This window comes from Centropristis striata, chromosome 24 (genome assembly GCF_030273125.1).
Source record: "Centropristis striata isolate RG_2023a ecotype Rhode Island chromosome 24, C.striata_1.0, whole genome shotgun sequence".
In the NCBI taxonomy this organism is placed as follows: domain Eukaryota; kingdom Metazoa; phylum Chordata; class Actinopteri; order Perciformes; family Serranidae; genus Centropristis; species Centropristis striata.
The window spans coordinates 15,491,075-15,635,253 of record NC_081540.1 but is presented as its reverse complement, the minus strand read 5'-3'; positions in this window follow the sequence as shown (position 1 = coordinate 15,635,253).

Genomic DNA, 144,179 nt, shown 5'->3' with positions numbered 1-144,179 from the left:
TTTTGGTAATGTCGTGTCTTTTTTGGTAATTTTGTGTCTTTTGTGGTCAGTTTGTGTCTTTTTTTGTCATTTTGTGTCTTTTCTTTGTCATTTTGTGTCTTTTTTGTCATTTTGTGTCTTTTTAGTCATTTTGTGTCTTTTTTTGGTAATTTTGTGTCTTTTTTGGCAATTTTGTGTCTTTTTTTAAATCATTTTGTGGTCAGTTTGTGTCTATTTTAGTCATTTTGTGTCTTTTTGGTCATTTTGTGTCTTTTTTTTGGTCATTTTGTGTCTTTTTGGTAATTTCGTGTCTTTTTTTTGGTCAATTCGTTTCTTTTTTTGGTCAATTTGTGTCTTTTTTTGTCATTTTGTGTCTTTTTGTTTCTTTTTTTGGGCCATTTTGTGTTTTTTTTTGGTCATTTTGTGTCTTTTTTGGTCATTTTGTGTCTTTTTTTGGTCATTTTGTGTCTTTTTTGGTCAATTTGTGTCTTTTTTTTATTATTTTGTGTCATTTTGTGGTCAATTTGATTCTTTTTTGGGTATTTTTGTGTCTTTTCTGACAAATGCCAAAGTAGCAAGTTATTACTTTACAAGGAGTCTCTGGCTTGAAGCTGACTGTTTTTAGTTGTTGTCTGCTTCATTATTTGTCCAAAATACGTCATATCAACTGAGTTGGTATGATCTGAACTGTGTGTGGAGATTGTGTTCAGTGAGCGGGGGTCGCGGACAACATGCATGTTAAATTGGGGGTCGCGACTCAAAATGGTTGAGAACTACTGCTCTACGCCACAACAAGACACGTTGTAAAAGCTGGCGAAGCAGTGTTGCCAACTTTATTGCTATATTCAGCAACTTTTCAGACCCCCTTAGCGACTATTTTTAAAAAAAGCAACTGGAGACAAATCCAGCGACTTTTTTTGATGGTATTGGAGACTTTTGGAGACTCGTTCTTGAGTAAGAACGAGTCGAAGCAGCACAGTCCTCCTGCAGCAGTCTCTCCCAGCTGCAGAGCCAGAGGGCATGTTGACCCCTTAGTGTCCAGTCTGCAAATTGCTAATAGGCTAACAGTTAGCTCTGTAGCAGTACAGTGTGTATGTGCTGCTGCTGCAGGAGGTGTTCACTTAGCGATCTCTGTTTGTTTACAACAAGCACCGGACACTCTGTGCACAGTTAGTGATGCCGGTTAATTTAAGATCACTATGTTTATGATCAGCTGAGACGCTGTGCATAATTAGCCATGGTGGCCACTTTCCCTCCTAGTAGAAACACGGCTATTAAATTGATGAACACTTTATAAATCATTTACATGATTCTGCATAATGGCTACTTTAAAACTTACATTACAATACCACATTTTCCAGATAAAACTCGCTTACTTTTGCTTAAATAACATTTTCAATGCAGGAATTTTATTTGTATCTTTACCATGTGGTTTTAATACTTTGACTTAAGTATCTGTGGGTTATTACAGTGAAGTCAAAATAAGTCAATAAATAAATACAAATAAATTAATAAATTAATAAAAGAGAGAAAAATATATTTATCCCAACATTTTCTGACCTTTATTGACCTCTAGTGTTACTTTTTTCTTTATATTTCATATCTCCACAATATTAATAAAAATATAATTGAAATAAAATAATTTTAAAAAAAAAAATGCGATTAAATGTATAAAGGAAAGCAGCTACCAAAATATAAATTAAATTAATAAAATCCTGATATAGACAATAATACGAAATTAAATTAAGAATATTAAAAGTAATAGATTAGAAATAAATTAAGCCTTTTATTAATAAATTAAATTGATAAATTATCATTCAAATTTATATAAGTTTATATATTTTACCCGACTGTAGAAATTCCCCTATTTCTTTACTTTCCAATTCAAATTTCACTTTAATTCATTTTTGTAAATTTATAAATTGCTGTTTTAATTTTTGCATTTATTTTTCATACTCATATTTTATTTTTAATAAAGGTTTAGTTCTCTTAATTTAAATGTTTTTGAATGCTCGATGGCGGAGCTTGATGTTTGAGGTGGAAACTATTGATATCTGACAATATAAATGATGTGATATTGATACTTTATACTCATCTTTATTTAGTCTTTTCATTGAAACAATTGAATAACTTTTGACAAGGACACTCAAAATATATATGTGAAAGAGATGGAAGCAGCTCCCTCTAGTGGACAAACTACACATGACAACACTGTTTCTAAATACTTGAAAAAAGGTTTTAACTTTAATATTTCTGTTGTTAGTTTAAAGCTGTGGCTATATTCTTTGGCCTTTTATATAAGAATATTTATTAATGTTTAATTTTCTTCATTTGCAACTTCCGTTCAGGGAAGATGTTAAAGAAAGGTAATAAATATATAATGTTTAGAATAATAAAAACTATGTTTTTAAAAAAATGTTGCATTATGCAGTAGAGGCAGCAACAGTATAAAAATATAGCATTTAGCAGTTTAAGTTAATATAATACAAAACTGTAATTCCCCATTCTATACTGTGAAAATATTATATTATACTCTTTATAAATTAATCTAATTTGATCACTTTTTAATGTTGCACCTAGTCCAGATTTCAATTATCAATATTATTAGAATTGTTATTTTTATAATAAAGATAATGAGTTCCCCATATACTGCTGAATATTTTAATCAAGTCATATATGTATATATACATATACATATGTGTATGTATATGGTGTTTTACTGTCCCCCTATGGTTTCAGTGGGAATTACGACTTTTCTAACATGAAGGAAAAAAGTAGAAACAAAATATACTCAAATTCCATAATTTCCACACATTTAAAGGATTTAAAAAAAAACTGAATTTAAAATTAGCTTTTTGTTTATCTATATGTTTCTAAAAATCTAAGTAAAATAAATTAATCAATTAATTATTAAACTTGAATTGATGACTTCAAGGATACGCTTCTATCTGATTATATGTGATTTTATATCTATATAACGTCATATATCCCTTTATTGACTCGTTGCCGGGGATAAGCATTGCTCTGCTTCTCTCCTGATGACGGCTCGCCTTGTTAGTGACCTGTCAATCAAAGGTAGCCCCGCCCCAAATCATACGATTTTTTATCTTCTATTTTCTTCTAAATGGGGCCATTATTAGAACTATTAACATCAAACTGTCTTGAAGAAGCTTTTTTACGAGCGATTGAGACCATAGTGTTGTCCTACAAAACAGAAATGCTTTTGCAGCCAAATTTAGCGCCCCCTGCTGGAATTTTCGGTAGAATGCAGCTTAAGGCACTTCCTGGTTTGCCTCCCTGCTCAGATCCGGAGGTTCCATGTGAAAACAAAAGTAAACGTTCAAATAAACTGCCATTAAGTGAAAATACAGTGAAGGGGTCGAAGTTATGAGACCAAACCTCTAAACGTCCTTTTTTATATCTATATAATGTTATATATAACTTTATTGACACGTTGCTGTGGATACGCATTGTTCTGCTTCTCCTGATGATGGCTCACCTTGTTAGCCACCTGTGTTGTCCTAAAAAAAAATCGGAGGTAATAAATCAAGTGAGAAGTTTTCTCATTTTGCTTTGAAATGAATGGACATAAATGTTTTTGCAGCCAAACTTAGCGCACCCTGCTGGAATTTTCGGCAGAATGCAGCTTAAGGCACTTCCTGGTTTGCCTCCCTGCTCAGATCCGGAGGTTGCCGCCTGGTCCTTTCTATAAGTGGAGCAACAATCGAATAAAAACTCTCCTGTTCCTGATGCTCTCTGAGAAGTCCTGACATAAAGTTGTGTTTTCATGTAAAAATTTGCTGAAACAGTAAAAAGTGGCGGGAGAATAAAAGGACCATCTGCAGCTGGATCACAGACGGTATCAGCGCGTGAGTCCGGCTCAAGTCCTCAACGATGAAATGACTCAAATGAAATGAAAATAAAACACGGAAGTTAAATCATAACTGTTAAAAAATGATGGTATCACTTGAAGGGTCGCCATATGGAAATAATCTCACCTCGGAGCAATAATAATATTAAATGTCTTTTTAAAAGTGTTGCGTGAGAAATCTTTTCCCCCATCTCGCCATCTGATACTGATGACTTCCACAGAGCTGCTTCATGTCTGTCCCCAGCGTGGGACACACGCCGTCCAGCCTGCGTCACACACTGCAACACAATAACTTCTTCACAGGATCTGAGGAAGATAAAAAAAAATCTCAGATAATAAATGCGTTAATGGAAAATCCAAGAGGTTTGCTGAAGAGGTAGGACAGATTATTAAAAATAAAAAAATAAATAAAATAATTAAACAGAGACACACAAAAAAAAACTCCAGAGTTCAAACTTAGACTGAACAAAAGTCTATTCATTCTTGTGGAATTCTGATCAAATCAAACTATAATTTTTTTGTTATTAAACTTTTTATTTGAAGAAAAAAAAAAAGCAAATAATACATTTTGTAAACATAACATCAAGTCTTTTCATCAAAACATGAAAATAAAGAAAATGGTTTAAAAATGAAAAAAGAAAAGAAACAGAGAGAAGAAAAATTATTTAAATTAAAAAAATAAAATAAATTAAATTAAATTAAAAATCAAAACCACATCCTTGCAAAAGCATTTACACTCTTTATCACAATATTCCTATGAAGACATACTTATACCTAAATTGATAGGCAACTTGGATATATAACTATAATTTTATTGATCTATTGTTACTGTCTTTCTCATGGTCATTATTATTATTAATTATCTGACACCAATAAGATAAAAAATATCATTAAAACCTGCACAGCCTGTAATCGGTGCTGGAATGTAACTTTTTGCATTCACTCAAGTACTGTACTTGAGCAAAATGTTATGGAAGTTGTATTTAAGTTGATTATTTCCATTTTAAGTCACTCTATACTTATAATCCACTACATTTAACTGACAGCTTTAGTCATTTTACCTGTTGCGATTTAACATGAAAAAATATTTAAATATACACTCCCATACAAAGTCTAACTGCAGTAACTACATTTTTGGTCAAAATTTAGTTATAACAAAAAAAAAATTAACTCCTTGATGTCTGTTTTATCTTGTGACAAAGTTTTAAATAACAGTTTTGCTTTATTTCAAAGAAATAATGATACAAAAACCACAAAATCCAACTCAAAACCAAGCAGTAATTGCACTTACCACAGTCTGTTTTGGATGTATATACTAATTTAAACATAAAAATAATAGAAATTATAAGTTTATTTGATAGGGAAATTATTATCTAGATAGTGATGAAGTAAAAAAAAAAAGTGAGATACAATGATATTAAGACTAAAATATAACACTTCTTTTAAATATTAAGTCTAAAATCCAACAACTTTGAAAAGAGTTGCTAAACACTTTTAAATACATTTATAACAAAATCAATTTGAAAATGTTTATTCACTGAAAACAAAATATAAATGCTGAAATAAGAAGTTACTGCACTCTGTTTATCATTACTATTAGAACCTTTTACAGCAATGCTGTGTATGTTTTTGGGGTCAAAGGTCAAATAAATCTTCATGATTTTTGAGCATGAAAATGACATCATCAATACATGTACAAATAAGTGTCATATCACTTATCTACCTATAACCCATTTGGCTGGTCAGTTAAAACACTTTTAAAAAACAACTTTAAAGCAGTTTTTCTCAGTTTAACCCTTTGTGTAGTTACTGCAGTGAGACTCTGCAGGGCAGTATCATTATTAAAGATTCTTACATGAATCCAGGATTTAACACCTGAAAAAAAGGACATTTTTTATCTGGAATTTCATTCTGCGTTATGTTTTTATAGTTAGAATTTTTATTTCATTTCAATTTGTTGACTTGTATTTAGTTTCCTGTATTTTTAATCTTGTAATATATATTGTTGGTGATAGATTGATTTGATAAACTCTGTAACTTGAGTTCCTTTGAGTTAAGTTCTCCATGCCAGCAGTGTCAAATTTATGTCTTCTTTTTTTCATAAATATGAGGTGAATTTAGCTGTTACAGTAAAATGTAAAAAAGAAATATATTATTTAATTATTATTAATAATAATTATTATATAATTATTTTATTTATATATAATTATTATATAATTATTATATTATTATTTATATAAGAATATATTTATTTAACAATTTGTCCAATTATAAAAGAAGAAATGTGAAGACAGAAGCTATCAAATCAAAAATAAATATATAATTCACTCGATCAATTGAATGTGCCTTTAAATGCACTTACTGTAGTAGAATGTTAAAATTGTAAAATAAAAGATATTAATTAATTGATCAAATGTGACATAAATATAAGGTTTTCTTTTAATTAGATTATCTATTTATTTATCTTTGTACTTACATTTTAAATTTGAATTTCATTTATTTTATACATATTTTTTCATTATTTTTTTAAGTACTTCCCCCAAACTTATTTATTTTTTTCCCCTCTTGGTATTTTGGTTGTTTATATGAAGAAAAAAATTAAATGCAAAACTAAATACTCAAATGCCACAATTAATCGATTAATCGAAAAATAATCGATTATTTAATTAATCATCAACTATTTTGATTATCCAATTTTGATACTCCACTAATTGGTTTGAGCAGGTTTTTAAAGACATTGGGCCTCATTCATGAAACGTGAGCAGAACGAATTTGTGTGTAAACCGTTCGCAAACGGAAATTTACGTGCATCTCCGCATTCATCAATATTTTAGTAGCTCCGATCTTTTCGTAGCTACTAACAAAATCTACACATGCTGCTGACCACACGTAGTGCTTGTGTAAATTTAAGAACGCATATAAATAATGCTCGTCACTGTTGGAAATTACAATTTTAATTCATAATGCGTTCTGTTATGTACACAATACGCAGATGCCTTTGAAACATGTGATATAAACATGGCAAACGATTAAAAATATAACATATTTAGTTAAATTAGTTGGCAATTGGCGGGATTAAGATTCAGATTAAACTCATAATTGTGAATTATCTATGTAAATTGACGCATCCTGCCTGCAGTTCTCAGAGGTATCATTAAATTAATGCCAGAGTATATCCAATTTCCGTACGGCGCACAACGGCAGACAGAAGTAATGCAGGGGTTCAGCGCAGTTGCAAACATGCCAGGTGTTATCGGTGCCATAGACTGCACACACGTACGCATCAAGGCTCCATCCGGTGATGCATTTGCTTACATTAACCGGAAAAACTTTCATTCCGTGAATGTGCAACTGATCTGTGACGCAAAGTGTGTGTTGTTAAACGTTGTGGCACGGTGGCCCGGTGGGACGCATGACGCATTCATCCTGCGTAATTGCGCAGTTGGCACGCGTTTGGAGGATGGAGCTGTGAGAGACGGCTGGCTCATTGGTAAGAATATAGCCTGCATAATCACATGTGTGTGTTATATATGGACTTACCTTTCTATATCCATAGGGGATAGGGGTTACCCACTGACGCCGTGGCTTATGACCCCACTGGCCAGCCCGCAGACACCACAGGAGCATACAATGAGGCGCACGCGGCTACTCGGGCCGTTGTAGAGCGCACCAACGGGGTATTTGGACTCTGAGCGTCCTCCTCCTGTGGCAGATGTACTTTTTTTTGTGTGCGCTAATGCGTTTCTTTGCGTCAAGTTTAATGTCAAACCATTTACATTTAACCTCGGACGTAGTTCTTTGCACTACAGAAACCACATTTACTGCGTCCGTCACCTCCCTCCACGCTTTCGCTTTGCCTGTCCCTGTCACACCACTACTAACAGATGAAAATAAAAAATTTTTTTTGGACTCCACTTCTCCCAAAATAACTTAAATCTCCGCTTCGGAAAAATTCTTTTTTCTTTCTCGTTCTTTTTTTCTTTGTTCCATGACTGACAGGTTGACAGGATGCCTCTACACACCTCCTTATATGGTGGTCATTAGCAATTCATGGGCGGGGTTCATGCTAATTGCTGATTATCGGGAGCGCGCTGCCACCTTACGATGGATTGGCATTCATGATCATACACACGTGTTTACGATCAGATCTGAGTTTCCCGCGGCGTTCATGAATCCGGAGTAGGTTTTTAGTAGCGTAGGCTTTTATGTGCAAATCTACGCACAAATCTACTAACGTTTCATGAATGAGGCCCAATAAGTCCAAATTCTCTGATTTCAGCTTCTTCAATGTGAATATTTCTGGTTTCTTTGTTGCTTTATGACAATAAACTTAATATCTCTTTTGTTTGTGGACAAAACAAGAGATTTGAGGACGTTTTTTGGATTTTTTGGGGTGTTTTTTGTAAAAAAAAAAAAAAATAATAATAATCGACAGATTAATCGATAATGAAAATAATCATTAGTTGCACCCCTAGTTTGCATTCAGCATTTTTTATGTAATATTTTGTCTTTAATGTTTTTTGTGTAATTTGTCAATTATTCTGTGTTTTTTCTGTGTGTCTTGTGTGTTTTTATGTAATTTTTTGTGTGTTTTATGTGTTTTTTGTTATTTTTTGGGGTGGTTTTTGTAAAAAAAAGAATAATAATAATCGTCAAATTAATCGATAATGAAAATAATCGTGAGTTGCAGCCCTAGTTTGCATTCAGCATTTTTAATGCAATATTTTGTCTTCAATGTTTTTTGTGTGATTTGTCAATTATTGTGTTTTTTCTGTGTGTCTTGTGTGTTTTTATGTAATTTTTTGTGTGTTTTATGTGTTTTTTGTTATTTTTTGGGGTGTTTTTGGTAAAAAAAATTAATAATAATAATGATAATCGTCAGATTAATCAATAATGAAAATAATCGTGAGTTGCAGCCCTAGTTTGCATTCAGCATTTTTAATGTAATATTTTGTCTTTAATGTTTTTTGTGTGAATTGTCAATTTTTCTGTTTTTTATGTGTATAAATCAACAAATTAATCGATAATGAAAATAATCGTTAGCTGCAGCCCTATTACGAAGTCATATGAATAAAAAATAAATAACTAAGGGGAAATGAATTAGGGAAGTAAATGAGGTGAATTAGTACACATGTAAAGCACTTTATAAATGAATTAATCTCAACATGTATTTGTATGGTTTTATTGTGTCTCTGGTGCTGAGCTGTGATGTGTTTGTGTACCTGCTGGTGTGACGTACCTGTGTGACTCCACATCTGTCTCCACTGGGACTCTTCACAGTCTCACAAAACACATGTTGGACCACCTTTGACCTTTAATATCCGCTGAGTTTATTTGGAGCGCCCCCCCTCCTCCCTCGCCTCCCCTGCTCCGATGCGTATTAAATCAGATATGCTGAACGGAGGAACAACACCGCCCCCCTCGCCACCTCCAGCCTCACCCCCCCTGACCTCAGGTTTCCCTCACTAAATGGATTACGAGGCCAGTCTCCTCTGTGTTTGCTGTGACTGACCGGGCGGCTCTATTGACCTTAATATGAGAGGAGCAGATTAATATCCAGCTCAGTGTTGTTCCACACCAGCGGCGTGACCACATCAGTGTCGGGGCGCCACTGGCCGACTCTGGGGAACTCTTCAACGGAACATTATAGATATTTTTTACAGTATTAATCAATTGCATAATGGTCTTAAAAGGTAAATTAGAATGAAATTTATGTAAAAGCCATCAACCCGTCCAAAAGTATACTTAAAACACACAAAATTATTAAAAACAGACACAAACACACACAACGCGGTAAAGTGCCATTCATATAAAACTCACATTAAACTTTCATATCAAGGTGGGGGCCACAAAATATCGTCACGTGGGCCGCAATTGGCCCGCGGGCCGCAAGTTTGAGACCCATGCATTACACCAAAAACATTTTGTGTGTTTTCTTTGTCTAGATGTCAGTAGTCAGCATTAACAAAGCACATTTACTTGATTTCTGTATTTAATTTCTATTTTTTCAGTACTTTACTTGTTTTGTTAGGTGTGTGTGTTTAAATAAAGAAAAATTAAAAGGTCAAGTAGCTGTCCTTTTTTAGTTTCTGTGCTTAGGTTTTTATAGGCACTTTCTATCTGCTTTGTGTACACTGTGAAAAATGTCAGTAGATTTTACAGTGAAAAAATAAAATAACTATTTTTGTGGGGAGGGGGACTACACCATCAGGTTTTCCTTTATTGTCATTGCACAGAGTAACAAGTACTAGGACAACGAGATTAGCCATCAACCCGTCCAAACGTATACTTAAAAGACACATACAATATGACAGAGGTGGACAGGACAGGGAGACAGAGATGAAAGAAAAGAAATTAATTTTACTCTGTTTTCTTCTTTTGTGTCCCTAAATGTCCTCATCCCCTCTCAGTCCCGCAACGCTCTTTCAGATTTTTTTTGGTCAATGAAGAGCATGTTGAAGTAATCAGAATGGTATTTAAAGGGTTAAAATCCTGAAAATATATTCAGTATTTGGTCATTTTGATCAAATGATGTTGATTGAAAGATTTAACCCCCAAAAAGTGGAAAAAATATCAAAATTTTAAATCTGACACCATACAAAAACTAATAATGCATCTAAAATATATGTGGTTGTTGAACATTGATATATCCAAGGCTGTCCGATCATTTATTATATGGAAAATAACTATTTTTGTGGGGAGGGGGACTACACCAACAGAACTATAATGTTCCATTATATAAATGTATCTAAATTAATCTGTCTTAATAGTGAATAAACAGTTAGTGGTTGCTATTGGTAACAGTTTCCTGTGGGTTTGCACTGGATGTCCTCTGTTGGCATGGTGTTGCTGAGGTCATATTATATGTGTGTTTTAAGTATATGTTTGGACGGGTTGATGGCTAATCTCGTTGTCCTAGTACTTGTTACTCTGTGCAATGACAATAAAGGAAAACCTGATGGTGTAGTCCCCCTCCCCACAAAAATAGTTATTTTATATTTTCACTGTAAAATCTACTGACATTTTTTACAGTGTACACAAAGCAGAAAGAAAGTGCCTATAAAAACCCAAGCATAGAAATTAAAAAATGACAGCTATTGACATTTTTCTTTATTTAAACACACACACCTAACAAAACAAGTAAAGTACTGGAAAAATAGGAATTAAATACAGCAATTAAGTAAATGTGCTTTGTTAATGCCGACTACTGTCATCGAGACAAAGAAAACACACAAAATGTTTTTGGTATAATGCATGGGTCTCAAACTTGCGGCCCGCGGGCCAATTGCGGCCCTCATGACGATATTTTGTGGCCCCCACCTTGATATGAAAGTTTAATGTGAGTTTTATATGAATGGCACTTTACCGTGTTGTGTGTGTTTGTGTCTGTTTTTAATAATTTTGTGTCTTTTTTTAAATAGTTGTGTGTCTTTTTTAATAATTTTGTGTCTTTTTTGGTAATTCTGTGTCTTTTTTTGGTAATTTTGTGTCTTTTTAAAATAATTTTGTGTCTTTTTTTAATAGTTGTGTGTCTTTTTTAATAATTTTGTGTCTTTTTTGGTAATTCTGTGTCTTTTTTTGGTAATTTTGTTTGTTTTTTAAGTAATTTAGTTTTTTTCTGTCATTTTGTGTCTTTTTTGTGTCATTTTGTGTCTTTTTTATAATAATTTTGTGTCTTTTTTGGTAATTCTATGTATTTTTTTGGTCCTTTTTTTGTCTTTTTTAGTTATTTTGTGTCTTTTTTTGGTCATTTTGATACTGCCTCTAGCGGCCCCCAGGTAATTTGTGTTTGAGACCCCTGGTATAGAGTAAAAATAATAATAAATAAACAACATAATAAATAAAAATATAATACAATGTGCAAAAAGGCAGCATCAAAAACAGCCTGTACACCTGTACACCTGCCATGACACCTGTAGTCAGCGTCCGCAGCACCTGCAGGTACTTTTCATAACGAGAAAAGTAAAAAAAAAAGAAAGAAGAACGGCTCGCTGAGGAACGTGAGCCAGCTCCCACACTACAAAAAGCCAGCTCTCAAAAACAAGGAAAAAAGTTTAAAAATTAGGTGTATTTTGCTTAAAAACAGCAAAATGATCTGCCAATGGAACGAGAAAATGTGTCTTGTCAAGACTTTCCAAAACAAGTTAAAATATCTGATCTTAATGAACCCAAAAAGACCTTAGAATTAGTGTATTCTAACTAACATCAAGTGCATTTTTCTTGATTCTTATGAAATACACGTGATCTATTTTCTCAATATGTAATAATAAGTAAATGCTAGAGCCAGAGCCTCATGTGGCTCTTTAGCTCGTCTGCAGTGTCTCCCTCTGACTGTGACAAAAAATTATACGAAATGAAACTTTTCTATCTTTACATTTTAATGTTTAATTTTGCAATAGTGTAGGCCCAGAGCAATTTGTATTCTTCAATTGAAAAAAACATGTAGCTTATTTCCGGCATTGCATTTAAAAAACAACAACATTTTAGTCAACTAAAAAGTGCCAACTTCAAGTCTACTTTTGAGTTTCTCTCTCTAGGCTAGCTTTTGACAGTAAAAAATAAAAATTGATAGGATAAAAAGTGAGGATATTGTTGCAGATATTAAGGACACAATTCTCCATTGTCAGCTGTTTAAGGCATTCACATTCCTTCTTTTGATTCCAAATGTCTTGAGATATTTCTTTTCTTGTCCAGCCTCTTATAGGCACTTGGCTCCTCGCTGAATTCTGACAAATAATATTAATAAATGCTCATAATGACCTATTAGTAATGTTGGTATAGGCTAATTTAGACTTAATAGGCATTATATTTCTTGAAACCAGCAAAGTCAGACTAAAAACTAGTGAACTTCTCTTGATGCAGCTACAAATATTTTTATCTGTGTATATTTTTCTCAAAATTCTTGAAATGAGGCAAAAACCGTGGAATCTGAATATTAAACAAGTGAAACAGTCTAAAATAAAAACTGCTGACTGTGTTCTATAAGTGGACCACATAGAACACATTTTTGATGTTTTAAAAAAAAATACTACCCCTAAATGTCAAAAATCTGTGATGTGACATATACGTTACAATGGGCGTTTATGGTATTTATGTTTATGATATCTTTTATTTTAAAATAGAAAAAAACTAGACACATTTTCTGCTTACAGAGACACAAATTTGCCTTTTTCTTTTGCATCTCCATAACATATATCAAAATTGTGACTTTAATTTGTTCAGGAAATCGGTCAGAACAGGTTAAATGCAACACAGGACACCCTATTAATGGATTAGAATTGTTACATTGGTTTAAACTTAGCCTAGTAACAAAAAAATACACTTTTTAAAATGAAACTTTTACACATTTCTGTTTCCAGTGACACAGTATGTGACACATAAAGCTGAATATGGGAGATTTTAGAAGATTTAAAGTGTTTGTCACACACGTGTCACCATGGGTTCTTATGGGTTAAAAGAGCTGGCTCTTTGAACCGGCTTGTTTGCGACCAACACATCACTACGACCGGGATATCCATCACATGAGACGGAAAGTTGTGAAAGTAGTGATTAATTTCCCTGAAAAGCAGAATGTATTACTTTTTAATGCTGTAGTTTCTGTCTTTGTCATTCATCGTGCCACAGCGGTAAAAGAGGGGTGTTTTTCTGCACATCACTCTTAATCAGTTAAAATAACAGATTGCAGTGTTTCTTTCTCCATTAACTGGCGGGGGACACGATTTTGAATCCCATGTTTGACACTAATAGTTTGACAATCTGCCCTCCACCTCCGTCAGCCATTCATCCAAACCAGCGGCCCCGAAAGTTCCCATGCTGGGCTGTGTGTGTGTGTGTGTGTGTGTGAGAGTGTGTGTGTGTTTGTGTTTGTGTGTTTGTGTGTATGTGTGTGTGTGTGTGTGTGTGTGTACTTCCTACATAGTGAGGACCAGAACACGTTTTTAACCAACAGAGTGAGGAGATGTTTGCAAAGTGAGGACATTTTGGCCGGTCCTCACTTCTTTAAAGGCTTTTTTGAGATTTCAGACTTTGTTTTAAGGGTTAAAGGTTACATGATAATGATAATTAACTGAAAGTGTATTGTGTGGTTACAAAACTAACTAAAATTATAGTGAAAATGTCCTTCGTTTTTCGTCTTTGTCAACTTTTTTCATACATAATGAAGATAAGAAAAAGGAAATAAAGGCAAAATTTACTGTGACCTCTTTTAATCTCCCACCAAACAAATACCCCATTACAAAAAACTAAAACCAATAAAAACTAAACTAAAACTAAAACATTTAAAAAAAAAACTCACTCTAAAAACTCATTAAAACTAACTGAATTTGAAAACAAAAATTCACAACGAAATTAAAACTAAAACTAATGAAAAATCCCAAACTATTATAACCTTGCTAGGGAATTCACTGTTCCAATATGAGGGCCCTCACAAAAATAGAAGTACAAGAATGTGTGTGTGTGTGTGTGTGTGCTGGCTGCAGGCCAACACAGATCTGTCAGTCTTTTAGAGACCCATCAGCCTCTGTCCTGCAGGACAATAAAGTGGACACAGACTTCCCTGCCGTCTCCGCCCGTCTCGCTGTCTGACGAACTGATGACACAGATTCATTCACACCCAGCAGGTCGGACTCTGTTTATCACTTACTGCACTTGATTTATGGCACTGTCCCAACTCTGAATAACAGCAGCTTAAAGACCCGGTCCTCTCAAACCTAAAGATCCACTTACTCTTCCCTTTTTCTGGTAACTATACTTTCAAACTTTAGCTTGTAGCTTCATTCAACAAAACACTTACTTCCATGTTCTGGAGCTTTCAACTACAGTATATCACACTCTTTAATTAGGTTCACTGCAAAAAAAAAGGTGTGTCTAAAACAAGATAAAAGCACTAAATCTGAGGGAAATGATCTTGCTGCATGGACAGATAATTTACCTTGACAAGATTTCTTAAATTAAGATTATTAAATCTAGAAATAAGCATGTTGAACACTTAAAATAAGAAATTAACTCTTAAAACTAGATAAATTAAAGCTGCCAGCAGTGATGAACTGGTCCGAGCAGAGTGACCTGATGATTATTTGTTTCTTACCAAGAAAAAAAAACTTTAGATTTAGAATTGTTAGATCATTTATCTTGTTGATATCTAGACATTTTCCATGGTTTTATTCATGATTTTTTGTTAATATCAAGAATGTTTCCATGACTGTAGATGTAAAAATGACTGAAAAAATACACAAAATGATAAAAAAAGACACAAAATTACCAACAAAAATATGTAAAAAAGACCACTAAAAAGACTGAAATTGACTAAAAAAGACACAAATTGACCAAAAAAGACACAAAATGATCAAAAAAGACACAAATTGATCAAAAAAGACACAAATTGATCAAAAAAGACACAAATTGATCAAAAAAGACACAAAATGACCAAAAAAGACACAAAATGATCAAAAAAGACACAAAATTACCAACAAAAATATGTAAAAAAGACCACTAAAAAGACACAAATTGACCAAAAAAGACACAAAAAAGACACAAAATTACCAACAAAATATGTGAAAATGACCACTTAAAAGACACAAATTGTTCAAAAAAGACACAAAATGATCAAAGAAGACACAAAATTACCAAAAAAATATGTAAAAATGACCACTTAAAAGACACAAATTGATCAAAAAAGACACAAAATTACCCAAAAAATATGTAAAAATGACCACTTAAAAGACACTAATTAACCAAAAAAGACACAATCTGGCCAAAAATAGATGTGAAAATGACCACTAAAAAGACACAATGATGAAATTAACTCTTAAAACAAGATAAATTAAAGCTGCCAGCAGTGATGAACTGGCCCGAGCAGAGTGACCTGACAATTTGTTTCTTACCAAGATAAAAAAAACTTTAGATTTAGAAGTGTTAGATATTATAATCTTATTTTAAGTGTTCAACATGCTTTTTTCTAGATAATAATAATCTTAATTTAAGAAATCTTGTCAAGTGAAATTATCCGTCCATGCAGTAAGATCATTTCCCTCAGATTTACTGTTTTTATCTGGTTTTTAGACACACCTTTTTTACAGTGTTGTTCTCATGTTCTCGAATGCTACAGTAGGAACACAGAAGAAGAAGAAGAAGAAGAAGAAGAAGAAGAAGAAGAAGAAGAAGAAGTAGTCATTCTGCTCCGTTAGAGCTGCTACAGTTACTTTCCTTACATAAAACTTTCTGTTTGTGACATAGTAATATGATGTGTAAAGAAGAATATGTTTGTCGTTGTGTGGGACCAACAAACCCAGGATTATCAAAATTAAGGAGACCGGCGTTCACGTCCCGTTGGTGAAAGTTATGTCTGAAATCAACATTTTTTTTAAGCGTAAACCTGTTATTATTTGCCTAACTTTAAACTAGTGGTTTTGGTGTCAAACTATAACCAAGTGTTTTAATATTTTTCAGTGCATATTTGTAACGTAGCAGAATCACTTATGGCTTCACAAAGTCACTGAGGAGCAGAATTGAATGTTTTTGTTCAAACGCTTTGTTTTTGGACACATTTTTAATGACACATGTAGAATAAAGTTATTCTGACAAAAGCGGAAACATTTGCAACCAGTGTTCCATTCAAGGACAGTTGGAAAGTTCCAACTCGGACGATAACGTCTCTTTTTACAGTTTCTTTTTAAAATAAACGGTGGATATTTACACACTTTACAATAACCATCATTAATAAATGGTAAATAGATAGTTTATTAATGTTAAATCATCATTTATAAATGGTAAATGGATAGTTTATTAATGTAAGTTAATAGTTACTTTACTATTAACAAACAATTCAATTCTGATTAATAATGTTTATTAATGGACTATTTATTAACGGTTTATTGTTGCACTCATAACATTTTAAACACTATTTTAAGCATTTGTTAATGATTTCCAAATTATTTATATAGCTTTAAGAAAATGCTTGTAAAACGTTATATAAAGATTAAATATGTAGACTTAATTGTAGTACTTTGTAAGTGGTTAATATTTGGTTTATTCACCATCTATAAACATAATTTAGATGGTTATTGTAAAGTGTTACCGATATTTGGTGATATTTTACAGAAAACACAGGTTTTTTGGGTCAGAGGTTTATAAACAGCCTTTATCACATATTTACCAGCATGGTTTTAGTGATGGTAGTCACGTGTCAATGTGAACGTGTTCCAGTGGTGCAAACATTCATATTCAATGTATTTTTGGTTGAGAAATGTAGATATTTGACATTGTCTGTGGTTTGCAGAAACAGAGGCCTACCAGTATTTTGGTTATTATCAAGAATGTTTCCATGACTGTAGATATAAAAATGACACAAATTGACCCAAAGAAAGACACAAATTGACCAAAAAAGACACAAAATGATAAAAAATACACAATTTTTAAAAAAAAAATGTAAAAATGACCACTAAAAAGACACAAATTGACAAAAAAAGACACAAAATGATGAAAAGAGACACAAAATTAGCAAAAAAAGATGTAAAATTGACCACAAAAAAGACACAAATTGTCAAAAGACACAAAATTATCAAAAAAGACACAAAATTATCAAAAAAATATGTAAAGATGACCACTAAAAAGACACAAATTAACAAAAAAAAAGACACAAATAGACCAACAAAGAAGACAAACTGACCAAAAATAGATGTAAAAATGACCACTAAAAAGACACAAATTGACAAAAAGAAACAGATGCCTACCGGTAACTAAAATGACTTAAAAAGAGTATGTGTGAACATTTCTGCGTTTAGCGTTAATTGATTTCCCTCCTAATCCACTCTGTGGCAGCGCGGCCCGCTGTCTGAGAGATTATCCTCCATTCAAAAGGCTGCAGATGCTTCAGCTTCACTGAGTATTTTTCTTGCTCAAGTGTCCTTGAGCGGGACTCTCGAGCACTCAACCTGCACAAATTGTTCTGTATGAGAGCATCAGCCACGTAGAACGCTAAAAATGTAAATTCCCGTTGGCTGCGGGAGAACACGAAGACGTCATTGACAAAGCGCGTCCAGCAGCCGGCTCCAACGGTCCCCTGAGCCCATAAGTCTCTTTGTGTGTTCAGCTCTGGAGGCCGTCCGTTCTCATGTCTGACATCATGTATGGGAGCACTTGTCTCAGCCGACTGGACGCACGTGGCCCTCTCCAGAACCCGGTGACACGCCAACAATGCATGTCAGCGTTGTCGTCGGGGCTCTCGCAGGCTCCACGCTGGGCAGAGCCGAGGGAAAGTCACACTCAAGTGATCTGAGAGGAGATGAATGTCAAGTGCAGAGTGGGGTCCCCTCGCGGAGGTCCCGTCACATCTGACCAGTCCCATCGGCCGCTCTCACTGTGGAGGGGCTGCTGGTTTGGTTGAGTGGTGAACTGGTGATTGTTTAGGCCCCGTTTTACGTCCTTCCTCCTTCTTTCTGTGGCTAAAAATTTGTTTCTAAGTTATCAACAGCAAACCGTTCAGCTTCATTCAAAGGGTGCTTTAAAAGTAAATATTTTTGATAAGTAAGCCCCAAAAAACACCAGCCAAGATGCCAAATTTGCAGCTTCAGGTCTTTTCAGGACTTTTGGATTTGAAAATAAGGGAAATCACGAGCAGTCCCGCCTCCCCAACCAAGCTCCAGTATCCCTTACATTTTTAGACAGGTGTACAAGAAAGCTAAAATCACTTGTCAACCACTTATAAACTACAATTGGCTTTATGCACAGCTGCATTACTTCCTGAACTTCAGCCAGCTCCTTTGTTTCCTGTCTGCCATTGGACAAAGTGATTAATCCAGGTGTGCCCGGGCCCAGTTAAAATACGGGAGATTTACGGGAAAATACTAATACGAGAGGACGGAAGGAAAGAAGGGTAAAATACGGGACTTTCCCAGCCAAAACAGTATGCCTGACAGGTATGCACATGACTTCTTCATGACGTCACACTGTAAAAATAAAGCAGCGTGAAGCTCTGCCTTCAGCTTCCCTGTAAAGGTCTGGTTTTGATACTTCATGCCCATTTTGGTTTGATGATGATAGGCCAAATAAAACTGGAGATAAGGTCAACTATATTTAGTATAAAAATATAGAACTAGATGTTCTCCTCATATGATGCTTGGAGTAAGGGGCTCAGATCTACTTGCTTTTGAACCATACGAATGCCTGTAGATAACCAGCTGTGTTGTGAACGTAAATGTTCATGTAATTGTTGTAAATGTACAACACGGACTGGAGGATTTTTCTAGAGGGAGCACCACATAAACCAGACAGCGTAAGTGTTTAAAAAAACCCAGAAGTAGAGCTTTGAATGTGCATGGTGTATTGTAAACCAACATGAGGGCTGTTTCCACTACCGGAATATACCCGGAATGAGGTGGGTCTCACTCGCCGAAACGCCCCTAATTTGAATATGAGCTGTCCGGAGTCGGCTTTTGTTGGGCCTTTTTTCGTCCCTGTGGAAGAGCAGGGTATTTTTTCTCCCCTGAAAAAAGCCCAGATTGCTAAGCGGGATGTGACCTACTAAGCGGGATGTGACGTAGTACTCTACAGGACAACAACACACGCCATTTGTAAAAGCCGACAAAGCAGTGTTCCCAGCTGAGCGACTTTGTTGCAAAATTTTGCGACTTTTCCGACCCCCTTAGCAACTATTTTTCAAGAAAATGACTGGAGACAAATACAGCAACTCCTTCTTACTCTTGTTAACGAGCTGCTAACGAGCCGGAGGCCGGCTTGTTAAGAAGAGCCGCCGTTATCGGCAGTTAGCTACAATTAGCTCTGTAGCAGTACAGTGTGTATGTGCTGCTGCTGCAGGAGGTGTTCACTTAGCGATCTCTTTTTGTTTACAATGAGCACCGGACACTGTCTGCACAGTTAGTGATGTCGTTAATTCACAATCACTATGTTTATGATCAGGGAGACTCTGTGCATAATTAGCCATGCTGCTTTCAGCTGCTGACTTTGTTCACAGTTAGCGACGGCAAAAACCATACGTCACCGCGGGAGTCTCTAAATCCCTCTGGGGGCTAACTTGTAGTGGGGACGCACAGAGTGAGTGGACTTTTGAGAGGGTGTGGCCTGAGACTTTCCCGGTGGCCACTTTTCACCCTCGTCAAAAAAAAACATGGCTATGGCAACACTTGAGGAGGTTGAACTGATGTTAGTTCTCAGTTCATGACAGCATAAAAGGTGTAAGGTGCTCTATCATAGATGGTACGCTAGACCCATAAACCAAACACTTCAGGAAAATGGCAGTATTACACTTCAGTACACTGCTCCTCATGGTTATAATGCATATTGCATCGTGCAGTAGCGTAGCGTTAATTTCTGAGGAAGTGCACAAACAACAATCCAAATCACCTCAGGATGTGCAAGACTGACACCATGTGTTTGCTCATGCGTAGTTAAAAGCAAATATATTTGAGTCTTGTATAAAGGTACATGGAGGTCTGTTCAGGGTGATGGACAGATCAAATGAACCCCTGGACTTTGACCCAGGAGGCTGGTGTTTGTTTCCCGTGTGAAGCCAAGAGTCAGTTCTGGTTTTTGGAGTCAACCAGCTTAACTGAATCCAGTAGTTCAGTGTGGAAGTCTTTGTTTTCCAGACCAACCCCAGTACTTTTACTCTAACCTTAGTCAGGTGGTTTTATGGCCTAAATTAACTGTTTCCTGTGAACACTTCATTATGACATTTTTTAATACAAAAATTGACCGTATCCACCGGCAGTTAGCCCCCCAGATCTCAACCCTCACACCCTCCCTTGACTTTCAAAACTCTTCTTCACATTCTTTCTCTGACTTCACCCTCCCCTCTGCTGTTGAAATAACCGACCTCGTCCGCAAATCTAAACCATCAACTTGCCAACTTGATCCTCTCCCCACTATATTGGTTAAATCTTGCATTCACTCCCTGGCCCCTTTTATAACTGCAATTATCCATTCCTCTCTCATCTCTGATACTGTTCCATCACTCCTCAAATCAGCTGCAATAATCCCCCTTCTAAATAAACCTGGTGCTGACCCCAGCAACTTCAACAACCTCCAACCAATCTCCAACCTCCCCTTCCTTTAAAAAATTCAGATTCATGACCACCTCTCCCACAATAGTCTCTATGAACAGTTCCAGTCAGGCTTCCGTCCCCTTCACAGCACTGAAACAGCTCTTGTTAAAATAACCAATGACCTCCTTATGGCTGCAGACTCTGGACTTCTAACAATTCTCATCCTCCTGGACCTGAGTCCGACATTTGACACCATTTCCCTTGGATTATCTGATACACCCCTGGACAGGTTTAAATCATATCTCTCAGGCCGTACTCAGTTTGTCCCACTCCTCCCCCCTCTCCTCTGGTGTTCCCCAAGGTTCTATCCTCAGACCCCTTTTGTTCATCATCTACCTTCTCCCCCTTGGCCGTCTTTTCCATCAATATAACATTCAATTCCATTACTATGCAGATGACAACCAGCTGTACCTGTCCACCAAACCCACCACGTCCCTCCCTCCCACCTCCCTATCAAACTGTCTTCAAGAAAACAGATCCTGGTTCACCCAAAACTTCCTCAAACTCAACAGTGAAAAAACAGAACTCCTCCTGATTGGCACCAAATCCATCCTCTCTAAAATAAATTAATTTTCCATCTCCATTGACAATTCTTCTGTGTTCCCCTCTCCCCAAGTTCAGAGTCTGGGTGTCATCCTAGATAGCTCCCTATCATTCCAGTCCCACATGAATAACGTCCCTCGGTCAGCATATTTCCATTTACATAACATCTCTCGCTTGCGCCCATCTCTTGCGCCCTGACAAACTCATCCATAAACTACAACTGGTTCAAACCTCTGCTGCCCGTTTCATCACCAGAACCCCCTCCATCAGTCACATAACAGTCCTACAGTAACTCCACTGGTTCCCACTCAAATACCGCATAATCTACAAGATCCTCCTCCTTACTTTCGAGGCCATCAACAATCTTGCCCCTCAGTATCTCACAGAGCTTCTCCATATCAAGACACCTGCCCGTTCTCTCAGGTCCTCTTCCTCCATCCAGCTCATCCTCCCACCTGCCCATCTGGTCACCATGGGGTCAAGATCTTTCCACCTTCAAATCACACCTGAAAACCATCTTTTTAGACAGGCCTACTCCCTTTAATTTCATCTGCTTATATTATCAGTAGTATTATTATTATGTCGTTTTATTAGTATTTGTGTATTGTGTAGTTTTATGCCTGCTTTTATGACTGCTTGTTTGATGGACTGAGTGTTTTAATTGTTGACTTTGTAAGGTGACCATGAGTGTTCAGAAAGGCGCCCATAAATATAATGAATTATTATTATTATAATTATAATAATAATAATAATAATAATAATAATAATAATAATATTTATTATTATTATTATTATTATTATTATTATTATTATTAACACATGAGTTTATTTTAAAAATCAGTTATGCATGCAAGCAGAAAGCGACACTTCGGCTGTGACAAAGTCTCAGTATCTGCTAAGTTGGGATGAGTACATGTTGCTGATCATGATATTTAAAACAGCTATTAGACGTAAGGTCCAACAGCAGTCATCACATTTCATAGAATATGCTGGCTCCCCCCTCCCCTGTGGCATGTCATAAGTCTGTGTCATGTTGTGCCTCTGTCATATTGTATGTGTGTTTTAAGTATATGTTTGGACGGTTTGATGGCAAACTTCGTTGTCCTAGTACTTGTTACTCTGTGCAATGACAATAAAGGCTTCTGATTCTGAATATCATATGAATTATATCTCAGGAAAAAAGGTTTCATAGGAAGTTCCTCAGTTTGACACGTTTCCCAAACTCTTATGTACATAGGAGAACCCTTAAAAAATGTTCTGCAATGCTGAGAGATGCAGTCACCTCCTTTGCAATCTGTTAAAGCAGTGCTGACAATTTTAAACAGGCCTCTCTAATGCAGATAAATAATTAAATAATAAATAAATAACACATAATTATTTATTAATGATAATAAAGAACAAAGACATTTGAGAAATCTGGTGGAATGAGATTCAAACTCCTGCAAGTTAAAACCAAAGATTTTCAGACACCGTAGACTGAATATTGTTTGTTTTGGTTTGTTAACCCTTGAAAGTTTGGGGCAATTTTGTTGTAGCTGTTGTTGTTTTGTTTTTTGTTTTTTTCCTATTTTTCATTCTGCCTGTATATGCAACTTAAAGAATGATCACCATGCCATGCTGGTATTATCTTTTTCAGCACAATCTCACCTGATTATTATTTTGTAATTTTGACTTACTGGATCAACATTTTGAAGCACACAAAAACATACACAAAAAAATACAAAAAACACACATACAAATTACGAAAAACACACATAAAAAACACACAAAAAACACAATAAAAAAATTACAAAAAAAACACATAAAAAACACAAAAAACACATAAAAAATATTCAAAAAAACAAACTAACGAAAAACACAAAAATTAACAAATAACACAACAAAACAACAAATTATAAAAAACACACAAAAATACCCCAAAATCACACAAAAAAACAGTAAACACAAAAGATTGCATTAAATATGTTGAAAAGCACAACTGCAAAATTGGAAAAATCTCTGCAAAAAAGTAAATCATCATGTTACACTTGGTTGTGGTTATTTTTACCTTTACTGAAAAAGAGTTGACGCACTAAATTGGACATGGAAACTTCTTGAAAAGCCAAAATTTTAGCAGGGCTCCATGCTGCTTAGTTTTTACGTTGTGATGTCATGAAGAAGTCATGCTCCGGCGCTTTCGTGGACTCCAGAGGGTTAATCAGACAAGGGAAGCATTTCAAGATGTCACCTGGGGGTTGTGGTGGAGATTTTTCACAATATTTGACCCAAATTATTTGGCAATTGATCTGGAAATTTCACAAGAGATGTTTTCACTCTTGAAACCCACAGGAAGTCCACACTGTGACACTAAATTCAGCTGTGAGGACGTAAAAGCACCACATGACCTGCCTTTGTTGAGCTGCTGTGTGTATGTGTGTGGGTACGTACCTGTGTATGTGTGTGTGTTTTCTCCCTGCGGTGTCTGATTCTGCTCCCATAGAGAACAGCAGTAATTGCTGCATTGTGCTTTAATTAGATCCGTGCACAGAGTCTTCATTCACACAGGAACCCTTCAATCAGCAGCCATTTTGTCACAAACGGTGACTGTGTGACAGGAGAAGCGGGGACGCTCGGCGGCGTTATTAGCACCATTGTGCCAATGCACCGCATGGTGGGCTGTCATTCGTCCGGACCGAGGCTGTGAATGAGGGACAGAAACCAGATTAGACTGCAGGGATGGAGGCAGGTTTGGCCCCATTGTGCTCCGCCGCTGGGAAATGCTCGATCTGCAGCAGCAGGGCAGCTTCCGCTCAGCCATTGTGACTCGTTGGGGGGGGATACGTGGGACGCTCGGGGCCCCCACAGCTAAACCAGCCTGTGGATTTAGAAACACTGGGTGTCCCCTGGCTCAGCTCAGAGCAACAGGCCCACACATGAGAGACATGAGACTGATGTGATGTTTCTATTTCCAGTGATATCTGATAGGGCTTCAAGCTAAACATATTTAGGATGAAACCTATTTGAAGGCCATCTCGTGCTCAATTAACTCTATGGAGTTTTGGGTTATTTACTCCATTTCTGAATCCTTTCCATCCTCCCTCTATACACCACTTAAAAAACTTTTAAATGCCATGTTGGGGTTTTTTTTCAGCACAACCTCACCTATATGACCTGATAATGATTGATATTTTATTCTGACTTACTGGATCAAAATTTTGAACCAAAAAGAAACAAAGAAAAACCAACATAAATGTGATGTTGTGATTGTGTGTGACCCTGTCATCCAACTCTGGTTTTTATTCTAGTGGGACTCGATTTTATTTGTGTCTTGTTTGTTTAGCGTAACAAATTTGGTCATTTTTTGTGTGTCTTTGTAAGTCATTTTGTGTCTTTTTTGGTCATTTTGTGTCTTTTATTGTGTCTTCTTTGTATCTTTTTTGTGTCTATTTCTTTCTTTTTTGGTCATTTTGTGTTTTTTTTTTTTAAATCTTTTTTAATTTATAAAATAACTAACTAAATCATTTATAAATGACAAATAGATGGTATATTAATGTAAGTTTATAGTTACTTTACCATTAGCAAACAATTACTTTATAATGAATAGTTTATTAATAGTTTTAGTTGCACTCTTTATAACATTTTTAACACCATATTAAGTATGTTAATGATTTTAAAATATTCATGTACCTGTAAATGATTGAAAACATTTAATGGTTAAATATGTATAACACTTTGTAAATGGTTAATAGTTGGTTTATAAACCATCTATAAACATTACTTAGATGTTATTGTAAACTATTACCTCTTTATTTAGTCACTTTGTGTCTTTTTGTAGTCATTTTGTGTATTTTTTGGTCATTTTGTGTCTTATTTTAGTCATTTTGAGTCTTTTTTTTGGTCATTTTGTGTCTTTTTTTAGTCCTTTAGTCCAACTTAAAATGTGATTTTTTTATTTTGTAATTTTGTGTGTGTTTTGGTCATTTTGTGCATTTTGTCCCTTAAAATGTGATTTTGAACCTTTTTTTTAACTTTCAAAACACTATCATTCTCAATCAAGAATTTTAAATGTTGCAAATGTGAACAAAGGTGTCAAATATAACATATAAGAGGGTTCCATCTAATTCTATCATTTTATACTAAATATATTTGAGCTTGTCTCCAGTTTTATTTGGTATATCATCATCAAACTGAAACTGGCCTCATGGAGTTTACAGCCAGAACTTTAGAGGTAAATTTACAGTAGGGCTCCACGCTGCTTTGTTTTCTAGTCTGGATGTGATGAAGAAGTCTGGATTTGGTGCTTTTGGAGACTCCAGAGGGTTAAAGACTCCACACTTGACGGCTCAAGGATTGATAAAAATGGTTGAAAGACATCATGACATAGAGGAACACCAGAGAAGAATCCATGCTGTGATTTGGTTTTAAAAAAGTTTTGACATTTTGTAGATTTCTATATTTTGGGCGATTGAATGGCGAGCACTTGTGTTGAGTTTCCCGCTGAAAAAAACACTTATTGTTAACCCTTATGCCCTTTTCCTCCTTACTACCCTCTCATGACCCTCGTGGCCAAAAAAGGCCACGCACACTAAAACTGCTATAAATTACATCATTTTTGTCAGATTTTTTTCACGTAAATCTTTTAAACACCTTCAGACTTGTTCAAAACTACCAAACATTAAATCATTTTCAGAATTGTAACCCTTTATATGTCAGTTTATATATTTGAAGTTTTCCACAATTTCTTCCAAAAAAACACAAAAACTGATTTTTTTTCCCCCATAAAATAAATAGTAGGGGTTTTGGTGGTGATAAGAGTCTTGGAATGAAATGCTATCAATACAGAATTCATGGTTTTATACCATAATGGCAGTGAGATTAAAAGATTTGATGTGAATGGAAGTCTATGAGACATTTTTGGCCACGAAGGTCACAAGAGAACTGGCATATAAAGGGTTAACATTAAGAGATTTATGAAAAATAATCTGAAAAAAAATATTGATGTATGGTAATTTAATAGCAGTTGTGTGCATGGCCTTTTTTGGCCACAAAGGTCACCAGAGGGTAGTAACTCACTGTAAAAACTCATTCAGAGAACCTTTAGTCATTACTTAAGTATATATATTGTTGTGAAATAAAAAATCAAGTTGTGAGATACTGTTCGACTTTTTACTTGCAATTGTTATGTTATTGAGTTTGGATGACACACAAATGATGCCTATTGATTCAATATACTATTACTTGCGTCAGTTTAAAATTTTTAGTTAATCAGAAAATTATTTAATTTTAAGTTCTGTTAATGTAAAATACAATTTGATGAGGTGTAAACGGCCCAGTTTCAATCTCCTGCATGCGCGAGCTTCTTCACCTTACTTAAAACATTATGTTGGATCAACTTAAATACTTGCATTAATGCAATTATTAAGTTCATGTTACTTAGAAAAGGTAATTCACCAGACTCAAAACATTGCTTTGCATTAAAGCAATAGCAGCAGTTGGCTTAACTTAAAATTTATAGTGGTAAACGTTAACATACTTATTTTTGTTGATCCAATGTTTTATTTATTAGAGTGCTGCACCAATAGAGTATAAAACACATGTAAGGGTTAGTAACAATGGATGTCAAAAAATTTACTAAAAAGAAAAGTTCCTGCAAAAATTCATGCCTCAAGCTGTAACACAACCAAAATGATCAATAAATGAAAAAAGAAAAGAAAGAAGAGAAAAATGTACAAAACTTCCCAAGGAAGGCACACTGTTAATACTGTGGAAAGCTCTAGGTCTCTAGTTTGTGGTTGTAAAGTTTTACGAGGTATCATACCCAATTTATGCAACTCACAGTTAGCTGAAATATTTACATACGACAGGACAAAATAACACATTTTAATCCAGGAAAAACTGCATGTTATCAGTATAAAGTAAAGTAAGTCTTTAAAGACGATATTCGTAGGTAAAGAACCCATTTTTCTTTAGATATCTTGAGGTCAGAGGTCAAGGGAGCCCTTAGAAACGATTCTCAGTGTTTTTATTGATTACTTTGGTTTTCTAATTTCATGTGATACCATCTTCACTGTAGCCTTCACTAAAAACTCTGAAAGACAAAAAGTCGTCAGAGGACAACCGAAAAAAGTTTGAGTGATCGACTCAGGAGTTGAGGTTTACATTACAGGATTTAGGATCCCGTTTCTACAGAAAACAGCACTTGTGACCAAGCAGTCTAGCAGGAATTTGCATTTGCATGTGTTGACGCACTGGAAGACGAACAGTACATCCACAGCCTTCAGTAAGCTGCCTTTCTTCATGCTTCAAGATATATTTTTCTTTCATAGTTTGTGGATCTTCACTAAAAACACATCACTTATTACTTCCTCCATCGTTCCAATTAAACTTTATTATTTGTGTTTTGTGGAACATTTTGAGATCTGATCGAACAAACAAACCTTGTTGGTGGAAGGAATCAGAGTGATGCTTATATAACAGCGTACTTAGTATTATCTCTTTCCCTTGGCATGAAAAAGTAAATCTGTATAATTTCTCACCATGCTGATTTCAGCCAGTATATCCCTGCGTACCAGGATTATTTGTCCTGCAGCAGCTCAGTCACCAGGCGTGTTGATAATGCCACGCAGAGAAAGCAAACAGCTTTGAAACCACAACGCATTTTCACCTGAATAAACTCAGTTTCCAGGCTGAATCAGTTCTTCTTCTGTTTCTAATGTTCTGCAGTTTAGAGGAGCTTTAGGTTGGAGGCTGAATTAAAGTTGACCCAAGCTTTTGTTACGCTGAGAAGCTCGACTTTGTTAATCGTGCATGACGGTTTGCAGGACCTCAGCAGAGAGGATGCAGGCATGAAATCACACAAAGTTGTGAGCTCAGCCACTAGAGGTCAGTAATCAGCTGTGGGCTGGAAACAAGAGTCCCACCTTATTTCACTGAGACGGCATTGAACTTGAAGTCTTGATTGCTTCTCAGAGCTCTGAACTTGAATCCTAGTGCATCCTGGGGATTCATATTAAATTCTTTCATCTCTGACATCCCACTCTGTCTGGAAACCGAAATAAGGTTCTGTCTGAGCTTTTAAAGGGTTGCTTATTAAAGAAAATATATCAATTTCAGGAGCAAACGAAGGGAAATACTTCAGAAATGACAGCAGAGCTCTGCAGTCATATCTTATGCCTGAAGACCTGAGGACCTGATGTAATGTGCTCTTTTGTCACACATATTGTTCCTGCTTAAAGTCTGCAAGCACACCACTGACTTGTGAGGCAGACCTCTTTTTGGCACCCATTTTTAAGTAATAAAAGGCTGTTGAAGTAACACAAATGATATGTTCTTTAAGACTGAGCCTTGGTGAACTCAGGGTAGGGATACAGGGGACTTGGTGCCTCCATGATCAGAAAAAACAATACAAAAGGGCCTTTGAATGGAGAAAATTTGATAAAGTGCCCTTAAGGGTATCCTTACAGTAGAGAAACATAATGAAGTGCCCTTTAGGTTCCCCCTTAAAGAAGAAAACATGGTGGAGTGCTCCTTAAGGCCGCCCCTTAATGGAGAAAACATGATGAAGTGCCCTTTAGGGTGCCCCTAAATGGAGAAAACATGATGAAGTGCCACTTTAGGGTGCCCCTAAATGGAGAAAACATGATGAAGTGCCACTTTAGGGTGCCCCTAAATGGAGAAAACATGATGAAGTGCCCTTTGGGGTGGCCTGTTAATGGAGAAAACACGATGAAGTGCCCTTTGGGGTGCCCCTAAATGGAGAAAACACAGAGTAGTGCCCTTTAGGGTGCCCCTAAATGGAGAAAACACGATGTAGTGCCCTTCAGGGTGCCCCTAAATGGAGAAAACACGATGTAGTGCCCTTTAGCGTGCCCCTAAATGGAGAAAACACGATGAAGTGCCCTTTAGGGTGCCCCTAAATGGAGAAAATACGATGAAGTGCCCTTTAGGGTAGCCTGTAAATGGAGAAAACATGATGAAGTGCCACTTTAGGGTGCCCCTAAATGGAGAAAACATGATGAAGTGCCACTTTAGGGTGCCCCTAAATGGAGAAAACATGATGAAGTGCCCTTTGGGGTGGCCTGTTAATGGAGAAAACACGATGAAGTGCCCTTTAGGGTGCCCCTAAATGGAGAAAACACAGAGTAGTGCCCTTTAGGGTGCCCCTAAATGGAGAAAACACGATGTAGTGCCCTTCAGGGTGCCCCTAAATGGAGAAAACACGATGTAGTGCCCTTTAGCGTGCCCCTAAATGGAGAAAACACGATGAAGTGCCCTTTAGGGTGCCCCTAAATGGAGAAAATACGATGAAGTGCCCTTTAGGGTAGCCTGTAAATGGAGAAAACATGATGAAGTGCCATTTAGAGTTGCCTTAAATGGAGAAAAGTCCCTTAAGGGTGCCCTTCTAGTGAAGAAAATGTGATGAAGATCCCTTAAGGGCTGCCTTAAATGGAGAAAACATGAGGAAGTGCCCTTTAGGGTGGCCTTTAGACTGAGAAAACATGATGCAGTTCCTTAAGAGGTTGCCTTCAATGGAGAAAATGTGATGAAGTTCCCTTTAGGGTTGCCTAAAATGGAGAAAACATGATGAAGTGCGTGTGGGTGGCTTTAAGGAGACTGACACACTCTGTAAGTAGCTGTGTGGATTTAAACGTCCCATATTTTCTGCTGGAGGAGGAGTAGTTTATCCTTCGGCGGTGTTTGGTTCAGGATGTGGAGGGGATGGTAGCAGCCTTCACCCCAGGCCACTGTCCCATGTCGGGGGAGTGTATCACATGGCCGTCCACCTCATCCATCAATGAGCAGTAGGGTGTGTGTGTGTGTGTGTTTCTGCTCTCCACTCACATTAAATATTTAACAGAACATTTTTATTAAAACTGGCTGCCAGAAGTCCAAGCCGGCTTTTAATTTCGTGCTCACACTTTTACCCAGAGCGACTTTAAATACCTCCAAATAAACCTCCATTACAAGCAGCTAATAGTAGAAAGGTCAAAGGTCAACAGACGTAACAAAATATCCCTGTGACCCTGCAGCGGTCAAGTCTCAAACACAGAGGTGAGGAAAGGAAATGAGATCTTTTCTTCTAAACAAAGAGGAAAAATATGTGATGAATTGGATGAAAGCCTTATTTTACACACAATTTTCATCTTACACTGTGAAAAAAAGGTTAAGAAAAAAAAAGAGGTTAACTTACCGAGATACCTTAATATACAGTAAATATCTGTATTTTTTAATAAACATATCTGTAGAATAGCTAAAGGATTCTTAGGTTATTATGATGGTAAGTGTTGTTGCTGCCAGACTTTTATCGTTTTTTTACAATTTATTTTTATATTATTTTACATTAAAAGTTTTAACGTAAGATAAAAGAACATTGGCTTAATTTCAAATTCAGCTATATGATGTGTATTTTTACAAAGAATTCCCTATAATTACTATAATAACAAGCATATTAAGTAATTTAATAATACTATAAAAACATGAAGTGTTTTAATGTCCTTTTATTACCTAAAATTGCTTAAATAATGGAATATTTCTGAGGGGAGTAGTTGGTTGCACAATCAATTAAATTGTTGCACAATCATGGAAAGTCTGATAAAAAATCTAAAATTTCCTATTTTATAATATAGTCCATTCAATATCATTCCTCACTGACCAATTGAATAACCCTGTAAACATCTATAATGTCCCATTATATTTATTAACAGATTTGAACTTCCATTTTATGGTTTATACAAAAAAATAATAATAATAATCATAAAAAAAACCTGTTTTTTTTACAGTGCCCATTATACGATTAAGTTTGGTGCCCCACGTTTTGCTCCAAGCCACACTGGATAAATTATTAATCAGGTCTTGTCAAAATTCAGATAACTTTAAATATTAATGCTACATATCGCTAACAATTAGCTGTGAGAGGTGTTGATGAGTCACCCTGACTTTCACAACAAGCTCTCCAACTGTTCAGATCTACATAAAAGAAAGATCTTCTATATTTTATATTGAAGTTAAAAATGTGTATATTATTAGAACACGCTTTTGGAGCAGACTTCATCTGTGCATCAAATGTCACTAACAACATGATCTTAAAACATTTAAACCCAAAAGAAATTGTCTCATAATAACACTACAGCAAGGTTAATTATAGTTAACGTAAGCTAACAAAATAACAAAAACTAGAATAGAAAAAACATTTTCGTGAATTGAAATAGAAATAAAATCGAGAGTTTAAAAAAAAAAAAAAAACGATAACTAACTGAAACTGTATTTTGTGGTTACAAAACTAACTAAAACTAACTAAAATTACAGTGAAAATGTCCTTTGTTTTCGTCTTTGTCAACTTTTTTCATACATAATCCAATGAGTGTGTGTTTTCCTGCTTTGTGGGCTTCCGGAAGAGGGGCGAGTGAAATTACCGTAATGGCCATGATATTACAAATCACATTTTTTTTCGGCGGCACTGAAAATCCAGCAGCCTAGGACACAAAATGTATTATGACCTCTTTGAATCTCGCACCCAACAAATACCCCATTACAAAAAAACTAAAACTAACACTAAAACGAATAAAAACTAAACTAAAACTAAAGCATTTAAAAAAAAATGAAAAACTAAACTGAAACTAGCAAACTCACTCTAAAAACTAATTAAAACTAACTGAATTTGAAAACAAAAAATCAAACGAAATTAAAACTAAAACTAATGAAATATCCAAAACTACTGTATTATAACCTTGGTCTACAAAACTTTCAAATACAGTGAGTGACACTGAGAAAAATGGATAAATTCATTGTTTGTTCAGGCAAATATTAACACATTACTCAAGTCCTCGATATTCCTGGAACATCCATGAAAGTTAAACCCAAATAATAGGTAGTTATTATTAATTTATTGTTGGAAACTATGCTCTTTATTTGTGCTGGATTGTTTGCATACCTGCACACACATTTTTCTCTGTTTCTCTGACTTCGGCTTCACTGTAACCTAAATCTTTCCCCTAGAGCTGCAGGAATGCGTCTTCAAACCCAGAAATTAGTTGGCACTTCTGTACTCCCAGTTCATCTGGAAGAAAAAGGGTGTTTTGAAGGGATTTTGGTGAGCTGCCTGAAATAAAACATTGACATTTTTCCGTACAGTGAGGTCAATTTCTGGTGTAAGGGCCAAACCACATTGACACATTCTGACAAATTAACATCCGCCCATTCTTGTCAATCTGAACACATAACAAGACTTTAGACCTTCAAATTACGTACAATGCAGACACCATGCATATCATATCGTACCATATCATACGCCGGTCCTTCCCCATTTATATGCTTGGAGTTAGTGGCGCCCCCTAGTGGCAAACCCAGGACTTGCATCCTGGAGAACGGCGTTCGTGTTCCACGCATAGACTGTATATAAATAATGGACGTAGTCACCGTGACGTCACCCATTGGTTTATGGCCCGTTTGAAGCATCGAGTTCAGCGTTACACTCATCGCCATCTTGTGTCCCCATCTTGTTTCTGATACGGGGATCACACCATATCTGGACTGTGGAGGAGGAGAGGGATCTGATCACTGACTACAGTCTCTCTACACCTCAACCTGACTGAGAGAAGCTGCTGCTAATTCATGTTAGCATTAACTGGAGCATTAACTGGGATGTAAGTTTTGGCTAGCTAAAAACAAAAACAAAATGTATGTTACTGACCTCAGAAAACTGAGCAGCAACTCCTTGGAGTGTCTGGTAGTCCAACCAAACGCTGAACAAGACATTTTTACTGAACAAAACATTCAAATTAACGTCATTAAGTGAAAATACAGTGAAAGGGTCAAAGTTTTGAGACCAAACCGCTAAAAGTCCTTTTTTATATCTATATAATGTTATATATAACTTTATTGACACGTTGCCGTGGATACGCATTGTTCTGCTTCTCTCCTGATGACGGCTCGCCTTGTTAGTGACCTGTCAATCAAAGGTAGCCCCGCCCCGAATCATACGATTCTTTATCTTCTATTTTCTTCTAAATGGGGCCATTATTAAAACTATTAACATAAAATTGTCTTGAAGAAGATTTTTTTACTAGTGACTGAGACCATAGTGTTGTCCTAAAAAACATTTCTGAGTTGATAAATCAAGTGAGTTTTCTCATTTTGTATTGAAATGAATGGACATAAATGCTTTTGCAGCCAAACTTAGCCCCCCCTGCTGGAATTTTCAGTAGAATGCAGCTTAAAGCCCTTCCTGGTTTGCCTCCCTGCTCAGACCCGGAGGTTGCCGCCTGGTTCCATGTGAAAACAAAAGTAAACCATGTGATTCAAACGTCACTTAACTTCTGTGCATCTTGTCTACATCACTTCCTGTAGTCACGTGGTCCTTGTAACTAGTTCACTTCCAGTCTTTACATAATGTATTTACATTTTAAACTCTATTTTATAATACCTAACCAGGAACTTTTTGCCCTAAAGTTAGAGAAGTGTTTTTGTAGCCTAAATTCTAGCAAACTGCAGCCTTTTCTTTACAACATCGAACCTGACGCTGACCTGCACCCAGTAGGGTCAAAAATTTTAGAGACACTATCCAGGGTATGCATTGCACGTAATTTGAGAGTCTAAAGATGCTTTGTTTGTACATAGAATTGGTTGATTTAAAAAGTCAGCCTGTGCTGATGGCACTAAATACAACTTTTATTTCCAGTGTTTTCCACTTACTTACTTGGATTTTAATTTTAAACAAACAAAAAAAGCATCCGTGATCAACGATCTTCCCTCACTTCATTGTACTTCAAGGACGCAGACATGGTGCAATATGAAAACAATATCCATCCATCCATCCATTTTCCTCCGCTTATCCAGGGCCGGGTCGCGGGGGCAGCAGGATAAGCAGGGGCATTCCAGACGTCCCTCTACAAGATGATGAACATAATATTATGTTATATGGACTAAATGACACACTAGCACCTGTGCACGGATCACGTTGTGTTTGTCTACTAGAAATGTCCCGTCTCACAGAGACAGGTCTGGTGGACTCCTTGCATTATAAACACATGTCGTCTATTGGACAGAATATGGGCAGGAAAGAGCATGTTGTGGACTTTAATGTATTGTCGGGCCGTTTTTTCACTTTTATGCAGCATTGATCTGCTGTGCGATTGAATCCATTTGCCACTATTCTGTCGCAAAATAATGTGAATACTTTGTTTTGTCTTTAAGTAGCCAAGTAGCCAAGTAGTCATGTCATCTGACCATATTCCAGCCTTTACCTCATCATTTGACCACGTATATCCACGAGACATTTTTAAAGCTGTTACTACCTTTCCTGGTGTTGATTTCCTAATTCAACCCAGAACGTGATGTTCTGGCCAGGGGGCAACCTCCGGGTCTGAGCAGGGAGGCAAACCAGGAAGTGCCTGCAAGTTTGACTGCAAAAACATTTCTTCATCAGTTCATTTCAATGCAAAATGAGAAAACTTCTCTCTTAATTTATTACCTCAGAAATGTTTTAAAGACAATATGGTCTCAATCACTAGTAAAAAATATTCTTCAAGACAATTTCATGTTAATAGTTCAAATAATGGCCCCATTTAGAAGAAAATAGAAGATAAAGAATTGTATGATTTGGGGCGTGGCTACCTTTGATTGACAGGTCACTAACAAGGCGAGCCGTCATCAGGAGAGAAGCTGAGCAATGCGTATCCACGGCAACGTGTCAATAAAGTAATATATAACTTCATAATATAGTAATATTTGTCATTTTTATATATTTTATTCATTGTGTTGTTTTGTTTAATATCTCAAAATAACTTATAAAGTAGAACTTGTATTTGAATATTTTACTTTTTAAGTATACTACAAAAATCAGTGGTCCCTGTAGAAAGCTCTAGTTGTGCAGAGATTGTAGAAAGCAGGAATGATTTGCAGACTTTATTGTACTATCCCAGTGTTCCTGTCTGCTGTTTGATTTGGCTTGATGACGACTTTTATTGAGTTATAAAACTCCAAGAAAGAAACTTGTGATTGTTGGATGGCGCCTCTTAAACAAGGCATCAAGCATGAAAAACCTGAATAAATTCAGTTCCAAGCAGATTTTCTGAAAAAGAATGAATTTATTTTTCTGCACCTTAACCTGCTGAGGGGCTTCATGTGTTTTCTGTCTCCAAAAGCTCCAAGTCCAGACTTGTTGACTCCATCCAGAGTAGAAAACAAAGCAGCGTGGAGCCCTACTGTAAATTTACCTCTGAAGTTCTGGCTGTAAACTCCATGAGGCCAGTTTCAGTTTGATGATGATATACCAACTAAACATTTACATTTGACACCTTTGTTCACATTTGCAACATTTAAAATTCTTTATTGAGCATGATAGTGTTTTGAAAGTAAAAAAAAGTTTCAAAATCACATTTTATGTTGGACTAAAGGACTAAAAAAGACACAAAATGACCAAAAAAGAAACAAAATGACAAAAAGAAGACACAAAAATACAAAATGACAAAAAAAGACAAAATGATTAAAAAAAGACACAAAGTGACTAAAAAAAGACACAAAATGACACAAAATACCAAAAAGACATAAAATTAATTACAAAGACATAAAATGACTTACAAAGACACAAAATGACAAAAAAAAAATACACAAAATGACCAACATTGTTATGCCAAACACACAAGACACACTAGAATATATTCAAATATATATTAGCATAAAATAATAGAACTGGATGGAACCCTCTTATATATTAGATTTGCAACCTTTGTTCACATTTGCAACATTTAAAATTCTTTATTGAGCATGATAGTGTTTTTGAAATTAAATTTTATGTTGGACAAAAGGACTGAAAAAAGACACAAAATTACAAAAAATTACAAAAAATGACTAAAAAAAGACACAAAATGACCAAAAAAGACACAAAACGACCAAAAAAAGACACAAAATGACTAAAAAAAGAAACAAAATGACCAAAAAAAGAAACAAAACAGCCAAAAACAGACACAAAATGACTAAAAAAAGAAACAAAATGACCAAAAAAGACACAAAATAAGTAGATAGAAAATGATCAAAAAACCCCCACAGAAGACACAAAATGACTAAAAAAAGACACAAAACAACCAAAAACACCAGGTCCCAGGTACGATGACGTACAGCAGCCAGTCTTGTCAAGGCGCCCTCAGGCCAGACACTGTATCCAGACCAGCGGTGAGCCCGTGGTGCTCTGAGCAGCGCCGGCTCCACCCCCGGGGCCAGCCGTGTTTCAGTTTCAACTTTTTGTTCAGATGGCAGCTGATCGATGATATTCCAGTCTTTGTCTTCACTGAAACATGACAAGAGGAGGAAAATGAGAAGGGATGGGACAAGGTTACAATGGTTTGGGATTTTTCATTAGTTTTAGTTTTAGTTTTAATTTTTGTTGTGAATTTTTGTTTTCAAATTCAGTTAGTTTTAATTAGTTTTTAAAGTGAGTTTGCTAGTATTTATTTGTTTTTATCTTTTGGAAAATGCTTAGTTTTAGTTTAGTTTTTATTAGTTTTAGTTTTTTGTAATGGGGTATTTGTTGGGTGCCAGATTCAATAAGGTCACAATAAATGATGTGTGATAAGTGATGTTTATAGATGGTTTATAGACCAATTATTAACCATTTATAAAGTGCTATACATATTTAATCTTTAAATGTTTTCAACCAATTTCTTAAATGTATATGAATCATTTAAAAATCATTAACATACTTACTATGGTGTTAAAATGTTATAAACAGCGCAACTAAAACTATAAATAAACTATAAACTATAAATTATAATTTAATTGTTTGTTAATGATAAAGTAACTATAAGCTTACATTAATATACCATCTATTTGTCATTTGTAAATAATTTTGTTAGTTATACATTAATAAATTATGTATTTACCATTCTAAATGGCCTATATATGGTTTATAAATGATGATTAAACATTAATAAATCTGTTTACCATTTATAAATTATGGTTATTGTAAAGTGTTACCAATGTTTCCTTTATTTCCTTTGTCTGATCCATCTCAGCCCCAATAAGTTTATTAAGTCATAAAACCAGATAGATGAAATAGATTTCATATCAACCAAAAAGGTTTACGTATGAAAAAAGTTGACAAAGAGGAAAACGAAGGACATTTTCATTATAATTTTAGTTAGTTTTAGTTAGCTTTGTAACCACACAATACAGTTTCAGTTAGCTATCTTTTTTTTTTTTAAACTCTTGTTTTTATTTTTATTTCAGTTCACAAAAATGTTTTTTCAATTCTAGTTTTTGTTATTTCGTTAGTTTTTGTTAACTATAATAACCTTGGGATAGGAAGCTGTGTGTTTCTGTCAGTTTACACTTATGTTTTCACAGTTTATACAACATAAATCCTCACAGCATCTCTCTAAGGCTTTATTAAGATGAGGACTCATGAGTTTAATGAGGATTGTGCTTCCAGTAAAAGCTCCTGAAAGCAGATGCCTGTAAACATTTATTTTAGCATCATAATGCAAAGAATTACCCATTTTATCAGATGGATTCTGTCTTTTATCTAGTAAAAAAAAAAAAAAACAAGCACCAAAGTGCTGCCAGTATCATAAATAAATAAATAAATGACCCAATGAATAAATAATGAATAATGAATAATTAATGAAATGTAATACATTTACATTTAAATAGATTCGGAATACATTTTAAAGTAAATGAATGAAATAAAATAACTAATAAATTATCAATACATTTTAAAGTAAATGAATAAAAATAAAATCACTAAATAAATTAAATTTAAATAAATTATCAATACATTTTAAAATAAATTAGGGAATTCAATTTAAATGATTTATAAATACATTTTCAAAATAATTTTAAAAATGTATTTATTTATTTGACAAATTACTTATTTTTGCAATAATTTATTTTCATATCTATATTTCCCTATTCAATTATTCATTAAGAATTATTGTATTATTATACTGGCAGTTTTTTGTCCTCCATAAAAACCTCAAAAAATGTCAAAGATGTAAATCTTTGTCTCTTTCTTGGAACAAGAAAATGCATGTAAAGTGCATTTAAACCCAGAAATATGAACCTTTCAGAAAGCACAGTAAACAACTTTATTTGCCTTTGACACATTTGAAACAAGTGGATATATAAAATGTTGGACAAAATATGCTTGAATGATTTCATGGGAAACGACCCACAGTTTAAATCTTGAAATGGCCATCGTTAGAAGTAATTTGTCGTTAGGCTTTTAGAGGTCAAAGGTCACAGACTGCAGATGACAAACGAGCGTGGAACACAAGGAAACAGAGAGGAGTGGAGAAAAGATTTACTGCAGCTAAGAACATTAACATGGAAATAATTAGGAATGAATATTTTCCTCCTCAGCTGCATCATGACTTTTAGACTGGAATCTGAAAAGAGGAAGCTTGCAAAGTGTTGTGTTCCAATAAAGAAGCTTCACTGCACTGTTAAAAAAAAATGCAAAAGTTGCCAAATACATACTGCCAAATAACAAACAAGTTATTTTGCAAATAATTTCTTTAAACATCTGGATAATATACAGTAAATATTTGTTAATTCTATTGATTTACAGATATAACCTTAAATTTTATGGTTAATATTTGTGATACAAGTTTTTTTTAATGGCATTTGCACTTAATGTAGAAAAAAATAATACAGAATATTTCTGGGAAATATATATATATATATATAATGGCAAGCCTGAGAATATGTATTAACAGTCTGAGAATATATTGAAAGTCTGAGAAGATATATTTATTTAATTTATATAATGAAGTCTGAGAACATATATTAAAAGTCTGAGAATATATAATAAAAGTCTGAGAATATATATTAAAAGTCTGCAAATACATATTAAAAGTCTGAGAATATATATTCAAGTCTGAGAATATATAATGAAGTCTGAGAATATATATTAAAAGTTTGAGAATATATATTAAAAGTCTGAGAGTATATATTGGAACCTGAGAATATATATTGATAATTTGAGAATATGTATTCTATATTCTCAGGTTTCTATATAAATTATCAGGTTTTGAATCCATATATATAATAATTTCCTGAAGGGCATACCATAATATATATATATATATATATATATATATATATATATATATATATATATATATATATATATATAAATCATGTGTTCATCTCTAAATAAAGACATTCTACGTCCAGTTTATTTGTCCTGGTGAAGACACTTGACCCTGCAGCTGTCCTGTTAGCAGCTCCCCGTCTGTCTCGTCTCTCTGCATTCCAGCCTGCGAGAGGAATCTCTGTCTGGGAAATGTGGTCTAATAAAGCAGAGTGCACGTGTTTGTGTAAGGAGAGAGGAGCCGGCGTCGCCAGCGTCCGTCCATCTGGTCGTCCGGGGAAAGCTGCTCCGTCTCAGGCTCCAGATGCGTCCGACCCCGGCCCGTTAATTCAGCGCAGGCCTCTCAGATCAAGGCATTTCCTCTGAACCCCCTCTGACATCCAGCCCAACTTTCATTAAACCCCGGCACAGCCCCGAAACAGCTCAGACAGACGCTTTGCGGCCGTGGCTGAGGTTTTCACGCCGGTGGACAGCGTGGTTTGTGGCTGGACATGTGCGTGAGCTGGAGGCTGGAATTCCTCGAGGAAATGAGGCAGTGGGACAGAGAGCTGAGAGGAGACTGTAATAAGAATCAAGGCCCAACACATTCCTGTCTGGAGGGAGATGACAGGGACGTAGACACACAAAGATCAAGAACATGATGAACTGCAGAAATGTCCTGTGATTTAAGCTTTCTGAAAAGATGGCGCCTCCAAAACAAAGTTGAAATAATTGGTCCAGATCTGGATTTTGCTAGCCTGGCTAACACCAGACTATGGCTACATTTAGATGATGACGGTCTGAACAAAAGACGCAAAAGTGGCGTTGCATCTTCACTTTTCATTCCACGTTTAGACGAGCGTTTTCAGGAAGAAATCTGCGTGCATACGGTGAAGCTAAAGTGTGTGAATTGGATTGTGTATGCATGCCAGGCGGCATCACTTAAAGCGATAAGAGCATCTTTGGGCATGGAAGTTTTCAAGCCACGCATTTTCTTCAGCTACTCCTTCCACAAAGTTCTCCACCATCCACTAGATCTCCCAGGTCTCGTTCACAGCCGTCTGGCTCGCCTCCGACCAATGGGTGCATCCTAAATGTGATAGAGGTAATTACAGATCCTTCTCTGTTCACTAATACTATCTGTACATATCCTGTACATTTGGTGGAAAGACTCCTGTAAGTTTATTAGAGCTGCCAGAGCAGCTTGAAGGTCCTACGCATAGAAATAATCCCACGTTTGTTTTTTTCCCTGTACTGGAGCATGTATGCGATGTAAACACGTACGTGACGTGAGCAGATCTGAGCAGAGTTTTGTGTCTTGGCAGTGTAGACGGACACGCTACGGTGGAGCGGATTACAGTTTTACACTCTGGAGGGTGGTTTCAGATTTTTGCATTTTTAAGCTCCAAAAACGCTGTCACCGTCTAAATGAAAGGCACTTCCCATAAAATATTTTGTTGTTTATACCTGCAAGCTTCCTCGTGTAAACGGAGCCTATATCACAAATGAGATCTAGTCAGGAGACCACCTATTCATTTTTCCGTAGAGGAAGTGTGGTTTACGATCGTCCAGAGCCGTTTATTGGGCGATACAAATGTCTTTTATAAGCGTCTGTACGTAGCTCTTAGCCAATCGTATCAATTATACCAGATGACGTATGTAGAGCGACAGAAATTGGACGAGGAAGTGTCTTGCTAAACCCCGTTAGCTTAGCCACTAACGGGGCTAGTTGGTAGATTAGGCTTTTGCCAAATCCTGTTGGAAGCAAGGCTAAAACATCCTTTTTGGTGGTGATAAAGGAGCCAAACGTTGTTCTTCTTTTAAAATAGACTTTTGCTCTAAACTATCTAGAACACTGTCTACAGCTAGATCCAAAGAGAGCTTGGCGTCTGCTGCAGCCATGTTGGATCCGTAAGCAAACTACAAGCTTCCGTCTGTCCAATAGTACGCGTCATCATCTTGTTTCCAAAAGCAGGGCTAAGAATCGGCCATGGACACCATGCTGCCTTGCAGTTCCAAATGAAATCTAGTGCGCAAGGCAGCATGGGAATACCCAGCATAGGGTTTTTCCATTATGCAGGAGAATCTGTTGAACTCCGACATATTTAAATCTCTCTAGTCAGAATATTTAGTCATAGTTTGTAACCGTGCGAAGGCTCCTTTATTCTCAAGTCGACGGATCGTCCATTCATTTGCCTGTATTTGTGCCAGGTTGGACACGGACAAACCGGAAACCAGTGCAGCGAATAGTTTCTCTTCTCCATCTAGGTATGAAATGCGTGTTCACAGCATTTTTATCGGGGTTATTGTTGAAAAAAAAAATTCAGGTTCACAAACCTGCACAGAATGGATGTATGATTGCTGCATGGATTAAATTGTGTATCTGCTACAGGAGAGTGAAGAACGGCTCGAAAACCAATCCAATCTCTTCAATCTGCGTACAAATAAGACAACGTTACACTTTAAAATTACGTGCGATGCATACGCCAAAATCCATTCCAAAAAATCTATTTCACATGCATATGATACGCAAAGGAGTGTTTCTAAAAAAAGCAAGCCGACTGGTTGCAGGACATCGTGAGGTTTGCTGTTGTAAAAAAAGCTGCAGTTTGGTTGAATTTAGGCTACAAAACCACTTCTCTAAGGTTGGGGCAAAAAGTTCCTGGTTAGACGTTATAAAGGACAGTTTAAACAGTAAATAAATGTACATAAGTGCTGGAAGTGAAGAAAGTTACGAGAACATCGTGACATAGTTACGTAAAAACTGGATGGTTTTCACATGGGATGCGAACACCATTCTCCTGGGTGAAAGTCCTGGGTTTGTTTGGTCCAAACCTCCCCTTCCTCCGATCCAAACTTCAAGCATAAAGATGAGGAAGGATTGGCGTATCATATGCATGCAAAATGTGACTTTGGAGCATGCATTGCACATAATTTGAAGTTTTGAAGTGATGTTAGAGTGGGCTGGTGAAACAGTTAGTTGGTCTGGACGCATGGTGACGTTTTTTGGCTCAGTGAGCAATTTTCAGGAGATTAAAATCATCACAAGATTGCGTAAGTCTCCCTCAGGTTAACGGGAAAATGGAAATGTACAGGATGGATTTGTTTGAAACTTCTGATAGCATTCCTGCACCCCTGAGGATGAACCCTCAAGACTCTGAGAGCAGCAAATCATCAGTCAGTACGCTCACATGACACTTGAAAAAAACAAATGATTGCCTTAATCTGACTATAACTGGACAACTGAAGTGCATATGTGCATGATTAGGACACCCAGATAATGTGATTGCAATAGGATTTTCACCGGCATGTATGACAAGACAACGCATGTGCGCATGCTCCACCCCCTGCGCTGGTGTATGACCCCGGAACAAAAATATCCAAGAAAGCCGGTCGCATTAGCCGGTCACACATTAGCCGGTTGCATTAGCCGGTCGCATTAGCCAGTCTCGCATTAGCCGGCCACATTAGCCGATTGCACATTAGCCGGTCGCATTAGCTGGTCACATTAGCCGGTCACACATTAGCCAGTTACATTTGCCGGTCTCGCATTAGCCGGTTGCATTAGCCAGTCTCGCATTAGTCCGCCGCATTAGCTGGTCGCACATTAGCCGGTCGCATTAGCTGGTTGCATTAGCCGGTCACACACTATCCGGTCGCATTAGCCGGCCGCACATTAGCCGGTCGCACTAGCTGGTCGCACTAGCTGGTCACATTAGCCGATCGGCGATCAGTAGCGACGGCACAAAGTGGTGAACTGAGGTCAACAGAAAGGGCGCCATGTTAACCCACTGAAACAACACATATCACCACCCAGTGTTGAGGAGGAGGACACGTTCCCGTCAGTTATTCGATTTTCTCAGTTGCATGTAAACTGGGACAAGGACAGAAGTCCGATTAGACAGCAATATCGATTTTTAAGCATAGCTCGATTAAACTGTGCATGTAAACACACTGAGTTAGTTGGTCTGGACGCAGGGTGACGTTTTTTGGCTCAGTTAGCAATATTCAGGAGATTAAAATCATCACAGTACCTCCTAATAAGTCTCCCTCAGGTTAACAGAAAAATGGAAATTTACAGGATGGATTTGTTTGAAACTGCTGATAGCGTTCCTGCTCCCATGAGGATGAACCCTAAAGGCTCTGAGAGCAGCAAATCATCAGTGTGTTGATATTCTGGAGAATAATGAACATTTCAGCCTCTACGGGCAGCCTCAGTGATGTAGGTGTTTATGAATGGGACTGTGGGTGTGTGTGGAAGGTGTAGGAGTGTGTGTGTGTGTGTGTGTGTGTGTGTGTGTGTGTGTGTGTGTGTGTGGAGGAAAAGGTCAGCAGGCTTCCTTTGTGTTTCCTCTCCCCTCATCTCTTTCTTCTGTTCCCACGCCGCGGCGGAGGTGATGAATCACAATCACACAGGGTCACTTTGAACTTCCCCTCTCTCAGATAGATGCATCTGATGACAGGCGGTGCTCGGGCGCGTCTGCAACACGCCGCTCTGACATGTCATCGACGTCTGGGTGCGCAGTCCGCCCCGTCGCGTCACTGTGGCGGAGGGAAGACGAAGGGCCTGGAAGCGTCCTGATTGGTGGCTTTGTGCGCCGGGTGTAAAAGGTCACGGCAGCGTGATAAGCTGCTGTTTGACCTTATCAGAGCGCCGGCTCAGACTGAGCTTTGTGACATATGATATGAAAGGTGCAGGGATGAAAGAGTCTCTCAGCACCTCAAACACTGTGTGCACCACAACAACGTATACGTTACATCAGCTGCAGACATTTCTGTCTCTTACTAAATAAAATCTATATAAATCTATAAGTCCTGCAGCTCTATGGAATCAGCACAATCGTGGCTAGAAGTGGGAACAACTCCAACATGTCCTTTGTGCAGAATAACACAATTATAATGACATAAATCATAAAAAAAACCTTGAATTTCAAAAAGTTAAAAAAAAAAAGATTTGAGAAATATATAATGCATTTAAATATACCAACAATAGTATAATAGATAAACAAATAATTATCTCAATAAATACATTAATATGCCCAAAATGTACTTAAAATAATGTAATAAATTAATTACTCAATAAATACATCAATATGCCATTACATATACTGAAAATAATATCATAATAAATTGTATTAATTACTCGATAAATACATTAATATGCCCAAAATGTACTTCAAATAATATAATAAATAATGTATTAATTACTCAATAAATACATTAATATGCCCAAAATGTAATTAAAATAATATCATATTTTTTCATTATGAATTACTCAATAAATACATAAATATGCCCAAAATGTACTTAAAATAATATGATTAATTAATTACTCAATAAATACATTAATATGCCTTTAAATGTTCAAAAAATATTATTAAAAGTAAATGAAAAAAACATTAGTATAGACACATTTTTATGCCATTATATGTACTGAAATAACGTTAAAAATAAATTAATAAATGTTTCAACAAATACATTAATAAGCCCAAAATGTACTTAAAATAATATAATTAATTACTCAATAAATACATGAATATGCCCTTAAATGTACAAAAAAATATTATTAAAATTAAATGAAAAAAAAAACATGAGTATGCAATTAAATATACCAAAATAAATATTAAAATAAATTAAGACATGTATCCATAAACACTTTTTATGCCAATATATGTACCAAAAGAATGTTAAAAATAAATTCATAAATGACCCAATAAATATGCCATTAAATGTACCAAAAATAATATTTAAAACAAATCAAATGAAAAAAGCCTTTATCTTAAAAATGTTGAAGTTTTCAGTTGAAGAAAGGTGATTTATAGCAATAAATCAGAGTATATGTTGTTGCAATCAATACTCTTATATTGCAGTTATATGTCATTGGGCCTCTGGTGGTTCTCAGCCCTTATGACCACAGTAAAACCTGAAATGTGACATGTCTTGAAAACAAATGTCATAATTATCCTCCACAGTTGTATTTTGCAATCTAAACTTCAGCTGTAAGATATATCTCAGACCATAAACAGGAAAAATTATATTTATTTTTTTCTCTGCAATCTTTGCTTATTCCATGGAGATCACCGGATGATTTTAAACGTCTGAGCGCTTTGTGAACCTCTGAATAAACATCTGTGTGAGACGTGTCACCTTGATTACAGCTGCTGGTCGTAAACAGGCTTAAAATGGGCTGCATCAGTGAATCTGTGTACAGTTTCTATTGTTTCGGTGGTTGCAGGTCTTTGGCCTTGTGAATGGATTGCAAAACGTCTTGATTTAAAAAAACAATGGGCGTCTTTTTGGCCTCTTGCTGGGTTTAAATGTCAGCTAAACCCTGAGAGAGTAAATAAAACCCCCAAAACGCAGAAACAAGTCATGCTATCACCTTGTTTTTTGCATGAAGTAGTTGTCCTGTAGACCGACACCTGCCCCTTTATCATAGCCACCAACTGGCTTTTCATCCAGTCAGAACCTTGGGATACAGACAAGATACAGAAACAGTTGGTTCCCACGCAGCAGCAGAGCTACGGTATGCAGGGAAATTTCACATTTTAGGCTTCTAGCTCCGACTGTATGTATACTGTGACAAAAAATGTTTTTTCCACCATGAAATGTTTTTTTCATTAAAAATTACCTTTATTACAAATATAAAATTGAAGTTGAAATCTTTAAATTGATATAATGGGACAATGTTGAATATATATTACTTTAAATAAAATAAATTTACAAAATGTCCATCCAACTGATTCAAGTAACGAAATAAAATTATGAAATAATAATAATGAAAAAAAAATAGGGATTCAATTTAAAGTTTTATACATAGAATTCATTATAATTTAACCATTAAGCAATTTAATTATACTGCAAAAACACAACAAAACAAAACAAAACAAAACAAACAATATATATATAAATATATATATATATATATATATAGAATTGAAGTTGAAAATCTTTAAATTAATATAATGGGACAATGTAGAATATATATTACTTTAAATAAAATAAATGTATAAAATGTCCATCCAACTGATTCAAGTAATTAAATAAAATAAAATAAAATAATTAAATAATAATAACGAAAAAATTGGGATTCAATTTAAAGTTTTATACGTAGAATTCATTGTAATTCAATCATCAAGCAATTTAATTATACTGCAAAAAACTACTTGAAAAAAAAACTTTACAATAACCCTCATTTATAAATGGTAAACAGATATGTAAACCATATATGGGCCATTTAGAGTGGTAAATACATCATTTATTAATGTTTAACTAACTACATCATTTATAATGACAAATAGATGGTATATTAATATAAGTTTATAGTTACTTTACCATTAACAAACAATTTAATTCTAATTAATAGTTTATCAATAGTTTTAGTTGCACTCATTATAACATTTTTAACACCATATTAAATATGTTAATGATTTTGAAATGATTCATATACCTAAATTGGTTGAAAACATTTAAAGATTAAATATGAATAGCGCTTTGTAAATGGTTAATAATTGGTCTATAAACATCACATAGTTGGTTATTGTAAAGTGTTACCGAGACCTTGGTGGTCTTTTCTCCTGTAACTGGTTTCCTAAAAAGTTCATGAGGTCAAAGGTCACTGAAGAAATTGTCTTTCGTCAGTAAAAACCTCCAATAAACTCTGAAGAAAACTGGTTCTTAACACAATCATCCAACATTTAAAAGTTTTACGACGCATTTAGACGCCATAAAATACAGACACCAACGTATCAGGTGTCAGCAGCTTCTTCTGCTCCGTCAGTCACGTCTGCACAACACTCAAGTCCACGTCCAAGGCTATGTGTATGTGTGTGTGTGTGGTTGGGGGGGGGGGGGTTCCAAACACTGAGTGAGTAACCTGAGAGGGCTGACCTGGGCGGCGGGCCGTATCGAAGGGCAGGATCAGCCCGTATCAGGGGGCGGGGTTATCACCGCTGATCTCTGGACCTTTTCCAGCCCTCTCAGCCTCGGCTTGACCTTGTGACCTCGCTGCTGCTCTTTATGTGCCGCCGCTGGATTCTTCCGTGTGTGTGTGTGTGTGTGTGTGTGTGTGTGTTTGCAGAGACGAGGTGTGTGAGCATCAGATAAGAGCATTTAAGATGTGTGTGTGTGTGTGTGTGTGTGAAGAAACTGCAGATAAGGCCACCTGTGTGTATTTTTGTGTAAAATTTTCAGTGTGTGTGTGTGTGTGGGTGGGTGTGTGTGAGAGAGACCGATGCTGCATGGTGGATTGACAGTGTCCAGGTTTTTAACCTTTTCCCGCCCACTGTTCTGTCTCCAGTACTGTGTGGACATTGCATTGACTTCTAACAATATCAGAAGTACCACATATATGAGTATTTTTTATCTGTACTGATAGATTAGACTCACTCAGGTGAGGGGCAGGAGGGGAAAGAGCCCCGAAAAGTGCCATCTTGGATGTTTCTATGGTAGATAAAACATGATAGAGTTGAAGGGCAGAGAAAATGTTATGAAATGCCCTTTAGGTGGCTTGTAAATCAAGAAAACATAGTAAAGTGCCCTGTAGGGTGCCCTTCTGGTGGAGAAAATAGGATAAAGTCCTCTACCAGTGGAGAAAATGTGATGAAGTGCCCTTTAGGTTGGGGTTAAATGGAGAAAATACGATGAAGTGCCCTTTAGGGTGGGGTTAAATGGGGAAAACACAATGAAGTGCCCTTTAGGGTGGGGTTAGATGGAGAAAACACAATGAAGAGCCCTTTAGGGTGGGGTTAAATGGAGAAAACACGATGAAGAGCCCTCGTGGGTGACTTACCATTGAAGAAAACCTGAAGAAGGGCCTAAAAACGTAACGAAATGCCCGTCGAGGTGGCCTTCCAGTGGAGAAAACATGATAAATTGCCCCTTGGGTGGTTTTAATTGGAGATCAAGGGATTATGTGGCTTTAAGACTGGCCTTGAGTGGAGAAAACTTGATGAACTGCCTTTAAGTGTGGCCTTTCAGAAAGGAAAATGTGATTAAAACATGATGAAGTGGATTCTCGAAGCCCTTGTATTGGAGGACACATGATAAATTGCCCTCGAGGGTTGTTTTAAATTGAGAAAACATAATAAAGTGCCCTGTAGAGTGCCCTTCTAGTGGAGAAAACAGAATAAAAAATGTGATGAAGTGCCCTCTAGGATGGCCTACCATTTAAGACAACCTGAAGAAGGGCCCAAAAACGTGATGAAATGTCCTTCGGGGTGGTCTTCCAGTGGATAAAACATGATGAAGTGCCCTCTTGATGCCCTTACAATGGAGGAAACATGATAAATGGCCCTCTATGGTTGTTTTAAATGGAGAAAACATGATAAAGTGACCTTAGGGTGGCCTTAACTGGAGAAAACATGAATAAGTGACATTTAGGGTGGCCTTAACTGGAGAAAACATGATAAAGTGACCTTTAGGGTGGCCTTAACTGGAGAAAACATGATAAAGTGACCTTTAGGGTGGCCTTAACTGGAGAAAACATGAATAAGCTACCTTTAGGAGGTGCTTAACTGGAGAAAACATGATAAAATGACCTTTGGGGTGGCCGTAACTGGAGAAAACATGATAAAGTGACCTTTAGGGTGGCCTTAACTGGAGAAAACATGAAAAAGTTACCTTTAGGGGGTGCTTAACTGGAGAAAACATGATAAAGTGACCTTTAGGGTGGCCTTAACGAGAGAAAACATGATAAAGTGACCTTTAGGGTGGCCTTAACTGGAGAAAACATGAATAAGCTACCTTTAGGAGGTGCTTAACTGGAGAAAACATGATAAAATGACCTTTGGGGTGGCCGTAACTGGAGAAAACATGATAAAGTGACCTTTAGGGTGGCCTTAACTGGAGAAAACATGAAAAAGTTACCTTTAGGGGGTGCTTAACTGGAGAAAACATGATAAAGTGACCTTTAGGGTGGCCTTAACGAGAGAAAACATGATAAAGTGACCTTTAGGGTGGCCTTAACGAGAGAAAACATGATAAAGTGACCTTTGGGGTGGCCGTAACTGGAGAAAACATGATAAAGTGACCTTTAGGGTGGCCGTAACTGGAGAAAACCTTGATGTGCCCTTAAGATGCCCTTCCCATTGGAAAAATGAGCATAATGTTCCATTTAGGTGCCCATGAAAAAAAAAGTGATGAAATGCTTTTTTGGCCCCTGTCCTTCAAACAGCCAGAGCCCACCACTCATTAGACATTGGATATCTCTACAAAACCTCATGGCACTCCATCTATCTGTGGTTCAGATATTCCACTAAAAATTCCTAAAAACCTTAACCTCCTGGCAGCACAAGATGGAAAATCTCTAGGATTGATTATCTTGAGAGTCCCGGAGCCAAAACCAGTTTATTATTTCATCCACAAGCAGCTCTTAATGTGTTCTGACGTTTAATAAAGACGGGTATGTTAAATAAATCATAATATATTAAAATTTGGTATCAAATTATCCAATGCACATGTCAACACAATCATAACATAAAAAGCCCGCCCAACACTCCATCTGCCTCCCACATTGTGTCTGTTTACTCTGGATTTTTTATGTGTTCTCATTGGATTTTTATGATCATTTTTACGGAAACGGAGCCCTCTATTTCTGCTTATTTTACCCACGACCCCCTATGACCTCTCCTCGCCGAGCAGGGGAGTTAGTTGGCCTGTCGCTCCTCCCGGGAGGGCTGGCAGAGATTCACAGAGCAGCCTGTCAAAATGTTGATGCTAAACGTACAAATGTTCTGCTCTGAAGTGACTTTAAAAGGGAAACATGTGTTTGGGCCCGGGCAGAAATGATGAGGTGGTGCGGACGTGCAGATGCACTCAGCTCGCCTCAGATCACGACTCAAACGGCCCCGGTAAGAATGTCAAGTATTTAGCAGCCTTAGAAGTTGTAAACCGAGCGCTGTAAACACACAGGAGCTCCTCTGCTGCAGGGCTGAGGCGTTTAGCTGCTGCTGTTCTCCGGGTCAGCGCAGCGTGAGTTAGATTACAGCTACAAGGACCAACAACCAAGACGTTTTCAGAAAAGATTAAATGTTAATGGAGGCTTCTGTGGTATCGCTGGAGGGAAAAATCCTGGAAGTCACAAGTTTCAAACTGCATTTCATCATAATTTCACTTCCCCAATTTATCTGCGGTTAAATCTGCACAAAGTACTCTTTTCCTGAGAGCAGTATTTCTTTTTGCAACAACCAGCCTTATTCTTCTTGGAGACAACTTGTCTCTCTTCTCTAGCAGATTGTTTATTAGTTTTGAGAATATAATGTTTAAGGTCTCACATAGAGACTGAAACAACTTCATAACTGCATAAGATTGCACTGCAAAAAAGGTGTGTTTAAAAACAAGATAAAAACAGTAAATCTGAGGGAAATGATCTTGCTGCATGGACGGATAATTTCACTTGACAAGATTTATTAAATTAAGATTGTTGAATCGAGAAATAAGCATGTTGAACACTTGAAATAAGAAATAACTCTTAAAACAACATAAATTATGTAACACTTCTAATTCTAAAGGTTTTTTTTATCTTGGTAAGAAACAACTAATTGTCAGGTCACTCTGCTCGGGCCAGTTCATCGCTGCTTGCAGCTTTAATTTATCTTGTTTTAAGAGTTAATTTTATCATTGTGTCTTTTTATTAGCCATTTTTACATCTATTTTTGGTCAGTTTGTGTCTTTTTTGGTCATTTCACATCTTTTTTGTTCATTGTGTGTCTTTTTAACGGTCATTTTACGTCTTTTTTTGTCATTTTGTGTCCTTTTTGGTCAATTTGTGTCTTTTTTTGTCAATTTGTATCTTTTTAGTGGTCATTTTTTATATATATATTTGGTAATTTTGTGTCTTTTTTGGTCAATTTATGTCATTTTTACATCTACAGTCATTGAAACATTCTTGATAATAACCATAATCATTATAAATAAAACCATGGAAAATGTCTTGATATCAACAAGATAAATTATCTAACACTTCTGAATCTAAAGTTTTTTTTATCTTGGTAAGACACAAATCATTTGCTGTGCACTCTGCTGGGGCCAGTTCATCGCTCAATAAAATTGAGGCAACAGATTGCATGCAATATTATTAATTAAATCTAACTACGTTACAAGTTCAGTTATTAACAACTTAACAGGAAGTGCCTGTCATTTAAAAACGGACTAATTCTTTCGTGTTGGATTCATTAAAAATTCTCGATTTAGAATTACATACACATAAAGATTATATTTAATGTGATCAAAATCAGTAGATTATATCTCAAACATTTTTGTAATAAAGTTACTTAAACAACTGCCTCAATATCAAGGACGCATTTATATTTAATACATTTTATCAAATATATTAAGTAAAATGAAATGACTACAGAATAATTTATTACAGTGTGCTTGCTGCTTTAATTTATCTTGTTTTAAGAGTTAATTTCTTATTTTACGTGTTCAACATGCTTATTTCTAGATTTAACAATCTTAATTTAAGAAATCTTGTCAAGGTAAATTATCCGTCCATGCAGCAAGATCATTTCCCTCAGATTTACTGTTTGATCTGATTTTTAGACACACCTTTTTTGCAGTGTGGCTTTTGACCTCAACAAAAGAAAAATTCTTCTCCTGCAATAAAATGTGTTATTTTGTCCTAATGTTTGTCAATATTTCTGCATACTGAGTTGAATAAATCGGATGTGGAATGGAAAGCTGAGACTGATTGGCCCTCATTTATCAAACGAGTGTACGACAGGAAGTGAGCAAAAAGAGGGCGTATGATCAGATCTGTAAATATGTAAAAAAAAAAAAATGGTGAAAAGTTTGGCAGCAAAAGTTGCCAAACACTTGCCGCCATATTAAAAAAAAAAGTTTTTTTAAGTTTTAAATATTATATATAATATATTTAAAGATATATATGTTTTAAATACTGATATTTACAGTATATTATCTGTATTTTTAAAGAAATAATCCATAAAATATCTTTTGGCTGTTTACTGAAATTTGATAATGCGTGTATTTTCCTTCCATTTTCTTTAGGAGTTGAGAGTTTGGTGTCAAAGTGAAAAGATTGAAAACCAACTGCAGAAAACATTTTATTTCATTGAATTCTTGTAAAATGCCTGGTGTAACACCGGTATTATCGCGGTTTATTACTAGGTGCTAAAGGTTCCTCAGAGCCTTCACAGAATGATTAGATATTTATATTTTTTGTAAAAACAAAAAAAAAAAGAAAGGAATCTATGCGCCTCCTGCATTTCTTCTCTAGTTCTCTGGCGAGGTGAAAAGGTCACTTTTCATTCAACTGTGAGAGAAGTCGAGTCCACTCGTCTCACACGACGTCCCACTCCGTCAAGTCAACAGGCAGTGGAGGAGCCCACGGCGGTTGAAGTGGGAGCGGCGGCGGGCTTTACGGACAATGGGCTGAGCTTTGAGGTTTGGGCGTCAGGTCTGAGAGCGGAGATTAAGTCAAGCCTTGTTGGGGGTTGAGGCGGATGGAGAGGTCCCGGTCCCTCTTGACTGGCGGGCAGCTGCAGCAGCATTCCTCCTGTTCCAGCCCGTCAGCCGCCACCTCTTAAAGCTGGACGGGCCGGTGGCAAGCAGCACGCCTGGGCCTCCATCTCCGTTTGGAAGGCCCGGCTTCTACCACCACTCACCCCATGGATCATGGCTGACGGCGCTACTGACAGGGCGACAGGCTCCGTGTTATTACAGACGTGGCGTTAAGGATTATCGGGACACGGCGTGAGGACACGCAGGTGTCCGGTCTTTCCTCTCGTCTCTGTGTTCCTGACGTGTTTCTGACTGCTGCCGATTAAAGAGAATCTTCCTGTTTGGTTCCTGGATGGTGGAGTGATTCAGCACTGCGGCTTTGGACACACTTCCTGCTGACGATGTGACGCCGCTACCAGGGAAGTGACCTCGGCCCACCGCTGTTTACAGTCACTGAGAGAGTTATGTAACACTTCAGGCTGGTTTAACTCTTCATGAAATGTGCCACATTTACCGAGAAGTCCCTAAACATGAAGTGTAACGCCCATGAATGTAATAATTCCCACAAACGTAATAAACCACAAATGTAATAAAAATCTGTAGCTTTTACAGTTTTTCCGAATTGCTAAAACACATTTTTCGAATCCTCCTGTCCTTTTCTCAGATTTCTAAACACAAAACTCTTTTCTGATACTACATTCACAAAACCTCTGATTATTTTAGCAAAAACACCCCATCGCCTCAAAATAGTTTTACCAGTTCTCTAAACCAAACAATGTTGTCACATCTTGAACTAATTGGTCAAAATAGGAAAAACTGGTGAGCAGTCATTACACAATACACCAAAAAATTTGGAAACACAGTGTTCTGTGTCACTGAAAACTGAAAACATGTCTTATATTCTAGTAAGCAAAGGGTGGCTACTTTGAGGAATCTAAAATACAAGACATGTTTTCAGTTATTTCACACTTTTTTTGTTAACCCTATAAAGCCAAGTGTATCATATTAGAAATAGTAATTTTTGAGACCTCTACATCATCAAAAACCTGATGTATACATGTGTTGAAGATAAACAAACAACAACAACAAATTGCACAAAAATATCAGATGTAGCAAAAATGATATGCAGGTTCCACGAGTGGATCAGTTATTGCTGCATTAAAAAACTTAATATCAGCTGATGTATGATGTTGTGTTATATGGAAAAAATATGTATTTTGCATGTATGAGGAAAAAGGAAAAGTCAAAGTCTTAATAGGTTAAAAATGTTAGGTTTTATATGTTTTTGTTAGTTCAAGGAAAACTATCTGTGAGCAACAAATTGCACAAAAAGACCTGATGTATCAAATATGATACAAATTAGAATTCATATATGCAATTTATTTATTTTTTAAAATTCGTCAGCAGGTTAATAAGCACTCGGTTTAAAAAAAAAATAATTTTCTGGCAATTATTTCATGGTTCAGGCTTTATAGGGTTAAGTACATAATTCCATATGTGTTTATTCATAGTTTTGATGCCTTCAGTGAGAATCTACAATGTAAATAGTCATGAAAATAAAGAAAAACGCATTGAATGAGATGGGTGTGTCCAAACTTTTGGCCTGTACTGTAGGTAATATGAAAAAAATCATCCTGAAATTGACAAATACAAATGAAAGTGTACAGCCTACAATGTACTGTAAAAGGTAAAAAAAGTAAAATAAAATAAAAACTCAAACGACTTTACACAGTTGATCACTGAGCTTCACTGAGCATCGTCTTGTCTTTGGGCTGGCTCAGGCCACAGCACCTCATCCACATCACAGGCAATATTTGCCCTTGCCACGCAACGGGGTAAAAACCCTAGTGTGTCGTATCCAGCCCTGACACATCTCCTCGCTAATGTCATCACAAGCTAGCTCCATGGCTTCAAGAAGATTTACCCTGGTGTTGACATGATGAGAAACAAGTGTGATCAATTTTGAATCGTGTTCAATGTCCCATGTGTTTCATCTGTGTTCATGTTTTGTCACTTGTTGTTACCATTATGTATCAGATCAGAATCAGAATCAGAATCAGAATCACTTTATTAGTCCCTTGAAGGGAGATTTGTTTTGCAGCAGGACACACAAGACAAGGTACACAACAATACAAGACAAGGTACACAACGATAACATAATAAGACCCAATTAAATATCTAATAAAAACACAGTTCAAAGAAACGCCATATGCATATATAAGATCACTGACACATGTTCGTTGCAAAGCTGATACCCCTAAATGGAGAGTTACTACCTAGTATAAGTAAAAAGTGCAATGTGCAGATGTGCAAGAAACAGACTTGTGAAGATGAGCAATTAGAGGGCTACTTTCTATTAGTTAAATAAATGGCAGTTGGTATAAATGAGACCTGGAGTCTTTTAGTCCTCCACCTAGGGGCACTAAGACGACGGCCTGAGGGCAAGAGCTCAAATTCATTCCGAAGAGGGTGATCAGGACAATCCATAATGGTGCTAGCCTTCCTCAGGACATGTCTGTTATACAGAGACATAACACCTTCCTGCTGACTTCCTGAAATCCTTCCAGCAGTATTGACCAGCCTACCAAGGCGATTCTTGTTGGACAGGTTCAGGTTTCCAAACCATGCAATAATACAAAAGGTTAAAACAGATTCAATAAAACTTCTATAAAAGAGAGTCATCATCTCAGAGGAGACGTGGAAGGTCCTCATTTTCCTTAAAAAGAACAGTCCCTGCTGGACTTTTTTGGAAGTAACCTCAACATGTGGTTCGAAGCACAGCTTGTTATCAAGGACCACACCTAGATATATATAGCTGTCCACCATCTCAACCACAGCACCTTTAACAACTGTTGGAGGTGGAGGACAGGATGACTTCCTAAAATCAATTATCATTTCTTTGGTTTTTGACACATTCAGCTCAAGAGAGGACACATCACACCAGGCTACTAAGTCATCAACGACAGGCCTGTGTTCCTGCTCGTCACCCTAAAGAAGACTAGGTCACAAGTGCATCACAGTAACAACTGTGTCTTATTGCATCAGAATTGTGTTAAGAGTTTTGCAAAAGGAATGACTGAGATCTGCAAATAGTGTTTTACTAGATGAAGATAGTTTATGGTTTTGTCAAAAGGATGTTCAATTCAGGGAATGAGTTTAGACAATTGAGCAATTGATTCTCACAACAGGAATTAGTGTTTTAGCAATTGAGAAAAACTGTAATGCAATAATCCCACAAACGTAATGCTGTCTACTACAAACGTAACACGCGATTTGCCACAAATATAATAACTATTACGTTTGCAGGGACTTATGATGTTCGTGGGGAAGTGAAAATCTTCAACTTTCAATATTGTAATAAGTTCCTACAAATGTAATAACGCAATGAATAATGGTTGTTGTTGTTGTTTGTTTGTTTGTTTGCCTATACATACACTACTGACCATGGTTGCAAAACCCAGCTGCTGATAATGCAATGAATGGTTGTAAATGGTAAATGGGGTGCACTTATATGGCGCTTTTATCTAAAGCGCTTTATACTACATACTACGCTCATTCACACAGACATCCATACTGGTGGCAGAGGCTACCAGGGCACACTGGTGCCACCTGCCACCATTGGGAATTAATTCACACACCAATTTGGGGTTCAGTATCTTGCTCAAGGATACTTCGACATGTAGGCTGCCATGATCGGGGATCAAACCACCAACCTTCTGCTCATTGGACGAACGCTCTACCAACTGAGCCACAGCCATCCACGTTGTTGTTGTTTGTTTGTTTGCCTCTCCGCTTGGTTGCTGTTGTGGCATTCATACCAATACATTTGAATTGAATCGAATCAGATTATTGCCTTTGCAAAGGAGTAAATCTGTTTAAACACAAAATAATTTTGTGACCTGAAAATGAAGGACAATGCTACTTGTGTGCGTCCATTGTGTGATAGCGGAGCGGAGAGCCAGCAGATGGATTTTGCAACCACAGTCAGTAGTGTGTATAGGCAAACAAACAAACAAACAAACAACAACAACAACCATTATTCATTTCGTTATTACATTCGTGACAACTTATTACAATATTAAAATTTTTACTTCCCCACAAACGTAATAAGTCCCTGCAAACGTAACAGTTATTAAATTTGTGGGAAATTGCGTGTTACGTTTGTAGTAGACAGTGGCTATTACGTTTGTGGGATTATTGCATTAAAATCTGCAGAATTTTATTACATTTGTGGGCGTTACATGAAGTGCCCTGATTTCAACTCTGTGCTGTAGATGGCGTTGGTGGCAGGATTTACACAGTGGGCTCCACGGATACAACAACACGAAAATATGAATATTTTGCATTAAAACTGAAAAGGTTACTAAATAAAAGGTTTGAATATATTTACTGTGACAGAGGACCAACTAACAACTACTGACATACAGAACGTTTCCTTTAAGTGCATTTTAATGTATGTTCAGGTCTTTTATTATGAAAAGGAACAAAAGTTAACTGTCATGGTTCAGACCTCAGACTGTCGAGGTGGTAGAGGAGGAAAGAGGAGAAATAAGATAGGAGGGTTAGAGGGAGGTTAGAAGGAAAGGTAGAGCAGGAGGTAACAAGGAGGAAAGGGAGGAGAGGAGATAATGGAAAGACGGAGGGAGATAAGGAGGAGAGGAAGTGAGGAGAGGTAAAGGTGGAAAAGAAGAGGTGGAGGAGGGGAAAAAGTGGAAGAAAAAAATGGAAGCAGAGTAGGGGAGGTTAAAAGGGGAGGAGGAGGAGGAGGAGGAGGAGAGGACAGAGAAGTAAAGGAATGTGAGATGGAGGAGGAGGAGGAGGTGGCGAGGAGTGGTGAGAGGAAGGGCAGGTGGAAACAAGGTGATGGTAAAGAAGAGTAAGAGGAGAACCTGGAGGAAGAAGAGGAGAATGAAGGAGGTGAAGAAGAAAGAGTGGTAGAGGAAGACAAGGAGGAGGTGGAAAGAGGTAGATAAGGCCATCCTTCCACTGCACCCTCCTCTCTCCTCCTTTTCATTCTCCTCTCTCTCCTCTTCTACCTCTTTTCCTCTGCCCACCTCCTCTCCTTCTTTTCCCCTCTCTTCCTCCACCTGCACCTCCTCCTCTCTCCAACTTATCTTCATTCTCTCTCTCTCTCCCTTCTCAATTGAAAATGTTTTTAAAAACATTTATTTTAAAACTGCAGCTTATTAGATTATAATGCGAGCACACTGTTAGTGATAGATAATTATTAATAATTATAAATTATATATAGTTATAATAAATAAATATAATATTAAATAATAAATATAAAAATAATTTGATTTTCATGTCAGCACACTGTTAGTGGTTGACAATTTTTATTAAATGGAAGTAATAGGTAATATATAATTATAACAAATACATTTTTTTATTAAATTATAAGTGTGAATAAATAATTTTAAGTTAAAAAGTTTTTTATCAACAAACTTTCTTCTCCATGTCCTGAATATTTATTTATAGACGTTAACCGTAACGTTCTGATGATCCGACGTTAAACAGAGCGTGGATTCCAGACAAATAAAAAAATGGCCAGAAGGCATCGTGAGGTTTATTAAAAGCTCATATAATTATAATAATCAGAGCAGGACGTCATTAAGACAGCAACAGTTCATCAGATCTCAATCAGATCTGATGGAGGCCTCTCTTTAGCTCCTGACTTTTATTTGTTTATTCCTTGCTAAGAGTTAAAGAAAAACTAATTTTAAAGATGTGTTCTGAACAATTTTATACAGTTTGACCAAAACTATACAAGTAAAAAAAACCCATCAAATATCATAAAAGCAGTAAAAAAAATACCATCAAATAACAACCGTAAGTTCCCTTACAGATAATTTATTTAATAATACAGATAATATATGGTAAATATCTGTATTAAATATATATATATATATATATATATATAAAAACTAAAGATCATTGTTGTTTTTTTACTCTAATGTGACGTAAGATTACCTGACAGGAAGACCAGAGTATGTCAGGTTGGGCAACTGTGTTTCTGGGACATTAATGAGCAACACAGGGGCTCCACAAGGCACTGTTCTGGCTCCATTCCTGTTCACACTGTACACAGGGGACTTCAAATACAACTCTGAGTCCTGCCACATCCAGAAGTACTCCGACGACACTGCTATTGTGGTGTGTATCAGGAATGGACAGGAATCTGAATATAGGGATCTGATAAAAGCCTTCAGTGACTGGAGTCACAAGAACTATCTCCTTCTGAACACCTCAAAGACTAAGGAAATGATCAGAGATTTCCTCTGGTTCAAGCCCCCCTTCAGCCAGTGAATGGGGTGGACATGGAGGTGGTGCCAAGTTTTAAATATCTAGGTGTATACCTGGATATTAAGTTGGACTGGTCCCTAAACACAGACGCTCTCTACAAAAAGGGGCAGAGCCGCCTCTTTTTCTTCTTGAAGCTCAGATCTCTGGACATCTGTAGTAAGATGCTGAAAAAGCGTGAAATACCCGGATCATTCGCTACACAAAACCTTTATGCACCAAAAAAGCAGCAGTGGACGGCTCCTCTCTCTCCGTTGCAGGACGGAGAGATTCAAAAGATCCTTCTCTCCTACAGCCATCAGGCTAACTGAATTTACCCTCATAAAGGTGATAAATGAAGTCATTTGCAGTGTTTGGCAACTTTTACTGCCAGATTTTTTTGCTTTAAAAAAACCCAGTTTTTTTTTACATTTTACCTTTTATATTAATTTACAGGTTTCAAGTTTTTTTTTTTATGGATAATATTTGTAATTAAAGTAATTTACTTTTTAATGGCATTTGCACTTATTGTAAAAACAAGAAAAACCCTGTAAAACAATTTTAAAAACATGTTTTGTTTTGCCTTAAAAGATACAAAAATGTTTCTCTACATTAATCCGTGTATCATTCGTTCTTTCCATTTTCAATTGGCAATCAAAATCAAATAATGAAAAATTGACTGGTTATTTTGTGATTTGTTGTCTATCATAAAACAAAAAATGAAAAAAATGCTTTCTTTTTCATATTTCAATCTTAGGCTCAGATCAAAAATACGAAATGGAAAAACGGGCAAATAAAAAATAACAAAATAACCAGTCAATTTTTCATTATTTGATTTTTGATTGCCAATTCAAAATGGAAAGAACGAATGATACACTGATTTACATTTTATATTTTATTACATTTTTTTATTTTTTCTATATATTTAACTTTCTCGAGAAATCAATTAATCAAAACACGTTAAAATTGATAAGATATTTTCAACACAGCAATTAAAGGAAAACAAAACAATGAGGGGGGGGTGTGACAGTAGGGAGGGGCTGGGGGGGTCGAGCAGCTTTTCCTTTGATGAATTCGTTCAGAGGTCAAGTTCACGAGGGTGGCGTGCGTAGAAATCCGCGAGGCTTATCTCTCTAAAGAGTCCACTGAGACAATGCAGATAGAGGAGAGGAGGGGAGGGGGGCACTGTGTGTCCATCTGGTACTGAAGGAAGGGAGGAGAGGGGGAGGGAGAGGAGAAGGAGGAGAAAGGAGAAAAGAGAGACAGATGAGAAAGAGGAGGGAGGAAAGAAGGAGGCCAGTTTTTTTTTTTTGATGATGATCGGCCAAGTTAAACTGGACACAAGGTTAAATATCTATCTATAAAAGCAAGAAGCGTGTGTGTGTGTGTGTGTGTGTGTGTAGGGCATATCTCTCTGACCGTTAGTCAGACTGACTTCAGATTTCCTATGTGGCTTGCACACGGCGCAGGTGTGCATCCTCGATTTTGAAGATTTTTTAATTTTCTTCAGTAGCAGGGGACTTTATCCTTTTTTCTCCACCAGAAGGACACCCTACAGGGACCTTTATTATGTTTTCTCCATTTAAAACAACCCTAGAGGGCAATTTATCATGTTTCTTCCAATGGAAGGGCTTCAAGAAGACACTTCATCATGTTTTAATCACGTTTTCCCTTCTGAAGGGCCACACTAAAAGGCAGTTCATCAAGTTTTCTCGACTCAAGGCCAGTCTTAAGGCCACATAACCCCTTGTTCTCCAATTAATACCACCCAAGAAGGCAATTTATCATGTTTCTTCCATTGGAAGGGCATCAAGAGGGCACTTCATCATGTTTTCTCCATTTAACCCCTCCCTAAAGACCACTTCATCACATTTTTTCCATTGGTAGGGGACTTTATCCTGCTTTCTTCAGCAGAAGGGCACCCTACAGGGCACTTTATTATGTTTTCTCCATTTAAAACAACCCCAGAGGGCAATTTCTCATGTTTCCTCCAATGGAAGGGCTTCGAGAAGGCCCTTCATCACATTTTAACCATGTTTTCCCTTCTGAACAGCCACACCAAAAGGCAGTTCATCAAGTTTTCTCGACTCAAGGCCAGTCTTAAGGCCACATAAGCCCTTGTTCTCCAATTAATACCACCCAAGAGGGAAATTTCCTCCATTGGAAGGGCATCGACAGGGCATTTCATCACGTTTCATCCACTGGAAGATCGGTTTTGGGCCCTTCTTCAGGTTTTCTTCAATTGTAGGCCACCCTCGAGGGCTCTTCATCGTGTTTTCTCTATTTAACCCCACCCTAAAGGGCACTTCATCACATTTTCTCCAGTGGTAGAGGGCTGTATCCTGTTTTCTCCACTAGAAGGGCACCCTACAGGGCACTTCCGTTATCAGACTGACCTCAGATTTCATATGTGTCTTGCACATGGCCGGAGGTGTGCATCCTCGATTTAGAAGATTTTTTAATAATCTTTCAAGATATCATTATTTACGTAGGACGTGTTGCAGCATTGCACTGTTTCTGATCGGAGCCTTTTTGGGGAGCTACGCCCCTTTTAGGGAAGCTCCGCCCCATTGTGTGATAGGCCTACACCTGGTTAGTAACACAATTCACTCTGGATTTACACCCTGACTCATCTCATCTGGAAGTCTATTTAGCCTACCTATCTTTAGGAGTTTTAACCCTCTGGGCCCACTTTAATTTACTACCCTTTCAGGCCCTGTTGGGCTGAATATGTCCACTTCGGAAAAAACGTGATAAAAACTTTACAGCCATCAAGTGACCATTAAGGGTTTTTTACATTTTAAATGTGACACTACACAAAAACTAAAAATGCATCAAAATCAATTTTGTTGCTAATCTTCGACATATCCCAGGCTGTGATAAAAACCAATGCCCCAGTCCAAAATATTTATTCTGTGCAAAATAACTTAAAATTTTTCTTTGAAAAAAAGTGACATCATGTAATCAAACTGGCATTTAAAGGGTTAAAATCCTCAAAATCTTTGAATGTTTAATAGTTTTGAGCAGGGTGGAAGTTGTTTAAGAGGTTTATGTAGAAAAACATATTAATCTGTAAAGTTTTGTAGCATTTTTTGGAGGTCTGAAAGGTAGTAAATTTGCATACAGTGTATTATAGACCCATTAGAAAAATTGAAAATATTGACTGAACAGAAGTGAAAAATGATAAATATGGCTGAAAATGTCCCTAGTGGTCCCAGAGGGTTAAAGTGCGCTACAAGGTTCGATTTTCCAATAAAATTCTAATAGTTTCCAGTGAATATCAATGTTCAATGTGTTGTGCTGGATGGTGTGTGTACCTTATGAAAAGTAAGTGTTTTATGGAGTTGCAGACCTGATAAACACGAATGTTGTAAAAGGGACAAAAAAAGAAACACAAATGACCAAAATAAGATACAAAATTACAAAAAAAGGATACAAAATGACCAAAAAATGACACAAAATTACCCCCCAAGAAAGACACAAAATGACCAAAAAGACACAAAATGACAAAAAAAAAGACACAAAATGACTAACAAAGACACAAAATGACAAAAATAATGACACAAAATTACCAAAAAAAGACACAAAATGACTAAAAAGAAACACAATTTCCAAAGAAAGATACAAAATGACCAAAAACCCCACAAAATTATCAAAACTGTTTTCCTCACATATTGTACATGTTGAAGTATTGTGATTTTTCCAGCCTCTCCTGTCCTCTCCTCTCTGCTCTGTGTAAACAGCCTATCAATGTTCAATGTGTATGCGCTGGATGGTGTGGTACCTTATGAAAAGTAAGTGTTTTATGGAGTTGCAGACGTTGTAGTGGTCTGCATGTAATGTGCAAATTCTGTTATTTGCGATTAGCATGCTAAGCGGGGATTTAGCTTCATTCACTTCTTATGTTGCATTACTATGTAATTCAGGGATAACATAGCGTAATGACCATAATCATTTGATATGAGATACTTACATACAATATAGTATATCAGCTAATTGGGTCCATGTTAAGGTACTTTTAGTGCAGCATACTGCGTAATGTGCTATCTTACAATTAGCATGCTAACGAATACATACTTCCTACGGGCACTGCACTAGTATTTCGTAATAAATATAGAACTAGATGTTCTTCCCATTTTACCTTTTATATGTCATATTTTTAACCAGCATTTAAAATTCTTCATTGAGCATGATTGTGTTATGAAAGTAAAAAAAAAAAAAAAACATAATTTTCCAAATCTGATTTTTATGGGGGGTTTTTTGTTTTTTTTCCACACGCAAAAAAGACTAAAAGGGGGGAAAATGAATGGGAACTTTAAGGAAATAAAAACTTGAACTGGAAAAAACAAAGACAAAATATTAGCTGGTATTATATAATATTATTAGTCAAGCTTGTCATGGCGGTTGTTTTCATCACTTACTGTATGTGTGTAGTTTTGTGAATGAAGTAAGAGCTTCCTCTTGATGTGTCACTGACAGAAAACGTCCTGTCAGCACCGTGTCTCAACACACTGGATGTTTTCAGTGCGTCACCGTCGTGTTGCAAAGCCGCCGTGCACATTATCTCTCTGCAGCTTGAGGACTTTAAATGAAGTGAAATGTGGCTGTTTGTGTGTCGTTGGTGTTGATTGACTGGCAGGAACTTTTTGTAGATGCCCTGACGCTGATTCATTGTAAATTTCCACAAGGTTCAGTCAGCAAAAAGATGCTAATGGGGTTTCCATCGAGATTACAAAATCACTTTTTGCAAAATGTCGACTTGCAGGAATTTTTTACGGTTTCAATAAATTTTGGGTGATAAATCCTTTTTAATACCCCAAACAAACCCTGAAAGACCATCAACTCTCTGAACCACCAAAGTTTGAACGGTCTGTGAACAGATCATTGGTTACAAACCTTTCCCTTAGAAAAAGTAACCAAAAAGTTTTGATATTTATATCAAAATCACTTTATTCTACACGTGTCATTTAAATCATGTACAGAAATAAAGTGTTTGCACGAACCGGATCCTGTTAAAGATCCTTGTTGGAAGGTATGCCCAGAAGAAGAGTGTTTTTAACCCCTGTTTTTGACAAATTTTCAGTAGGAGTCCATTAGGACTTAAGTGCTATCAAGTAGTGCATAAGGATAATACAGTGCTTTTTTAAATATTTCATTTGGGAAAAAATATAAATGCACAAAATTCATATTAAATTACATAATTTCAGACAGGGAGATGTTTTAGTTGTTTTTTTATTCGTCCAAAATTTGTTGAAGTTTGTATGATCTGAACTGTACGCGTCAGAATCTGTTCAGTGAGCACAGCGGAGAAAAACAAACAAACAAACAAAAAAACTCTGGCGCGTTGTTGCTTTACCGCAGCTGCAGTTTGCTAGCAGCTAGCTGATGCTGGAAAAATCAAGCGATGGTTGCGAAAATATCAGCCCCACTCCTTGAAGTATGGCTTTTCGTTTCATGACAAAAAACACCACCGAAAATGCTCTGAAGTGCTAGTAAACAAAAGGGAGGGTGGCCATTCGTCAGGCTTTAGGCTGGACAGTCCGGCTTTTAAATGCCCTGCAGCCTTAAGCTTAAGCTTAAGGGGGTCGGAACTCAAAAAGGTTGAGAACCACTGCTCTAGAGCAGGGATTCTCAACCTTGGGGTCTCAACCCCAATTGGGGTCGCGAGATGATGTCCGAGGGCCAAATCATTCTGGAAGTCAGCTCTGTCTCCACTGTGTTAAAGTGTTCATGTGTTTTCGTCTTTTTGGTCATTTAATGTCTTTTTTTGTGGGTTTTTTTTTTGTAATTTTGGGTCTTTTTTGGTAATTTTGTATCTTTTTTTGGTAATTTTTCTGTCATTTATTTGGTGATTTTGGGTCTTTTTGGCAATTTTGTTTCTTTTCTGGTCATTTGGTATCTTTTCTAGTCATTCTGTGTCTTTTTTTGGTCATCTTGTGTCTTTTTTGGGCAATTTGTGACTTTTTGTGGTCATTTTATGTCATTTTGTGGTAAATTTGAGTCTTTTTTGCCTAATTTTATGTATTTTTTTGGTCAATGTGTTTCATTTTTGGTCATTTTGTTTCCTTTTTTGATCATTTTGTGTCTTTTTTGATCATTTTGTTTCTTTATGGGTCATTTTGTGTCTTTTTTTGGTCATTTTGTGTCTTTTTTGGTCAATTTGTGACTTTTTGTAGTCATTTTTTGTCATTTCGTGGTCAATTTGAGTCCTTTTTTTTTTGCTTAATTTTGTGTCATTTTGTGGTCAATTTGATTCTTTTTTGGGTAATTTTGTGTCTTTTCTGACAAATCCCAAAGTATCAAGTTGTTACTTTCCAAGGAGTCTCTGGCTTGAAGCTGACTGTTACACACTCAGGAGGTCAGAATGGACCTTTAAACTAACTAACAAAGCACTTAGATTAAAAGTAACAATAAAATATTAAAATGGTATATAAATGCACAGACAGAGAGATGTTTTAGTTGTTGTCTGCTTCATTATTTGTCCAAAATCCATCGTATCAACTGAGTTTGTCAGATCTGAACTGTGAGATTGTGTTCAGTGAGGGGGGGTCACAGACAACATGCATGTTAAATTGGGGGTCGCAACTCAAAAAGGTTGAGAACTACTGCTCTAGAGCACTCTTAAATCAAGAAAACCTGACAGCCTGTCTCTCAATCCACCAAGTGTGCATGTAAAGGCCTCGGTCTGGTCCCGGCATCGTCCTGCAGGAGAATCAGAGAGTCCCTGCAGAGAATCATCACCTGCAGCTCGCTTCATTCACATGAAACAACTGTTTGCATGTGAAGTTGTTTTGTGTTTTCGGCATTTCAAACACATCGGAGCAGCGAGAGTGTGGACGCAGAGTGCCCGTGATCCTTTTATGTGCCTGCTTTATGTGTGCAGGGGAGAAACCGCAGCTCTGCTAACAGAGTCCAGCTGTGGGCCTCAAACAGACAAAGTGGATCTCCTTGATCTCGTCCATCAGCTCGTCTGCCGTCGCTTTTCTGCTCGCTCCGGCAGGGCGGGCCACGCTCACAGGAAATTGATCGCAGCTTTTAAATGAATGACTTTTTGAGCAGGTTGAATTATGGCAGAGAGAAATTGGTTTAAAATTGGTGATTTATGGTTCATTTCTTCTGAACTCTTGAACCACACATTCAGTTTGTTGAGTTCATCAAAGACACAGAACGCTTGACTTAAAGACGTCACATTTATCATGAAATCTTTCATATTATTGTCAGTATTTCACTCAGTCAGAGCTCCATGGAGCTTCACTCAAACATGATAACGACTTCCTGGCTCTACTTTGGTTTGTGACTTTCTTAGAAACTTCAGTTTAAAGGACGTTCAGTGGATCCAGACACTGAGACAGACTGAAAATAGGAGACATTTTGACTTTTTGCATGTTCGAGAAATACTGGGTACCATCCATGTTTGTTCTTTTGAAGAATTTAACAGGATCTATAATTTCCACACTCATTTCAGAGCATAGACACACACGCATATCAAGAAAAAGTGGTAACACTTTAGAATAACCAACTTAGTAATGTTTATTGATGGTTTATAAAGCAATTATTAACCATTTACAAAGTGCTATACATATTTAATCTTTAAATGTTTTCAACCAATTTCTTAAAGGTATTTGAATAATTTCAAAATCATTAATATACTTAATATGGTGTTAAAATGTTAAAATGAGTGCAACTAAAACTATTGATAAACTATTCATTATAATTTAATTGTTTGTTAATGGTAAAGTAACTATAAACTTACATTAATATACCTATTATATATATATCTATTTGTCATTTATAAATGATTTAGTTAGTTAAACATTAATAAATTATGTATTTACCATTCAACATGGTCTATATACGGTTTATAAATGATGATTAAACATTAATAAACTATCTGTTTACCATTTATCATATATGGTTATTGTAAAGTGTTACCAAAAAAGTGATTCACTGCTGGTGCAAGTATAAACATGCATAACACTCAATTTTGCAATTAAATGTGAATGTATTTATTCATTTATTTTTCCCCATGTAATTTGTGTTTAAAAATATATTAATGCAAAAAAAATCTAAATTTTTATTTAATATTATTAGGGCCTCGGGGCAATCGCACCGAGCACTGGTCCCATACAGCAATAGCTGTTATACTGTGGATTTTTTCTTCTTCCTCTTCCGGACACAATTTTGTCCCGCTACTAGTCCCACAACTTGAAGAGTTGCAGGACAAATTATATATCAAAACCTGCGGTTTGATCGGGATCGGTGTGCTATTACTTTTCTCTACAGAATATGAATTTTTCGCGACGTAAGTGGAGATTTTTAAACGTCTACTTCTCCGGCATCATTTCACCTAGAGACTCCATTTAAACTTTAAACAGTAGACACAAGTCTTGTGTATTGGTTTATTAATCCACGTTTCGATAGGTCATATAGTTTTTTATCAATCCCTGCTGGAGAAATTCTGAGATTAAAATGGATGTGTATTGCACAGAATGTTTTCCGTGCAATACACATTTTCCTACGTTTCTATGTATAAATTATTTCTGTAGACTGGAATTTGCGGCCTGGAGCGCAGTTTTCACATTTATTTTTTGACAATTTTTTCTCTCCCTCTACACTCTGGCGATGATGTCACACACTGTGACACGTACATTCTGTGCAATACACACCCATTATAATCTCAGAATTTCTCCAAAAATGATCATGGTCATTAAACAGGGATTGATAAAAAACGATATGACCTATCGAAATGTGGATTAATACACCGATACACAAGACTTGTGTCTACTGTTTAAAGTTTAAATGGAGTCTCTAGGTGAAAGTATGCCAGAGAGGTAGACGTTTAAAAATCTCCAATTATTGTTCTTTTTCGCTCATTTTTTTTCGGCCGTCCCATTCATTTCAATGCAAAGTTTTGGGCAGTTTTTTGGGACTTACGTCGCAAAAAATTTGTATTCTGTAGAGAAAAGTAATAGCACACAGCTGGTCCCATACAGCTATTGCTGTATGGGACCACTGCTCGGTGCGATTGCCCCGTGGCCCTAAATATAGTACATTTCATAAATTCAGGTAGCCTATAGGTAGGTAGACCTTCTCTAAATTATAATACTTTGGTTTTTTAAGTAAAACACAATCCACGCTAGCTACCACACTAGCCGCTAGCTGCTATATGTTTTGCATTGAGGTGATACTTGAGGCTGAATGTGCTGCGGTGATATGTGAATTCTTTGTTGCATAGCAACACAACCATGCTCTTATCGACTCTTCCATCCGTTGGTTTTTTGTAACAAAATGTCCCATCATCCACGGGGCCAACCAAAGGTCTCATCAGCTTCTTCCTTCATGTTCACTGTGGTTTGTTGTTGTCTGAACTCATGAACGCTAGTTGGTGCTCCAGTATAATCGGTCCACCTGAAACTCATCCAGTGAGAAACGTTCCGCGGTGCAAAAATAAGTGCGATTAAAATGCCTCATTTTTTTAACGCGTTAATTTTTTTGTAATTAATTCATCTTAATTAACACGTTAAAGTCCCGGCCCTAATTAAATTGTATGATATTCGCTGAATGTGTCAATGTGATGTGAATATGTGTCTGTCTGTCAAAAGCTGCAGGGTTTTTGTGTAGAAGAAGAAAACAAGAGAGCAAAAGTTCAGTCACACTTTATTTAGTCTGTACGGAGAGGGGACGAGGACACGTGGTCTCTGAGAGAGAGGACTCTGAGAGGACTCTGAGGGAACGTTTGAAGCTGGTTGATGTGGCAGGTCTTCAACATATGGCCACCGTGTGGCTTGAACTCTGTGTGAACCCCCCTGGCCACTGCGCTCTGCATGGCAGTCATTAGAGGGTGTTTACGTCGCTGGCGTGCAGTTGTGTGCTGCGGTGTGTCTGAACACGGAGAGAACATGAGGCTTTGGGTGACATCAAAGACGCCTGCCATGTTTTCACTCTGTTTTCCCGCCGTTCGGAGGCTGGTGGGTGCAGCCTGCGGCCGCGGCGGCAGCAGCTGCAGACAACCCGTCTGAATTAAAGTGACTGTGAGTTTGAAAAGGCATTTATTAAATGGATTTAAAGGATTATACCGCTTTTTAAAGACCGACTGTCAGGGGTTCATAAAGTTGTTTTCTCAAGATGTCAGACTGCACTCTAACTTTTTCTTCTTCTGAGAGATGACTGCATGCTGCAACGTATAGATCACCAAAGATACTAAAAGTACAGAACTGCATGGTATGTACACTTCTGCAAACTACAGATACACTGTAAAAAAAAGTCTGTCGATTTTACGGTGAAAAACTGCTAAACCATGAGAGTAAAAGACATAAAATGATAAATGGGTTAATTCAGTTTCAGTAACAATGAAACACCGTAAATGTATATATCAGCCAAAACAGTATTTTTAAAAAAAATGTAAATACATTACTCCGCTGTAAAATAAACTGGCACCGTGTTTGTAGCAAAACATATACTGTAATATATATATACAAGCCATCATTTTTGCATTTATTTTTTGAAAAAATACTTTTTCTCACTGTTAAATGTACTAAACACCATATCTCTAACAGAAATATACTGTAATACTAAATGGTAAAATCTTTCATTTATGCAGCATTTATTAAGTATTTTCTTGTCAATTATATGGCAGAACAGCGTTTCTTTGGATGGAAAAACTTTTTATTTTTTATGTTAAAATATGGAATAAAATGGCAATCTTAAACGTGAAATCAACAGTGCTAATATCATTTTACTGTAATATTAGAAAAAGTTGCACCATATTTATTACGGTAAAGTTCCACAACCATAGCTGCTATTTTTTTTACCATAAAAACAACAGGGTTTTTTTCTTACAGTGTATGTCAATTGCTAAAAAACTTTGAAGTAATTACAGTTGAATCAATTTTTTTTTTAATGTGTTGATACAAATTCTTTTTTCTTTTTTTTTCTGTTTGCAAATCCAAAACAGTTGGACAAATGAATTTGCAATAAAAAAAAAATGCAGTGTTGATTTATGTATTTATTTTAATTTTACATTATTTATATATCTAATTACTGAAATTGTATGTCTTTCTATATCTTTTTAATTGAATGTAAAAAAAAATATAAAAAGAAATCATGAAGAGTTTTGCCTTGCTATGCTATACATATTTAATATTTAAATGTTTTCAACCAATTTATTAAAGGTATATGAATCATTTCAAAAACATTAGTATACTTAATATAGTGTTAAAAATGTTATAATGAGTGCGAAACTATTAATAAACTAATAATTATAAATTAATTGTTTGTTAATGGTAAAGTAACTATCAACTTACATTAATAAACCATCTATATGCCATTTATAAATGATAGTTCAACATTAATAAATTATGTATTTACCATTCTAAATGGCCGATATACGGTTTCTAAATAATGATGATTTAATGTATATGTATTTTTGTTTTTACCCTGGTTTTTTTTTTTTTTTTACTACTGACTGGTGTTGCATGTGTGCTGTTGTTTTTATAGTATTTATTTTCTTACTCCTTATTCTACTTTCTTAATGTTATTTTGTCTTTTTTATTTTTTTATACATACATACATACAAAAAAATAAACCCTGTATAAATATAGCTTAGAGTTTAAGATCCTCATAAATCTATACAATAAGGAGAAAGGCGTATCTTACATACCAATCCAAGGTAACTACTCAAACAATTATATACAATTATAATACAAAGGATGAAAAGAAAAACATTGCATCATTATAAATGATGGCTATTGTAAAGTGTTAGATTTTTTTTTTTTTTTGAGTGCAGTCAAAGGCACCTTGACGAATCAGGATGTAGGTTAAGCTCGTTCACAAGTTGTTTGTGTTTTTCCTTCATTCAGTTTCCTCCCTTTTGTTTTCATTTGCGCCGTTAATCGATTTACACTAATCAGCTAATGAATCGCTTAATCTGCCAACAGATTAGAGAAGATCTGATGACTCACCTGTGGCTCTCCACCGGCGGGGAAAACAGGTTGGGTCTTTCCACGAGGGGCCGTAGGAATGACTGGGCGGCGTATGATAAGTGGCGCCCTGTGCTCTGTCATATTAAAGCCTGTAGTGCAGACAGCTGGCCCGTCTGATCCCCACAGATTGGTTTTAGTGGCACAAATAAAGCTGATTAGCAGCACGCCGCTAGTCCCGCTAACCTGTCACAGACACCGCTGCCCTCATCAGGAGCAGCCAGTGGCGGACTCGGGGGGGGGGGGGGGGGCAGGAGGGGCGACTCATGCCTCCAAGGTTGAAAAAGCGCGCTAAAGTGCCCTCAAGAGTGGTGAAAACAAGAGGAAGTGCCTTATTGGCTGCATTTTACACATGCAAAAAATGATTTGGTCATTTGGTGGGGGTTTTTTTTGTAATTTTGTGTCTTGTTTTAATAATTTTGTGTCTTTTTTAAATAATTTTGTGTCATTTTTGGTAATTCTGTATCTTTTTTCTGTCATTTTGTGTGTTTTTTGGGTAATTTTGTGTCTTTTTTGTAAATTCTGTGTCTTTTTTTGGTAATTTTGTGTCTTTTTTAGTAATTTTGTGTCTTTTTTGGTAATTTTTTTTTTTGATCATTTTGTGGTCAATTTGTGTCTTTTTGGTCTTTTTTTCCCGTTTTTTTGTCATTTTGTGTCTTTTTTGCCCATTTTCAGTTTTTTTGTCATTTTGTGTCTTTTTTTGATCATTTTGTGGTCAATTTGTGTCTTTTTAGTAATTTTGTTTCTTTTTTGGGCCAATTTGTGTCTTTTTTTTGGTCATTTTGTTTCCTTTTTTTGGTCATTTTGTGTCTTTTTGGGCCATTTTGTGTCTTTTTGTGGTCATTTTTGTAATTTTATGGTCGATTTGATTTTTTTTGCTTAATTTTATGTAATTTTTGGTCAATTTGATTCTTTTTTGGGTAATTTTGTGTCTTTTCTGACAAATCCCAAAGTATCAAGTTTCCAAGGAGTCTCTGGCTTGAAGCTGACTGTTGCACACTCAGGAGGTCAGAATGGATCTTTAAACTTATAGCAAAGGACTTAGATTAAAAGTAACAATAAAATATAAAAATATATATAAATGCACAGACAGAGAGATGTTTTAGTCGTTGTCTGCTTCATTATTTGTCCAAAATTCATCGTATCAACTGAATTTGTATGATCTGAACTGTGAGATTCTGTTCAGTGAGGGGGATCGCAGACAACATGCATGTTAAATTTGGGGTCGCGACTCAAAAAGGTTGAGAACTACTGCTGTAGGGTGCCCCTTCATACAATAAATTATGATTTATTGCATGAATTAGTGCCCTTCTAGTGAGCTTTTTCCTGTTTGGTGCCTCTGTGGTTGAAAAAGCATGCGAAAGTGCCCTCTAGAGTGGTGAAAATGAGAGAAAGTGCCTTATTGGCTACCCTTTACACATGAAAAAACTTATTGATTGCCCTCTAGGGTGCCCCGTTATACAATAAATTATGATGATGTCCCCTCTAGAGATTCTATAATACAGTATCACCCAACTGTGAATAATATTATGTGAGATGTTTGCTCTCAAAGTGCACAAAATAGATGCATTTAACTTAAAAATTTACAAATTTTCTCCTGGGGGGGGGGGGCATGCCCCCATACCCCCCTAGATGGTTTGGTTTGATACTTTTAATTGACAGTACCGTATCATTAATTACTTTGATCTGGATCTTTTAACTTAATGCTAATATTTCATCGCACATGATGCATCATAGCTTTTTGCGTGCTGGTGGGGCCCCATGTTGTGCAAAATGTGCCCTTTTTATTTTTTCACCCCCGCCACTGGGAGCAGCAGTGTTTCAAACATCGCCATCTTTTTACTGTCTGTCCTCCTGAGGTCTGTGCAGCAAAGCGTCCTGCCTGTAATGAGCTCACACCTCTGAATTAAAGGATGAGCTCTGGTGGAATGGCGTGGGAGGAGGAGGACAGACACGCCGCCAATTAGCTGGCTGTAAATACAGGAAGGTCTCCTCGGAGCGCAGCAGGAGGTCAGCCGGGGTCACGCCCTCCTTTCTACACAAACTTCCATTTTTATTCATGAGGAGCTTTTAACAGGCGAGAGGGACCGAGTGCTTTATCGTCCTGCAGGCAGGTCACTGCAGAGGACTTGTCTTCTTCTACTCAACATTTCCACACTGACTCACTTAAATGATGGAACAAAATGTTCTCTCACTCTTCTTTCTGCAGCTCCGACATGAATCATTAAATGAAAAAAAGATAAATATCTCTGATAAATTGTTTCTTTTAAATCTTACTAAATCTAATAGAATCTAATAAAGTCCACATGGGTCACGAATGTTGGTCATAAAAATCTGCTGCAAATATTTTACATATTGAACTAGTTCCCTCAGCACAATCAATCATGTCATCACAGTGTCTCTGAGGAGCAGAATTTTTAAACAGGTTTATTTTTGGACCATTTTAAATACACATGTAAAATGAAAAAAAAAAAAAAGTGAAAAGTGATTTTGACAAAAAAATTACAATTTTAAGCTTAATTTTATCATCACTCTTTCAGACGGAAACTTTTGTAACTAATGATCTGTCCAAAATGTCAAACTTTTGCCTGTTTTTACCGATTCTTTCTACAATAAACGGTGTAAACTCCACCCTGTCCTCCTCATATGTTGAGATTCTTGAACTTTTCACAAGAGGTTTATTGTGCATCTGTATCACATGCCAACCATCGATTTTTGACAATCTGCAAATGAGAACTGTCTGCTTGAAGCAGACATAAAACTGAGCGTTGTTTCGAACTGAAACATCTGCAGAAATGATGTAAGGATACTGAAGGAACCTTCACTTTATTAATTTTTGCTCATGTTGACAACTCTCCTCCATCTAAACAATCACTCGCTTCCTATGGGCTGAAATATGTGCCACCAGAAACTGAATTTAAATCACATAAATTTGAATTGTTCAATTTGAATAATTGCATTGAAAAACTGAATCTGAATTATAATTTGAAATTGAATTTATTAGTTTGGAACTGAACATTCAGTTCTCACAATTCAAATTCAGTTCGCAAAATTAAATTTAAATTTTCTGCGACCAACATCTGGGTAGATGAGGCAGAGCAATCGAGCACAGAAAACGGATGTGCTGATTGGCCGAAGAGGCGCTATGGCAACCGGGTGGCAACAAATGTTACAAAAGAACACGGAGGTGCTGATTGGCTGAAGAGGCGCTCTGTGTATCTGCGCTCGATTGCTCTGCCTCAATTACCCGGATGTTCGTCACAGAAAATTGAAACTTTGCGAACTGAATTTTAATTGTGAGAACTGAATGTTCAGTTCCAAGCTGATAAATTCTATTTCAAATAACAATTCAGATTCAGTTTTTCAATGCAATGATTCAAATTGAACAAAACAAATTCAAATTATGTGATTCAAATTCAGTTTTTTAGTGCAGTTATTCAAGTTAAGCAATTCAAATTAAAATATAAATAATTCAAATTTAGTTTCTGGTGGCACATATTTCAGCCCATAGCTTCCTTCTGGAAGCTATGGGCTGAATCGTCTGGAGCATCTGGAGGTCAGCAGGTACATGTCCGTGTCCCTCTAATGTCAGAGGGCCTTCAGCACCAACCTGTGAAGATAAATGCTGCTTTCTGTGCGACTCCACTATCGAGTGTCTTGAGAAAATCCTCGTTTGATGGATGTGCGGCGCTCTGCGTGTGTTATTGTAAAGGATTTAAACGCTCTTTGAAGAAGCTGTAGTCTGAAACCTCCCGACATTAAAGCTCTCATCACTTCCAGTCGGACTCTCAGGAGTTTCAGAAGATGCTGACGAGACACAAAGCTGTGAAATTTAATAATGTCAAATTGAATTTAAAAATAAAAAACCTCTTCCTTTCCTTGCCAACAAAGAAGCAGGATTGACTTTCTGACAGGAAATGTGCATAAAAGTGGACGAACATATAAACTGAGCAGAAAATCCCAATTTCTTCTTTTACAATCCAGAAAATATGGACTTTTCTCCAAAATGAAAAAACATAAGTAAAAATAAATAAAGCTGTAAACCCTGGATGCCCAGTCAGGTCACTTCCACATATGCATATAATCTAAACTGGTTGAAATTATGAACTGAGAAGTTAATTAAAACAGATAACTGTAATCGCACTTCTGCAGCTGTCAAAATAATTTTTCATTGCAGAAGTCCACATCTCAGTTACAGTTTGGTTATTTTGTGTCTTTTTTAGTCCTATTCAAATCCCATTATCTGGGTGTCCTAATCAGAGTTGTACACTTTTACATGCAGTTCAGTTGTCCAGTTATAGTCAGATTAAGACAATAATTTGATTATTTTTAAAGTTATGTAAACGTACTAAATGTTAAAATCATGATTTGGGATTTAAATCATGAAATGAAAGGATTTAAGTCACTATTTTGGCTTAAAATCATATTATTAGTCACATTAGCCGGTCACATTAGCCTGTCGCATTAGCCAGTTGCACATTTAGCTGGTCACATTAGCCGGTTGCACATTAGCTGGTCGCATCAGCCGGTTACATTAGTCGGTTGCACATTATCCAGTCGCATTAGCCGGTTGCACATTAGCCGGTCGCATTAGGTCACATTAGCCGGTCGCATTAGTCGGTCACATTAGCCAGTTGCACATTAGCCAGTCGCATTAGCCGGTCACATTAGCCGGCTGCACATTAGCTGGTCACATTAGCCGATCGCATTCGCCAGTCGCATAAGCCGGTCACATTAGCCGCCCGCATTAGCCGCTCGCATTAGCCGGTCACATTAGCCAGTTGCACATTAGCCGGTTGCACATTAGCCGCTCGCATTAGCCGGTCACATTAGCTGGTCACATTAGCCGGTCACATTAGCCACTCGCATTAGCCGGTCACATTAGCTGGTCGCATTAGCCGGTTACATTAGCTGGTCGCATTAGCCGGTTGCATTAACCGGTCAGTAGCGACGGCACAAAACTGAGGTCAACAGAAAGGGCGCCCCCGCTGAAATTACGGATAACACCACTGTGTTGAGGAGGAGGACACGTTCCTGTCAGTTATTCAGTTTTCTCAGTTGCATGTAAACTGGGACAAGGACAGAAGTCCTATTCGATATATATCAATATCGATTTTTAAGCATCGCTCGATTAAACTGTGCATGTAAACGCACTGATAGTTAACAAATAGTTTTAATCCCTGCATGAGTTAAAGAGTCGACCTCTGCAACAGCCAAAGTTCAGAACCTGCAAACAAAGAGTGAATCGCTGCAACAGTCAATTCCTCATTGAGTGAAAGATTGCACTTCTGCAGCTGTCAAATAATTTTTCATTACAGAAGTCCAGGGCTCAGTTACAGCTTCAAACCTTGCAACTATCCAAGTTGGGTTAGCTGCAACAGCCAAAGGTCAAATTCCTGCTACACTTAAATGTTTGATTCCTCCAAGAGTTCTGTTTCAAACTCAAAGAGAAAGTTTGAACTTATGCAGCCAGCAGAAGAACTCATTGCTTTACTCGACACAGTTTTAATTTCAGCAAAAAGTCAGATGTTTAACTACTGCAGCCACTAAATGGTTCACCTCAAAGAATTTACTGCAACAGTCACAAGTCAATCAAAATCACAATTGAGGCTGTTTAAAACAAGGTTATAATAGTTTTGGATTTTTCATTAGTTTTAGTTATAATTTCGTTGTCAATTTTTTGTTTTCAAATTCAGTTAGTTTAAATGAGTTTTAGAGTGAGTTTGCAAGTTTTAATTAGTTTTTATTTTTTGGAAAATGCTTAGTTTTAGTTAAGTTTTTATTAGTTTTAGTGTTAGTTTTAGTTTTTTTGTAATGGGGTATTTGTTGGGTGTCAGATTAAAAAAGGTCACAATAAATGTTTATTTCCTTTGTCTGATCCATCTCAGCTCCAAAATGTTTATTAAGTCATAAAACCAGATAGATGAAATAGATTTCATATCAACCAAAGAGCTTTACGTATGAAAAAAGTTGACAAAGACGAAAACGAAGGACATTTTCACTGTAATTTTTGTTAGTTTTAGTTAGTTTCTCAAACACATAATACAGTTTCAGTTAGTTATCGGGGTTTTTTTAAACTCTTGTTTTTATTTTTATTTCACTTAAAGAAAATGTTTTTTCAATTCTAGTTTTCGTTCTTTTGTTAGTTTACGTTACGTTAGTTTAAATCATACAATTACAGTTTGTTCTGTTTTAATTAAAATCATGATTTGGGATTTACTACTTTGGATTTCAAGTCACTATTTTGGCTTGAAATCATATTATTAGAGTCAAATTTTTAGATTAAAGTTTTTCTGCAGCTGTCAAGTATTCCTGCGAACTTCAATGGCTCAAATAAATTCACAATTAAAGTTTTATAGTACAGCAGTGAAAAATGTGTTAGCTATTCCAACCCTGCAGACTCAATGCTCAGAGCTTCAATTCCTGCTGTATGTTATTAACTCTATGGAGTCTTTTTGGGCTATTTTGTCCATGTTTGAATCCTTTCCATCCTCCCTTATACACCACTTAAAAAAATGTTTAAATGCCATGTTGGGTTTTTTTTTTTCAGCACAACCTCACCTATATGACCTGATAATACTTGATTTTTTATTCTGACTTACTGGATCAACATTTTGAACCAAAAAGAAACAAAGAAAAACCAACATAAATGTGATCTTGTGATTGTGTGTGATCCTGTTATCCAACTCTGTTTTTTATTCTAGTGGGACTCTATTTTATTTGTGTCTTGTGTGTTAAGCGTAACAATTTCAGTCATTTTGTGTCTTTTTGGGTCATTTTGTCTTTTTTAGTTACTTTGTGTCTTCTGTGTTTTTTTGGTCATTTTGTGTCTTTTTTGGTCATTTTGTGTCTTTTTTAGTTACTTTGTGTCTTTTTTATCATGCTGTGTCTTTTTTTGTCATTTTGTGTTTTTTTGTAATTTTGTTTCTCCTGTGTGTTTTTTGGTCGTTTTTTTCTTATTATTTAGCGTCTTTTTTGGTCATTTTGTGTCTTTTTTTGGTCATTTGGTCTATTTGTGGCTTTTTTGGTCATTTTGTTTCTTTCTTAGTCGTTTTGTGTCTTTTTTTTTAAAGTCATTTTGTGTCTTTTTTAGTCCTTTAGTCCAACATAAAATGTGATTTTGAATCTTTTTTTTTTACTTTCAAATCACTATCATGCTCTATAAAGAATGTTTCAAATGTGAACAAAGGTGTCAAATCTAACATATAAGAGGGTTCCATCCAGTTCTATCATTTTATACTAAATATATTTGAGCTTGTCTCCAGTTTTACTTGGTATATCATCATCAAACTGAAACTGGCCTCATGGAGTTTACAGCCAGAACTTTAGAGGTAAATTTACAGTAGGGCTCCACGCTGCTTTGTTTTCTAGTCTGGATGGAGTCAACAAGTCTGGATTGTTTGGAGCTTTTGGAGACTCTAGAGGGTTAAAGACTCAACCTCTGCAACAGATCAAAGTTTAGAACCTGCAACAAAGAAATCATTGCTGCAACAGTCACAGTTCCACTTCCTGAAACTGTAAAAGGTTTTATTCCTAGACATTTAGACCTGGAGGAAATCAGATTCTTACTGAAAAACCAGGAAACAAAGTTCTATAGAATTTGGCAACCATTTATTGATTATTTAAACCAAGTTATAGAAGTGCTCTTAATAGAAGGAAATTGGAAAAAAAAAAATAGATTTAATTCCTGCAGCTGTCGAATCTTCATTTATTGCAAAAGTCCAGAGCTCAATTAAAGTCTCAAATCCTGCAACAATCCAAGTTTTTAAATATATTTTTGGACAGTTTGTGTCTTTTTTGGTAATTTTGCATCTTTTTTTGGTGAGTTTGTGTCTTTTTTAGTAATTTCACATCTTTTTGTTCATAGTGTGTCTTTTTAATGGTCATTTTATGTCTTTTTTGGTCATTTTGTGTCTTTCTTGGTCATATTGTGTCTTTTTTGGTCAATTTGTGTCTTTTTAGTGGTCATTGTTACATCTATTTTTGGTCATTTTGTGTCTTTTTTGGTAATTTTGTATCTTTTTTGGTCAATTTGTGTCTTTTTTGTCAATTTATGTCTTCAAGTTTGAATAGCTGCAAATGCCAAATGTTAAATTCCTGCAACATTAAACGTCATGAAAATCATGGAATAAAAGCTTTGGATTTAAAGTCACTATTTTGGTTTAAAATCATACCCTTGGGGTTAAATCATAAAATTAGTGTCAGAACTGTCAAATATTCCTGCAATCTTCAATGGCTCAATTAACTCCACAGTCAAAGTTTCAATCTTGCACCAATAAAAAGTTTACTAGCTGTAACATTCAAAGGTTCAAACCCTGCAGAAGATTTAAACAAGTGTCAAGTTCAATTAAAAAAAAGCCTCTTCCTGTGGTCTGAGGTCTGTCTCTGTCAGGAAACAGCCACAAGAGACAAAATAAAAGCAGAAATTATTTAAGCCTGACACTTTTTGAAGTGGTTTAAAGTGGCGGTTTAATCCCGTGGCCTCGTGGTCGCCGCCACATCTGAACCGTGGCGCAGACAGCTCGCCGTGTCTTCCCTCTGATCAGATGACAGACGTGTTTGACGTCCACGCGGTCCCAACCCTCCGCCTGAGAAATTCTTCAGCGATTGGAATATTTGCGTCCTCTGCTCGTGTTCAGAAAAGGCCCCGAGAAAGAAAGTTTGTCCTCAAACTAAACGCGGTGAAAAGGCGGGTATCTGGTGTCCGCACTTAAAAGGTGAAAATCAACCTCTGTGCCTTCAACAGAGCTCGCCATTGTCTGACGGTTTACAAAAGCCACCTTGGCTTAGATAGAGTTTAAAGCAGCAGCAACAGATTGAGTTACGATGTATCTGCACAGACGCTGCCAACTTTTCAATTGTGTTTCTCGGCGGTTTTCAGCACGAACAAAGCCGGCTACAGTTGAACTGCAGGTTAAGAAGAGAGCGGAAGGGAACTGATGTACAGTGAGATATTTTCCTTGTGCATTCTTCACCACTATGAAAGTAATCTCACATCAAAGACACACAAAAGTGACTGCGAGGTGTGTTACCACCCACAACCCCCCAGTACAGTAAGACTTCATGTTGCAGTCGTCCACCAGTGCAGAAAGATGGACTAAAAGCTCTCTTTCTATTCATTTTTCACTTCATTTCATCAATTTATTCATGCACACTGCAAAAAAGGTGTGTCTAAAAACAAGATAACACTAAATCTGAGGGAAATGATCTTGCTGCATGGACAGATAATTTACCTTAATTTAATAATAATCGTCAGGTCACTCTGCTCGGGCCAGTTCATCGCTGCTTTTAGCTTTAATTTATCTTGTTTTAAGAGTTAATTTCATCATTGGGTGTTTTTAGTTGTCATTTTTACATCTATTTTTGGTCAGTTTGTGTCTTTTTTGGTCATTTCAAGTCTTTTTTGTTCATTGTATGTGTTTTTAATGGTAATTTTACGTCTTTTTTGATCATTTTGTGTCTTTTTTGGTCAATTTGTGTCTTTTCAATGGTCATTTTTACATCTATTTTTGGTCAGTTTGTGTCTTTTTTGTTCATTGTGTGTGTGTTTTTAATGGTCATTTAATGTATTTTTTGGTCATTTTGTGTCTTTTTTGGTCAATTTGTGTCTTTTTTTGTCAATTTGTGTCTTTTTTCAGTCATTTTTAAATCTACAGTCACGGAAGCATTCTTGATAATAACCAAAATCATCATAAATAAAACCATGGAAAATGTCTAGATATCAACAAGATAAATGATCTAACACTTCTAAATCAAATTTTTTTTTTTATCTTGGAAAGAAACAAATAATTGTCAGGTCACTCTGCTCGAGCCAGTTCATCGCTGCTTGCAGCTTTAATTTATCTTGTTTTAAGAGTTAATTTCTTATTTTAAGCATTCAACATGCTTATTTCTAGATTTAATAATCTTAATTTAAGAAATCTTGTCAAGGTAAATTATCTGTCCATGCAGCAAGATCATTTCCCTCAGATTTAGTGCTTTTATGGTTTTAGACACACCTTTTTGCAGTGCAACAGTTAAAGTTGCAATCCTTGCACGGTAAAATGTTTTTTTTATCTGCAGCTGAAGGTTAAAAGATTCAAACCACACTTTTTAAAAAAAGTACAAAAAAACAATAAAAAGTCTGTCAGCAAAAGTTGTCAAACATCTACCATCAAATAACAGCAAACAACCATAAGTTATTTCACATATATTTTCTTTAAATATATGGATAATATACAGTAAATATATATATTTTAAAATATATATGTATGTCTGTATAATGTCCGCAAAAGAAAAGTGTTTTTTTCTTACTTTTATATGACATGTTAAGCAACTTTTTACCGTTTTTTACCAATTTATTTTGACATTTTATGTAAAGTTTTACTGGGAAAAACAGAAAGTTACCATAATTTTACATGAAGCCATATGATGATTACTTTTTTGTAATTTTACATACACTGTAAAAAAAAAAAAAAAGCCTGTTGTTTTTACGGTAAAAAACCAGCAGCTGTGGTTACCAGAACAACTTTTTCTTTTACTACGGTAAAATGAAAATGATTGTTCTTTATTTGAAATTAACACTGTTGATTTCATGTTTAAGATTGCCATTTTATTCCATATTTTACAGTAAAAGAGAAAAAGTTTTTCCATCAAAAGAAATGCTGTTCTGCCATATAATTGACAAGAAAATACTTTATAAATGCTGCATAAATCAAAGATTTTACCATTAAATATTATAGTATATTTCTGTTGGAGATATGGTGTCAAACAGTGAGAAAAAGTATTTTTACAAAAAATAAATGCAAAAATGATGGTTTGTATATATAATTATTTCAGTATATTTTTTGCTACAAACACATTGCCAGTATTCTTTACAGTGGAGTAATGTATTTTTAAATTAATTAATTAATTAATTAATTAATTAAATAATTTAATTTTACGTCTTTTACTGTCATGGTTTAGCAGTTTTTCACCGTAAAATCTACAGACATTTTTTACAGTGTAGTGTCCATAAGAATGAATGTTGGCTGGACAGCAGAAGACACTGAGAAGAAAACTGCAGCTGTAAACCTGAACAAAAATCTGTAAATTGTTGTAAATAAATGTTTTAATGTTCAACGAGTGTCTTTTTCCATGGGGTTTGGTGCGGGCAGACTGACGCGGAGACACTAATGCTAATCAGGACTTATCTGGTCTTGATGAATGGATGAATTCCTTGATAGATGATTACTCTGTGATAAGATCTTAATGGCTTAATGTTGGAACTATTAATCTGGTAAGAAGCGTCTGATTTGATCAGCAGGACCGCCTCACTTTAATTAATCTCCCGGGTGGCGTCCTGCAGTGGCACCGTCCCACCCCTGATGGTACTGTTGTCCACTAGTCCATGTCCACTACACTCTACAATCAATCAATCTAACTTTATCAGTACAGCAGCTTTCATACACGTTAGTGCAGTTGAACTTTGGATTTAAAAGTAAAAAGTAGTGGTAGTAGTAGTAGTAGTAGTAGTAGTGGAAGTGGTAGTGGTAGTAGTAGTAGTGGTGGTAGTAGTAGTAGTAGTAGTAGTGGTAGTAGTGGAAGTGGTAGTGGTCGTAGTAGTAGTAGTAGTAGTAGTAGTAGAAGCAGTAGTTGTAGCAGTAGTAATGGTTGTGGTAGTAGTAGTAGTAGTAGTAGTAGTAGTAGTAGTAGTAGAAGCAGTAGCAGTAGTTGTAGCAGTAGTAATGGTAGTGGTAGTGGTAGTAGTAGTGGTAGTAGTAGTAGTAGAAGCAGTAGTAGTAGTAGTAGCAGTAGTAATGGTAGTGGTAGTAGTAGTAGTAGTAGTAGTAGGAGTAGTAGTAGTAGTAGCAGTTGTAGTAGCAGTAGTAATGGTAGTGGTAGTTGAAGTAGTAGTGGTAGTAGTAGTAGTAGTAGTGGTAGTAGTAGTAGCAGTAGTAGTATCAGTAATAATGGTAGTAGTAGAAGTAGATTTAGAATTGTTAGATAATTGATTTCGTTTTAAGAGTCAATTTAGTAGTAGTAGTAGTAGTGGTAGTAGTGGAAGTGGTAGTTGTAGTAGTAGTAGTAGAAGTAGTAGTGGTAGTGGTAGTAGTAGTAGTAGTGGAAGTGGTAGTGGTAGTAGTAGTAGTGGTGGTAGTGGTAGTAGTAGTAGTAGCAGTAGTAGTAGTTGAAGTGGTAGTTGTTGTAGTAGTAGTAGTAGTGGTAGTAGTGGAAGTGGTAGTGGTAGTAGTAGTAGTAGTGGTAGTAGTAGAAGTGGTAGTGGCAGTGGTAGTAGTGGTAGTAATAGTAGTAGTAGTAGTAGTAATAGTGGTAGTAGTAGAGGTAGTAGTGGTAGTAGTAGAGGTAGTAGTAGTAGTAGTAGTAGTAGTAGTAGTAGTAGTAGTGGTAGTGGTAGTAGTAGTAGTAATAGTAGTAGTAATAGTAGTAGTAGTAGTTGAAGCGGTAGTTGTAGTAGTAGTAGTAGTAGTGGTAGTAGTAGTAGTAGTAGTAGTGGAAATGGTAGTGGTAGTAGTAGTAGTGGTGGTAGTGGTAGTAGTAGTAGTAGTAATAGTAGTGGTAGTAGTAATTTATCAAATTATTTGAAATAATCAAAATAAATTAATACAAATTATAAAAGTGTAATTAAAGAATATTAAGGGGCTATAAGAAAAGTAATAAAACTTAGTAGTAGTAGTGGTAGTAGTAGTAGTAGTAGTGGAGGTAGTAGTGGTAATAGTATCAGTAGTACTAGTAGTAGTGATGGTAGTGGTAGTAGTAATAGTAGTAGTAGTAGTAGTAGTGGAGGTAGTAGTGGTAGTAGTAGCAGTAGTACTAGTAGTAGTAATGGTAGTGGTAGTAGTAGTAGTAGTAGTAGTAGTAGTAGTAGTAGCAGTAGTAATGGTAGTAGTAGTAGTAGTAGTAGTGGTAGTAGTAGTAGTAGTAGTAGTAGTGGAAGTAGTAGTGGTAATAGTATCAGTAGTACTGGTAGTAGTAATGGTAGTGGTAGTAGTAGTAGTAGTAGTAGTAGTAGTAGTAGTAGTGGATGTAGTAGTGGTAGTAGTAGCAGTAGTACTAGTAGTAGTAATGGTAGTGGTGGTGGTAGTAGTAGCAGTAGTACTAGTAGTAGTAATGGTAGTGGTAGTAGTAGTGGTAATAGTAGTAGTAGCAGTAGTACTAGTAGTAGTAATGGTAGTGGTAGTAGTAGTGGTAGTAGTAGTAGCAGTAGTACTAGTAGTAGTATCCCCAGTTTGGGGGCGTGCTGTGATGTAAGGGATGGAGGAGTGTTCAGTATCTGGGCCAGAGCATTAACTACAGGAGGATTATCTGACTTCAGCCGCCCTTATGCTTTCACATATGACAACAACCGGCACAAGCAAATAAACAAACAAACAATGCATGCAGACACGATTAAATCCCCGTCTGTGTTTAAGGTCCTGGATCTCGTTTTACAGGGCACAGACATCGAGCCACCACTCTGGATTATTCAGGCCTGAGTCACACAGTTTACATGAAGTCAGAATGTTATGTTTAAATAATAACATCTATACCATATTGCATGACACTGAAGTCAGACATTGAAGTTAAAGACAAATTTTGCATTCAAATCATAAGAATACAGTAATAATTTAGGATTTTGGTTTAATCTTTTCATTGAAATCATACATTTTAGCGTATATGTTAGCATTGAAGTCGTAGAGCTGTGTTATATTATGCTAATGCTAATAAGCCACAAGTTATTTACTGACATGCCACCTTTATGCTGATAACTTGTAGTTTTTCTCCTGCAGTAAAATGTGTTCTTTGTCCTAATGTATGTGAATATTTCTGCATCCTGGGGTCCCTTAACAGTCTGTGAGCTGCATAAATGGGGTCTGAGTGTAAAACTGAGACTCTTGTGGATCCAATGAGCCCAATTTTATTCATGTGTGATGATGTTAGTGAGTGAAACTTGAGCTGAGTGTATAAAATGAGCTGCTGAGACCTCTAAGATAATCACAGCCTCATGAAACTTTACAACCACAAACTAGAGACCTGGAGCATTCAGAGGATGGAGCGCTTTCAACAGAATAATGAAAATAAGAGGGGGTTTCCACAAATCTACAAAATGTCAAAGTTTTCGTGGGTTGTGGTGTCTTAATGTGGGATTCTGGAGGGATTTTTTGAAAATTTTTATGCCTCATTGGGCAGCATATGTGTGTAACAAATGGTATCAACCCAAAAGTTGCTGCAACTTATGCAACATAGTAGAGCAGGGGTAGAGCCCGCACCCTCACTTGAAGTGGCCCTCAGTACAACTACATGCATTTCAGCATGAAATTTTAAAAGTGCAGTGTAAAAATGCACAAAATGACTTCTTGCAATAATGTTGGTCTGCTGTTCTTGCACTAAAAAAAAAAGAAATCACAGCAAGTGGTTATTTGTTATTTGCTTCAAACCTTTTGTATTCATATCTATACTGTTAAACATGCATTTGAGCATGAAATATGTTAAGTTACTGCACTGTAAACATATTTAAAATTGCAGTTTCATCATATCTGTTTAAGTACATGCTCCTATATGTGGTCCTGTGGTAGTGTCCATGGAAAATTGTGGCCCCCTCCAGCATTTAAGTTGCCCATCCCTGTAGTAGAGCATGAGAATGGACTTCAGAAAGCCATAAATGAATATTCTAAAGCCTTATAACCCTAATAGGTTTAATTAATTGATTAACTACATAAAAAAAACCTGCAGTCATTAAGTTATTAAAGACTCTATCATTAAATACTTTGACTTGGATTGCAAAAAAAAATCAATTTATGTCAAATTTTTATCAATGAATGCATATTTTTGCTTGGTAATTTAAAGGCATATTATGTAATTTATCAAGGAATTTATTTGTTTATTTTATATTTTTTTGGCAGCTGAACCTCGAACTGCTGCTCACCAACATTGACATTGCATTGACTTTGTGCAGCTTTAAATGTAGGCGGTGTGTGTGTGTGTGTGTGTGTGTGTGTGTGAGATAAAGACCCCTTCGTGCAGAGCGAGTCGCCTCAGGCCCAACAAAAGCCTCTAATGCAGATTTAGATTTTCAATCCTGCGCCACAATTCTGCTGCTCTGACAGGTCAACAAGCATCCAACAATCTGTTGTTTCTCCTCCTCTTTAATCACCCCTTACCTTGGAGGGAGGAGGACGATGAGGAGGTGAAAGAAGGAGACGAGACGAGGTTCAGTTTAATGAGAAGAGGAAGGATGAAAGTGTACTGTACTGTAAGGTTGAGGAGAACCAGGAGGTGATTTTAAACTGAGAAGTAGGAGGAGAGGAGGAGGTTAAAGAGGAAGAAGAAAAGAAAGAGGACTAGAACAGAGGAGAGAATGGAGAGAGAGGGTAAAGAAGAAGACAGGGAAGAGGAGAGAGGTAAAAGAGGAAAAAGAAGGGGAGAGAAGGAGGATGAGGAGACAGGTCAAAGAAGAAGAGATGGGAAGAGAGGAGGAGGAGGAAAGAGGAGGAGGAGGAGGAAGAGGAGGAAAGGTTAAAGAAGAGGAGGAGAAGGAGGAAGAGGAGGAGGAAGAACAGGAGGAGGAAAGAGAAGTAGGAGGAGGAGGAGGAGGAGGAAAGAGGTTAAAGAAGTGGAGGAGGAGAAAGAGGAGGAGTAAAGAGCAGGAGGAGGAAGAACAGGAGAAGGAGGAGAAAGAGGCGGAGAAGGAGGAAGAGGAGGAGGAGGTAATAGGTTAAGGAGGAGGAAGAGGAGGAGACAGGTCAAAGAAGAAGAGATGGGAAGAGGGGAGGAGGAGGGAGGAGGAAAGAGGTTAAACAAGAGGAGGAGGAGGAAGGGAAGAGGAGAGACGAAAAAGAAGGGGAGAGGAGGAGGAGGAGGAGACCGGTCAAAGAAGAAGAGATGGGAAGAGAGGAGGAGGAGGAAAGAGAAGAGGAGGAGGAAGAGGAGGAGGAGGAGGAGGAAGGGAAGAGGAGAGAGGAAAAAGAAGGGGAGAGAAGGAGGAGGAGGAGCAGGAGGAGCAGGAAAGGTGTGAGCCCTTGAGGTAATTATTGCAGCCTGCAGACTGAAACTAATCCATAAAGCTCTAACAGCACAAGCTGCTTTTTAGGAGCTTTTTAACCAACGCAGCGCCGTGTTTACACTGTCCTGTAATCTGAAGCTCGCCGGTCTGATTCCACACCCTGCTAGCCATGATGTGCTCATTCCACAGAGCCGCACGACTTATTTCACATACTGAAGTGAAAAACAAGGCCACAGTGAGTAAAATGAGACAGGAGGACCCTTGAGGAGGACTTTAACCCATAAGAAGCCATGGTGACACATGTGTAACAAACACTAATGTTCTAGAATCTCCCATATTCAGCTTTATGCTTCACCTTAACTCATGAAGTCCCTTAGTGAGACTGTGTGACTGTGACAAGAAGTGACTTCTCCAAAATGTGTGTGTGACTGAAACAGAAATGTGAAAAAGTAGCTAATTTCAAAAAAGCTTATTTTTTTGTTACCAGGCTAAGTTTAAACCCATTTAACAATTCTAATCTGTTATTGTCCTGTATTGTATTTAACCTATTTTGACCATATTTCCTGAACAAATTAATACAAAACAAAAATATTGTTGTCACATCAGGCTTTTAACCTTAAAATCAAAAACCTGATGTGGCATAACAAAAATGGTAATAGGCCACTCAATTATTTTCACTGTTTAAATTATTTTAAATTAATATATGCTCTGCTGTTCAATTTAAAGTACATTTGACCAAATATAAACAAAAAATAATCCTATCCTATACTGTCACAATTTTGATATATGTTGTGGAGATGCAACGAAAAAGGCAAAGAAATATCATAAACATAAATTCCATAAACGCCCAATGTAACAGTAAATTCGGCTAATGTGGGACACTTTTTGCAATTTTGACTTTGTTACATTTTTCTAAATTAAAAAATATTTTATGTAATTTCAGTCACATGACACCCATGGTTGACCAATAGTAAAGGTTTTGATGACTATATTTACTTTAAGCAGGAAATAAACCAGCCAGACCTTAAGTGTCCCACATTACCCAAATCCACCCTATATGTCACATCACAGGTATTTCACATTTTGGGATAGTATTTTTATTTTTTTTAAAGATCATAAATGTGTTCTATGTGGTCCACTTGGTCTGTTGTATACCCTCCATAATGTTCCTTCAAGGACAGTGGCGGTTCTACACAGGGGCCTACAGGGGCCACTGCCCCTGTGAAGAAGCCCTTGGCCCCTGCTGTGGCCCCTGTGTCAAATCAATAATAAAATGATCAATTTATAACGATGAATGACGGAACAATTCTTACCTATTTTTTGTTCAAACAATATCTCATTGTACAAAAAATTTACCCAGAATGTGTACATTGTATAATAGTTGAATTGTGCAATAAAAGCTTGTGTGTATATATATAAAAAAAAAGATCATTCTCACTGTGCTGCACTTTCAAAATAAAAAAAAGTGATTGTGCACAAAAATGAGAAATGTCATTGTCGTACAAAAATAGTTGTTATTGTTGGTAAGTCTCATTGTTTCAATCAATGTATTTGTATCTTCCAAATATACTTAAATTAGATTTTTAAATAACCTAGGATAAAGGATTTGAATGCTTAAATATCATCTTTGGCATTTTTTAATGTGCCCCTCTGATTAAACACTGGCCCGACGGTAAAATTGGTCTAGAACCGCCACTGTTTGAGGATAAATAGGTCTGGGTGCTTATGGGTTAATAGTTGGTCCTTGCTTGTTTAAAAATGTGTCTCAACTCTTGCAACTAGGCTCACTGTTAGAATCCTGAAGTAACTAGTTGAAAAAGCTGATTCTTTGCACAGGGGGTTAGAGAGGAGCTGAGCTGTACTGTAGCGTCCTGCAGGTGATGGAGATGTTTGTTAACAGAGCCTTCTCTAATCACTCCTCTGACCTGTGAGCCTGTGATGTCTGCAGTCGGGTCATGTGCGATGTTGAAACATTTAGTTAATCCCTTCTGTTGTGCTCGTGGGGTTGATATCAAAGCGCTGCAGCCCTGTGACCCGCTCCTCCAAACACAGACGCTAAACATGTGATGTTTCCGTTTCTCTCCAACCTGAAACGCCCAGAGCGTTATGAATGAAAATGAGATTACGGCGCTCCTTAAGCTCCCCGTTTCCCTCCCTTTTCTGCCGGGACCCGAGAGGCCCCGCGGAGCCCCGACCGTTCCCACCTGGGGAGAACAATATCCTCAGATCATCTTAGTGTGCTTCCCAAAGGCTTTGGTTAACAGATGGTTCCTCAAATCCCCTGGTTTCCTCCCAGCTTGAACATGTGTTCGTGTGATCCATGCCCTAAAAAAAAAAAATCCACCAGAATAGGAGATGTGTTTTGGTCAGTTCCATCCCACCGTTATGGATTCACTTCCTGTCTGGTTTTGTGGTTGAGTGTGCAGACAATTAGATATCAGATGCTCACATTTTTGCAGCGGACACTGATGACTAATTTGCAATCATTCTTGAATATATCATTGTAACCTCTGAGGCCGGATCAAACACGTTGGTTTCATGGTTAGTGACTTGGAAAGACCCGCCATCGAACACACGGGGGGAGTCCAAAACCCGCCTGTCTTTTCTCATTCCTTCAAAAAGAAGAACTGACAACAAAGAGAGAGGAAAGTGATGCCAGATTTGGACTCTTCCTCAGCTCCTCCTGGCTCATCAGCAATGCACAATCATACTTCTATTGTTTGTGGCTCATAATATCACATTTTGAACTGGCTGCCAAATTCTCCCCCACACCGCCACAGCCTCCAATTATGATAATTCAACCTCCCCGGCTTGCTGGAATTTGACTTTGTCTGCCCGGTTTCCCACAATTCACTTCTGCTCTCCAGCCAACACGCAAACTCAGTGTTGTGTTTGTTTGTTGCCGCTGTTGTGAATATATCAGCTCATGTTGTGTGATCTCTCTGCTAATGATTTTCTGGCAGCACGTCACTAAAACTTAAAATAGAACGTTTACAACTTCACAACAAAAATCTGATTGTTTACTTTGTTCGGACATTCTGAACTTTCAGTGTCAACTTTTGCATGCACGAGAAGTCCTGAAAGTGTTCAGAAAACTCTCAATTAAAACACCTGCACTCAGAAAACTTTTTTGGACATTCTTTGAAGGTGTTTGCTCATAGGAAATGCATTTTTTGAGAGTTTTAATATCAGTTTGTTTATTTGTCATACTTAATGGTCTCATTTCAGAGTCAGAGTCAGTCCTTTATTGTCATTGCACAAAAGAGTAACATGTAGTAGGACAATGAAATTAGCCATCAACCCGTCCAAACGTATACTTAAAACAGACATACAATATGACAGAGGTGGACAAGACAGGGAGACAGAGATGAAAGAAAAGAAATACAGCACAATGTGAGGATGTTTAATAAAAACACAGAGCTTTAAAATCTGCTGTTCCCCAGAGGTTGACTCAATAAACTTATTTTCTGTTTCAAAGTAAAAGAATAAAAGAGTGGGAGTTTGTTAATGAAAATAGAGAAAAGAAGTGGTCCTAAAGTATAGCCCTGGGGCACAAATATTTTTAAAGCAGCACATTGGATTCTGTTGTGAAGATACAAATTAAAAAAACACAGAACAAGGTCTCCTCCTCTGTAAAACAAAGTACACACTTTCAATAAATGATGCAGTTCTTTGATCATTTCAGATCCAGATGTCTGATGACTCAAATCCTTCATCAATTCAGTCACACCTCGACCCACTCCAGTTTGCATATAGGGCCTTTTATAATCAACACCATCCACAAACACCTGGAACTGCTAAACACCTCAGCCAGCCTTCTATTTGTTGACTTTTCCTCTGTCTTCAACACCTTACAGCCGCACATCCTGGCTCAAAGACTCTTCAATAACTTCAACCTGGATGACCAGCTCATTCGATGGATCCTGGAATTTCTCACCAACAGGACACAGAAGGTCAACAACACCACCTCAGATCTTCTGGTCACCTCCACTGGCTCCCCACAGTGCTGTGTCCTCTCACCACTCCTCTTCATCCTCTACACCAAGGACTGCAGGACCACACAACCCAACCGTAACCTGGTGAAGTTCGCCGACGACACAGTTCTCCTATCCCTCCTCAGTGGCACCCACCTACATCATGGACCAGCTCTCCAGCAGTTCGTCGACTGGTGCGACTACTCCTGCTTGGTGCTGAACGTCAACAAGACCAAGGAGATGGTGCTGACCTTATCCAGGAAGCACATGGATCTGGCCGCGGCAACCATCACATCAATGCATCATCTGTAGAGACTGTGGAGGAGTACAAATACTTGAGTACCATCCTCGACACCTGCCTGAAGTCCACTTCCAACACAGAGATGATACTGAGGAAGTGTTATCAAAGGATATACCTCCTGAGGAAGCTGAAAATTTTACTGACCTTCTACTACAGTTTAATTGAAAGTGTAATGTCTTTTTCTATAGGGCTGTTTCGACTACCACCCAGTATCCAGAATGAGACGGGTCTCACTCGCCGAAACGCCCCTAATTTGAATACAAGCCACCCGAAGCTGACTTTTGTCGGGACTTTTTTTTGTCCCTGTAGAAGAGCAGGGCCGTTTTTCTCCCATGAAAAAAGCCTGGTTACTGATTGGATAGATCCCTAAGCGGGATATGACATAGTACTCGATGCCACAACAACACACGCCATTTGTAAAAGCAGGTAAAGCAGTCTTGCCAACTTACCAACTTTGTTGCTATATTTAGCAACTTTTCAGACCCCCTTAGCGACTATTTTTCAAGAAAGCGACTGGAGACTTTTTCTGGTGCTATTGGAGACTCGTTCTTACTCTTCTTAACGAGCCGTGGGGGCCGGCGGGTCGTTACAAAGAGTAAGAAGGAGTTGAAGCGGCACAGTCCTCCTGCAGCAGTCTCTCCCAGCTGCAGTCACAGAGCCAGAGGGGATGTTAACCCCTTAGCGTCCATTCTGCAAATTGCTAATAGGCTAACAGTTAGCTCTGTAGCAGTACAGTGTGTATGTGCTGCTGCTACAGGAGGTGTTCACTTAGCGATCTCTGTTTGTTTACAACAAGCACCGGACACTGTGCACAGTTAGTGATGTTGTTAATTCTTATGATCAGCGGAGATGCTGTGCATAATTACCCATGCTGCTTTGTTTAGGATCAGCTGCTGACAAAGTCTCCGGAGTGGTGGCCATTTTTCCCCCTAGTGGAAACATGGCTTATGGGCTGCTGGTTCCAGTCCATTACACACCAGGACAGGAACCGCCTACATGGCATTGTTAAGATCTGTTCCAAGATCATTGGACTCCCTGCTCGCTCTCTTTCCAGCATATATGAGCAGCAGGTTCAAAACCTTGCTGTTCGGATCATTGATGACTCCTCTCATGCACTGCACTCCTCTACACAAACTTGGACATTCAAGTGTAGGATGTATATTGTGTTTATTTATTATATTGTTCTATGATTTATTGTACTGTTCTGTTCTTTCATTTAAACTGCTGCTCTGGCTTACTTGATTTGCCCCTCTGGGACAAATCATTCTGATTCTGATTAAAACATAAACCTATTGCACCAATCCTAAAAAGTTTAGAGTAAAAATTGTGGCTGCAAACTGGATAAAAAGTGAATTTGTGCTTCAAAAATGCGCATCTATGCCACTCATAGATGAGCAAATAAAACGCACCGTTACCTTAAAATTTATAAAAATTACGGATTTTTCTGGTTTGAAACTGTTTACAACTTTTTCAGATTTAAATGTTTTGCAACTGTTGGAACTGCAAAATCAAAAAGATTTCGGATGTTTGAAAATTGTTGAAAACACTTTACATAATGTAGGAACAGAACTCAACTAAATACTGTATATAACATAGGTCAAGTCATTTTAAGGCATTTTAAAGCAGAAAAGTTTAGTAATTTACCCTTAAGTGAGTCTTGAATTGACTTTTAATCTTAGACAAACTGAATTCTACATTGCAAGCGGCCACCATTTATTTAAACCCAGAATAAAACCAGTTAAAACCAGAATAAAACCACTTAAAACCATAATAAAACCAGATAAAACCAGAAAGAAACCATTTAAAACCAGAATAAAACCATTTAAAACCAGAATAAAACCACTTAAAACCAGAATTAAACCATTCAAAACCAGAATAAAACCATTTAAAACCAGAATAAAACCATCTACAACCAGAATAAAACCAATTAAAACCAGAATAAAACCATCTACAACCAGAATAAAACCACTTAAAATCAGAATTAAACCATTTAAAACCAAAATTAAACCATTCAAAGTCATACATGCTGCCTGGGAACCATTTGAATGGTGTGTGTGTGTGTGTGTGTGTGCGTGTGTGTGCGTGTGCGTGCCTGTGTATAAATACATGTTTGTGCCTAATGAGTGGTGATGAGGGACAAAACACGGCAGGTTGTTGATGATAACTCAATGACGACATCTCCGTCAGTGAATGGCACCATTGTTCCTGCTGCCGACTTAAGAGGCAAAAGTTGCCATTGTGCGTTTTTCCAGGTCACTTCATACATATTTACTAAAACGCTTCAGCGAAACAATGGCACATGATTATTTGCTCGTCATCTCTGGCTTAATAGACTAATTGTGCTCGGGTGTTGGGTGATAAGACCACCCGCCCCCACCTCCACCCAGTTTCGCCCCCACCTTCTGCAGCCAATTATTTCATTATCAGCCAGAAGAACGCCACCCACGCTGCTACATGCTGCTACATGCTGCTGCACGCTGCATGTTTCATCTCGAAACAATTTATAGAGATAATAAAAAGACATGTATTTAGATTTTCCCATCGACAATTGAAAAGTATATTTTCTTTCTTAAATTCGAATCAAGTTTTAATTCGAATTTGAAATGGTCATTGGTTTTGAAAGTTTCCGTTAGAAAAAAAGAGACCAGAATGAAGCTTAAAATTGTGAAATTTCTGTCAAAATCACTGTATTCTACATCTGGTCTGGTTTTAACCCTAACACTTACCCAGAGCTGAGAGGAGAGGACAGGAGAGGTTGAAAACATGGAAATAGTTCAAATTGTAAAAATATGTTGAGCAAACTTTTTTCGCAACACTTGTGACACTTGTGGGAACTTGGAAAAGCATTGTATATATAGATTCTATTTAATTCCAATTTTTTTTAAATAATTCATCAAGAAATTCTTTTTTACCTTTTTATGATTTATATCATTATAACCGTTATTCTGCACAAAAGACATGTTTGGTTTGTTCCCACTTCTAGCCATGATTGTGCTGATTCCATAGAGCTGCAGGACTTATAGATTGTATGTATACTTTATATATTGCAGTACAAGGCTACAGTGAACAAAGAAATATAACTCGTTTTATTGACTTTTTTTCATGACTTTGAATTTTTTTTTCATTTTGACTTTTTTTCTTGTGACAGACTTTTTTTCTCATTTTGACTTTTTTCTCGTTATTTTGACTTTTTTCGTGATTTTGACTTTTTTTCTCATTTAGACTTTTTTTTCTTATTTTCATCAAATCAAATCAAATGAAACTTTATTTATATAGCGCTTTTCATACATAAAAATGCAACACAAAGTGCTTTACAAAAAATAAGAATAAAAACAGATAATAAAAATGACAAAACCCACCCCTCCCTCCCCCACATACACATCTGTATGTACACATACACAAACATGCACACACACACATTTAGTCATGCAAGCACACAAACACACACTCAGACTAACACACAGCACATATTGATTGACAGTGTAGAGACATTTGACTTTTTTCTCGTTATTTGGACTTTTTTTCGTGATTTTGACTTTTTTTTCGTGATTTTGACTTTTTTCTCGTGATTGACTTTTTTCTTCTCATTTTTACTTTTTTCTTGTGACTTCGACCTTTTTCTTCTCATTTTGACTTTCATCTTGTGACTTTGACTTTTTTCTTCTCATTTTGACATTTTTAGAAGCAATTATGTGTCATTTTTAAATGATAATAACAGAGGATGTTCAACAACTGTTTTTTACATTTCAGACCCATGTGGTTCCATGTAAGTACATAAGATCGGAGCTAAGTCAGTTAACAGTGTGCCGTTTACTTTCATCAAACTGTATCAGAAGAATAACTGGAGACATGTCGTCCTTGGCCCTGGCACTGACTGATGTTATGAAGTGGACAGGTGGAGCGTGGCGGCGCTGTCAGCGCTCGCCGGCCTCCTCCCTGTATCTTTTATCACGACGGCGTATGAAAAGCGATACAGCGAAGTCATCAGCGTGAAGGGAAGGACGGCGCAGGTGCTCTGTCAGCCCTAACGTCTCCACACCTGCGAGCTCGCCCTGCAGCACCTGTCAGCGCGCCCAGACCTCGACAGCACCTATTGTCTGTCCCGGCACACCTATTCAGAGCAGGGCGGGGGACCTGTCATTAATAAAGGCCTCCGTCCTCCATCCACATGTCTGCACCGAGCGGCTGCACACGCTCTCTGATGTAAAACAGCTTTCTGAGCTCCTGCGTGAAGGAATTACAGTTGTATTTGTTGGCGAAGAGCACCTGAAACCATGTGTGTGTATTTACCACTATTTAAGTCACATTTGCCTCTAATATAACTCTTGATCTTGACATTGTAACATTTAATTGGTGTCAGTGCTTTGAAATGATTTTACCTTGTAGCAGGTTGTTATCAGCCCACTGAATGGCTTTGTTTTGGTTGAACTACTTCTCTAAGGTTAGGGAAAATGTTCCCGGTTAGGCCTTTTTAAAAGATAGGGTTAGGCTAAGGATATCATCTTAAAATAAAAAGATCTTTAAAGTTTTATCCATCATTTCTGTCAGAAGTAAAACAACAAGAGAAATCAGACAGCTTTTGAAGCAAAAACAATGATAAATGACTATCACCAATTTCTATCTTTAACTATGCCTGAATTTGATCTGTTTTCCACAATATGCAGCATACAGACCCAGGAAACATTTAGTGAAGAGCTCCGGGCGTTGATGCTGATCTGACATGGCAGAGAAACGGTGGAATTCATCACGTGATGCCGTTGGGCCCAGAAAGACTTTTCTTACAGACCTCAATCAGACCTGGGTATTTCTTTTTTTTTAATAAATATCCTTTTTTTCTTCACATATCCAGGTTTTTCTTTTAAAGATCCAGAGGTTTTTTTGTTTTGTTATGTTGTTTAATATTCATGTGTCTTTTTAAAGATCCAGGGTTTCCCTTTAAATATCAGGGTTATTTTTCTTAAAAATCAAGGAGTTGGTGTCTTTTTAAAAGATTTTTTAACCCATGAGAACCCAGACCTATTTATCCTTGAAGGAACATTACAGGGGATTTACCACAGACCAAGTGGACCACATAGAACACATGTATGATGTTTTTGAAAAAAAAAAATACTACCTCTAAATGTCATAGATCTGAGATGTGAGATATACGTTACATTGGGTGTTTATGGAATATATGTTTATGATATTTCTTATTTTAAAATAAATAAACTAGACAGACTTTTCTGCTTTGCATCTCCACAACATCAAACTTGTGACAGGATATGGGTGTATTATTTTTTGTTTATATTTGGTCAAATGTACTTTAAATTGAACAGCAGAGCATACATATTACTTCAAAATAATTTAAACAGCGAAACTAATTGAGTGGCCTATTACCATTTTTGTTATTGTGACAAATACGTCACATCAGTTTTCAAGTTTTAGGTTAAAAGCCCAATGTGACGTCACAGCGATATTTTTGTAACTTGTTTTATATTAATTTTGTTCAGGTAATATAGTCAGAACAAGTTAAATGCAATACAGCACATTAACAGATTAGCATTGTTAAATGGGCATTAACTCAGCCGAGTAACAAAAATTGCGCTTTTTGAAATTAGCTGCTTTTTCACATTTCTGTTTCCAGTCACACAGTCTTGCTAATGGACTTAATGAGTTAGTGTGAAGCATGAATATGGGAGATTCTAGAACATTTAAAGTGTTTGTTACACACGTGTCACCATAGGTTCTTATGGGTTAAACCCACGTTGCAAAAGAAACAGAGTTGTCCTTGAAGTGATGGCAGCAGACCAAGGAGGACGAGTCGTCCCCTGTTAAAAGCTGCTCCGTGTCCTTTGGAGGGCTTGAGTTACTCGAGTCGTGCGGCCTTTTCTACGCGGCGTGCTGCGCATCACCCGAAAAGGCTTAAGCTGTCAAAAAATGTTATATCTCTTAGAGGAGTTGGCCTCGGCGCCACGGCCAGTGCCAGGGAGCGCCGGCCGCTCCGGGAGTGCCGGGAGTGCATGCGCCAGTAATTAGATGCAGTTTATTGTCCGCTCAGGGTCACTGGAGTGAGGCTTTACTGCTGCTTGAGCGCGCCGATTCACTGCTGACGCTGATAGGAACACAGCAGGGCGCCACTCCACTGATGTGAGTGTGTGTGTGTGTGTGTGTGTGTGTGCAGGAGTACATTAAAAGAAAGACCTCAAACACACACACACACACACACACACACCCTTACACAGATACATGCACATTATTGTGCTCCCAGTCATGCGATGTCCCATCTCACAGCATCTCTGAGCTGCAGTGTGAAGCACAGCGGGGGGCCCATGACATCCTTACTCCTGTGTGTGCGTGTGTGTGTGTGTGTGTGTGTTTTGTATGCCCAAGAGAGGGAGGGAGTGTGTACGGTACGCATGTGTGTGTTAATGTCCCATGAATGTGCCATGAGGAAGCGTCAGGCCTGCACAGATCCACTCTATACATAAATGTGTGTGTGTGTGTGTGTGTGTGTGTGTGTGTGTCTTTGTTAAAATAGTAATATGTCTTTGCTTCTTAAAAAAGTATCTCATTTTCACTGTTTTATGTAAAAGTAGGTCCCCATTAGTCACCAAATAATCTGTGTGAAATATGCTAATTCATGTAAATGATGTACCCTGAAAGCATGTTTACTGTTTTTTCCGGGTGTCCCCATAAAGCCTGATTAAAACATCACTTCATCATTTCAGAGGTTTGAAGGCGTGTATAGGCTAACTAAGCTATGACAAGTTTACTCAATTTTTTTCAGCTCTCTACAACCGCTAGAAAGGGTGGTCCCCACAAGTGATGATTGAGAGTCCCCATGATTTATGAAAACCAGTATGTGTGTGTGTGTGTGTCTTTTTCATTGTTAAAATAGTGATATGTCTTGGCTTCTTAAAAAAGTATCTCATTTTCATTGTTTTATGTAAGAGTAGGTCCCATTTAGTCACCAAATAACTAGAATCCCCATGATTTATGAAAACCAGTATGTGTGTGTGTGTGTGTGTGTGTGTGTGTGTGTCTTTTTCATTGTTAAAATAGTGATATGTCTTGGCTTCTTAAAAAAGTATCTCATTTTCATTGTTTTATGTAAGAGTAGGTCCCATATAGTCACCAAATAACTAGAATCCCCATGATTTATGAAAACCAGAATGTGTGTGTGTGTGTGTGTGTGTGTGTGTGTGTGTGTGTGTGATGCACTCTGGTTCCCATGTTGCCCTTCATTGTCGTCCACTCTTCATCCCCTCAAAGCACGAGCTGAGTGGAGCTTGTTAGTGTCCTCAGATAGCCTCCTCCTCACTCCTCGGTGACATCACAGCCTTGAGGAGGATGTGTGGTTCATTCGGGCATCTGCCAGCACCCTCTCCCCTGTGAGGGATCTGGGATCAGTCCCGCCATGTGCTGCAGCTGGAGGTCGCTGTCAGCAGAAGGTGAGCAGCTGTTCGACCACAGAGCCACGGCGTTCTCACACACAGGTGCACGCCAAAACAGAGTTCCAGCCTGGAAAGATGCTGTGGGTTTAGACCAGGGATGGGCAACTTAAATGCTGGTGGGGACCACAGTTTTTCATGGACACTACCACAGGGCCACATATAGGACCGTGCATTTCACCAGATATGATGAAACTGCAATTGAATGTTAACTCTATGGAGTCTTGGGCTATTTTGTTGGTTTTTGACTCTTTTTCATTCTGCCTGTATATGCAACTTAAATAATGATTACCATGCCATGCTGGTATCATCTTTTTCAACACAACCTCACCTGATTATTATTTTGTCATTTTGACTTACTGGATCAACATTTTGAATCACAAAAAAACACATAAACACACACACACAAAATTACAAAAAACAAAAATAAACACATACACACAAAATACAAAAAACACACATAAAAAAACAAAAACATACACAAAATTACAAAAAACTAAAATAAACACACACACACAAAATACAAAAAACACACATAAAAACAAAAACACAGAAAATTACAAAAAAACTGAAAAACAAACAAAAAGCACTATTTTTTTTTTACAAAATACACAGTTATACAAAGTTTTTTTTATTACAAAAAACACACAAAAATAGACCAAAAAAAATTACAAAAAACACAGGAAAAACACAAAAATGCAAAAAAAAACAACAACAAATAAAACAACAACACACAAAACCACACACACACAAAAAAAACAATTAACACAAAAGATTGTATTAAAAATGTTGAAACACACACTGCAAAATTTGAAAAATCTAAGTAAAAGTAAAAGTAAAATCATGTTACACTTGGTCGTGGTGGTTTTTACTTTTGCTGAAAAAGAGTTGACGCACTAAATGAGACATGGAAACCTCTGGAAAAGCCAGAACTTTAGAGAAAAGCTGACAGCAGGGCTCTATGCTGCTTCGTTTTTACGTCGTGACATCATGAAGAAGTCATGCTCCGGCACTTTCATGGACTCGAGGGTCAACAGTGCAGTAACTTAACATATTTCATGCTCAAATGCATGTATAACATTATAAATAGGAATACAAAAGGTTTGAAGCAAATAAAAAATAACCACTTACTGTGATTTCTTTTTTTTATCAGTGCAAGAACAGCAGACCAACATTAATTGCAAGAAGTATTTTTGTGCATTTTTACACAGCACTTTTAAGATTCCATGCTCAAATGCATGTAGTTGTACTGAGGGCCACTTCAAGTGAGGGTGCGGCCCGTATGCGGCCCCCGGGCCTCCAGTTGCCCATCCCTGGTTTAGACCGTCCTCCCATGAAAACCAACAGCAATATCCCCAAAACGTCACAACATCCCAGTAAACATCTCATCACTAGGACTTGTCAGCTGACCACTTAGCCTGACAGGTTTTGGAAAAAGCTTATTGGCTAGACAACACAGACCCTGGCTGTATCCCAAAGTCAAGGAAGGATCCTCAAACGGCTGAATCTGAAGGATTCTACGTCATCGACATTTATTGAAGGACTGTCCCAATGTCCAGGATCCTCCAGAGGACAGAGTCCTTCTTTTTCCCAAAGTACAAGGATGCATGTGTTTATCCTCCATGCACCCCGAGTACCCATAATGCCTTGCACACACCGGTCTACTGGGAGATTTAAAAGCAGCTAGCGAAGAAACAGTGACACAATAAGATTTTAAATTAGGGCCGGGACTTTAACGTGTTAATTAAGATTAATTAATTACACAAAAATTAACGTGTTAAAAAAAATTAACGCATTTTGATCGCACTTATTTTTGCACTGCGGAACATTTCTCACTGGATGAGTTTCAGGCGGACCGATTATACTGGAGCACCAACTAGCGTTGATGAGTTCAGACAACAACAAACCACAGTGAACATGAAGGAAGAAGCTGATGAGACGCTTTGGTTGGCCCCGTGGATGATGGGACATTTAGTTACTAAAAACCAACGGATGGAAGCGTCGATAAGAGCATGGTTGTGTTGCTATGCAACAAGGAATTCACATATCACCGCAGCACATCCAGCCTCAACTATCACCTCAATGCTAAACATATAGCAGCTAGCGGCTAGTGTGGTGGCTAGCGTGGATTGTGTTTTACTTCTAAAACCAAAGTATTCTAGTTTACAGAAGGTCTAACTACCTATAGGCTACCTGGATTTATGAAATGTACTATATTTCTAAATATGCTATTGCTACACTTAATGGCAAAAATTGCACTGGTCTGTTGGACTTGAACAAAAATAAACAATATTTTTGTTGCTTAAGCTTATGTATTCAGTCATTATTCAATGGTATACTAAAAATACATGTGAAAAAAATTACTTCTCACTGTTCTCAGGTCAAATATTTATATGCGATTAAAATGCGATTTTGATTATTTAATTACAAAGCCGCTAATTAATTAGATTATTTTTTTTAATCGAGTCCCGGCCCTATTTAAGTATTTTCAGTTTACACTGAATATTTAGCCAAAAGGTAATAAACCTCATCTTGATACATTGCCAGTTAAGTTAATTAATGCCGTCTCAGTCGGCTAAAGTTATTGTTAATGCATATATATGTGTCAGATGATAATGTACTGTATGCGTAAAATATACGTAGCTATGCCATTCAGAAAGTTATACATGTTTATTGTGTTTACATGGACCGACAGTCTGCTATTATCCGTTAATGTTATTTATAAATAACTGTTAGGAAAGGAAGGACTCTGGCCTCGTCTCTGGAGGAATCAAGTTTTAATTCGAATTTGAAATGGTCATTGGTTTTGAAAGTTTCTGTTAGAAAAAAAAACAGAATGAAGCTTAAAATTGTGAAATTTCTGTTAAAATCACTGTATTCTACATGTCTGTAGTCATGTCATGTCTGTCATTTTAACCCTAACCCAGATCAGAGGGGAGGGGACAGGAGAGGCTATTTACCCAGAGCAGAGGGGAGAGGACAGGAGAGGCTGGAAACATGGAATAGTTCAATTTGTAGAATATGTGGAGCAAACTTTTTTCCAACATTCATGACACTTGTGGGAACTTGGAAAAGCGTTCTATATATAGATTCTATTTTATTCCAAATTTTAAAAAACTTGTGGTTTTTTTTTCCTTTTTATGATTTATATCATTATAACTGTTATTCTGCACAAAAGACATGTTGTTCACACTTACAGGACTTATAGATTGTATGTATATTTTTATATATTGCAGTAAAATACAAGGCTACAGTGAGCAAAGAAGTATAACTCATTATATTGACTTTTTTTCATGATTTTGACTTTTTTTTCTCATTTTGACTTTTTTTTCTCATTTTGACTTTTTTTCATGATTTTGACTCTTTTCTCCTCATTTTGGCTTTTTTGTTGTTTTAACTTTGACTTTTTTTTCGTGATTTCAACTTTTTTCTTCCCATTTTTGCTTTTTTTGTTATTTTGACTTTTTTTCTTGTGACTTTTTTCTTCTCATTTTGACTTTTCTTCTCATTTTGACTTTTTTCTCGTGACTTCGACTTCTTTCTTCTCATTTTGACTTGATACATCAAAGGAAGGAAGTATTCTGACCTCGTCTCTGGAGGACCCGACTCTGAAGGAAGGATCCCACCAAGGAAGGATCTTTGACTTTGGGATACAGCCCCTGTTTACACTTGGTGGTCAGCTCTAAATATAGTGTAAACAGGGTCCAGGACACAGTGTGATCGGATCACTCAAACTACTTGCCGAGGTGGTCCAGGACGCATTTGACCACATTTATTTCATATGGTAAACGATGATGTGTCCTGATGCGTCCCTGACAAGACGTAACAGGAAAATAGGTTGTAAAAATGGAGAGGAGCACAGATGTACGTGGTTGGGCTGCAAGTGAAACCAGATGTCTGATCTTGAGCAAAAGATTCAGTCCAAAGAAAACTTGACAGCTCATGTTGTTACCGAGCCGTTTACGAGGATCTTGCTAGCAAGATAGAAACTTTTGACAGTGGCGTAGGGAGTAATGAAATCTAAACACCAGTGTTCATCTGATGACGCATGATACACACAGTTGTGAATGTCAATGTGTCTCATCTGTCCACTCGTGATCCAATCGCCCAAGACACATTCTAAAACCAAGTGTAAGCCAAGGTTATAATAGTTTTGGATTTTTCATTAGTTTTAGTTTTAATTTCGTTGTCAATTTTTGTTTTCAAATTCAGTTAGTTTCAATGAGCTTTTAGAGCGTGTTTGTTAGTATTAATTCGTTTTTATTTTTTTGGAAAATGCTTTTGTTTTAGTTTAGTTGTTATGAGTTTTAGTGTTAGTTTTAGTTTTTTTGTAATGGGGTATTTGTTGGGTGCCAGATTAAAAAAAGTCACAATAAATGTTTCCTTTATTCCCTTTGTCTGATCCATCCCAGCCCCGATAAGTTTATTAAGTCATAAAACCAGATTGATTAAATAGATTTCATATCAACCAATAAGGTTTAAACGAAGGACATTTTCACCATATTTTTTGTCAGTTTTAGTTAGTTTTGTAACCACAAAATACAGTTTCAGTGAGTTATCGTTTTTTTTAAAAAAGATGATTTGTCGGCATTTTATAGCTGTATTAATAGAGAGATGTTCAGAGTGAAAGGGAAAGTGCTCCGAGCCAGACGACCCACCGCCCGCTCACTAGGACTGAGCCTTTATTTATATATGTCAGATGTGCTACCGGAGACGCGCACCACATTTATTATTTATACGGTATGTATGGTTGTCACTCATCTGACGTCACACACTAACCTCGCGGTGACAGCTGCCACCTACAGTACCTGTAGTAGCTACTGCGGGTGGCAGTTATCGCGAGGCTAGTGACAGAGCTCAGACTGGGAATGTGTTGGGTTTATGGGAGATTTACAGGAAAATACTAATACTGGAGGACGGCAGAAAAGAAGGGTAAAATACGGGACTTTCCCGGCCAAAATGGGATACTTGACAGGTATGACACAGACCCCGTTAACACTTAGCTAGCTAGCAAGATGGCAACAAGAGACTCGAGTTGTTGCTGTTATCTGATCTATATGTGCGCTGGACAATTAGACCTTATAGTGGAAGCGGCATAGGTAGAAAGAAATCATTGTATTCTACATGTCTGGTTTTAACCCTAACCCTAAACCAGATCAGAGGGGAGAGGACAGGAGAGGCTGTTTACCCAGATCAGAGGGGAGAGGACAGGAGAGGCTGGCAACATGGAAATAGTTCAATTTGTAGAATATGTGGAGCAAACTATTTTTCCAACATTCATGAAACTTGTGGGAACTTGGAAAAGCGTTCTATATATAGATTCTCTTGTGTTTTTTTCTTTCCTTTTTATGATTTATATCATTATAACTGTTATTCTGCACAAAAGACATGTTTGAGTTGTTCCCACTTCTAGCCATGATTGTGCTGATTCCATAGAGCTGTAGGACTTATAGATTGAATGTATGTTTTATATATTGCAGTAAAATACAAGGCTACAGTGAGCAAAGAAGTATAACTCGTGGTAGGCAATTAGACCTCCTAGTGGAAGTGGCATAGGTAGAAAGATTAAAAACCAAGTCTAAACAGGTTCACAGAGTTGTATGCATGTTTTTAAACCTGTAGACATGATTTATAATGCTATTCCCTGAATAAGTCCACACTGTAATAAATTATTCTGTAGTCATTTCATTTTACCTAATATATTTGGTAAAATGTATTTAATGTAAATGCGTCCTTGATTTTGAGGCAGTTGTTTAAGTAACTTTCATATAAAAATGTCTGAGATGGAATCTACTTATTTTGACCACATTAAATATAATCTTTATGTGTATGTAATTCTAAATCAAGAGAATTTTGAATGAATCCAACACAATAGATTTAGTCTGTTTTTAATTGACAGGCACTTCCTGTTAAGTTGTTATTAACTCAACTTGTAACGTAGTTTGATTTAATTAATTATATTGCGTGCAATCTGTTGCCTCAATTTTATTGAGCAGCTATTGTTTATCTTTTTTTTACAGTCCATCGGTCCATAAAATGCTGAATTCACCCAAACTTTATTCTGACCCTGATCATTCCTTCTGTCTTCCTTCTGTTCAAACAAGGAATGAAAGTCCAGTCCAAGAAGACCAGTCGAGTCCAACTGGAGACCCCGGACTAGACTGACACCTCGTTCCTCATGCATGCCCCCCCCCCCCCCCCCCCCGAATCCAGCCGTCCTAACCACGGCAACTGGGAAGCATGCATAGCTAACGCCTGCAGGGTTGTGTGGAGGCTTTTGTGCGGCCCACAGGCGCGCACAGAGGACTTGATTGCCGGGACTTCTTTGGCATCAAACCCCCGATCCACTATTGCTCATTGGACAGAGCTGACATGCATAATATGAAATGTATTCCCAGGCCAGGCCAGTTAAAATTCATTTTAAACTGTTTACCCGGGAGAAACAAAGGGCAGCGGTCACGCCTGTTATCTGCTGATTTATCGGACGAGCGGAGAAAGAAAGAACTGGCAGGCATGCAGCGGGACGGTTTGGTGAGATGGGTGGAGGGGCTGGGGAGGGTGGAGGGGGGGCAGAATAGATGCACTTAAAAATCACTTCTTTCACCGTTACTCCTTTGGCCCTCGCCGGTCGGACAAAAGGATGAAAAAGTCGTGGTGCTGAACGCTCCTTTCACTCAGCACAGCTCATCATTGTGTTCGCAAAATGAGCCAATTTCCATCAGCGATTGGGAGGACAATGTCTTAAACAGGCGTGCATGCAAGTGACAATGAGACAAAACAAAAGACTGTCCTGCATCGTCTCGCTGTGGCTGCTCCTTATGGTACAGTACAGGAGCTGAGAACTCATGTTCACAAACTAAACATTCATGTTTAAGGCACTTCTGATGTCTAAAACAGACAACAATCACAAATACTGGCACTGAAAACTGCACATCACACAATTCAAAGTGACTTAAATCTAATTCAAATACATTTACGATATGTAAAATGACATTTTCTGTACAAATTCTGTAAATGCCAGCAGAGCTCAAATGCATCATTCACACCTGATAGACTTACAGGAGTAAAAAGTATATCAAAAAGGTAACAAGTATTATAAATATATTATAATTTACCATAAAATGGAAGTTGAAATCTGTTAATTAATATAATGGGACATTATAGATTAATTTATAGTATTATTTCATTGCTTAATGGTATTGAATGTTAAATTACAGTGAATTCTATATAAACAATAAAGAAATAAAATACACATATTGCTGAATGTAAAATAAGGCAACTTTCTGTTTTCTAATGATAAAATTTAATTTAAAAAAAATATTTAAAAAAGTAAAAAGTCTGGCAGCAAATGTTGCCACTTATTGTCATAAAAAGTAAAAAAAAAAAAAATTTGAAAAAATTCAGTTATTCTATGGATATATTATATTTAAATACATAGTATGTACAAGTACATATACATATACAAAAAGTTGAAGTCACAAGACAAAGTCAAAATAATGAGAAAAAAGTTGAAGTCACAAGAAATTGTCAAAATGATAAGAAAAAGTTGAAAATCACATTAAAACAGTCAAAATGAGAAAAAAAAAGTTGAAGTCACGAAAAAAAGGTCAAAATGAGAAAAAAAATCGTCAAAATAACGAGAAAATCTTAAAAACAACGAGAAAATAGTCAAAATAATGAGAAAAAAGTTGAAGTCACAAGAAATTGTCAAAATGAAAAGAAAAAGTTGAAATCACATTAAAACAGTCTAAATGACAAAAAAGTTGAAGTCACGAAAAAAGGTCAAACTGAGAAAAAAAAGTAGAAATCACGAAAAAAAAGCCAAAATAACGAGAAAATCGTCAAAATACCAAGAAAAAAAAAAAAAGTAATTGTCAAAGTAATGAGATAAAAGTCGAAGTCATGAGAAATAAGTCAAAATGACAAAAAAAAAGTTGAAATCATAGAAAAAAGGTCAAAATGAGAAAAAAAAGTCGAAATCACGAAAAAAAAGCCAGACTGACTGATCTGAAACAACATGCTTCCAGTACTGCGGTCGCACCATCTGCACTTTAAATTTTAGTGCACAATAACATTGTACTTTACGGTAGCCTGTTTGTCAGCTGCATGACTCCAACATAGCCATTCAATTGTATTCATGCTGCTCCAATAAAATAAGGACATCAACTTGTTATCAGCTGACTCCAGTGCATTCTTGAAGACCAGGTCCCCATGTGTTCATGACATGAATTTCATGCCTTTTTACTAAACCAATTTGGAATTATGGAATGCCATAATCTTCCCAAATGGCCATTCAATTGCATACATGCTGCATTTTAAAAGCCAACAAAAGGAGTAAATCAAGTTGTTATCTGCAAACTCCACTACATCTTTGAAGAACAGGGCCTAATTGTTATTTTGTATTCAAGTGAATTGCTGGATATTGTTTTCCATGTATTCATGTCACACAAAAATATGTATCTAATTCAATTCAGGTTTGACTATGCCAGGATGGGTGAAAGGTGCCATTGAGGCTAATGAGGTGTCCCTTATTTATTTGTCAGGGAGTTGGCAACCATTTGTTAGACACATTTTTCACCCTTGAAGAATTGATAAACATGTTTTAAAAAAAATCCCTCCAGAACCCCACATTAACCCATTGACACCGGGAAAGCATTATCGCATTTCTACCATTAAAACCGGGAGCGCTGTTGCGTCACTCTATTATTAAGGCCGGGACAGCGGATATGTCATTTTGTAGTATTTGTATTTTTTTCCACCTATTTTCGGTCTCTTGGCCAATGAAATGCATCAGAATCATGATCAGAATACATGCGGGAGTGTTGCAATGCAACATTGGACTTTTCCAGAACTTTGAAATCATGGTGGAAGACGACTATAGCGGAGGAGCTCAGCAGTAAGTGACGGAAGAGATCTGATGAAAACAGCGCTGATGATTTTATTGCTGATCCAGACTTTGAACCCTCGGAACCAATCGACCGGCATTTATGGATGAGGAATATGTTTTTAGACGACATATTTTCACCGACGAACAGACAGATTTGTGGCCATCTGGAGATAATAATAATAATAATATTATTATTAATATATTAATGTTAATAATAATAATAATTGATTGTGATGATGATATAAGAAATCATGACTGTTTATGTCTTATATTACTTTATGCATCGTTGAGTACCCTGAAAAGTGCAATATATAAAATGTATTATTATTATTTATTATTATTATTATTATTATTATTATTATTATGATAATTATTATTATTTATTGTTTTATTACAGTAGGCTAATGAGAACTATATCTTGTTCTTCCAGTGGTCATATCATGTTTGCATCTTGCTAACGGGCATGTATTAGTATTATGCATAGGATTTTTTATTCAGTCAAATGTAACATTTGCTGAGTTTGTTGATTTTTTTAAAAACGTTATTGAAGGTTTGGACAAATAAACTCAACTTCGTATGAAAGCCATGGGTATAAGCTCTCAAATACTTTTTGAATTTCATTTTTATCTGCTACAGAGGCTGAAAAATCTATTATTTAGTAGGTGTTGAATTTCCAGAAAAACTTCAGGTTTTAGGGGGTCATTTGAACATCGCCCATAGGTTTTCCAGGCATTTTTTTCCAGGCGCTTTAGGCCTTAATGGGTTAAACTTCATACATCAATACTTGTTGAATGTTAACATCAAGACTGAAGATCATTGCTGAAACAACCCTAAAGTGAAGATGAAGCTGGGGGAGCCCAGTGTTTCTTTCTTTAGATATAATAAAAAGCAGCTTCTTCTGTGGCTTAAGTGTAGAGAAACTTTCTCACGTGTCCTCGCTCTGTTTTCTTTCTGTTTGTTCCTGAGCACAGAGTCAGAGTTCAGCTGAGGGTCCGCTCGCCTGCTGAGCCATTTATTTTTGTCAAATTGTGCTAATTGTGATGTTTGTGCAGCCTATATGATAATTCTGCTTTTACAGAACAATACGGCTAATAACGGGTGTAGTGGGGTCATGGGAAAAGCACAGTCCCTGCCAATTAGTGTGGCGATTAACCCTCCGCTGTCCACAGATTTAATGCTGCGTCTGATTGAAACCTTCACATCACGAGGTGACTGACACCCGATAAAAGCCGGGGCGTTCTGGGTGCAGTAAACTTCTAAACCCGTCGTTTGTCAGAGAGATAGATGATCTATTCATTGGACTCTTTATGGCTTTCTTTCATGTCTTGTTTGCCCACATTAAAGCTCGGCAATCAGCACCATGTGACGCTTCATTATAGTCTTCGGGACACTTAAGAGCTTGTTGTTCTCTTTCCAGACCATTGCTTCCTGGATCCATTTGAACTTGTGTCGCTGCAGCGTGTTCTCGTAAAAAAACCACAACAAATTAGTTGTTCGGTGCACGCCATTCTGAGGAGAACATCTGCTCTGCTAAACAGCAACATGTACACACACACACACACACACACACAGAGGACGTGAGGAGGAAACGGCCCCGGGTCCGCTGCGTCAGGGACTAACACGGCTCTCTGTAGTGGGAACCTATGTGGCCGCACGCAGGAATGTAAATTACACCGAGTTATGGAGTTCAAGTTCAAGTCTCAGGGCCGTTAAACATGTGTAAGGAGGAAAATTCAATGAGAAACTTATCAATAAATAATGCAAGTTAATGTCATTGCAAAAATGTTTGTGTTTGTTTGCTGTGGACAAACTCGACCAGAACCCCTCGAGAAAAGTTTTTTTTACCGCAGCGCTTCATTCTGAACTCTCCTTGAACGGATCATTGGTTATGAACGTTTCCGTAACCAAATCAAAGCTTCAAATTTGTGACATTTCTGTCAGAATCACCTTATTCTATACACTGTAAAAAAATGTCTGTAGATTTTACGGTGAAAAATTCTAATCCATGACAGTAAAAGACCGTAAAATGATAAATGGATTAATTCAGTTTCAGTAACAATGAAACACTGTAAATGTATATATCAGCCAAAACAGTATTTTTTACTTTTTCCATTTTTTTAAATACATTACTCTATTGTAAAATACAATGGCACCATGTTTCTAACAAAAATATACTGTGATATATATACAGGCCATCATTTTTGCATATATTATATGTAAAAATACTTTTTCTCACTGTTAAATGTACTAAACACCATATCTCTAACAAAAATATACTGTAATATTTAATGTTATAATCTTCAATTTATGCTTCATTTATAAAGTATTTTCTTGTCAATTATGTGGCAGAACAGCGTTTCTTTTGATGGAAACACTTTTGATTTTTTTTACAGAAAATATGGACTAAAATGGCAATCTTAAATGGGAAATCAACAGTGCTAATATCATTTTACCATAATATTAGAAAAAGTTGCACCGTATTTATTACAGTAAAGATCTGGCAACCACTGCTGACGTTTTTTTTACCGTAAAAAAAAAAAACACTGTTTTTTTTTTACAGTGTATGTCATTTGAAATGTGTCCAACAATTGAGCATTTGCACTAACCAGATCCTGTTAAAAACATTACATTCTGCTCCTCAGAGACACTGTGAAGACATGATTAATTCATTCTGCTGAGGCGGCCTTGTGACAAATATCCACTTAACATCTGTTTACACAGAGCTGAGAGGAGAGGACAGGAGAGGCTGGAAACATGAAAATAGTTCAATATGTTGAATGTAGCAATCTTTTTTTCTAACATTCTTGACACTTGTGGTTACTTGGGATAGTGCTGTGTATATAAATTCCATTTTATCCCAGATTTTATACTAGTGCAGTCCCCCTTGGGGCAGGTGCAACATGCAGTTTTGTGCAGAAAGCCAAACAACTTCACTTGTGATATTGTGCATCCTGAAGCCTTGAGCAATACACCTGCCATGACATAGTTGTCTCTGACCCCCTGACCTTTGACACTTCTGAAGGTTTCTCGGCTGAGTAACTCAGCACACTGGTCACGCTCCCGGTCACGGTGCACATACTAAACTTTCAGCCTTCTGGCTCAAAGCGTTTATAAAATATTAAAGAAAAGCAGTTTTCCCGCCATATTTGGAGATGTAAGTGTCTTATGGGGACCAGTAGAGACCACCGTAGAGACCCCAAATTCAACACAGAGGATGCGATCGGACCCTTATACAAGAATACAAAAAATTAACCCCTCAAGCCATCTAGTTTTCTTAACTGGATGTCCCACAAAGTCAGATTCAAGAGAGTGTCGGGTGCATACCAGCCTCTGACACAGCTGGCCAGTTTGAAGCAAATTATTTTCTAAAAGTTGTGGAAGTCTGATTTTTGAATATGTCGTTCAGTGGACTGGGACGAGCAGAAAGGTGTGGGTTTGGAGTCGCTGAGACCAGTACTTTTTGATAGGCGGGCCTTCAAGTAATCGCCTTTTGGAAACTTCAAGTGCTTGCCATTTGCACAAAAATGGACAAAATGACCAAAAACTTGGTGTGTGAATATTATTTTCGACAAATATCTATGTCCTTGAGTCTCAAGCCAGTAGACCTTTTGGAAAGCTAAGAAGCTCTACGGTGGTCGTATTGCAATGGTAGATATAGCTTAAGTTTATGCTGCCACAATAAGACACGATAGATTTGTGAGCCATGAAACGTTCATTTTGACAAACGCTCATATGTGTCGTTATGGGTGGTTTATTTATATGTTATATATTGCAGTGAAACAACAAGGCCACGGTGAATAAAATGTAAAAAGAACAAAAAACACCCTGAAATGGCTCGTTGGGGTTCAGAGGGTTATAATATATATATATATATATATATATATATATATATACAAAATGACCAAAAAAAGACACAAAATTGCAAAAAAAAGAAACAAAATTATTTAAAAAAAAACACAAAATGACCCAAAAAAGACACAAAATGACCAAAAAGACACAAAATGATAGAAAAAACTAAATTACTTAAAAAAGAATCAAAATGACCAAAAAAGACACAAAATTATTCTAAAAAAGACACAAAATTACGCAAAAAAAGACAAGAATTACCAAAAAAGAAACAAATTATTTAAAATAGACACAAAATTACCAAAAAAGACACAAAATTATTTAAAAAAGACACAAAATGACCCAAAAAAGACACAAAATTACCAAGAAAAGACACAAAATGATAGAAAAAAACTAAATTACTTAAAAAAGAAACAAAATCACCAAAAAACACACAAAATTATTTTTAAAAAGACACACAATCACCCCAAAAAGACAAGAATTACCAGAAAAGACACAAAATTATTTTAAAAAGACACAAAATTACCAAGAAAAGACACAAAAGTACTAAAAAAAAAAAGACACAAAATTACCAAAAAAAGACAGAATTATTAAAAAAAGACACAAAATTACCAAAAAAAGTAATTAACGGGACCTTCCACACACAACATTCATATAAAACTCACATTAAACTTTCATATCAAGGTGGGGGCCACAAAATATGGTCACGAGGGCCGCAATTGGCCCGCGGGCCACGAGTTTGAGACCCCTGGCTTAAAAGAACAATAAAAGCCTTTGAGCTGCGCTGCAGGTAGATGATTATCAGGTCACAGTTGTTTGACATTGACTTTAATGCTTGACCACCTCGGCCCTCCAGAGAGGTCAGCAGGTTCAGCACGCACACACACACACACACACACACACACACACACACACATAAAGCCACAGATGAAGTGTGGAAACTCAACAAGACGGAGCAGAGTGGCACAAACCGACAGCACGATGAAAGATCCACCACATCCAGTCAGAGCCAAACCACCAGCAATTATCTCAAGATGGGAAGATTTAGCAAACATGAGCCTGACATTTATGTTCCACTCTCCTACAGCAATGGCTGAAAAAAAGAAGTTATTCTTTTATAGGGTTTTTTTTTTTTTATGTTTTTTCTACATTAAGTGCAAATGCCATAAAAAAGGTAACAAGTATTAAATAAATATAAATAAATAAATAAATGATAAATATTTACCATAAAATGGAAGTTGAAATAATTATAAAATGATTAAATGAAAAAAAAAATGAAATGAAAATAATTAATATAATGGGATATTATATATATATATATATATATATATATATATATATATATATAATTATAGTTTTATTTCATTGCTTAATTGTATTGAATGTGAATTCTAAAAATAAATAAATGAATAAATACATGAATCAATAAATAAATAAATAAATAAATAAAATTCACATATTGAATGTAAAATAAATTTTAAAAAATTATTTTAAAAAGTTTTGCAGCAAAAGTTGCTACTTATTGTCATATAAAGTAAAAAAAAACTTTAGTTGTTCTATGGATAGATATTATTTAAATACATATATAAATACAGTATTTTAAAATAAATTCCCTGGAAAAGTAACTTATTTGACGTGTTAAGCAACATTTTTATCGTTTTTTATGGTTTATTTATCAGAGAAAAATATAAAAAGCAAAGACGAAAAGAATACATTTGTCATATGTAAAGTAGAAAAGAAAGTCGGGGAAATGTGAAAAAGTCATAAATAAATAATCTCACATGAGCCTGACATGTTCCACTCTCCTACAGCAATGTCATTAAAAAAAAAAGTTATTCTTTTACAGATTTTTTAAAAATGTTTTTTCTACATTAAGAGCAAATGCCATTAAAAAAAGGTAAAAAGTATTATAAATATATTATAAATATTTACCATAAAATGGAAATTGAAATCTGTCAATTAATATAATGGGACATTATAGATTTTTTTTAAATAATAATATTTCATTGCATAATGGTATTGAATGTTAAATTACAGTGAATTCTATGTAAACAATAAATAAATAAATAAAATACACATATTGCTGAATGTAAATTAAGGCAACTTTCTGTTTTCTAATAATAAAATTAAATTTTAAAAAATATTAAAAAATATAAAAAGTCTGGCAGCAAAAATTGCCACTTATTGACATGTAAAGTAAAAAAAGAAACTTTAGTTATTCTGTGGATATATTATATTTAAATACATATATAAATACAGTATATAGAAATATAATGGGACATTATAGATTTTTTTATAGTATTATTTCATTGCTTAATGGTATTGAATGTTAAATTACTGTGAATTCTACGTAAAAATAAATAAATGAATAAAATACACATATTGCTGAATGTAAAATTAAGGCAACTTTCTGTTTTCTAAGAATAAATTCAAATTTAAAAATTACTTTAAAAAAGTAAAAAGTCTGGCAGCAAAAGTTGCCACTTATTGACATATTAAGTAAAAAAAAGAAACTTTAGTGATTCCATGGATATATATTATTTAAATACATTTTTTATAGTATTTTTTCATTGCTTAATGGAATTGAGTGTTAAATTACTGTGAATTCTACATAAAATAAATGAATAAATAAATAAATAAATAAAATACAAATATTGCTAAATGTAAAATTAAAGCATCTTTTTGTTTTCAAATAATAAAATACAATTTTAAAAATTATTTTAAAAAGTGAAATGTCTGGCAGCAAAAGTTGCCACTTGTCATATAAAGTGAAAGAAAAAACTTCAGTTATTCTATGGACACATATTATTAAAATACATACATACATACAATAATAATAAATAAAGTATTTTAAAATAAATTATCTGGAAAAGTAACTTATTTGACGTGTTTAGCAACATTTTTATCGTTTTTTATGGTTTACTTTGAGATAGTTGGTTTATAAAAGAAAAATATAAAAACCAAAGATGAAAAGAATACATTTGTCATACGTAAAGTAGAAAAGGAAGTCGAGAAAATGTCAAAAAGTCATAAATCTCATTTGGTAAAAGAAAAGAGAAGAGGAGCTCCTCCTGTCTGGATTCAGTTATTCTTCTCACGGGAAATCACGTTTCCAGCCTTTGCATCATCACATCACCAAGGTTAACCAGAGCTATTCAGTGTCGGCCAGCGCCTCGCTTTTGTTTTGGGATCTGTTTTTGAAAATTAGCTGTGGTTTGTGAGAAATCGTCTTGTTATTGAGTTTCTGTGGAGTCAAAACATTTGTGGCGTGGGAATGCGACGCTTACGGCGGGCCTGGCTTACACACACACACACACACACACACGGGGAAGTTATCTCAAAGACAGATGTGTGAACCACCTCTGGTTTCTGCATTCTGATACACGAGCAACCAGATATGAGCTCCACATCTCAATTGTGCAATTTTGTGAATGGATGGAAATACAAATGTTGTTTAATCTTTAATCTCAGTGTTTTAACTTCAACAGAACGGTTAAATATCGTTAGAAGTGGTTTAAAGTTACTTCAAGGACTTTTAAACTGCATATAAAACAGTCTCCTTAAACCCTCTGAATCCTGGCGAGCAGTTTCAGGCAGTTTTTTGCTCTTTTTACATTTTACTTACTGTCCTTATATTTCACTGCAACATATGAAGTGTATTTAAATCTATAAGTCCTGCAGCTCTATAGAATCAGCAAAATCATGGCTAGAAGTGGGAACAACTCAAACATGTCTATTGTGCAGAATAACACAGTTAGAATGACATAAATCATTTAAAAAAAGTTGAATTTGTCCGATAAATTATATATTTTATTTCAATTTCTTTTTAATAAAATGGAATCTATAAACACTTTTCCAAGTGTCATCAATGTTGTTTGAAAGTTTGCTCCACAAATTCTACTATTAACGTTTTCCAGCATCTCTTGTCCTCTCCTCTCTGCTCTGTGTAAACAGCCTCTCCTGTCCTCTCTTCTCGGCTCTGTGTAAACAGCCTCTCCTGTCCTCTCCTCTCTGCTTTGTGTAAACAGCCTCTCCTGTCCTCTCCTCTCTGCTGGCTCTGTGGAAACAGCCTATCTTGTCCTCTCCTCTCTGCTCTGTGTAAACAGCCTCTCCTGTCCTCTCCTCTCTGCTCTGTGTAAACAGCCTCTCCTGTCCTCTCCTCTCAGCTCTGTGTAAACAGCCTCTCCTGTCCTCTCCTCTCTGCTCTGTGTAAACAGCCTCTCCTGTCCTCTCCTCTTAGCTCTGTGGAAACAGCCTCTCCTGTCCTCTCCTCTTAGCTCTGTGGAAACAGCCTCTCCTGTCCTCTCCTCTCTGCTCATTTTACCTGTTATATGTTATATTTGCAACCTGTGTTAATATTTGCAATAAGATCAGATTTTATTTCCTCCTTTGTTTCTTTTGGGTTCAAAATTTTGATCAAGTAAGTCAAAGTTAAAAATGAATCATCAGGACATATAGGTGAGGCAACGCTGAAAAAACTGATACCAACATGGCGTGGTAAAGATTTTTTAACATATTTTTTAACGGACATAATAGCCCAAGATTTCAGAGGGTTAAGAATAAAGCGCAGCTCTTTTCCTCGGAGTGACTCTGTGTATTGGGGTCAGAGTGGTGCTGACTCGGCGTCCTGTAAGAACACATGGATGCGGCTCCAGGTCGGGTCAGGTAAGGGCACTTTGTCTCCATTCAGCCAGGCGATAAAGGCCACCGTGTAAAAGGAGAAAGGCTATCAGATAGTTGGGGCCAGCCACCGTGGCAGAAGTCAAGCGCCTCTGAAAGGCTCCCGTCTCCGCGCTCTCCGCCTCGGCGTGAGAGAGAAAGCGCCGCGTCCTGACGGCGAGAGATGGCTTTTAAAAAGAGCCCAGATTACAGCGTCATATAGCCCATAGTCGCCTGGAGATACACCCTTCTTTTCTTCCCTGTTTGTCTCACTTTCAATCGCTTACAACCACTTTTCCCGAGCCATGCTGGGCCCTTCCATGCACAAGCTTGTCAGCTCTTCAATAGCTTTTGTCTACGCGGGGACTCAAACAAGATAGGCCGCCTTTGACTCCTTCCCCGTCTCTCCCTGGATAAATATTTCACCTGTCACAAAGCCGAGCACGCTGGGCTCGCCGCTGCAAGAGAGAAAAAAACTTTTTGGAGGAGATGGAGGCCGGTTATTCAAGTTCAGAAAGTCTTGATGCTTCTCTTTCATCCGGAGATGTACATGCTGCAATTTGCATAGCCTTTCATTCACGTTCACTGTGCTCGTCGTGGTAATCTATTGTAAAGCCATCTCCAACTTAAAACGACTCGCCGTACAAAAGCTGCCTTTTGAGCGCCAGCTTCCTAATGAGTGATGGCATAAAAGAACGGAGGCATCACTTTATTTTTGGATCAAACGCTTTGATATTTCAAAGCGTGCACATCAATAATCCTCTTCACTCAACAACAACAGGAGAAGAAGAAGAAGAAGAAGAAAAAAAAAAAAACCAAGTGCTCCACATTCTGACTCGGGATAATGCAGAGTTTGATCTGCAAAGACTCTGGCGACTCGTCCCTCTGTCTTTAAAGTTTTCCCAGGTGCCCTCGAGTTGAGTGAAAGAAAAAGGCGATCTTTGCATCAAAGGCCGCGTTCAATGCAGATCTGGGAGCACATGAGGTCACAAAGAGCTGCTTCGCTGCATGAGAGACACGTTACTGTGAGATCCTCCACATCGCTGCTGCTGCTGCATTCAGAGGAACACTTGTAAATGTAACTCTATGGAGTTTTGGGCTATTTTGTCCATTTCTGAACCCTTTTCATCCTGTCTGTGTACACCACTTAAAAGCATTTTAAATGCCATGTTGGTATATTTTTCTCACCTATATGACCTGATAATAATTGATTTTTTATTCTGACTTACTGGATCAACATTTTGAACCAAAAAGAAACAAAGAAAAACCAACATAAATGTGATCTTGTGATTGTGTGTGATCCTGTCATCAACTCTGGTTTTTATTCTAGTGGGACTCTGTTGTATTTGTGTCTTGTGTGTTAAGCCTAACAATTTTGGTCGTTTTGTGTGTTTGTAGTCATTTTATGTCTTTCTAAGTCTTTTTGTTTCTTTTCATGTCTTTTTTTATTCATTTTGAATCTTTTTTTAGTCATTTTGTGTCTTTATTTTAGTCATTTTGTGTCTTTGTAAGTCCTTTGGTCTGACATAAAATGTGTTTTTTTTTTTAGTCATTTGTCTTTTTGTGTCTTTGTTGGTAATTTTGTATCTTTTTTTAGTCATTTTGTATCTTTTTTTAGTCCTTTAGTCCAACATAAAATGTGTTTTTTTTAGTCATTTGTCTTTTTGAGTCTTTTTTCAGTCATTTTGTTTCTTTTTTCGTCATTTTGTCTGTTTTTAGTCATTTTATGTCTTTTTTTAGTCAAAAAAACCCAAGATGAAACCTGTAAAATAAGTCAATTTCTAAAAACTTTTTTTACAGTGTACAAAACACACCAAAAAGTAGTACAAGGTTTAAACAGTCAAGTCAAGTCAATGCGTAAACAGCCTCTCCTGTCCTCTCCTCTCTGCTCAGTTTTTTGCTCTTTTTACATTTTACTTACTTTCCTTGTATTTCACTGCAACATATGAAGTGTATTTAAAATCTATAAGTCCTGCAGCTCTATAGAATCAGCACAATCATGGCTAGAAGTGGAAACAACTCAAACATGTCTTTTGTGCAGAATAACACAGTTAGAATGACATAAATCATAAAAAAGTTGAATTTCTGTGGGTTTTTTTAATTGGAATAAAATATAATCTATAGACACAACATTTTTCCGAGTGCCGACAAGTGCCACGAATGTTGGGGAAAAAAGCCTCTCCTGTCCTCTCCTCTCTGTTCTGTGTAAACAGCCTCTCCAGTCCTCTCCTCTGCTCTGTGTAAACAGATTTTCAGTGAAATATACAGAAATATCACAATGTTAATCTTCGTTTTGCCTACTTTTTCCTATGGAAACATATGTAACCAATGATTGGTTCAAGGACCATCGTAAAGTTTAAATCTCCACACTAGTGCTTGTTTTTGCAGTTTCTTTTTTTTTTTATGATCTCTTTTCTTGGTTCCCGTCAGTACACGAGCCGCAGCATTCTGGACCACCTGAAGAGTTTTAGGGGATTTATTGGAGTAGCCTGACAGTAAGGAATTACAGTAATCTAACCTTGAAGTAACAAAAGCATGAAGTAATTTTTCTGCATCCTTTTGAGACAAGATGTAATAAACTGTGGAGAAGAGCTGAAATGAGGCGGTTTCTGTGCTGACCCTGGTGGCCAGTGACGGTCTTGGCAGCGTTCTCTGTCCCTTCCTGCCCAGAGGCTAGTTTCATTTCATTACCAGCTTGACTGAGTTACCTGTTGCTCCACCCATCATCCACTGACCTCTGAGGACGTGTCTAATTCTGTCCTCTGCTGCTGCCTGTCCTCTTTATGTCCACATGGACCCGACATGGATGAATTCAGCTCTGAAAGGCAGAGATATCTCAGGGTCGTAGATGGGATTTTTGAAGAAGCTGTCAGCAAATGATTTTAATTCAATGAGTTATTTTTCCACTCCATGCCTTAACCATTTTATTTAAATCTTTTTTCTGCCCATTTTTGGATTATCCGGGGAGTTGGGTGAGTCAACCACCTGTGGAGTCAACACAACCACCATAGACTGTATATTTTATACAGTCTATGTTGCAAAAGCTTTATTTTAAATGACAAATGTAGAATAAAGATATTCTGACAGAAATATCACAATTTTAACCAATGATCTGTTCAAGGACCATAAACAGTGGACAATAAACGATAAACAGTGATTTTAGGCGATTTAATTTAAAAAACATACAAAGGGTCTCATGACCTAACAAATAATCTTATTACTATTATTCCTTCGTCAGTTATCAGAATTATTAATAATAGAGAATTTTGAGAAAATCTATAGAAAAGCAAAGTCATTGAGTTTTTGGGCCTTTAATCTTGGATTTCTTAACATTTTTTTCTGACGTAAGCTTTTATCACACGTTTTTTTAAGGACTGTGAGAGGAATGCAAAAATGCAATGATTATTTTTGTTTTTACTTTTTCTGGCCATGATAAATGGTGTCACCATGTCTATTTTTAAAGTTGTTTAAAGTTTTTTTTTCGTTGTTTTTTTAAACCTGCCTTTTAAACCTGCAGGAAGGTTTGGGGGACTCAGATTCATTCTCATTTTGGAGCAAGCCTGGTCCTCTTGGAATTTCACCTCACTATATTTGCATGATTTTAGTGCTGTGGCGTAAAAAAACAGAAGAATGAAGAGAAAAGATGCAGGGACAGATACATACTTCTAGTGTGTCAGACATTTTGATTGAGAGAGATTCCAGACCTTGATTTTTAGAAGAATCCTACGTGGTATATCTTAACTTTTCAAAAAACTTCCTGGAGTGTAACAATAGACAGATAACTTATCTGTCTGTATATTGTTTCTTCTTTCACAGCTCCAGTTTCTGGATGGGTGTAACCAACATGGCAGTGCACTGCAGAGCTGGCAGGCTCCACTTCCTGCACAGACACGTTGTTCAGATGAGAGCTCAAACTAGGTGAGTGAAACTGAGGCAGTCGTCGTCTCTGAGAGGTGAAATGGCGCAGAAAGGAGTTCAGAGTCTTCTGCATTTGATCTGTCTGTATCCACTGAAGGATCCAGTGACTATACCCTGTGGACACAGCTACTGAATTAAGTGTATTAAAACACACTGGGATGAAGAGGACTGTATACACATCATTCAGCTGCCCTCAGTGCAGGAAGACTTTCGCACTGAGGCCCAAGCTGCAGAAAAGCACCAGGTTAGCAGAATAAGAGGGGCAGAAGAAGACTGGCCTCCAAGCTGCTCCTGCTGACCACTGCTATGCTGGACCTGAAGATGTGGCCTGTGATTTCTGCACTGGGAGAAAACGGAAAGCTCAGAACTCCTGGCTGGTCTGTTTGGTGTCATACTGTGAGCAACACCTCCAGCCTCATTATTCATTCATTAACCTTAACCGATTATCCGCAATCGGGTCGCGGGGGGCTGGAGCCTATCCCAGCTGACATTGGGCGAGAGGCAGGGTACACCCTGAACAGGTCGCTAGACGATCGCAGGGCTAACACATAGAGACAGACAATCACACGCAATTGAGAGTCACCAATTAAACCTAAGTGCATGTTTTTGGACTGTGGGAGGAAGCCGGAGTACCCGGTGAGAACCCACTGAGTTGAAGTGGCGTGTCAGATCCCAGCAGGAAACTGAGGTGAATCAGGTCAAAGAGGTGGAGGAGAAGCTGCAGCAGGAGATCAGTGAGCTGTAGAGGAAAGACTCTGAGCTGGAGAAGCTCTCGCACACAGAGAATCACAACCAGTTTCTACACAGCTACCCCTCACTGTCAGCATTCAGCCCGTCTACATCCAGCATCTAGCTCTCTACTCTGCTCTGCTTTGACCTTGTGACTGACAGAGATGTCGAAAGACGTCTCATTTAAGTGGATGTTTTAATGCCGGCCAGGAGCTGAGTTGTTGTAATATTCACGGGAAATCACTTTGGATCCAAACACAGCAAACAGATGTCGGTTGTTAACTGAGGGGAACAGGAAAGTTTGATCATCCAGACAGATTCACTGTATGGTGTCAGGTCCAGACCAGAGAGAGTTTGACTGGATGTTGTTACTGGGAGGTGGAGAGTAGTGGAGCAGTTAGCTTGGCAGTCTTTCACAGGAACATCAGCAGAAATGAGGGATTTGGGTACCATCACAAATCTTGAGCAAATATCCCATCTGGCACAACAAAGTCAACACTGTTTTCTCAGGTTTGGAGTGTTCCTGTAACACAGTGCAGGTACTCTGTCCTACAAAGTCAATAAAACAAATTCTACATTCAACCTGTTGGACCGCCAGATGTGGAGTTAGTTGGATAGTTTCCATGGCCAAAACAGGTCTCTCTCTCTCTTAAAGAACGGGACATAATGATGATATGATAGCTCAGAAAAGGGCAAATATATGTCTTTGTTTGTTTTTTTAATACAACATTTAAATGACAGTATGTATTTGTTTGTGAAATATTTGTGATCAAATTGTGACATCCAAAGACTAATACTCAATGGCCTTTTTTAAACATATTTAGCATTATTGAAATATATGCTTATGTGTTATTGTTTTTACTCCAGCGGTGTTTGAAAGATGATGTATAATGCTGCTGAATGCACACTGTGTATATTATATATTAATTTTAACAAAATTGTCCAGGAAGGACGTCCTCAGATTTTCTCTTCTTTTGTCTCCTCTATGTATACTGTTAAGTAAAATGTTACTGAAGGTTTTTTTCTCATTTAACTGTCTGAACAGGGATTGATGTATGATGTATGTTTCTTTTAAAAAATCAATAAAAATCCACTGTTTATGGAGAGAGAAACGAGAGTTGAGTTTTTCCGATGGTCCTTGAATGGATCATGGATTATGACCAAAGCTTAAAATTGTGTCAAAACAAAAACCTAACCTAATTCTGTCAAAAACCCTTTGTTGTAAATGTCTCATTGAAAATGTGTCCAAAAGTAAAGTGTTTGTACTAACCAGATCCTGTTAAAAACATTAAATTACATTTTTTTTTTAATTAAAATGAATGAAATTTAAAAATCACTTTTTTTCTCTTCTTTTATGAAGTCATTATAACTGTGTTTTGCTGCAGTAAAGACATATTTGTTGTGCCCACTTGCCATGATTGTGCTGATCCCATAGAGCTGCAAGACTTATATATTGTATTTAGGGCTGGGACTCGATTAAAAAAAGCAATCTAATTAATAAGAGGCTTTGTAATTAATAAATCGAAATTAATCGCATTTTAATCGCATATAAATATTTGACCTGAGAACAGTGAGAAGTAATTTTTTTCACATGGATCTTTAGTATATATATCTATATATCTTGAATAATGACTGAATACATAAGCTTAAGCAACAAAAATATTGTTTATTTTTGTTCAAGTCCAACAGACCAGTGCAATTTTTGGCATTAAGTGTAGCTACCACACTAGCGTCCACGCTAGCTGCTATATGTTTTGCATTGAGGTGATACTTGAGGCTGGATGTGCTGCGGTGATATGTGAATTCCTTGTTGCAAAGCAACACAACCATGCTCTTATCGACGCTTCCATCCGTTGGTTTTTAGTAACTAAATGTCCCATCATCCACGGGGCCAACCAAAGCGTCTCATCAGCTTCTTCCTTCATGTTCACTGTGGTTTGTTGTTGTCTGAACTCATGAAGGCTAGTTGGTGCTCCAGTATAATCGGTCCGCCTAAAACTCATCCAGTGAGAAACGTTCCGCGGTCCAAAAATAAGTGCGATTAAAATGCGCCAATTTTTTTAGCACGTTCATTTTTGTGTAATTAATTAATCTTAATTAACGAGTTAAAGTCCCGGCCCTAATTGTATTTATAATTTCTATATTTTATATGAGTGCACCCTTCCGCCAAGTTTCATGAAATGGTACTGAGTGTGTCCTTGCAGTTTTTTTTACTTGTGCTTTATTAAGTTGAAACGATCCCAACAACACGCTGCCCAGTGTGCAGCTCTTTCCTACCAGGATCCAGAAACCAGCTGCAGCATGACTCACCATGTTCCTGAACCTCTTCATGCATTTACATTTCAGTCGTTTAGCTGATGTTATTACAGCAGCAGTGCAGCTCTGAGGCTGTAATGGCAGCGGTGTCGGGGTCGCGCTCCCAGCGTCCCGACAATAGATCCAGACGATGATTGATGATTACTGTATGTGCAGCGGAGACATTCCCAAGCTCCGTGTGCTGGGATTCATTTAGCCCATTGTCTCGAGCCTGTGAGAATGGGGACCTGATTAATAATGTTTGTGAAGGACGCTCAAAAGAGGGGCTAGTCAGGTCCCTCTGCATGCTCAGAGGGACATTAAACAGCTTGAATTATACATAAATTATGTACACCCACTGCCCCGAGGTCTGTACCCTCACAGCCTGAGCAGAAACAATCCTGCTTTTTATTTAAGCTCAGGCCTCATACTTCAACCAGGCATTTGTCACACTGTAAAAAAAAATATTCAAAAAAATCTGGAAATGTTCTTTATTATTTGAAAAGGGTTTTCTACAACGGCGTATTAGGGCCAAGTATGAAAAAAAAAAATACGGACCCGGGGGAGGAGTTAATATTTTGAGAATAAAGTCGCAAATTTACTAGATTTAAATTGCAAATCTGCGAGAAAAAAGTCACAGATTAACTAGATTTTAAGTGGCAAATTTGCGAGAAAAAAATTGCAGATTTATGAGAAAAAAGTGGCAAATCTACAAGAAAAAAGTAGCCAATTCATGAGACCCTAAAAGCAGGGGATATCACACGGACACGTACGTGAAGAGGTGCAACAGTATGGAACATACGCATATAAATTGCGGTGAGTCCAGACAATCGGCTCCCCAAATAGCTTTTTCTTCAGCTGTTATGGAGCACTGGGAGGCAAACAAGGAAGTGCGTTAAACTGCATTCTACCAAAAAATCCAACAGGGGGCACTGACAGCAGCTGCAAAAGCATTTCTGTCCATTCATTTCAATACAAAATGAGAAAACTTCTCACTTGATTTATTACCTCAGAAGGACAATTCTATGGTCTCAATCACTGGTAAAAAATCTTCTTCAAGACAATTTGATGTTAATAGTCCTAATAATGGCCCCATTTAGAAGAAAATAGAAGATAAAGAATCGTATGATTTGGGGCGTGGCTACCTTTGATTGACAGGTCACTAACAAGGCGAGCCGTCATCAGGAGAGAAGAAGAACAATGCGTATCCACGGCAACATGTCAATAAAGTTATATGTAATGGTATATAGATATAAAAAAGGATGTTTAGCTGTTTGGTCTCATAACTTTGACCCTTTCACTGTATTTTCACTTAATGACAGTTACAGTGTGTAATGTTCGTCTAAGCTTTTTTCACAGCAGCAGGTTTATTGTCCCCAGCCTTCATTCCTTACGGGCATTCTCATGTCATGCGTCTTTACGCGTGCCATGGTGGCCGGGTTTAGGGAATCTTTATTCATCTCTGAAGTGTGGGTGTGTTTGTGCTTGCACTTGTGGTACCGGATGGACCCAGTGAGGCATGGACCATATCCAAGCGCCTCTTCACTTACGCGACCGTTGTTCTCGTATGTTTGCTACTTTTTTCTCATAAATCTGCAAATTTTTCTAACAAAGTTGTCACTTTTAGTCTTGTAAATCTGTGACTTTTTTCTCACAGATTTGCCACTTAAAATCTCGTAAATCTGTGACTTTTTTTCTCATAGATTTGTCACTTTAAGCTCATAAATTTGCGACAACATTTTACCCTGCTCCCCGGGTCCGTATTTTTTTTTTTTCATACTTGGCCTTTATAAGCCGTCGTAGTTTTCCTTGTTTTCTGCAAATGCCATAATAAAGGTAAATTACTTTTGTTACAAATATTAACGATAAAATGTTAAATTAAGGGAATTTTCTGTTTTCTCACAATAAAAAATGTAATTAAATGTAAAAAAAATCTTTTAAAAAAGAGAAAAAAAGGGTAAAAGTCTGGCAAAAGTTGCCAAACACTCTTATATGGAATTCACTGTTATTTAACATTTAAGACCATTAATCATTTGAATAATACTGTAAAAAAAAAAATCTATAATGTCCCATTATATTAACAGATTTCAGCTTCCATTTAATGGTTTTTATTTTACATTTGTACAAAAAAAAAAAATTTTGCTTTTTATGGCATTTGCACTAAATGTAGAAAAAAAGAGAAACCCTGTAAAATAATACAGGAGAAAAATTACAGTCAAGAAAATATATTTTTGTAAGACATTTTTGTCCTCAATGAAACAATTAGTGTAAGTCACGAAAATAATAACTAAAGACAATCAAATTATGTCTTTTGTATCTTTTGTATAATAAAACTGAAAGAGAGACAAAGGTTTTTCAGGAACAACAGACTGAAATCTTCAGTGTTTGTCTTTCAGGTCGGCAGTTGTTTATGTGGAGTCCAGTGGTGGACCGCAGTCCGTCAGCAGAGCCGGTCCTGGGTCAGTGAGTACCAAACAGCACACAGAGGAGTGGGTGTTTCCTCTCACAACCACACAACAAAACAAACGCCCACCATAACAAGACGTGTGATGACTTTCAACCCTTTTCTCAACAAAAAAAAACATCAATCATGCTTTGAAAGATCCATTTAAAATGTCAAAAATAACCAGAAGATTGTCACATGAAGAGTAGAAAGCATTTAAAGAAAAAACAACTTTCCTAAATATGGCTGAAAAAGGCCTCGGACCAATAGTTTTTTATGTCATTTTTCCTCCAAATTGAAATGATTAACAACTGTGATAGCTGACCAAAGAATACTACAGTTGGCTATTTGTTGAGTTGAAAAGTATGTTTTCTATTTTTTTATTTTTAACCCTGTGGAGTCTCCAAAAGCTCCAAATAATCCAGACTTGTTGACTCCATCCAGACTAGAAAACAAAGCAGCGTGGAGCCCTACTGTAAATTTACCTCTAAAGTTCTGGCTGTAAACTCCATGAAATCAGTTTGAGTTCGATGATGATATACCAAGTAAAACTGGAGACGAGCTCAAATATATTTAGTATAAAATGATAGAACTGGATGGAACCCTCTCATATGTTAGATTTGACACCTTTGTTCACATTTGCAACATTTAAAATTCTTTATTGTTGCATGATAATGTTTTGAAAGTTTAAAAAAATGATTAAAAAACACATTTTATGTTGGACTAAAGGCCTAAAAAAAACAAAGTGACCGAAACAGACACAAAATTACTAAAAAAAAGACACAAAAATACACAAAATGACCAAAAAAAAGACACAAAATGACCAAAAAAGACACAAAATGACAAAAAAAGACACAAAATGACTAAAAAAAGACACAAAATGGCCAAAAAAAGGACACAAAAAATACACAAAATGACTAAAAAAGGACACAAAATGACAAAAAAAAGACATAAAATGACAAAACAAAGACACAAAATGACAAAAAAGACACAAAATGACCCAAAAAGACTTAAAAAAGACACAAAAAGACTAAAAAAGACACAAAATGACCCAAAAAGACACATAATGACTAAAGAAAAGACACAAAATGACTAAAAAAGACACAAAATGACTAAAAAAGACACATAATGACTAAAGAAAAGACACAAAATGACTAAAAAAGACACAAAATGACTACAAAAAAGACACAAAATGACTAAAAGAGGACACAAAAATACACAAAATAATTAAAAAAGACACAACAAAAGACACAAAATGACAAAAAAAAAATACACAAAATGACCAAAATTGTTAAACACACAAGACACAAATAAAACGGAGTCCCACTAGAATAAGAACCAGAGTTGGATGACAGGATCATACACAATCACAAGATCACATTTATGTTGGTTTTTCTTTGTTTCTTATTGGTTCAAAATGTTGATCCAGTAAGTCAGAATAAAAAATCAGTTATTATCAGGTCATACAGGTGAGGTTGTGCTGAAAAAAATATACCAACATGGCATTTAAACATTTTTTAAGTGGTGTATACAGGCAGGATGGAAAGGATTCAGAAAAGGACAAAATAGCCCAAAACTCCATAGAGTTAATGGCAGAAATCCTTTCTATATATATGTTTTATGTATTGCAGTGAGTAAAATGTGAAATGTCCCTGACAGGCTTGTTGGGGTTCAGAGGGTTAAGTGTCAGTAAAAACAACCTTATCAGTCACACTTTACAAAGGCTTCATGTGGATCAAAGGGGATTCATTAGAAATAAAATGAAAAATAAGGCATTAAAATGTCTTATATCGATCTTACAAAAGTCTTAAAAACGCCAAGAGTTTGCTCCACAAAGGGATTAGTAAAAATAATATTTGCTGCTGCAGGTGGCTGAAATAAAAACTCTCCAGCTCCGGTTTGAACTTGAAGTCTTCAGCTGTGGAAAAGCGTCTACAGTGTCCAAACTGTGAGAAGTTAAGCCGAGGATTAGCTATCTGACTTCATCACCGCCCAGGTTGCGTTTAGAGAAAGGCTTTCGTTTCATGCTTTTGTTTTCTCAGTGGCGGCGGTTCTAGCTCAACGCCGAGACCACCTCACCTAACCCCAACAGAGCATTGGTCACGCAGAGTCGCGTTTCATACCTACGTTCATACCAGAATAATGATATCTGAGGGAAAACAAGCCTGGCAGAGAAGTCTGTCAGATGTGGACTTCTGCTGTCAGGACACTTAAACTAACCAAGCATGTTGGAGTGTTTCTGAATAAATCTGAAAACCCTCAAAACAAGCAGTCGCGTTAAAGACCGGACACGGTGGAGCAAAAAGGCAGAAACAGAATCCACCCAGATCCTATCTTTTATTTTCTCTGCTGCTGCAGATGCATTCATTATACATGCACTGTAAAAAAAATATATGTATATATATTAAAATCCTGTTAAATCTGGCAGCAAAAGTTACGAAAAGCACATTTACCATCATATTCGGGTTAAAAAAAATAAACTTATTCTCCAGATATATATTGTGTGTGTACACTATGATGACATTCTTCAGAGATTTCAAACTATGCACTTTAACCTCAAAATATGTGTGTGTGTGTGTGTGTGTGTGTGTGTGTGTGTGTGTGTGTGTGTGTGTGTAGCGAAAATCGCATAAAGTTACCTGTGTGTGTGTTTGAAGCATATGTATGCATGTGTGAGGAGTGTGCGCGCTTACTCGCATGTGTGTGTGTGTGTGTATCTGTAACTGTAATTACATCAAAGATCAAAGGCAATCAGATCAAAGCAATCAACAGAATTAACTGGCACCTGTTCCGGCTCAGTGACAGCAGAGGTAGAAAGATGCAGAACAATGCAGCTATTCTTCCTGGGGTCCGACATATAATATACAGTACATACAGCTTAAATTAAAACAAACTTAAAGAGTTAACAATGAGAATAGTCAAGAAAAAAAAACAATTAAATAAAATAAAACCAAGAATATAAAAGATAGCAAAGCTTCAAAATTAGAATCTTTTCTACATTCTACATCGTTCTATTTCAGAATTTCATTCTACATCTTTATGTTTAATATCCATTACTTAAAGATAGATTTCCTACATAGTATAATACACTATAGCTATATTCATTACATAGTGGTTTTAATTTTTTTTTTTATAGTAAAATAATAGTAATAATTCCCATATATATCCATTTAGGAGATGTTATTTCATCTTTACATTTATTATCCATTACTTAAAGCTAGATGTTAGTTGTTATTACTATTCAACTGTGTTTATTACGTAGTAGTTAGTATTCTTTACTGAACCATATTATTCTATATCTTTAATGGAGTTCATTTATTAATCCTCAAGTCAGTGAAATCATGTGTGCATTACTTTTTCATGACGTCACAACAAAAAAAATGTGGCAACGCCATCACCTTCCCTCTAAAGTTCGGACTTGGAACTCCAGCTTTTGTTTCATGATGATAACCCAAATAAAACAGAGATAAGGTCAAATATATTTAGTATAAAATATAGAACTTATGCTTTATTTGAAACCTGTAAAACACATTTGCAACATTTAAAACTCATTGAGTGTTATTGTTCCCAAAGGGGGAAAAAACATATTTTTTTAAAATCAGATTTTAATGGTTGTTGTTTTTTGGTTTCTTTTGGGTTCAAAATGTTAATCCAGTAAGTCAAAGTGAAAAAATAATGATCAGGTTACATAAATGAGATTGTGCAAAAATATTAAAGTATGATAGCAATGTTAGATATGCATGTTAGACTTTTTTTTTCCAAGTGGCAGAATGAAAAGTAATGAAAAGTTTTAAATTGGACAAAATAGCCCAAGACTCCAAAGGGTTAATAACAATTTCATGATATTAACCCATAAGAACCCACGGTGACACCCATGTAACAAACACTTTAAATATTCTAGAACAGGGTCTCAAACTCAAATTACCTGGAGGCAGTATCAAAAGGACCAAAATTACAACAAAAAAAGGACACAAAATGACAGAACCTAAATTACTTAAAAAAGACACACAAAATTACTTAAAAAAGACACAAAATGACCAAAAAAAGACACAAAGTTACTAAAAAAAAGACACAAAATGACAGAAAAAAATTAAATTACTTAAAAAAGACACAAAATGACAGAAAAAACTAAATTACTTAAAAAAGACACAAAATTGCTAAAAAACAAACAAACATCATAAATATGTTCTGTGTGGTTCACTTGGTCTGTGATATATCCCCCATAACTTTCCTTTATGGATAACTGGGTGTGGGTTCTTATGGGACTTCTGCAGACTATTTGTTCAGTAGAAAGTAGCTCTTAAAGGAACACTCCACCGTTTTTTCATATTAAAACATGTTATTCGGTCAAGTAAGACGAGTTGATACGGACCTCTTGCATCTCAATGCGTGCACTCAATCGTCCTGGCGCGCGGCGCCACTTGGCTAGCACTTACCTTAGCCCAGTTCATTCATTAGGATCCAAACAGATGGACAGTTAGAAGCGACCAAACTCCTCCACGTTTTCCCTATTTAAATACAGCTACACGAGTAGTTAAACGACCAAGTATGGCGACACAAAATAAAACGTGGCGCTTTTCTAAGCGGATAAAAAGGATAACTATAATGTATGGCGGAATAGCACTTGGGAGCACTTCGACTCGGCGCAGTAATATCATCACTCCTGAAAAAATCTTCTCCCCCTCCCTCTCTGTGAAACATGACGGCACTATATACCTTCTGCTTGTTATCGCAACCCTTTACGATGCACGTTATAACCATGATTGTTCACAAATATCTTCCTACAACCTGATACTTCGTCAGCTCTGCTTGAACTACTACTCCTGGTGCAGCTCACGTTGGTTCTGTTGACGGAAGTGAGAGGGAGAGGGAGGGGGAGAAGATTTTTCTGGAGTGATGATATTACTGCGCCGAGTCGAAGTGCTCCCAAGTGCTATTCCGCCATACATTATAGTTATCCTTTTTATCCGCTTAGAAAAGCGCCACGTTTTATTTTGTGTCGCCATACTTGGTCGTTTAACTACTCGTGTAGCTGTATTTAAATAGGGAAAACGTGGAGGAGTTTGGTCGCTTCTAACTGTCCATCTGTTTGGATCCTAATGAATGAACTGGGCTAAGCTAAGTGCTAGCCAAGTGGCGCCGCGCGCCAGGGCGATTGAGTGCACGCATTGAGACGCAAGAGGTCTGTATCAACTCGTCTTACTTGACCGAATAACATGTTTTAATATGAAAAAAACGGTGGAGTGTTCCTTTAAGAAAAAGGGGTTTTTTTCCGCACCATGTTGGATGTTAGTGCAGCCTCTATGAAGCACAGCAGGCTGAGTGTCCTGCATGTGAAATGACTTGTCCAATAAAAGAGATTTTCATACATTATGGTAAAGATGTCTCTGAGGCGAGGACAATGTCCTGTGAATACAGGGTTTGGAGGTTGGGGGGATGTTGTTGTTGGCGGGGGAGGAGGATTAGTGGGGGGTGGGGGGGGGGCGTGATGGCGCCCTCGGGGATCTTTTTCCTCAGCGGAGCGTGGGGCTTGTCCCCCGCTCTGTCCCCTGATTGAGGCAGCGACCCGGGGGCTGGCAGGCCAGCGGAGCTCGCCACAGGCTGCAGCCACATCAAGTCAATCTGCATCAGACTGAGGAAGGAAGGAAGCTGGACGGACGCCATCAGGTGACATGTGACACAATCTATCCATAGTGGGGCGGCATAGCTAACCTATTGTTCATTTTGTGATAAAAGCACCAAATTTGGTACATATATAACTTAATATACCGTATTTCCTCTAATAGTAGCCGGGGCTTCTATTAACAAAAAATCAGTGTGGGACCTACTATAGTATGGTTTTTTGGGGGCGGGGTCATTTTTGGACATCCCAAAATATGGTGTTTTTCTATCATTTTTGGTCATATTATGCTCTAATATGTGTCAACAGACTATAAATGACCCATTTTAAGCAATTTTAGGCATTTTAAAATTTGACCAATTTTGACCAAAATCGACATGCTATAGTATAACTTTTTTTCAAATTTTGGACAACTCACAATATTGTGTTTTTCTGTCATTTCTAGAAAAGCCACCCAATTATGAGGGGGTCATTTTTGGACAACTCAAAATATTGTGTTGCTCAAAGGCTTTTATTAAAAAAGAAAATCAGAGCAGCTCTGACCGGCACTTTTTAGAGTGTTTTACACAGCGCATTGTAGCCAGTTACCCTGATGTCAGCCATATTGGCAGTACTCAGTACTGTTCCTTTTAACCCTTTATCGGCCGAAGAACCGTATTTGGTAACAGCTAAGATCAGGCTACGTCATAGACAGTGACACCATTACATTTGACCAATCAGTATGACAATAATATGATAATATTAACTTATTGACCTTGACCTCCAATTTAAAAATGAAAAATTTAGAAAAAAAATCTGCAAGAAACAGTCATACGAGGAGAACTTGACTATGAAGACATATTAGGGCCAAGTATGAATAAAAATAATTGTAATATTTCGAGAAAAAAGTTGCAAATTTGCGAGATTAAAGTGGCAAATCTACAAGAAAAAAAGTTGCAGATTTAAGAGATTTAAAATAGCAAATCTACGCAAAAAAAAGTCACAGATTTACGAGAAAAAAGTGGGACTTTGTGGGAGAAAGTGGGAGAAAAAAGTGGGACTTTTTTCTCGCAGATTCACCACTTTAAATCTCATAAATCTGCGCATTTTTTCTCGTAGATTTGCCACTTTAATCTCATGAACTTTTTTCTCAAAATATTACCCCCCTCCCCCCCGGTCTGTATGTTTTTTTTCTTACACATTCTGGCTGTATGTAATATCCTCCAATATTCTCTAGGAAGTCTTGAAATTTGCAAGCATTTCAATGAGTGCCCTATTAAGGGTTAAGCAGGATTTAAAATGTCTAAACTACTAAAAAGCCCAGAAGAACGTGCGTAAATGGCTCGACTTTACAGAGAATGACTAGGACAGCGGGAGAAACAACCATATTTACCTACAGTACTAACTTGTGTGGCAAAACTTCAAAATACAGGTGTTGTGTTGAAACCTGTTACCATCAAATGATGTTTCCTGAACGGTGTTCTCCGTAGCATCACCTACAAGGTTGGAGATAGGATTTAAGTTTAAGGTTAGGCCTTGTAGAGAGAACTGTTTGGGGTTAAGGTAAACTCATGTTAACAACTTAAAGGAGGACTGGTTGGGGTCAGGGGTCAGGTTGGTGCAGGTTAAGGTAAGGGGGACACATATCAACGGGGGAACAGACTTTGACATAACACCGGTAAGACACCCGGCTTATAAAAGAGGCCGGCTATTATTTACTAAAACTTGTTTTTACACCCGGTTACTAAATGAGGCCGGTCAAATTGAGAAAATACGGTATTTAGTAAAAGACTGGCTATTGGGCCATCGCATGTTCGCAATTTGATGACTATGGCGGCCATTTTGGAAAATGGCGACCAGCTGTTAAAGTAGATAGAACCTGGGCTGCCTCATAGATATATATAAATATTATTGTTGTTATATAACTGAATATAGTAAGTTAACATAGGGAGAAGGGGTGGAATTTAATAAGCTTTGGCTTCTTCCCACTCCTTTTGAACACAAATAAGTGTTGAGTCTTGTTGTATTTATTGTTGTTCGTTTGTTTTTAATTGTTCATCTTTTATTTTGTGTGTAAATTCTCAATCAATCAAGCTGCTGTTCACATGTTTTCAACAACACAAATATTAATTTAATAAAATAATGAAAATATATTTTATGACAATGTAAAACAATTTAAAAAAAACTGATCAATTACAATAGGGTCCTCGCACCTCGGTGCTCGGTCCCTAATTAAAGAAAATGCAACGAAATGTTGAGATTGCCTCTGCATGTTACAGTCATAAATGGAACCCTTTCATGGTAATATATCATAACATAACATTATGTCCATTATTGAACCTGGGTCCAATGGGAAAGAAATGTTTAACCAACTGCTGCCACGGCAACCAGGGTCTAAATTTGTGATGTGAACAGTATATATAAACTGTACAAAAGTTGCCTTACTATCATATTTATTTATTTTATTATGGTTGTTTAACCTTTTTTACAGTGTTGCCTTATAACTTTGTTATTTGCCATGTCTCTAAACTGTCAATTAATATGTGCTGTGTGTGAGTCTGAGTGTGGGTTTGTGTGCGTACGTGTCTATGTGCGTGTGTGTGCATGTATGTGTATGTGTACGTAAAGATGTGTATGTGGGGATGGGTTTTGTCATTTTTATTGTCTGTTTTTATCCCTATTTTTTGTAAAGCACTTGTGTTACATTTATATGTATGAAAAGCGCTATATAAATAAAGTTTGATTTGATTTGATTTATTTGATTAAATATATCAATAAAATGTAAATAGTAGGGCCAGGACTCAATTAAAAAAAAGTATCTAATTAATTAGAGGCTTTGTAATTAATTAATTGAAATGAATCGCATTTTAATCGCATATAAATATTTGACCTCAGAACAGTGAGAAGTAATTTATGGATTTTTAGTATACCATTGAATAATGACTGAATACATAAGCTTAAGCAACAAAAATATTGTTTATTTACATTTCATAACTTCAGGTAGCCTATAGGTAGGTAGACCTTCTGTAAACTAGAATACTTTGGTTTTTGAAGTAAAACACAATCCACGCTAGCTACCACACTAGCCGCTAGCTGCTATATGTTTTGCATTGAGGTGATACTTGAGGCTGGATGTGCTGCTGTGATATGTGAATTCCTTGTTGCATAGCAACACAACCATGCTCTTATCGACGCTTCCATCTGTTGGTTTTTAGTAACTAAATGTCCCATCATCCACGGGGCCAACCAAAGCGTCTCATCAGCTTCTTCCTTCATGTTCACTGTGGTTTGTTGTTGTCTCAACTTATGAACGCTAGTTGGTGCTCCAGTATAATCGGTCCGCCTGAAACTCATCCAGTGAGAAACATTCCGCGGTGCAAAAATAAGTGCGATTAAAATGCCTCAATTTTTTTAACTTGTTAATTTTTGTCTAATTAATTAATCTTAATTAACGTGTTAAAGTCCCGGCCCTAGTAAATAAAAAATAAAAAAAAATATTTTCTCTTGATAATGATACATTTATCATTTTTTAAAATGTTCATTCAGATTCATTAGCTGTCCTATAATCTGGTTCTTTTCTAATAAATAAAAGCCTGATATCTCGATGTAAAAGCTAAAGGAACAGTCTGCAGAAGCTCCTTCCTCTGTCCGCGTTGACGAGCGGGGCTTCATGCCAGGACTTATAACTCCCGAGAGTCACAAACCGTCCCTGCTGGAGGTATCATCCAGCTGTCAAACATGAGCGCTCCCCACCGTGATGGATTTGGAACAGTCCTTTTTTTTATTCTAACCCCCCTGTCCCCTCCCCGTGCCTTTTGCCTTTCTGGTCCAGTTCCCATTTCTAAGCCCTGGGGTGTTGACAGCAGCACACATGATGGTTGGGGTTCACATGCGTGTCCGGGCTGTTTCTCTGAGCTGTTGTTTGGCGTGCAGGTGAAGGCGTTCACCGCAGCACATCCAGCTTTTGATCCAACGTCGGAGCACAAACAAGCTCCTTTCATCGGGAGCATCAGGGCTGACGGGGTTAATCTCCCTCTAAGTGCTCCAGTTCACCAAGGACAGGATCCTTTTCAACGCTGATACAATATGTGTGTTATTGTTCAGAATGTATGCAGCTGCTGAGTTGAATGCAAAGATCAGTCAAGAAAGGCGCATTTAGAGAATCAAGTCTGTAACTGTTGCCACAACCTTGCTTCTTCTTCTTCTTCTTCTTCTTCTTCTTCTTCCATCATGCTGCTTCATTCTGGCTCAAATCTTCACAGTCATTCTGTTTCTTCAATGTGATGTCTTTACTTGATCAAACGACTGTGGGCAGAGCCAACATGATTGATTTGGGGCGTGGCTACCAATGCATATCGACGGCAACTTTTGTTTGATACTTTTTTCTCATAAATCTGCAACTTTTTTCTTGCAAATTTGCCATTTTTAATCTGGTAAATCTGTGACATTTTTCTCGCAGATTTGCCACTTTTAGTCGCGTAAATCTGTGAGTTTTTTCCACCGGCTTTTACAAATGGCGCGTGGTGTTGTGGCGTCGAGTACTACATCACATCCTGCTTAGCGTTCTATCCAATCAGCAACCAGGCTTTTTTCAGGGGAGAAAAACGACCCTGCTCTTCTACAGGGACAAAAAAGTCCCGTCAATAGACCGCTTAGGATGGTTCAAATTCAAATTAGGGGCGTTTCGGCGAGTGAGACCCGCCTCATTCTGGGTATTGAGCTGTATTGGAAACACAGTTCGTGAGTTACACTTAGAGATCGCTAAGTTAGTGTTGTTTTTTTGATGCTTGTTCTGTTTGCACGATAGAGATTTGCACCCATTGTTATGTAATCCTGGGGGTGTTTGATGATGTATTTTTTCATTTCTATTTTCTTATATATAAAAAGTTCACTTGAAATAAGGGAAAAAACATGTAATGAAAAGTTATGTAGATCCTTGCAAAAAAGCTTTGCAAAAAACTAAAAGTAATTGAAAAGACAAAAAAATACAATAGGTGCAATAGAACAGCTGTTTAAAATCCTCCTGTAAAACAGTATTGTTTGAGCATTTAAATGTGATAACTGCATTTGGTGCTGAGTTCTTATGCATTAGTATTTCTTAAGCAGGTGTCAAGTAACCTGGAACATGTTTCACACACTGCACGTGACTTGGCTGTAGCGCAAATAAAATCAGTCAAAAGATTTTTTTTTTTACTTTAATCCATGCACTGCAAAAACCAACTGACAAAAAGAACAAGAAATAAATAACTACAATTAAGCAAATACATGCTTGAAACAAGTGAAATTATCTGCCAGTGCAGTAAGTAAATGTTTATTTGTAAGAATTCTTTAAGTAAGTAAAAATATCTCGGCACTGGAAAAACCAATGATGTCTTAAAATAAGTCCAAAAATACTTATTTCAAGCAACTGTGGCTTGAAAATAAAATAAGCCAGCAATACTTGAAACTAGCACGTTTTTTTCTCATTTCAGTACCTGTGGGTAGATACTGGTGGTAGAAAATGCTTTTGAAATAGCATTTAAACTACATGCAACTAAAACCCTCAATTGGAACCAATATTTTTTGGTAAAAACTCACCATATTCAACAGTTCAATAGTTTGAAAAACATGAAAAAGCTCACAATGTCAATCCTAAAAAGAAGTCTTTACACAAGACTGAAATCTCTGTGAAGAGGTTATTCACTCATTTTGTTACAAAAACACATGTTCTTAAAATAAGCACATAGAGCTATGGTCAGTAGGTAAATTATTAGGGCCAGGACTTTAACGTGTTAATTAAGATTAATTAATTACACAAAAATGAACGCGTTAAAAAAATTGACGCATTTTAATCGCACTTATTTTTGCACCGCGGAACGTTTCTCACTGGATGAGTTTCAGGCGGACCGATTATACTGGAGCACCAACTAACGTTCATGAGTTCAGACAACAACAAACCACAGTGAACATGAAGGAAGAAGCTGATGAGAAGCTTTGGTTGGCCCCGTGGATGATGGGACATTTAGTTACTAAAAACCAACGGATGGAAGCGTTGATAAGACCATGGTTGTGTTGCTATGCAACAAGGAATTCACATATCGCCGCAGCACATCCAGCCTCAACTATCACCTCAATGCTAAACATATAGCAGCTAGCGGCTAGTGTGGTAGCTAGCGTGGATTGTGTCTTACTTCAAAAACCAAAGTATTCTAGTTTACAGAAGGTCTACCTACCTATAGGCTACCTGAATTTATGAAATTTACTATATTTCTAAATATGCTATTGCTACACTTAATGGCAAAAATTGCACTGGTCTGTTGGACTTGAACAAAAATAAACAATATTTTTGTTGCTTAAGCTTATGTATTCAGTCATTATTCAATGGTATACTAAAAATCCAATTAATTACAAAGCCTCTAATTAATTAGATTAATTTTTTTAATCCAGTCCCGGCCCTAATTGCTAGATATAAGAAGAAAAATACTTGGTAAGCTTCATGTTTTTGCAGTGTGGACTCTTCTGCAGTTGTTTTCTTCCCTTCTGCAGCTGATCCCAGAGCACAAATCCCAAGAAACTGGAGATAAATCAGGAAAACTTCTTCACTACGAGTATTTTTACACTCACTTGCTTGAGAGCTGAACTGACTCATTACCTCGGCCTTGAGACGAGGCCCTCGCTGCAGAAGGATCAGTGAGGACTCATAGTGGTGAGGACGAGGGGGGACGAGGGGGGGGTTAGTGGCACTTCATTCATCTGGCTGGAGGCCGGCCTTTGTCTCCATGGCAGGTGCTTCTAATCCCGCTGTCAGAATAGAGCTGGACAAGATGTTTGGACAAGCCTGCGCTTAGAAGCCCCTGTTTCACGTACACCCACCCCCACTCTGAAACATGTGATATGATCCATACCGCATGGCAGAGTCATGCCTGATTATCCTGTGAATGAATCTACGTCACGTCAGTGATGGAGCTTTATTCTCCTCTGCTGCATCTTTTAAAAATCAGCTGAGTAGTTCATGTTAATGGTGCTATTTCTATTTACTTTTGAAACACTAATTCAGGACACTGCAAAAAAAGAGTGTCTAAAAACCAGATAAAATCACTAAATCTGAGGGAAATGATCTTGCTGCATGGACGGATAATTTCACTTGACAAGATTTCTTAAATTAAGATTATTAAATCTAGAAATAAGCATGTTGAACGCTTAAAATAAGCATTTTATTTCTAATGAATCCCCTTTAATCCACATGAAGCCTTTGTAAAGTGTGACTGATAAGGTTGTTTTTACTGACACTTAACCCTCTGAACCCCAACAAGCCTGTCATGGACATTTCACATTTTACTCATTGCAATACATAAAACATATATATAGAAAGGATTTCTGCCATTAACTCTATGGAGTTTTGGGCTATTTTGTCCATTTCTGAATCCTTTCCATCCTGCCTGTATACACCACTTACGAAATGTTTAAATACCATGTTGGTATATTTTTTTCAGCACAACCTCACCTATATGAGCTAATAATAATTGTTAGTGTCTTGTGTGTTAACCTAACAATTTTGGTCATTTTGTGTCTTTTTTGGTCATTTTGTGTCTTTATGTGTCTTTTTGGTCATTTTGTGTCTTTTTTGTGATTTTGTGTCTTTTTTGGTCATTTTCTGTCTTTTTTATTAATTTTGTGTCTTATTTTAGTCATTTTCTGTCTTTTTTTGGTCATTTTGTATCTTTTTTTAGTCATTTTCTGTCTTTTTTAGTTCAACATAAAATGTGATTTTTAATCTTTTTTTTTACTTTCAAAACACTATCATGCTCAATAAAGAATTTTAAATGTTGCAAATGTGAACAAAGGTGTCAAATATAACATATAAGAGGGTTCCATCCAGTTCTATCATTTTATACCAAATATATTTGAGCTTGTCTCCAGTTTTACTTGGTATATCATCATCAAACTGAAACTGGCCTCATGGAGTTTACAGCCAGAACTTTAGAGGTAAATTTACAGTAGGGCTCCAAGCTGCTTTGTTTTCTAGTCTGGTTGGAGTCAACAAGTCTGGATTTGGAGCTTTTGGAGACTCCAGAGATAAATTATCTAACACTTCTAAATCTAAAGTTTTTTTTATCTTGGTAAGAAACAAATAATTCACAGGTCACTCTGCTCGGGCCAGTTCATCACTGCTTGAAGCTTTAATTTATCCTGTTTTAAGAGTTAATTTCTTATTTTAAGTGTTCAACATGCTTATTTCTAGATTTGATAATCTCAATTTAAGAAATCTTGTCAAGATAAATTATCTGCAAGAACATTTCCCTCAGATTTACTGTTTTTATATTGTTTTTAGACACACCTTTTTTTGCAGTGGAGATTCTCCTGCTTCCAACAGATATGTTAAACATTAATATTCTCCTCTACAAGTGAATAAATGGTCTGACCTTTTTAAACTCTTTCGTGACAAAACAAAAAACACAGAAGATCTTGAGCAATGAGTCTTGCAACACTGTTGCTTGTAACATCTGAATCTGATCCATGTGTCAGATAAACTCAACAATATTCCCACCAAAATGCAGAAGAAGAAAAGCAGAAAAAGTAGATTTATGACGTTTGTTGGGCTTTTCCAGAATGAAGAACGGTTCGGAGTAAATTCCCAGGTGTTTATATGTCTGTGGACAGATTTTGAGTGAGGAAACTTTACAGGTGTATAGCTATTATTTATTGTTATTTAGCTTTTTATGGCATTTGTACAACAGACAATATTTAGTTAGTTAGCGTAGTTAGTTGGTGTGGGCTCCACACTAAATATAAAAAAATATTGATGATATGCCATTAAAAAAAAACAACTATTTAATATTACCCGTAAAATGGAGGTTGAAATCTGTAAAATAATATAATGAGACATTTTTCCTTTTTTTTTTTTTGCAGTATTATTCAATTGCTTAATGGTCTTGAATTACAGTGAATTCTATGAAAAAATAAAAACACATCACATTGTTGAATGTACAATTAAGGCAACTGTTCTTGCAGTAAAACTTTAAATTTAACTTAAAAATGTGTAAAAAGGAATCATAAAAAAACATTCTACAGATATACATATTTTATAGACATTGATATTTACTGTATATTATCTGTATTTTAAAATAAATTGTTTGTACATTTCTTAACTGTTATTTGAAAGTAATTTTTTGGCAACTTTTTTGAGGTTGCCATCTTTTATAAAAAAAAAATTAAAACATTTTTAATTAGCTGCTTATCCTCTCAAGGAATATTAGATTTTTTTCCATAGACAGAAAAGACATTAACCCTAATCAGGAAAAGAACCATATTTGGTAACTTGAGCGGACATCTATAGCTTTCCTTTATTGTCATTGTATTAAAAAAGTATGCAACTAAATGTACATGTGCTTCTCATATATAAGGTGCTTTAAAAAGACATTCAGACATTACGCATATGTAATAAGTAGTCTAAAAAGATAATTAATAGTTTAAAGGGAAAAGATAAAGTGGTGATGGATGCAAATAAAGTGTTATTGTCTATTTAGGGTTGCTGAGGGAAAGAGACTATAATAAATATAATAATAATGACCCAATTGACCTCGATTTGCAATATAAAAATGAAAAATTTTGCAAAAAGTCTTTCTTCCCTGTTTCCCTGTTAGTTATGTGAATAGTAAATGGTGTATGGACCGACAGGGACTTCATGGTGCATTCAGGTCCACCTCGTAAACTCTGAGAAAATGTAAAGCAAGTTTTCCAAATAAAGGCTCCGCTTTTCGTCCTCTGTTTAACATTTAAAATGACATCTAACATCCTGTCAAACATGGCTTCCTGCAGCTGTGACTGAAAGGTCGGGTCAAGTTTTAGATTCATCATTTGGAGAAAAGAATCATACCTACACTGTAAAAGAAAAGGGAAAGTTATTTTTCCTGAAATGTACTGTATTATTGTTTCAAATATTTTAACAGTCTTGTCATATCCTTTCAATAACACTTCAGGGTTGATATATTTTAATTTCCAGGAGTGCCTTAGAAAGGGTTAAATAAGTGTTTGCCAACTTTTGCTGCTTTTTTTTTTTACAGTGCATGGCAGCTCCAGCAGCGGCTAACACCAAAGGGGGTGTGGCTTAGCGGAGGGTCAATTATCCTCTGGTGTGTGTACATCATAAAATCAGTTTTGTTAAAATGCGGTCTGAATGCAGAGGAACAATCGTCTCCTCCTCCTTTCAGTCCATCTTGACCTTCCCTCAGGCTTCATCCCGTCCAATCAGCATCCTGGACTCTGACTTCTCTATTGTCCGAGTGTCGGCTGGAGACTTCCTCTCAAATCTCAGCCCGCTGAATGTGATCTTGAAATAATAAGGCATTGATTTTGCCCTCGGGGGTCAAGTGGCGACCTCTTAACCGCCCTCTTTTTGTGTAAAAGCCACGTTACAAGCTGCTAATCTGCGGACCGATCGGATGCTGGAGGTCAGGAGGAGACGTGGAGGATAGTGAAAATCCTTGGGAAGTTTTCTCTCGGCGTTAACCTGGTTTCTGGCTGCTTGGTTTCTGATGGCGGTCTATTTTTGGGGGGGAGAAGGGGCCGCTGCTTTATTTTGGATTCCTGGTGGCCCGGCTGCTCAGCCCGAGGTCTCCGATAACCCAATTTGAGTTGACTTTGCCCGTTCAGGGAGAGCTGTGGCCCGGGGCTACACACTGTTATAATTCAAGTAATACAATGAAGTCGAACATCACACTGTCACGCACACCCACGCACATATGCACACATGATCACACCCTGCTATCACTGCACTTTGAGACGCTCCACTCGGATCAATGGATCATTTCTTATCACAGATTTAAACAAAGGTTTGTTCCTCATCACACACAGAAATGTTCTTTATTTAGTTGATTTAGAGTTTTAGTTTCCATTTACACCTGTATCTGACAGCACAAAACCTCTGATTTACCAAAAACAGCAAGTCCAACAAGAAAGCTTAGAGTTTATGTATAAAATCACTAGAAATTAGAGCATATATACATCTATCGAAACAACTTTTTCCATTTTATGTTGAGTTTGTGACACGATCACACGTTTCACATCCGCAAATTCAGTTAAATTAAACACTTAAATGCTGTTTCTACCCTGATACAAGTAAAAAATCTGCACTAACTCCAGAGTCCAGTGAGATAATAAATAAAATAGCTAAACATTTCTGAAATATTCCGTTTTAAAGGTATAAAAAAGAAGAAAAGCAACACATTAAAGATGCTGCAAAGAGATAATTAGTGATATTTTTGCCCTTAAAAAATACTGTAAAGTCTGCTAATCCACTAAATGTTTGAGGGTATACTAGTAATTTTTAAAAATGTAAAATGCAGATATGCTGCACATTATGGGTGTCAATGGAGTTCATTTAATAAACACAAACTAAAGGTCAGAGGAAACACAATGTGCAGTAAATAATCAAGTGGTAACAAACAGTCATCATGTAATTGTGTAACATGGTGAGTCTGACCCATATTATTTGAGGCAGCTTACAGATAACAGGGTGACCTATATCTGTAGCAGGCAGGTCCATGTGCACAAGACTGTAACTGAAAGCACACAATGAGGCTAATTTAGAATATTTAACAAGTACCGTAGAAAAGATGATTCAAGCCCCAAATAGTCCTAGAATCTGATATCCAACTAGAGTGTGAAGACGTGAATAAATGAGACCAAAACTCAACAAGAGCTGCAACCTGACATCTCTTGGTTCTGTAGGATTCTGCAAAAACTCTTTAGGGCTGTTTCCACTTCCACCAAATACCCGGAATGACGCAGGTCTCACTCACTGAAACACCCCTAATTTTAATATGAGTCGTCTGGAGCTGACTTTTGTCAGGACTTTTTCATCCCTGTAGAAGAGCAGGGTCGTTTTTCTCCCCTGAAAAAAGCCTGGTTGCTGATTGGATAGAACACTAAGCAGGATGTGACGTAGTACTCGACTCCACAACAACACACGCCATTTGTAAAAGCCGGCGAAGCAGTGTTGCCAACTTAGCATCTTTGTTGCTATATTTAGCGACTTTTCAGACCCCCTTAGCGACTATTTTTCAAGAAAGCGACTGGTGACAAATCCAGCGACTTTTTCTGGTGTTATTGGAGACTTTTGGAGACTCATTCTTACTCTTCTTAACGAGCCGCGGGGGCCGGAGGCTCCTTAAGAAGAGTAAGAACGAGTCGAAGCGGCACAGTCCTCCTGCAGCAGTCTCTCCCAGCTGCAGAGCCGGAGGGGATGTTAACCCCATAGCGTCCAGTCTGCAAATTGCTAATAGGCTAACAGTTAGCTCTGTAGCAGTACAGTGTGTATGTGCTGCTGCTGCAGGAGGTGTTCACTTCGCGATCTCTGTTTGTTTACAATAAGCACCAGACGCTCTGTACACAGTTAGTGATGCCGGTTAATTCACGATCACTATGTTTATGATCAGCGGAGACTCTGTGCATAATTAGCCATGCTGCTTTGTTTATGATCAGCTGCTGACGTTGTGCACAGTTAGCGACGGCGGCCACAGTTGAGTCTCCCGTGTTTAATCCATCGCTTTATTTTATTATTATACATTTTAAAAAATATATTTTAAGTTTTTGCGAAATGCTAAAGAAACATAGAGAAAATAATAAAGCAAAACATTTTAAAAAATAATTAAATAAATGAATAAAAAATAAATAAATGCAAAGCTAAATAAATATATTTTTTAAAAAGTAGTACATTTAAAAAAAAAAAAAATAAAGAGGAAAGTGGATGATGAGGGGAATTAATACAAAGGTAAATACATTTTAAAAAGTTAATTGAAACAGAAATTTAAATTTATTTCAGATTTGGTCAATATGTTTCTTTTTAATATTACTTTTAATGGCATTTTAATTTATTTACGAGTCATTTATTTATTTTTAATGTTGGCAGCTTCAGTCCTCCATAGCAGACCGGGTTGGATGGA